This window comes from Rhinoderma darwinii, chromosome 3 (assembly GCF_050947455.1).
Source record: "Rhinoderma darwinii isolate aRhiDar2 chromosome 3, aRhiDar2.hap1, whole genome shotgun sequence".
Lineage (NCBI taxonomy): Eukaryota > Metazoa > Chordata > Amphibia > Anura > Rhinodermatidae > Rhinoderma > Rhinoderma darwinii.
The window spans coordinates 312,842,521-312,986,699 of NC_134689.1; the positions used below are offsets into that span (position 1 = coordinate 312,842,521).

The window sequence follows — 144,179 nt, forward strand, 5'->3', positions numbered from 1 at the left end:
TCAGTGCTTCCACATTAAGATTCCCTCCCCTGCCCCCCACATAAAGACTGGGGCCCATTTCCCCTATTATTGATCAGGTCACAGTTTATAATTTTTTAGGGAAAAAAAAACACTCCTGCAGCGGCCCCTCTTCCCAACTGGAGCAAATTACGCCCCGCCGGTTACATCAGTACATTGTCCTACTTTTAAAAGTAGGCTAATGAACTGAGGTAACCTGGGACCATGTGATGTAAACTAACCAATGGCAGCTTAGAGCTGTCACTTCTTAGTTTACTGTCACAGACACAGGAAGGTAAGTATGATAAAAAAAAAAATTACGTTGGATTCAAAAACTACTTCGATAACAGCGTTTTTATTTGATTAAAATGGTTAATTGTGTGGAGGGTTGAATTTCAATAAAATATTTTTTCTGTGATGGTGTTTTTTTACTTCATTACTACTGCCTTAGTAAAGGCGGCTGTCTGATAGACAGAGTCCATTACTTAGGTCGGGCTTAGTGTTAGCCAGTCAAGAAGCTAACACTACCCCCCCAATATTACCCCGGTACCCACCGCCACCAGGGGTACTGGAAAGAGCCGGTACAATCCAGTACCTGACCATCTGAGGTGAGGGTCGGGTACTGGGGCAGCTGCAGGCTGGTATTATTAGGCTGGGAAAGCCCAAAAACAATGGGCCTTCCCACCCTGGTAATGCTAGCCTGCTGCTGCTATGTTGTATCTGACTGGTTATGGAAAATGGAGGGACCGCGTATTGTTTTTTAAAATTATTTATTTATTTATTTAAAAAAACACAACGTGGGGTCCTCCCCATGTATCATAACCAGCCAGATACAATAAAGCAACCGCAGCCTAGAATTACCAGGGTGGGAAGGCCCATTGTTTTTGGGCTTTCCCAGCCTAATAATACCAGCCTGCGGACGTCACAGTACCTGACAATCACTTCAGATGGTTGGGTACTCGATTGTACCCAGCTCTTCGCGGCACCCCAGGTGGCGGTGGGTACTGGGATAATAATGGGGGGTTAGTACTAGCCTCTTCACCGGCTAACACTAAGCCCATCTTAGTAATAGACGCTGTCTATCAGACAGCCGCCATTACTAAGGCAGTAGTAATAAAGATAAAAAAAACACAGACACACAAAAAAATATTTTATTGAAATGGAACCCCCCCACACAACCCTCGTTAACCAATTTATTAAAAATAAAAATGCCGTCATCTAAGTAGTTCTCGAATCCGACGTAGTCCAACGACCGAACCTGTAAAAAAAGACAGAATTTTTTTTTGTGACACTAATAATTAAAAAAGCAAAACCATTATCATACTTACCTTCCTGGGTCTGTGACAGTAAACTAAGCCATGACAGCTCTAAGCTGTCATTGGTTAGTTTACATCACATGGTCCCAGGTTGACTCAGTTCATTGGCCTACTTTTAAAAGTACGCCAATGAACCTAGGTAACCAGCCACCACGTGATTTAAACTAACCAATGACAGCTTAGAACTGTCACTGCTTAGTTTACTGAGCCTTGTAAGTGGATCACCCAAGATGCACCAGAAATTTGCCACATCTCGGGTGCGTGCACTACTATAAACCTAGTGCGGGGACTCCTTCAGATAAAAAGGAGTTACTAGCGTCGGCGGGCTCAGGAATAAAGTTTCCATTGATGTAGGCCTGGTGTTGTCTGATTAGGCCTGCTCCAGCGGAATGACGGTAAATGATGAGGAAGGGAACTAATGGTTCCCTTGCCTCACTGCCGCCTTCAATTCTATCCGCTTGCTAAGGACTGGGATACAATTGAAGACAGTACATTACATTAGAGGGAACATTTACTTACCTGACCTCCTTTCCTACTCTGCCATCCATCCCACACAGCGCTTCTTAGACTGAGTCTAAGACACGCCCACTGTCCTCGGATTAGCCACAGCTGCTCATGTGAGCAGTTCTCGCCAATCAATTAACAGAGGGCGTGTCTTACAGCCTGAGTGGCACTGGTGAAGCGTTGCCCCTCCCCCCGCCCTGTGAGTGAGCTGACCGCTGGTTTGTCAGGACACAAGTTAACTTAAAGGGATTTTAGAGACTTTTATGACATATCCACAGGATATGTCATAAATGTCAGACAGATGCGGGTCCCACCTCTGGGACCCGCACCTATCTCTAGACCAGGGACCCCTAAACCCCGTTCTAACGCTCTGTTTTGTAGCTGCACGTGTTATTTGCAGAAGGATCTGGCCGTGATTTGATGTGTTTATGTTTGATATTGGGCGTGGTTAGGGGCGTGGCTTAAAATGTCCCTCTTTTCCGAATTCAAAAGTTGGGAGGTATGAGCGGGATCGCGCTCGAGTGCGATGCAGCTCTGTCGGCTGTAACAAACAGCCGACACCGGTATCGTATGGTGCGGGTTCACTCCATGAGCCCGCTCCATACTTCTCCTACCCGACTTTGGCGTATGGATACGTCAAATGTCGGGAAGGGGTTAATGCATTTCAGGCTGCCTTCCCAAAATGCACTGTGGTTATCCCTCCCTCTACATATCTATGTTCCTGTCACTTTGACACTACATGTTGCCTCAAAGGGCTTGAAAGGGGTTAATTACAGTCCTAGAAGACCTCAGAGAGCCAGACACGAGTTTCCAGGGCACTAGCGATTCAATGCAAATTTATGCTGAAAATTTATGCTGAAAATTCGCTCATCTCTGGCTATTATGTACATGATAATTAGAGAAAAATGGTCCCTTATCTCAGTGTAAATTTATAATTATACATCACTGACCGTACTATTTTAGATTATCATTGTATAAAGTTAATGCTCAGTTAATGAGGGGTTTTTACTTACTATGCTCTCATATAAAAACTCACTGCATTGTATAAGAGACACAAAAAAGACCTGTTTTGAAATAAAAGGTTTTTGTATCTTTCTGTATCACATGATAAATCACCCATAATTATCTTTTCTTAGAATTGAAATGTTCTCAAACATGAGGTTTAATCAGGTAATGTGAAAGAACATCATTGCATTAAATCATGAAAACAATAATAAAATATAACTTTTAATGAGAATAGTTAAGAACAAATACCACAAGCCATTGTATGTAACAAGATCCCAAGGGAAAACCACAAATTAGTGTAATAGAGAGACAGAAATAACAAGCAACAATATAAATAATTATAATTTATATAATATAGGAATAAATAACCCTACATGTATCCAACAAAGTTTCCCCTTAAAGGGCTTGTACAGGATTAGAAAAACATGGCTTATTACTTAAAAAAAAACAAAAAAAACATCGCTATGGCTGTCCACAGGTTATGTGCTATTGCGACTCAGTGTCATGCACTTCAATTCCAGACACAGCCCATGAACCGGTGCAGCAGTGTTTCTAGAAATAAGTAGCCATATTTTTCTAATCCTAAACAACCCCTATGAAGACAAATTCATCAGGGGTGCTAATAAGCAAAAGTTAATAAGCCTTACAGTAGAGTACAGTATGTCGCAGCCAGAGGCATAACAAGGAAAGACTGGGTCCCATGGCAAACTTTTGATTGGGCCCCTCCTCCCACCCCACATCCCCCGCCCTCCCGACAATGAACATTTATCAGTTCTATGTGCAATGTAAAAGTACAGCTAGGCCACCAGTGTACTATTATTAACGTTTAGTTACAGGGTTACGAAAATTAGAACAGTTAAGCACTGATATTTTAACATTTCTATCACCTAATTATGTCATAACAGTTATTAAAAAAAACTGACCCGAAACTTAAAGCACCCCCGGGACACACCCCTGTAGATAGTGCCACATAACCCCCTTGTAGATAGTTCCACATACCCCCTCTTGCAGATAGCGCCACACACAACCCCACTTGTACATAGTGCCAGACACAACCCCCTTGTACATAGTGTCACACACAACCCCTCTTGAACAGTGTGCCACACACAACCCCATTGTACAAAGTGCCACATACCATCCCTGTACATAGTGCCACATAACCCCCTTTGTACATAGTGCCACATAGCCCCCTTGTACATGGATGGCATAGCCCCCTTGTACATAGTGCTGCATAGCCCCCCTTGTACATATTGCCGCATAGCCCCCCTTGTAGATAGTGCCACATACCCCCCTGAGACAGTGCCACATACCCCCCTTTGTAGATAGATTCACATAGCTCCCATTGTAGATAGTGCCACATAGCCCCTCCTTGTAAATAGTGCGTTAGTGCCACATAGCCCCAGTTATGAATATAGTGCCACATATCTGCCCCCTTGTACACAGCCCCGGGAGCAGGTAAGTAGCTACATCGACTTACCTGCAAACGCTGATGCTGCTGCAGAATCAACTGTAGCCTCTGGTGCCGATGTGTCCTCGCTCGTCCGACACGATGCAGGACCTGGGAAAGTGACGTCACAGCGTCACGCTGTGTCTGCACTGCCAGAAGCTGGGCGTTGTTTAGAGAAGTGGATGATACTTCTATACACAAGGCCCAGCTAGTAAAAGAAGTAAAAACGCCCAGATGTAACGAACACAATACACGCCCAGTTGTACTTTTACTGTAAACACGCCCAGTTGTACTTTAGAAAGTCTCATTAACATAAATATAAAAATGGTCATAACTTGGCCAAAAATGCTCGTTTTAAAAAAAAAACAAACGTTACTCTTATCTCCATTGCAGCGCCGATCTGCTGCAATAGGAGATAGGGCTTGCAAAATCTGGTGACAGAGCCTCTTTAATGAATATAATAATGTAATTACATGTCATACGATACTTAAAGGGGTTTCCCACTTTCTGAATACTGATCCACCGGACATCCGGACCCCTCACTGATCTGGCACTCCGGCTGCCTCCGGGCGCCTAACGATGTTGCCGGAAGCGGATTGCTCTGGTCAAAGAATAGCGGCCAAGCTGCAGTATTGAAGCTCTGCTCCTATTCAAGTGATATCCGGCTAAAGCGGATATCAGGCAGTCTAAAGACAGCCGGACACCTGCACTAACGGGTGGGATCGATTTCAATATCGATCTCACTCGTTTAACCCCTTAGATGTGGCGCTTAATAGCGAGCATGCAACCAAGTGGTTTTGGAGAGAGGGTGCTCCCTCTCTCACCCCATCGGCACCCTGCAATTGCAATCGCAGGGTGCCAATGGCTTCTATGGCAGCCGGGGACCTAATAAAGGCCCCCAGGTCTGCATGTACTGGATACCTGCTAAGCCATGCCTGAGGCATGACCTAGCAGGTGCCTGAACAGTTTTACATTGACAGGCAATAATATGCTGCAATACAGAAGTATTGCAGTGTATTATTAGAGCGATCAGAAGATCGCATAGTGAAGTCACCTAGTGGGACTAAAAATAAAGTTATCATAATGTTTAATAAAGTTAATAATAAATAAATACAAAATCCCAAATAAAAAAAAATGTAAAACCCACTTTTACCCTTATAAAATACTTTAATATGAAAAAAATTTTTTTTTTTTAAAACATTAGACATACTTGGTATCGCCGCATCCGTAATGACCTTTAAAGCACCTATAAAGTGATTACGTTATTTAACCCGCACGGTGAACGCTGTAAAAAAAATCTAATAAAAGCAATGCCAGAATTGCTGTTTTCTGCTCATCCTGCCTTAAATAAAAAGTGATAAAAAGTGATCAAAAAGTCGCATGTACTCCAAACTGGTACCAATAAAAATTAGAAGTTGTCCCACAAAAAAAAAGCCCTCATACAGCTGCATCGGTGTAAAAATAAAACAATTATGGCGACACAAAAACAAATAATTTTGAAAAAAAGGTGTTTTTACTGTGTAAAAGTAGTAAAACACACAATAAGTTTGGTATCGCCACAATCATAATGACCCACTAAATAAAGTAATTATGTTATTTATACCACACAGTAAACAGCGTAAATCTAAGATGCAAAAAAGACTGGCAAAATGTGTGGGTATTTTTTCCATTACCCCCCAAAAAAAGATTTAAAAAGTTAATCAATAAATTATATGTACCCCAAAATGGTGCTATTAAAAAAAAATCTTGTCCCACAAAAAAAAAGACCTTATACAGCTATGTCGACGCAAAAATAAAAAAGTTATACCTCTTGGAATGCGACGATGGAAAAACGCAAAAAATAGCTTGGACATTAACCCCTTCAGGACTGAGCCTATTTTGGCCTTCAGGACGAAGCCGATTTTTCAAATCTGACATGTGTCAATTTATGTGGTAATAACTCTGGAATGCTTTTACCTATCCAAGTGATTCTGAGATTATTTTCTCGAGACATATTGTACTTTATGTTAATCAAAAAACTTGGTAGATAAATTCTATAATTATTTGTAAAAAACACCAAGATTTAGAGAAAATTAGCAAAAATTTGCATTTTTTTAAATTTAAATGTATCTACTTGTAAAACAGATAGTAATACCACACAAAATACTTACTAGTTTATATTTCCCATATGTCTACTTTATGTTTGCATTGTTTTTTGAGAATTTTTTTATTTTTCTAGGACGTTACAAGGCTTAGAACTTTAGCAGCAATTTCTCATATTTTCAAGAAAATTTCAAAAGGCTATTTTTTCAAGGACCCGTTCAGTTCTGAAGTGGCTTTGAGGGACTTATATATTAGAAAGTCCCATAAATCAACCCATTTTGAAAACTGCACCCCTCAAAGTATTCAAAACAGCATTCAGAAAGTGTTTTAACCCTTTAGGCGTTTCACAGGAATTAAAGCAAAGTAGAGGTAAAATGTACAAATTTTTTTTTTTTTTTGCCAAAATTCATTTGTAATACCCACAGCAGGGCTCAGAAGAGAAGGATCACCATATGGATTTTGTATTTCGGATTTTGCTGGAATAGTTTGCAGTGCCGTGTCGTATTTGCAATGCACTGGAGAGATGAAAACAGTGGAAACCCCCCAAAAGTTACCCCATTTTGGAAACTACACCCCTCAAGCAAATTTTTCTAGGGGTAAAGTTAGTATTTTGACCCCACAGTTGTTATGCTGAATTCATTGGAATTAGTCTGTAAAGGTAAAAAGCTACTTTTTTTCTGTAAAAACATTTTTAATTTTTACAAGGAATAAAGGAGAAAAAGCACCCCAGCATTTGTAAAACAATTTCTCCCAATTACGGAAATACGACATATGTGGTAATAAACTGCTGCTTGGACCCACACCGGGGTTTAGAAGGGAAGGAGCGCTATTTGGCTTTTGGAGCTCAAATTTAGCTGGAATAGTTACATAGTTACATAGTTTGTACGGTTGAAAAAAGACAAGTTTAACCAAGGGATGGGAAAGGGGAAATAAAAAATTTCTACACATAGGAGCTAATATTTTTTTGTTCTAGGAAATTATCTAAGCCTTTTTTAAAGCCATCTACTGTCCCTGCTGTGACCAGCTCCTGCGGTAGTCTATTCCATAAATTCACCGTTCTCACAGTAAAGAAGGCATGTCGCCTCTGCAGGTTGAACCTTTCTTTTTCCAGACGGAGGGAGTGCCCCCTTGTTTTTTGAGGGGGTTTTACATGGAACCGGATTTCACCATATTTTTTGTATGTGCCATTCATATATTTATATAAGTTAATCATGTCTCCCCCTTAGTCGTCTTTTTTGAAAGCTAAATAGGTTTAGTTATTTTAATCTTTCCTCATAACTTAGATTCTCCATGTCCCTTATTAGCTTCGTTGCTCTTCTTTGTATTTTTTCCAACTCCAGGGCATCCTTTCTATGAACTGGAGCCCAGAACTGGACTGCATATTCTAGATGAGGCCTCACTAATGCTTTGTAAAGTGGTAATATTACATCCCTGTCCCGCAAGTCCATGCCTCTTTTAATACACAACATTATCTTGCTGGCCTTTGAAGCGGCTGATTGACATTGCATGCTGTTATTTAGTTTATGATTTACAAGTACACCCAGATCCTTCTCAACAAGTGACTCCCCCAGTGTAGCTCCTCCTAGGACATATGATGCATGCAGGTTGTTTGTACCCAGGTGCATAACTTTACATTTATCTACATTAAACTTCATCTGCCAAGTGGACGCCCAAAAACTCAGTTTGTTTAAATCCGCTTGCAATTCACGAACATCTTCCATAGTCTGAACTATATTACATAGCTTGGTGTCATAACTTTACATTTATCTACATTAAACTTAATTTGCCAAGTGGATGCCCAAACACTTAGTGTGTTCAAATCAGCTTGCAATTTATGAAAATCTTTCATTGACTGAACAATACTGCATAGCTTGGTGTTATCTGCAAAAATAGAAATAGTGCTATTAATCCCATCCTCTATATCATTAATAAATATGTTGAATAATAGTGGTCCCAGCACTGAACCCTGGGGTACACCACTTATAACCGGTGACCATTCAGAGTAGGAATCATTGACCACAACTCTCTGGATACGGTTCTCGAGCCAATTCTCAATCCAATTACAAACTATACTTTCTAAACCGATAGTCCTTAATTTACCCATTAGACGTCTATGAGGGACAGTGTCAAATGCCTTTGCAAAGTCCAAAAACACTATATCCACAGCAGTCCCTCTGTCTAGGCTTCTGCTTACCTCTTCATAAAAACAAATCAGGTTGGTTTGACAGCTTCTGTCCTTAGTAAAACCGCGCTGGCTGTCACTTATAATACTATTTATTGTCACATAATTCTGTATATAGTCCCTTAATAGCCCCTCAAACATTTTCCCCACAATTGATGTTAAGCTTACTGGTCTATAATTACCCGGCGAAGACCTAGAGCCCTTTTTGAAAATAGGCACCACATTCCTTTTGCAATATACCAGTCATGAGAGAATCTCTAAATATTATGAAAAGGGGGACAGAAATAACTGAACTAAGCTCCTTAAGAACTCTAGGGTGTAACCCATCTGGTCCCTGGGCCTTGTGTACGTTTATTTTATTTAATTTAGTTTGCACCATATCTACATTCATCCAATTCAGTATATCAACTGATATATTAACAGCACTTGCAGCGGCTACATCAGCTGCTCTTTCTTCTGTTGTATATACAGAGTGGAAGAACCCATTTAGTAACTCTGCTTTCTCTTGATCCCCTGTGACCAACGCCCCATTACCACTATCTAGGGGTCCTACATGTTCAGACCCTGGCTTTTTTGCATTTATATGCTTGAAGAATTTTTTGGGATTTGTTTTACTATCCTTGGCCACCTGCCTTTCATTTTGTATTTTTGCTGATTTTATTACATTTTACAGATTTTATTAAGCTCTTTATATTTACAAAGGCTACAGCTGTACCCTCAGATTTGTATTTTTCAAATGCCCTTTTTTTGTCATGTATTGCCCTTTTTAAAGAAGGTGTAAGCCATGTGGGGTTTAATTTTAGTCGTTTATACTTGTTACCTATAGGAATAAATTTTGCACTATAATTACCCAAAGTAGATTTGAAAATCTCCCATTTATCATTTGTACCATTATTTGACATTAGTTCTTCCCAGTTTATATCCTGAATTGCAGCCCTCATTTTGGGGAAATTGGCCTTCTTAAAATTAAGTGTTTTTGCCCTATCAGCCTGTGTTTGTTTTTTACAATATAGGTAAAATGTAACTATATTGTGATCACTGTTACCGAGGTTTTCACGAACATTGACATTCCCAACAAGCTCTGCATTATTAGAAATTACCAGATCCAACAGAGCTTCACATCTAGTCGGGTCTTCCACAAACTGGCCCATAAAATTTTCCTGCAACAGGTTGAGGAAATGTCTCCCCTTTGCAATTGAAGCCGAACCATGACACCAAGTAATATCCCGGTAATTAAAATCTCCCATTATCACTACAGTACCCGTCTGTGCAGCCTGCTCTATCTGTTTATATAGCTGACATTCCATCTCCTCAGTTATATTGGGGGGTCTATAGATTACACCAAAAGTAATTTTTTCAGTGTTTACCTCCCTTCGTAATCCCACCCACAAGGTTTCAACCTCCTCACAATCTTCACCCTCTAATGTCTCATTGTCACTCACCTTCATATCGCTTCTCACATACAGACATACACCACCACCTTTCCTATTCGCCCTGTCTTTCCAAAAAAGTGTAAAACCCTGTAGATTTACAGCCCAGTCATGAGAAGAGTCTAGCCATGTTTCAGCAACACCAACTATATCTATATGTTGCTCCAGTACCGAGGCCTCCAGCTCCCCCATTTTGCTTGCTAGACTTCTGGCATTTGTGAACATAAACTTTAACTTGCCTTTAAATGTTTCACTTTCAGTATCAGAAATGTGATTATTTGACATTACTTGGGCTTTTTTATTTTCACTGCTGTTTTGTAATGAACGGATCTCTTTATCTTGTTGCTTAGTCCTCTCCCCACCGTCTGTTTCTCCCCCCACCAATATAGTCTGACCCCTCTCTAACCTAACTACCCCTTTATTTTCTACATTGGCCTCCCTCCTCAGCCCTAGTTTAAATACTCTGCCACCCCAACTAGAATTCTCTCCCCAGCACAGCGGACCCCCTTCCATTTAGGTGAAAATCATCTGCAGAATACAGTTTATACCCCAATGAAAAGTCAGCCCAATGCTCTAGGAACCCAAAAATAGTTTTTGGGTGTCAAGTCGAATTTGCAAAGCCCCCCGGGGGATCAAAACAGTGGAAGCTCCCCAAAAGTAATCCCATTTGGGAAACTACACCACTTAAGGAATCTATCTAGGGGTAAAGTGAGCATTTAGACCCCACACGTCTTTTGCAGAATTTATTAGAATTAGGCCGTGAAAATTAATATCAACATTATTTCCCCTAAAATGTTGAATTCTTTCAATTTCACAAAGGATAAAGGAGGAAAAAGCACCACAACATTTGTAAAGCAATTTCTCCCGAGTATAACAATACCCCACATGTGGTCATAAATGTTTTTCCATTAGAAAGTAATTAACCCTTTCCGAACTGATCCTTGTTTTGCTTTTTCTTTTTCGTTTTTCCTCCCCACATTCCGAGAGCCATAACTTTTTTATTTTTCTGTCAATAGAGTGGTGTGAGAGCTTATTTTTTGCGGGAGTAGTTGTATTTTCTATTAAAACCATTTAAGGTACGGACGCAGCGATACCAATTTTGTGTATTTTTTTTATATTACTTTAGAAAAAAACTGTGAAAAGGGATTCTTTTTGGACTTTAAATATTTATTTAACTTTTTCCACTAATAATAACTATTTACTTTTGTTTTTACACATTTTATTAGTCCCCCTAGGGGACTTGAACCAGCAATCATTAGATCACTGGTAGAATACACTGCAATACTAATGTATTGCAGTATATTGTCATTTTTACAGGCTCCTGTAACAGCACGATCGCTGTTTCTGTCCGTTAGTCCCGGGTATCAGCTGTAATACACAGCTGACACCCGCAGCGTCTGGCACGGGCTCAGCGTGTGAGGCGCTCCATATATCACCCCCCACACTACGACATGCTATTAAGTCGTGGTGCGCGAAGGGTTTAATGCGCAGCGGATGGTGCAGAGTGAAAATTAAAATTTTCCACTGATGTGCCATTTTAGTGCACTACATGTTGTTCCCAGTTTGTGCCACAAATACCTCATAAAATATTGACCAGGTTCTCCCGGGTATCGGTTGACGTAAACTGCTGTTTGGGCACGCTGTAGGGCTCAGAAGGGAGGGAGCGTCATTTGGCTTTAGGGAGCGCAGATTTTGTTTGGTAGTAGCTCAGGCGTTTTGCTGGTATTTTAGTTTATAATGTGGGGGCATATATAGGCTGGGCAGAGTACATCAGGGGCATAATAAGAGGGTATAATAATGGGTTTAATAAATAATAATCCGCAGATATGTGGCCAGTGTCGCATTTACAAATGGCACCCGATCTTATCCGCTTTTGGAATACTGCACATTTTGCATCGCCATATTCTGGGAGCCGGAACTTTTTTATTTTTTCACCACTGGAGCCGTGTTAGGGCTTATTTGATGCGGGAGAATCTGTAGTTTTCATTGGTACTATTTTGGGGTACATGCGATTTTTTTGATCACTTTTTATTCCATTTTTCAGCAAGCAGGGTGACCAAAAAGCATCAATTCTGACAATGTTTTTTATTGATTTTTTACGGCGTTCACCCTCGGCTATAAATGACCATTATATTTTATTCTGCGGGTTGATACGATTACGGCGATACCATATGTATATAGTTTTTTTTTTACATTTTGCAGTGTTTGCGCAATATAACAACTTATTTATAAAATAACTAGCTTTTATACCCATATGGTTGTGTTCAGATGGCACTGGTTTCTTTGGGTGCTCGAGGTAGGGTCCCAACCCGGGTATAGGTTAAGAATTTGTAGTCGGCACACCTTGCTTGTGTTATGGGCGCCCATTCAGAGCGGTAAGCCGCCGATTACTGACCACAGCAGCGCGACATTCGCATTATACTTTGCACCGATCCAGTCCCCAGCACGGCTCAGTGCCCGACGAAGGTCTGTCTGACCGAAACGTCGACGTCGCACATGTAGCCTCTGGCATCCATCCAATAAAAATATATATATTTTTGTAACACAAGCAAGGTGTGCCGACTACAAATTCTTAGCTTTTATACCCGGCGTTGCTCGGGAGGTTGACTTACGGTATAGATGTAGTAAAAGCTCACTATTTAAATACCTCTCAGTATGAATTTATTTGCTACCTCTCGATATGGATTTAATTGCTAGAGAGTGTAAATAATGTTATTGGAAGCATACAAGAAATGAAATGAAGCAATATATTCATTACAGATTTATATAGTGTTGATTTAGGACTGCATGTTTTTATTCCAACACTTTCTTGTAAACAATGATTTTTGTCTTTTGATCCGGTGCCAAGATGTAGAGATTCTTTCCAGTGCCGACTCTGGAGCAAGCAACATATAAAAAAGGGAAACATGGGAAAAACAGGGACTTTGAAGGTGTATTCTTGCCACTTTCAGGGATTGACCTTGAGCCTTGTTAATTGTCATTGTGAAGGCTAGGCGTACTGGGAACTGTTGCCGCTTGAACTCGAAAGGAACATCTTTTGGAGCGAGGGGAATGCGAGGAATAAGGACAACTTCCCCCTTGGTACATCCTGTTAGTATGGTGGCCTCGATGACGTGATCTATCAACTTCTTGACACACAGCCTCGTCCCATTGCAAAGTTTTGGAGCGTCAATGTTTCTCAACAGCATGATAGGTGAGCCAACCTTCAACAGCAATCGATGGGCAGGTAAGCCGGGCGGCTCGAGAGAGTTGAGAAATTCTGTCGGATTGTACACCGCCTGATCGGGGTCAATAACTGTGTCGGTGGACTTGTACAGCTTTTCTTGACCTGACAGAGTCATTTGAATTTGCTGATTGATGGCGTTGACAGAATCATTTTTTGGAGCTAGTATTGCCCGTTGACATAACCATTCATGATCTCTGTAGTGGAAGGCGATGTTGGGAAATATACTGTTTGTAAGCTCTTCCACCGACTTGGGAAAATTTGCGAAATCATCATGGAAGCTGATCAGATCCATCCCATTGTCAACTGGAATATCTCCATTCCCCAGATAGAGTAATCTGCTGGCAAACTCACCAGCTGTGGCATCTCGATGCAGATGAACTCGCATATTGGTAGTCAGACTCATCTTCACATGCCTCCGCAACACCGACTGCTTCAAGCAAGCTTTCAATTTGTCTGCTGGTGTTGCCTTTGGAACAATAGGCAACGTCTGACGTAAATCACCGGCCAACACCACGATGACACCTCCCATGACTGTATTGTTTCCACGCAAGTCCTGCAGAGTTCGATCCAGAGCTTCATTCGCCAACTTGTGTGCCATCGTGCATTCATTCCAGACAATCGTCAAACATTCTTGCAGGACATTTGCCACACCAGTACCTTTGCTGATGTTACAAACAGGCGATGCATATCGAGTCAAGTTGAGCGGTAATTTGAACGCTGAATGGGCAGTTCTGCCACCATCAAGCAATGTTGCCGCAAAGCCTGAGGAAGCAACAGCCAGAGCAATCCTGGATTGTTGTCGGATCTTTTCCAACAACAGATTTATGACAAACGTCTTTCCTGTTCCGCCAGGGGCATCCAAGAAGACAATACCACCTGTGTTTTTCACAACCATGTCCAAGATCTGATTGTACGCTGTAGTTTGGTCAGCAACCAAAAGAGATTCATTCGTTGCAAGATAAGTCTCCAGAGTGCTCATGTCATAGCTTGTTTCTCTAAGCAATTCCCATCCAAGTCTTTCGTCGTTGTTCCTTTCCATCGCGGGAAATCCCGGTTGCTCAAGTCTCTTTCCAACCATCATGAGGGTCTTTTCTTCAAGTAGGATCAATGACATATTGAACATTTGCGGAGTACAGCTGGCAATTGGAGTCCCGGGTTTTGCCGTCGTGCTTGCAGAGGAACATCCTCCGAGAGGTGCTCTTTGTACTTTTCCTACAGTTCAAGTGGCTTGGATGAACCACACGTCGGGAGTATGACAGCAAATAGGTTTCGTAAGCTTGCTGGCAATTGGCAGGTTGCTGCTTCCTCTAAAGTCTTGTCCCAATGAGAATCACTCTCAAGTAGTCCCCTTTCTTGACATAGGTTGTACAAACATGGTCGCTAACAATCTTAAGGCTAACAAACGATGCCGGGCCTGCTACTGTGTGAAGAAGCAACCGGAGGAAGAAGCTCTCGTGGTTGTTTGGGTACACTGTGTAGACTCTGCCAAGAGCATCACTTGACTTGATTCCAACATGACCTTCAACTGGTGTTCCTTGGACTCTTCGCTTGAAAACTCTTGTAGATTTATTCCACGTATAATACTTTGGAACATCGCAGTATAGGAGTGTCGTTGCAGAGTCATCTTGTTGGCAAAGCTTGAAGAATGCGGTCAGCGTGGTGTCTTTGGGCTGCAAAACTTGTTGTGCAGCAGTTTCCTCGGTGAAGTAGACTCTCTGTCCAATTTTCAAGTGGACGTTGAGATGAACTACCGTCGGATAGCGGTCGTGAATTGGAAAGTCCAAAATTTGCCATACAGCCTCATTGCTACTGATGTAACGTCCAGTTTGGAAGCAATCGATTTCATCAATTGTTCTTTCTCGTATTTCTTGGCGATTGATTTCATCAGTTGTTCTTCCTTGTCTTTCCAAGCCAAATGCTGCTTGATCCGATCCTTTGTTGACGTATTTGCAGATGTACTTAATCGCCTTAACTGAGTTGCAATATTCAACATTGACGTGAGATTGAAAGGTCTTGGATAGAAATGGCGAGTAGGGTACAATCTATCTTTTGTCGACCTTGATGTCCTGGTAACTATTGTCAATCTTCATCTTCATCAATGCAGTGAACTCGCCTTCTCCGACTTTTCTTCTGCGATAAAGTGGATAACCATCATCTCCAGACTGAGTTTCATGGATCAGCTGTCTTGGGAATCTCTTTGTACAGAAGTCATCTTTCATGCATGGTGAGCTTGGATTCAGTCTTCCACATGGTCCATGGACCATGTTCTTCATGATGATGTCAAATAGCTTTTGATCTTCTTGTGCATTTGGGATCTCTGCACTAATGACAGAATCAATGTGATTTGGTCGGATCTTCTCCTTCAGCCAGATCAGTATATGTGCGTGAGGTAAACCTCATTTTTTCCATTCGATTGTGCACATGAAGCATTGAGTTTCTCCAAATACCTTGCCCTTCGTGAACTTGATAACCTCGGGCTACCAGATCGTGTCTATCAGTCGCCGATTGTTCTGGCAAGAGCTCTAACTGTGGAAACTTCACACTGGACCATAAGCAACTTGGACTGAGTGCCTCTCCACTCTTTCTCTAGGATTTGGGACCTTTATTTCCAAATGAAATGCAAAATTTACTTTCATCTGAAAACATGACTTTGGATCACTGAGCAACGGACCAGTCCTTTTTCTCCTTAGCCCAGGTAAGACGCTTCTGACGTTGTCTCAAGGAATGCGACAGTTGTAGCCCATGTCCTGGATACGTCTGTGTGTGGTGGCTCTTGAAGCACTGACTCCAGCCGCAGTCCACTCCTTCTGAATCTCCCCAAGATTCTTCAATGGCCTTTTCTTGACAATCCCTTCAAGGCTGCGGTTATCCCTATTGCTCGTGCACCTTTTTCTACCACACTTTATCCTTCCTCTCAATCTTCCATTAATATGCATGGATGCAGCACTCTGTGAACAGCCATCTTCTTTAGCAATGTCCTTTTGTGGCTTACCCTCCTTGTGGAGGGTGTCAATGACTGTCTTCTGGACAACTGTCAAGTTAGCAGTCTTCCCCATGATTGTGTAGCCTTCTGAACCAGACTGTTGGACCAATTAAAGGCTTAGGAAACCTTTGAAGGTGTTTTGTGTTGATTAGCTGATTAGAGTGTTGAACTTTCTCCCAATATTCTTATTTTCTGAGAGACTAAATTTTGGGTTTTCATTAACCGTTAGCCATAATCATCAACATTAAAAGAAAAAAATGCTGGAAATAGATCACTCTGTGTGTAATGAATCTATATAATATATGAGATTCACTTTTTGAATTGAATTACTGAAATAAATTAACTTTTTGATAATATTCATTGAGAAGGACTAGTATGTGGATAATTACAAAAAAATCTCCATATATACAGATTTACACTATCTGGCCAGAAGTATGTGGACATCTGACCATCACAACTACATGAGATTGTTGAACATCCTGTTCCAAAACGATGGTGTTATGGAGTTGTGTCCATTTGCGGCTATAGCTTCCGCTCTTCTGAGAAAGTTTTCCACAAGATTTTGGAATGTGTTTTTGTGAATTTGTGCTCAATCAAACCGAAAGCACATTTGTGAGGTCAGACACTGATGTTGGACGAGAAGGTCTAACTAATAATCGGCGTTCCAATTCATCCCAAAGGTGTTCAGTGGGATTGAGGTCAGGGCTCTGTGCAGATATGTTTATCCACACCAAACTCGTCAAACCATGGACTATGGATTTCGCTTTGTGCACAGCGACACAGTCATGCTGGAACAGGAAAGAGCACTCCCCAAACTGTTGCCACAAAGTTCGAAGCATACAATTGTCTAAAATGTCTTGGTATGCTGAAGTGTTAGTATTACAATTCACTTGCTCTCTTTTGGGCTAGCTGGATTAAGTGGCTTGTGATATAAATGGAGTTATTAAACCGGAGTTAAAAAGAGAAATTAGAGTCCCTGTAAGTACTCTTCTTTTTTTGGAACTGGTATAATGGTTAGCAAAATTGGAGGTTTTCTTCAGTGCACAGTCTGCCATAAATATGCATGACTGGAGCAGGAGTTCCAGGGTGAGTACCTCTGTGGCAGATGTGAGCATGTTGTTCACCTGGAAGCTTGTATTAGAGATCTGGAGGAGCAAAATGCAAAACTGGGGGCGATTGGCAATCTTGAGCGGAGCATGCTGCTCACTGAGCAAGCAGTTAGTGGGGTAGATCTGGAGGGTGAAGACATGGGTCAGCAGGACCAGGCAAGTAGCTAGGTTAATGTAGTTAGGGGCAGTAGAAAGGGGTCCAAGAAAAGGAAGGCCAATCCTGTTTCTGTTATTCCAAGCAAAATTGCCAAGTTGGGTGATGATGCGAGGGTGTCAGTCTCAGAAATGGCAGCCCTAGTGGATACTGATCTCCCTAAGAGTCGGGAGAACAGCCCAGCTAGTAGTTGGCGGTATGGTAATGCAGGTAAGGCAAGACAATTAGTAGTTGTAGGGGATTCTATAATTAGGAAGACGGATAGAATAATTTGTCGCCAAGACCACCTCAACCGAATGATTTGCTGTCTCCCTGGTGTCAGGGTTCGGCATGTGGTGGAACTGGTGGATAAATTACTGGGAGGGGCTGGTGATGATGCAGCTGTCGAGGTCGATGTGGGAACCAATGACAGAATACATGGTAGGTGGAGGAACCTTAAGAGCAATTTTAAAGAAGTAGGCTACAAGCTGAAGGGAAGGACCTCTAAGGTTGTATTCTCTGGAATACTGCCCATGCTATGCACATCACTGGAAAGACAGTGGGAGCTCATGGAGTTAAATGTATGGTGAAGTCTTGGTGTAGAGGAGAAGGCTTTGGGTTCCTAGAGCACTGGGCTGACTTTTCATTGGGGTACAAACTGTATTCTGCAGATGATTTGTACCTAAATGGAAGAGGGTCCGCTGTGCTGGGGGAGAGAATTCTAGATGGCGTGGCAGAGTATTTAAACTAGGGCGGAGGAGGGAGGTCAATGTAGAAAATAAAGGTGTAGTCAGGTTAAAGAGGGGTCAGACTATTTTGGTTGGGGGAGAAATAGACTGTGGGGAGAGGACTAGACAACAGGATAAGGAGACCCTTTGGTTACAAAACATCAATGAAAATAAAAGTGGCCAAATAATGTCAAATAATCACATTTATGATACCAAACGTGGCAATTTGAATTGCAAGTTAAAGTGTATGTTCACAAATGCCAGAAGTCTAGCAAGCAAAATGGGAGAGCTTGAGGCCTTGGTATTGCTAAAACATGGCTAGACTCTTCTCATGACTGGGCTGTAAATCTACAGGGTTTTACACTGTTTCAGAAAAAGACAGGACAAATAGGAAAGGCGGTGGTGTATGTCTATATGTGAGAAGTGATATGAAGGTGAGTGTGAAAGAGACAATAGTGGGTGAAGATTGTGAGGAGGTTGAAACATTGTGGGTGGAATTCCAAAAAGAGGTAAACACTGAAAAAATTACTTTTAATGTTATCTATAGACCCCCAATATAACTGAGATGAAGGCCAGCTATATAAACAGATGGAGCGGACAGCACATGGGGATACTGTAATGATAATGGGAGACTTAATTACCCGGATATTAATTGGCGTCATGGTTCGGCTTCAACTGCAAAGGGGAGAAATTTCCTCAACCTGTTGCATGAAAATTTTATGGGCCAGTTTGTGGAAGACCCGACTAGATCTGTTGGAACTGGTCATTTCTAATAATGCAGAGCTTGTTGGGAATCTCAATGTTCGTGAAAACCTTGGTAACAGTGATCGCAATATAGTTATATTTTACCTATACTGTAAAAAACAAACACAGGCGGGGAGGGCAAAAACACTTAATTTTAAGAAGGCCAACTTCCCCAGGATGAGGGCTGCAATTCAGGACATAGACTGGGGACAACTGATGTCAAATAATGGTACAAATGATAAATGGGAAATCTTAAAATCCACTTTGTATAATTATAGTGCAAAATGTATTCCTATAGGTAACAAGTATAAACACATGGCTTACACCTTCTGTGAAAAGGGCAATATATGACAAAAAAGGGCATTTGAAAAATACAAATCTGAGAGTACACCTGTAGCCTTTGTAAATTATAAAGAGCTTAATAAAATCTGCAAAAAAGTAATAAAATAAACAAAAATACAAAATGAAAGGCAGGTGGCCAAGGATAGTGAAACAAATCCCCCAAAAATCCTCAAGTATATAAATGCAAAGAAGCCAAGGTCTGAATATGTGGGACCCCTAAATATTGGTAATGGGGAGATGGTCACAGGGGATCAAGAGGAGGCAGAGTTACTAAATAGGTTCTTTAGCTCAGTATATACAACAGAAGAAAGAGCAGCTGATGTAGCCGGTGCCAGTGCTGTTAACCCCTTTAGGACACAGCCTGTTTTGGCCTTGTGGACACAGATGATTTTTTTCAAATCTGACAAGTGTCACTTTATGTGGTAATAACTCCGGAATGCTTTTACCTATACAAGCGATTCTGAGATTGTTTTCTCGTGACATATTCTACTTTGTCAGTGAAAAAATTTGGTCGATAAATTCAATATTTATTTGTGAAAAACTTCAAATTTTAGAGAAAATTAGCAAAAATTTGCATTTTTCTAAATTTAAATCTATTTGCTTGTAAAACAGATAGTAATACCACACAAAACTGTTTCTAGTTAACATCCCCCATATGTCTACTTTATGTTTGCATTGTTTTTTTTCACGTCCTTTTATTTTTCTGGGACGTTACAAGGTTTCGAATTTTAGCAGCAATTTCTTATATTTTCAAGAAAGTTTCAAAAGGCTATTTTTTCAGTGACCAGTTCAGTTCTGAAGTGGCTTTGAGGGCCTTATATATTAGAAAGTCCCCATTAATCTCCCCAGTTTGAAAACTTCACCCCTGAAAGTATTCAAAACCACATTCAGAAAGTATTTTAACCCTTTAGGCGTTTCACAGGAATTAAGGCAAAGTAGAGGTGAAATTTACAAATTTCATTTTTTTTGCCGAAATTCATTTGTAATAAAAAAAAAATCTGTAATACAGGAGGTTTTACCAGAGAAATGCAATTCAATATTTATTGTCCAGATTCTGCAGTTTTTAGAAATATCCAACATGTGGCCCTAGTTTCCTAATGGACTGAAGCACCGGCCTCAGAAGCAAAGGAACATCTAGTGGATTTTGGGGCCTCCTTTTTTTAGGAATATATTTTAGGCACATCAGGTTTGAAGAAGTCTTGTGGTAACTAAACAGTCAAAACCTCCAAAAAGTGACCACATTTTGGAAACTACATCCCTCAAGGCATTTTTCTAGGGGTATAGTTAGCATTTTGACCAGTTTTTTTTTTTGCAGAATTTAGTGGAATTAGTCTGTGAAGGTGAAAATTGAATTTTTTTCTGTGGAAACATAGAATTTTTTCATTTTTACAAGGAATAAAGGAGAAAAAGCACCCCAATATTTGTAAAGCAATTGTTCCCGATTATGGCAATACGCCATTTGTGGTAATAAACTGCTGTTTGGACCCACAGCAGGGCTCAGAGTGGAAGGAGAGCCTTTTGGATTTTGGAGCGCAGATTTTGCTGGATTGGTTTTCAGTGCCTTGTCGGGTTTGCAACGCCCCGGAGGGACCAAAACAGTGGAAACCCCCCAAAAGTGACCTTATTTTGGAAACTACACCCCTCAAGGAATTTTTCTAGGGGTATAGTGAGCACCCCACAGGTTTTTTGTAGAATTTAGTGGTATTAGGCCGTGAAAATTAATATCAACATTTTTGTCCACTAAAATGTTGAATTTTTTAATTTTCACTGGGGATAAGAGGAAAAGCACCGCAACATTTGTAAAGCAATTTCTACCGATTACGGCAATACCCCATAGGTGGTCATAAATGTTTTTTAATTAGAAATTAATTAAACCTTTCAGGACTGATCCTTTTTTGCTTTTTCATTTTCGTTTTTCACTCCCCGCCTTCCAAGAGCCATCATTTTTTTTATTTTTCCATCAGTAGAGGGGTGTGAGGGCTAATTTTTTGCGGGAGTAGTTGTAGTTTCTATTAACACCATTTAAGGTATCATAAAATGTACTGGGAAACTGAAGAAAAAAAAATTTGCGGGCTGAAATTGGAAAAAACTGATTCCTCCATTGTTTTTGGGGTTTTGTTTTTAAGTCTTTCACCGTGCGGTAAAAACGACAACTTTAGTTTTATTCTGCGTCTCAATACGATTACGGTGATACCAAATTTATATATATTTTTTTATATTTTACTACTTTTACAAAGAAAAGACTATTTGTTAAAAAAAATAAGTGTTTTGTATCATCACATTCTGACATCCATAACTTTTTTATTTTTTGGTCGATTGAGCGCTGTGGGGGCTTATTTTTGGCGGGACGAGCTTTAGCTTTTATTGGTACCATTTTATGGTACATACATCTTCCTGATCACTCTTTATTACATCTTTTTTACAGCTAAGGTGACCACAAAACAGCAATTTTGGTGCTTTAAAGTCTTTATTTATTACAGCATTCACCGTGCGCAATAAATTACGTTTTGCTTTATTCTGCGGGTCAGTACTATTACGGCGATACCATATATGTATAGTTTTTTTTAAGTTTTGCAGTGTTTGCACAATAAAATTACCTTTCTATAAAATAATTTATTTTCTGAGACACCATATTTTGAGCCGTAACTTTTTTATTTTTTAGTCAAAAAAGCTGTGGGAGGAATCTTAGATTGGCCAGACATTTATTATCAGCAGCCCGACTACTCTTGTCTAAATTTTGGAAAGCATCCCACCCCCACTCACTTTCGGAATGGAAGTTGAAGGTTGATAACATCTGCCGATCTCGAGGAACTTGGGAGACTAAAAATCATATTAAATTTAAGAACATCTGGAGTGACTGAGGAATTTATAGAGGTTTTTCTCTTACTTGATCAATATAATTAAAAAATCTACCAGGAAAACTTTAACAATTATTTCTCATTTTTGGGTACATAACCCCCTCCCTCTACCAATTGGTTCTCCACCCTCCCCCTATCCCCTACATAGTTACTTTTATTTTCATCCTCAGGTGTTAATAGTGTCAAACATGTTTTCAAATCTCTTTCTCATAAGAGTTTGAATTTTTTGGAGATAGCGTACTTGTAATATATTTTGAGACAGCCAGATTACTTAGTATACACATTTGTTATAGTATAATAGCATGGTTACATCTGCTGTTTATTTTCTGGAGAATTCCTATATTTCGTTTACTTGATATGCAACATATTCTTCTATTTAATGTCATTTTGGTACATGTATTTTATGCATCTCTGTGATTATGAAAAGTTTTCTATACTGTTTGTTACCTTTTTTGAAAAACAAAAACAGTTTATAAAAAAAAAAAAAAGAGCTGTGGGAGGTCTTGTTTTTTGCGGGACGGATTGTAGTTTTTATTGGTAATATTTTGGGGTAAATGCGACTTTTTGATCACTTTTTATTCTATATCTTGGGAGGGGTGGTGACCAAAAATAGCGATGCTGACATAGTTTTCCGTTTATTATTTTTGCGGCTTTCACCATGCGGAAAAAATAACATTATAGTTTTATAGGTTGGGTCGTTATGAACACGGTGATAACAAATATGTGTACTTTTTTTTAATGTTTTAATTTTTTTTCCTATAATAAATGTCTTAGTAGAGGAAAACAAAAACTTTTATTTTTACACTTTTATAAAACATTTTTATTAACATTTTTTTTACTTCTTACACTTTTTTTTTTTTTACCTGCAGCTCTGATCGCTGCTAGAGTACATTACACTATCTAGGTAGTGTAATGTATTCCAACTGTCAGTGTTACGTCACAGTCACTCGGACAGTAAGTCTACTAGGACCAGCCAGAGGCTGGTCATCATAGGCTTCCATACATGGCAGACACGGAGGCCGTTGCCTGGCTTCCGGATGCCATCACAAGCATCAGCAACCCCCACACTGGCATGGGGGCTGCTGATGTGCTACAAACCCCCTAAATGTGGCGATCGCAATCGAACACCACATTTAACGGGTTAATTGCCGAAATTAGCGGCGATGAGCCGCTGATCGGCAACACTGGAGTGTCAGCTTTCAGGGACAGCTGATCTCCCAGTCCCCGATGCACACCTTGTCGCCGACAGTGTGCATCGGGAACGACACAGTGACTTCCTGTCACTCTGACAGGAAGCCTATCAGGACCAGCCGAAGGTTGGTCCTGATGGGCTTCTGTCCATGGCAAACATGGAAGCCATTGTTTGGCTTCCGTTTGCCATGCTAACTACCGGCAAACCCCGCGATTTCAGACCAGGGTCTGCCGATATGCTAGAAACCCCTAAAATTCGGCGATTGCAACCGATCGCCGAATTTAAGGGGTTAATTCGCCTAAATCAGCGGCAAAGGACAGCTGGCCGGCAAGAGTGGAGTGTCAGCTGTCGGCGACAGCTGACCTCCCAGTTCACACTGTCGCCGAGAGTGTGCACTGGAAACAACTCTACGTCCTCGTGCGAGAAGTAACCTCCCACAACGATGTACAGTTACTCGTGCGGGTAGAGGTTAATATATCAGTTGATATACTGAATTTAGATATGGTCCAAGCAAAATTAAATAAATCTGCACAAGGCCCAGATGGGTTACACCCTAGACTTCCTAAAGAGCTTAGTTCAGTAATTTCTGTCCCCCTCTTCATAATATTTAGAGATTCTCTAGCGACCGGTATAGTGCCAAGGGACTGGCGCAGGGCAAATGTGGTGCCTAACTGGTCTTCCCCGGGTAATTATAGACCTGTTAGCTTAACATCAATCGTGGGAAATTTGTTTGAGGGGCTATTGAGGGACTATATACAGTGATTGTGTTCCATGTAAGACTCCCTCCGTCTGAAGAAAAAAAAGGTTCAACCTGCAGAGGCGACAAGCCTTCTTTACTGTGAGAACTGTGAATATATGGAATAGTCTATTGCAGGAGCTGGTCACAGCAGGAACAGTAGATGGCTTTTAAAAAGGCTTAGATCATTTTCTAGAACTAAAAAATATCAGCTCTTATGTCAATGTGTAGAAATTTTTCCCATCCCTTGGTTGAACTTGATGGGCATGTGTCTTTTTTCAACCGTACTATGTAACTGGTAATAAGGGGCTAGCCCAACCCCTATAAAAGAGCTCCATACCATTATCCCACCTCCATCTAATTTTACAGTAGGCACTATACATTCCAGTAGGTAGAGTTCTCCTTGCATCCACCAAACCCAGATTTGCTCTTTGCTCTGCCAGATAGTGAAATATGATTCATCACTCCAGAGAACACGTTTCCACTGCTCCAGAGTCCTAAGGTGGGATGCTTTATATCACCCCAGCTGAAACTTGGCATTGTGCATTGTGATCTTAGGGTTGTGTGCAGCTGCTCAACCATGGAAACCCATTTCATTAAGCTCCCGATGCACAGTTCTTGTGCTGATGAAATTTTCAGAGGCAGTTTGAAATTCTGTAGTGAGTGGTGCAACAAAGGATAGGCAATTGTTACACGCCATGCACGGCCGCAGCTCCGCTCTATGAGTTCGGGTGGTCTACCGCTTCATGGCTGAGCTGTTATTAAGCCTGGACACTTCCACTCCACATTAATAGTAGGTACAGCTAATCAGGGCAGATCTAGCATATTGGAAATTTGTGACAAAGGACGCATCCTTTAAAGTCACTGAGCTCTTCAGTACGACCCATACTACTATCAGTTTTATCTATGGGGATTGTATAGCTGTGTGTTTGATTTTCTGCACCTGTTTGCAATGGGTGTGGCTAAACCAAAATAATTAGAAGGGGTATCCTCATACTTTTAGCCCTATTGTCCACATAGAAAGAAAAAACCCTATAACTTAGTCTGCAAAACTTTTTGCAAGCCCCTTAATCCCTTGCAGAACCGATATTTTTTTTTTTTTTACTTTGAATTCCAGTGATTATTAATCTATGTTCATGTTTGCATTCAACTTTTTGTTTGGGGGTTCCATTAAGGTTTCTGTCACACTGACGGCAAGAATAGCGCAGCTTGCAGCAGGAGTCAGGGATCCCCTCTATGAGCCAGAATAGAGAGCCGCCAAATATGCTACATTTCCCCTGCATGTACTCGCAATAGAAGTCAGATAAAGAGGGATAGATCAAACAGGTACCTCCTGGCACACATACAGAGGGTTGAATTGGTTCTTGATGTAAGCTATGTAGTCTGCTTAATTGAGAAATACTGAAGTGGGGATCTGCTCTATATAATAAAGAGATGCTACATTGGATCTCAATGAAGTATATGAAAGAGTTACCATAACATACCATTTCACTGAAAACCTGAACGTTCAGGTTTGAGTTCATTAAAGAACAATCTTTCACTTCCCTTAAAGGCATATTTATGGGTGTTAAGAAAGCTCAGCTCTATTCTTCTGTTTGCAGGGTCCTTGTGATGATATAGCTTTGCACATCAATACCATTTTAGGACTTTCGTTACAAAGTGAAATGCTTCCACTCCAGAAATGAAGCTGGCTGTGAATTGGCGATATAAATCAGGTTTAATCTGAAGGAGTGCAGCGCTGTCCTGCTGGCTTCTAATATTCATTATATGAGGCTGCTTGCCATTCATTATTTGAGATTTTACTGTTAGATCAGGGGTCTCAAACTCAGCCAGGTAAATGGGCCACACATAGAAAAACAAATTTAAAGTTGACAGGCCGCATTACTTTCAAATTTGCTACAATACAAAATTGTTTTTCAATTAGTTATTCAAACTACTATAACAATCTTACATTCCTATAATAATACGACATTACTATAATAATACCGCTAGGTTTAAACTTATCGGAAATTTGCGAGTTTACTCCACATGCTTATTTTAAAAATCCAGTTTGTGTCGCTAATTAAAGTCTGCTCAGCTGGCAGCCACAAGAAAATCAAAATTGGGCAGCCCCTTTTTAGATAGTGCCACCTGTAGATATTGCCACACCCCCCCCCCCTAGATAATGCCAGTGCCCTCTGTGGGTAGTACCACACGCACTACTCACAGGCAGTGACATCAGGGGATCCTCCTGGACCGGAGTGTGACGTCAGGGGCAACCCCAGAGCTAGAGTCCCAAAGCAGAGCACTGGTGTAGGCTCGGCTCAGGAACTTTGGGGAAGCTCCGGACGTCACTGTCCATATACGAGCACTACGACTCCATCTCTGCTCCTGACATTATTATTATTTCTGTTACTTATAAAGCACCAACATATTCCACAGCACTGTACAGAGATCCACACTTACTGTCCCCATTCGGGCTCACAATCTAAGTATCAATCAGTATGTTTTTGGGGTGTGGGAGGAAAGCAGAGTACCCATGCAGACGTTGGCCTTTTCCGAGCGGCGCAAGGCAACAGTGCTAAGCCCCGAGCCTGTGTCACTATGAGGTATTGAGCGCAGAATGATGGTGGAAAAACTGCATTATGTTTTTATTTTAGCACAGGACCACAACCTAAATTGTGAAAAATGTCAAAGGGTCTGAAGACTTTCCGAATGATTGATTAAAAATAAATGTGTGTGTGCGCGTTTTATTAGTAATCATTTACAACAAATCTTTCAGGTTGTGTGCATGCAACTATAGGAAATTTCTATTCTTTTTCTACTATGGTTTATCAATATAGCAAAAAAAAATAAAAAACACAAAACCTGACTAGGGATAGGGATGTCCATCAAAAAGCTTGTTGACTGTTTTCAATATAAAAACATACATAGTGTATACAACTCTGAAATATAAGGCCTAAGGGCCTGTTCACATCACCGTTCATTTCCGTTCCGGGGTTCCGTCGGAGGTTTCCGTCGGGTGAACCCTGCAACGGAAAGTGAAAGCACAGCTTCCGTTTCAGTCACCAGTCTGCGGAGTCTACTGCGCTATTAATTCCATCGGAAAACCGGAAACCATTAGCAAGGTTTCCGTCACCATTGAGATCAATGGTGACTGAAACGGAAGCTGTGCTTTCACTTTACGTTGCCCCGGAACGGAAAGCGAACAGTGATGTGAACAGGCCCTTACTCACACGAACGTGTTTGTCAGTGTGCCCTCAGTTTTAACAACAAACAGCACATTGACCCTTGCAGTTCAATGAGGCTATTCAGACATCCGTTCGTTTTTTATTACGGATCAGGAGTCCGTTGCGGGATACTCAAAGCAGGTCCTATTCTTGTCTGTTTTTGCATACCACTCGCTCATTAAAGTCTATATGTGGAGTGAAAAAAAACCAGACAGCACATGGATGACAACCATGTGCTGTCAGTTTTTGACAGATCAATTGCCCCACAACCAAGAACAGCAAGCAGAAGAGGAAAAAGGATGATGTGACACGGAAACCACACGAAGGCCTTATTTACACGAACGTGTGAGTTTTGTGCACGCTGTTTTTTGCGCGTTGCAGTTCCGTGTGTAATCAGTGTTTGGTGTGTGGCTGATTGATTTTTGTGCATATGGCATCCTTATGTCACGCGGATTTGAGGTTTAGAAAATTAAATGAAGGGGATAGTTTTATTTTTCCCTTCATTTCTTGAACTGTTGCGCAAATCACAGAAGTTTTTCACCCGCGGCCATTGAGCGCCGCAGGCATAAAACGCCACGAAATACGCTTCCTCTACCTCCCATTGAGGTCAGAGGCGTAAACGCACGAAGATGGGGCATGCCCCTTTTTCCCACAAGCCAGATTTTCCACTCGTTGGAAAAAAAAGCCTCCGCCTCTCATTGAAATCAATGGGAGGCATTTTCGGACGTTTTGCGGCACGATTTCTGCGTAAATAAACTCTGTGTGAACTCCCTCTAACTACACGGACAACCATATGCATAAAAAAAAACAAAAAAAAAACCAAAAAAAAAACATCCTTTCATGCATATGCAAATTGGACACGCTTGTGTGAATAAGGCCTAAGAGACTAACTATCTATAAATTCATTGCATCACTTAATTTGTACAAAGTTGCTAACATTTTAGATAGATACCATTTTCCAGTTCATATGGACATAATAGATCAGATCACTTTTCAGAATTAATAAATCAACTATTTTAATAGAGCGTTTCATAAAATTTACCCATTTTCAGAAAAAGGTAGAAATTTGGGTATTAGATGACAATGTAGTTCTGAAGGATATAAAAAATGCTCCAAAAGTAGAACTTCAACTTAATTCAATGTCAGGTCTGCATCATTCAGCTAGAACACAGACAATGGAAGATATTTACAGCTGATCCTAATGTCAGCAGTAGGAGTAATGACACCACTGATGTAATGCAGACTCGATAAATCTCTTGGATATTACCCTTTGTCTCTCCCAAATGAATCACGTTGTTATTTCCATAAACAATGACCACAAATGTACAATACATGGGTTTTGTTTGCAAAACAAAAAGCACAGTAACAAATGGTTACATTCCCAGAGAATGTTTTATTAACAGCATGAATTGACCATGGTAATACAAAGGATAGCTTCAAAACCTTTCAAATAAAATACAATAATTGTATGGTTTCCACTGATGGGAGACTAGTCTCAATAATAATTCAATATACTCATTAACATTTGGTTTGAATTGCATTTTAAATTCATACATCTGAAATAACAAAAACTGAACATCCTTGACTATACAGATATTTTACAAAACAGCATGGTGGAGCTGCACTAAAAAGGTCAAAGAAGTTTACCGTTGGCATAAATAAGAGGACATAAATCTAGAAATATATTCTAACATATCCCTATGTACACTTTATCGTTATATAAATTAAAAAATAAACCACCTCTATCCCATTAAACTCTGAGTATGTAACCCTATAGTTAAATTATACAATAACTCCCCCTTTATTCTTAACAAACAAGGACATAAGAAAAGAATACACATTTTTGCAAAGCAACATGTAAAGAAAAAGAAAAACCAAATCAGAAAATAGTGGAAACAGCAGAGTAATTTATCAGGAACGTGATAGAGGTTCTGAGCTTAGAAAGAAAAGGCTGCTTTCTTCCATGAACAGCACTACTCTTGTCCACAGGCTGTGTCTGGTATTGCAGCTCTGCACCATTAACTTAAAATGGTTGAGCTGCAAAACCAGACAGCACATGGAGAAGGTCTGTTTCTGGAATAAAGCAGCTATGTTTTTTGAATCCCAGACAACAATTTATAAACTTATGACTGACATGGAAAACCAGATGCCAAAAAAAAAAAATACGTGTCTCAGCTAAATGGTTCGATGTTTTGCAGCCTGAACCAACAAAAGTTCATTTCAATTACCCAAATACAAAAGGTTATAAAGTTAGGCCACACTTCTCCAACCAGAACGCTGTATTCTGCTACATTAGTGTCTACAGATGTGTGCTTAAAGTGCTCATCTCAAAACTCGCCCCAAACCCTAGGCCTTACATGCTCTTTCCTTAAGGTAAGAAAGCAGAATACACAAACTAACACTCTAGGGGTGACTATAGAAGGAAAATGTTCAGCCTTTTTTTCCGGTGAGAAATGAGAAGCAGATATTTTTACATGTTGGAAAATCTTTATATGTGATATGGAGTGCTTCCAATCATTAGATGTACTAGTTGTTTCCCCCTTACATGTCCGATCACTGCAGCTCTATAGTACACTGTACACAATAGACAACTCACTTTTACAAGGCTCCAAGTACTGTGCTAACAGTCTCAAGAACACAGGACGAATACAGAAAGAAAAAGGCTCACTCCCATTCAAGTGAATGGGGACAAGCTACAATACTAGACACAGCCCATGGGCAATAGTGGCGCTGATCAAGAAAAACAAAAACAAAACCACCTTTATCATACAACACCTTTAATCCCCTCACTATTTGTGTTAACATATGACATTTTACCGCACTACGCCAACCACAAGGAATGGCCTAGGAAACACTCCACTGGACTTTTGCTGATTCAGGCACATCGCAGACCATAAAAAGGCTGCTCATGGCTCATCCAAATTGCCACACGGCACCTTCGCATCTGGTATTCTAAAGCCTGTTTAAAGCCAAAAGCACTGGCATTCATTTGCTTTCTTGTCTCAAAATAAGCAACACGGTTACTTTAAACACAGACATGCCATTACAAAGCGCACAGGAAGTCTGCAGCCAGCTTGCTTCATTTGCTTAAGTGAACTGGTAATTAAAGCACAGATGAGGTCTTGCAGTCATTAAATAGCTAATCAAAAAGGAATGACAAAGTACTTGTACTCTATTTTTAGCTTGTTTTTCCCTACAACCACACAAAATGGAACACGAGAAAACTAAGGGTAAGACAACACACATCACATAGCAGCAAAGAATTACAATCACATCCTTGTGGACATTTGGCAGTGTCACACACTTCCCAGGAAGGAAGAGCATTATCCTTTAGCTCAACAGTTAACTCTTTCCTAGGACAAGGTCTATAGACCGGGTGCTAAAAGGATTAAACAAGTCTTCAATTAATTTGTAATAATTAGAATCGCTGTTAGGCCGGATTCACACACACATAAGAGCGTGTGCGTTTTGCGCGCGCAAAAGGCACTTGACAGCTCCGTGTGTCAGCCCCGTATGATGCGCGGCTGCGTGCATTTCGCGCAGCCGCCATCATTATGACGCTCCGTTTGGATGTTTGTAAACAGAAAAGTACGTGGTGCTTTTCTGTTTTCATTCCTTTTCACAGCTGTTGCGCGAATCACGCTTGTCCCACGGAAGTGCTTCCGTGTGGCTTGCGTGATTTTCACGCACCCATTGACTTCAAATGGTTGCGTGATGCGCGAAATACGCACAAAGAACGGACATGTCGTGACTTTTTCACAGCGGACTCACGCTGCAGAAAAGTCACGCAACTGTCTGCACGGCCCCATAGACTAATATAGGTCCGTGCGACACGCGTGAAAATCATGTGCTTTGCACGGACGTATATCCCGTTCGTCTGAATAAGCCCTCAGGGTAAAAGATCATACAGAGTGTAATTGACCCAGCCGCAATGCTGCCAACAGCTACGCCAGCATCATATTCGGCTAGGCTGTCAAACTGCCTAATAATGGCCGCACGTTGTTGCTGTTAAAACTGCCCTTTACCTGCAAAATCGTGCAGCCATAAATGAATACACACTTTTATGGATGCACGCTTTTGCAGGTAAAGGGCCGTTTTACCTGCAACAACACGCAGCCGTTAACAGGCAATTTGTCAGCCGCACCAAACTTGGTGCTGGCGCAGCTGTTGGCCATATAGTTTCCGGGTCAGTGTTGCTCCATGTGGCCTTACCCTTAAAGCTTTAGGCCAGGGCTACACCTGCTACTGATTGATTTTAACTCTTGAGTTATAGCCTAAGAGCATGTTCAGACGTGGCGGAATTTTTCCGCTGCAAATGTTGGTGCAATTACACATGAATCTGCACCAACATTTGCATATTTGACAGGTAATTCAGACGTTGCAGAAATCACAGCGGACTTACCATAGATTTCAGTTTTTGAATTGCAAAGGCTGAAATCCGCAGTGAAATTCCACTTCTCCGCAATGGAAAGAGCATGCTGCGGAGGGAAAAATCTGCACCACAGCCTAAATTCCGCAAAGTAATTTTCTGCAACATCTGAACTAACTTTCCTAAAAATGTATAGAAAAATGAAAAAACGGCCGCTGGAGAATTCCACTGCAGACTGTCCGCAGCGGAATTCCACAGCAATTCCGCCACGTCTGAACATGCCCTAAGTGAGCACATTGAGTTGCATGCAATCTTGTGGACTGCAGTTGTCACTCAAGCGTTAAAATCAATCAGTAGCGCTACAAAAATTCTAGGTGTAGCCCTGGCCTCAAACTGACAAGTAGTATCTGTGCGCTGTAACTAGATTGAATGTATTGTCATAGCAAAATGGGTGACAGTGGATTTATATAGGATTTAGACTCTTATCCTAAAAAGTTACTATCTGAAATGAAAAAAAAACAAAAACAACTCTTCTATCCAGGGCTGGGACAAATAGTATCAATGGCTTTACTTTTTTTGCAATTAGAGTAGCACAACTTTGTCGCTTCATCAATTGAATTGTGGGATCAGTGTCAACGTCTTAACTGTAAAAACACTATTAAAAAAAAGTGTTTGTCTGCAACCTTGAGAATCACAGTAATATTTTTGGCGACCGCTATCTTGTGCGACTCCAGTTAAAAACAACTGTGGACCAATGGCTTCTACCATTGCATCATGTACTTCTAACATGTGGCAGCTCTGTGTAGTAGAAATGTATTAGTTATAAAAGGTAATAGTACTTTTTAAATACAAATAACTTTCAGTAAGGGCACAAAATTATGCAGTCATTAATAAATACACCCTTTACGGCCGCACGATTTTACAGGTAAAGGGCCTTTTAGCCGCAACAACGTGCGGCTAGTAACTGGCTATTTGACAGACGCACCAAACATGGTGCTGGTGTGATTATTAGCCGAATTACGTCTGTGTCAGCGCCACTCCATGTGGCCTTACCCTAAACTACATCAATACTGTGTTTTCAGATCAAGGGGGGGGGGGGGGGAAATAGAAAAAATAGGTTTGGAGTGTTTTCCCCACTGATTTTATTAGGAATCCTATTTTAACATGGATCATCTATACACTCTAGTGGCAGCCATGTTTTAAAAAAAATAAAAATAAATCATAAGCTCGTAGCAATCCAACTTATACTATAAAGCTCCATGCACACAACCATATTATGGATCTGTGTTGTACAGATCTGTAATAAGGAGTCCATAGCCTGGTATGGGACCATACTGTGCCTACATTATCATATACACCAAAGTTTTGGACACAGAAGTTCAGGAATATTGCTTACATTTACAAAAGTAACACATTACCTCCTCAGTACACCAGACATCGAATAGTCATCCCCATTATATTCCTATGGAAGTCTTAAAGCCAATTGGTTTTCAATTCATTTTCCTTTCCTAACCTAAAATATCAGAGTTGGAGCCCCTGCCAACTCATACCTAAAGACAATGATGGTGAGTGATTGTTAGAAGTGCAGTAAGGGGGGATTTACACGAGCGTGTGCGTTTTGCGCACACAAAAGGCACTTAACAGCCACCATCATTATGACACTCCGTTTGGATGTTGGTAAACAGAAAAGCACATGGTTTTTCTGTTCACATTCATACTTTTGACTGCTGTTGCGCGAATCACACGCGTCCCACGGAAGTGCTTCCGTGTGGTGCGCGTGATTTTCACGCACCGATTGACTTCAATGGGTGCGTGATGCGCGAAAAACGCAGAAATATAGGACCTGTCGTGAGTTTTACGCAGTGGACTCACGCTGCGCAAAAATCATTGAGTCTGCACTGCCCCATAGGCTAGCATAGGTCCGTGCGACGCGCGTGGAAAACGCGCGTTGCACGGACATATTACACGTTCGTGTAAATCCGCCCTAAGAAAGTTCAAGGAGGACATTTCAGTCACCGTTTTATGCCTGGGGAGCCTAAACGAAGGATTACATGCAACACTGCCTCCCCTACCAGTCTGGATTAGTCTTTGGTTAAGAAAAGCAGGAGGTTAGGTGCTTATGTGGCAAAAGTTCTCATCCTAATTCAACCTTAGGCCTCATTTACACGAGCGTAATATACGCGCGCGCGACGCGCGTGCTTTTCACGCGTGTCGTACGCACCTATATTACTCTATGGGGCAGTTTAGACGATGCGTGAATTTTGCGCAGCGTGAGTGCGTTGCGTAAAACTCACGACATGTTCTATAATGGTGCGTTTTTCACGCATCACGCACCCATTGAAGTCAATGGGTGCGTGAAAACCACGCATGCCGCACGGAAGCACTTCCGTGCGAACTGCGTGATTCGCGCAAGAGCTGTCAAAAGGATGAATGTAAACAGAAAAGCACCACGTGCTTTTCTGTTTACAAACATCCAAACGGAGTGTCAAATTAGAGATGAGCGCACCGAACTTCACCGGGTTCGGCCGAACTCGTTTTGACCGAACCCGGCAAAAAATGTTCGGGTACGCGACGTCAGGAGACAGTCACTGCCCACGGTGCTGAAAGACTTAAACAGTTTCAGCACCATGGACAGTGACTTTCGATCACAATATACATATACGTGTAAAAAAAAAAACAGAAGTTCGGACTTACCGATAAGTCCCGGCTTCTTCCTCCAGTCCGACCTCCCGGGATGACAATTAAGTCCAAGTGACAGCTGCAGCCAATCACAGGCTGCAGCCAATCACAGGCTGCAGCGGTCTCATGGACTGCCGCGTCATCCTGGGAGGTGGGGCCGGATGACGAGAGGGACGCGTCACCAAGGCAACGGCCGGGAGACCGGACTGGAGGAAGCAGGCAGTTCATGGTAAGTTTGAAAGTCTTTTTTGATTCACAGGTTGGTGTATATTGTGATCGGCATTCACTGTCGAGGGTGCTGAAAGAGTTACTGCCGATCAGTTAGCTCTTTCAGCACCTTGGACAGTGACGGGCGTCGACTAGCCTCATCTCTATGATGGCGGCTGCGCGAAAATCACGCAGCCGCGCATCATACACGGATGACACACGGAGCTGTCAATTGCCTTTTGCGCACGCAAAACGCAGCATTTTTTGCGCGCGCAAAACGCACACGCTCGTGTAAATCAGGCCTTAGTCTGATGCCCAGCCACTGTTATTGAGTCATTCTGCCACATAAGAAAAGTTCATCAGCGTAACCTGTTCGAACAGGAATAATCTAGGTCTTCGTAATCTGCCACTATTAAGGTTTATTTACATCCTATGCTCGGGGTATTAAGGTTTCCCATTCTACATATTTCCTTATACATTACCTAGGGAGCATTTGGCAAAGTAGAATTCGAATTTGAAATACAGAAGTATTCTGTGAATGGTTTCCAAGGTAAGATGTATAAAAGGCTAAAGATCAGGAAGGGCACACTGATAAAAGACAAATACATGTGGAAAAGATACTAAATTTTCCTCTACACGCATGGATGTATGCCAGTTTCCAGTTCTCACATGAGGTCTCCTGAAAAACATTGCAGCAGGAGATCATTTTTAACTAATTTTGTTCTCTCTTCTAGCTTAACACCACTTACATATAACTTATGAAGAAGGGAAAAAAAAGTAATTAGTCCGTGTGACATCATTTACAAGAACCAATAGTCCCTTGATCTTAAGAATTATAATCATAGAGCAAGGGAAGAAGTGAGGCAAAGAGAAAGGCGGATATAGAATTCTGCATCTCAATATGATCACAATGGTGAAGTTGTACATATCTAACATTAACATGCAAATATCAATATTACAATACTGCAAGGAGCGAATCCTACTGTGCACCAGATCTTATTAAAAATTGTAGATTTAAAGTTACGAGCTTAGGTTAGTTTGTGGAAACCTCTTTTGAGGCATTTCGCTAACTCCGTTTCTTGATTTGTGTGTGACCTATGTCTCTGTATATGAATACATACATATAAGCACAGGAGGAAGCCAGGAAAGTAAATCAATGTATGCAGTTTAAAGTTACATCAGTAAGTCATCTAAAAAGGTAAACGAGCCCCTTCACAGATGTGCAGACTCCTGACAAAATGTTGCCTTCATGATGAAAATACAGACAATGTAGAAAGACTTCTGTCCTGTAATAAATGATGGTCCTATGTGATATTACCTATTAGATTAGAAAACTGATTTAAGGATAAATTAAATGGAAGGTCCACCTTATCAACCACATTTTTAATTGTTTTAATGCATCTAAAATTGCAAAGTTGCTTCATTTTTAAACAGTTAAAAATCTCCTAAAGTTGTGTCCACAGCTTCCATGTAGACCTGTGTCTCCATAGCAACAGACTACAAACAAGCTCTGTGTAGTCTGATCCTGCAGTCATATTGCCAATCATCTATTCCCTTCTTTTTGCTAAACTGTCGTGTATATTAGTAAGATGTAGGGGACTGATGGAACATAGGGTTTGTTTTTAGGTCTGACATCATGGAGACACATGAGTTTACATAGGAGTTTTGACACAGAACAAAAAGGAGAATACAGAGGTTTCCACATGACCCGTACAAACAAAGGATAGGCGATTTTATTTATTTTTTTAATTAAGACTATTTGCAAAGTTGCATAATTTTTCTTTTTAGATGTAATGCAATGTGGTATGTCAATTCAGCCCAGCTTCCTGGAAAAGTAATAACCATTTCCTATTCAGTACTGTTTATATTGGAAAAGCTTACCTAGTATTGTATTTTCTTTGTTCCTGCAGCAAATATGGAAAGCTCTCATATTCTAAACAAATGTATTTAAGTTATGTGTCAATTCCCCCACCTTCAAAATCCACCACAGCATTTACATTTATGTTTGTTATTATTAGACAGATATATATTACATACTATATATTGAACATAAAAATAAATCAAATATATTATTGTAAATTATGATTCCATATACACCATGGTGACCTTTCCTTGAAAACATTTAGGACTACATATTTTCAGTCCCATACTATAGGTTAACTTCTGCCCTAAAGATCTGTTCTAAATAGAATACAATATCAATCTATAAAACAAAAAGGCCTCCGCTGGCAACAAAACACTAATACAACAGGATATTGGAGATGATCATTTCATACATATTCTTCATCCATTCCTGAATCCCTAGCTACAATGAAAAAAGTTAACATTTCATTTTGAATGGAACCACAAGAAAAGGTGACAAAATTATCTCGTACCACATACTATGAGCATTTACGGGCACAGATTGGTGGCAATGACAATCAACACATTGCCACTTTTAGATTAGGTAGAGCCCCTATGCCAGTTGTCAGGTAATCTCCATTCCTGGAAATGTCATTGGGGTGTATATAATGGTACCCTGCTTAATTTCCAGAATTTCTCCATAAAAATAGTGTCACCCGGATAATTTCTCTTCTTGTGTAGCAGTTTACAGGATCTGGTTGTAGATCACATGGAGGGAATTTTGCTGAGAAGAGTGGAAAATAATCTTTCAAGTGTTACCTAAAAGGAAATGGATTTGGCTTTACCAGTGGAACGTTCAATTATGATTGTGTAAAGTTTTCTTCAAGAAATGGCAGCAGGTCTTTGGCTTGTATTATAAAAATATATATTATAAGAGACAAAATTCCTCCCTCCCAACACACAGAAAGGAATGATCCAGTTTGAAGGTAGTCCACACGTCTTTCACTATTTTATCTGAAGTCTTCAAGTACATAAACATGGACTAATAGCTTTAGGAGAAACTCATCTATCCCAGTCAGTTCCTTGCAGATACATTCCCCTCTTTTTTTTTCCCAAGATGATACATTTCCAAACTTGGCTTCAGACTTTTGGCTTCACTGGAATGCTTTGCGCCCAGATTTCAGTTTTTAAAAAACTCTTACCTGTCATGAGATAAAAAAATAAATAAATGAATGAAGAAATCTAAATACATTTAAACAATACAATGTCAATAGAAATTGTGTTTTAACTATTTAGTTTGTGGTTGATGCTTACTACAAAGGCAAACAACGATTTCCCAAGCAACTTGTAGGGATAAAAGGAAGGCATTTTGTTTTATAGGAGAGACAAACATCAAGCTTCAAAGAAAAACCTATCCCGAGTAGAGTTTTTCTACAGTGATCATTAAGGGGCTTAAAAGGGGTTTTACAAGTCATTTTAAAAATCGGCCAGGAGGGATGTAAAAAAAATAATTAAATAAACTGCTGCTCAATTCACAGATCTGTATCGTTCCAGAGCCGCTGACATAGCTGCAGCGATTATGTCCTTGTATACCCACATGATCCCTGCAGCCACATCGTCGCTGCAGCTATGTCAATAAACAGCGGCGGGGAGGAATGGAGCGGCGGCGCGGAAACAACGGGGATCAGTGAATTGAGCAACGGCTTTTTTTCCTTTTTTTTTTGCATCCCTCTTACCCATGGCCAATTTTTTAAATAGCTCGGAAACCCCTTTAAGGATAATAATCTCATTAGACACTAGAACTTCATACACAGCTAGCTAATCTAGAAAGACCTTCTCAGGATAGCACTGGGGTCAGACGGAGTTGTTCCAGACTACATACCCAGCCCTGCTACTCAACGGTTACATAAATGAGGATCACATTTTACACACTTCATTTAATGCTGTTTGAAAACTCTTCTAATCGAGATACATGATTGATTTGGTCTAAGACGACCACATTTTACAGACACGATAGTTTGAGGCAAGTGAATGAAATGTAGTGTTCTTCAAATTTTCCATCATGTGGGACCAATAATTATCTGGCCTATCAGAATGAAATGTGAGGACTTGTTTATGAACAGCAATAACTAGGAAATAAGAGGAATAAAAGATATTTTAGCACTTTTTTTTTATTTTATTTAAAAAAAAGCTCATTCACATTGCCAATTTCCAACTCTGTTTTCTCCTCCATTTTTTTGTAAAGGAAAAAACATGGATCCCAGCAGACCAGTGTTTTATTTTTTTCTTGCAAAACTGTCCTTTTTGTGCCTGGATTAATTCCTCTACTTTCCACACTTTGGCCGAGTTCACACACTGCATTTTTGTTGCATTTTAAACATGCATCTTTTTTTGTTTTGGTAGATGAATTCTCTTTTGAGAGACATGTGAGTTTATCTACCAAAACAAAAAAAATAAAAATGCGTGTTAAAAATGCGTCAAAAAGGCACGCTGTGATCCCAACCTTTATAATATTAAATTGACATAAAAGGTAAGTGTTAACAAATATCAAACAGGTCTGAACCAGTAGTCAAGTAATTACATTCCCGAGAGCCAGTATGATTGAACAAAGATCCAGTGACCCTCCAAGAACATCCAGATCAAGAAGGTCCTGGTTCTGATAGCATATACACAATTACGCATTGGTTAAATGTAAAAGGGTGAGGATACACGTAGCAGCGGCCACATGTGGTCCAAAAACCAAGTCCACTCGAAGTGGCCACGGATTATAAATTGATAGTCACGGGCCACATGATTTTTCAGGTAATAGTGCAGTTTCACCCACAAAACCAGGCAGCCATTAATATTGATTGTTAAAGGAGTTGTTGACTACCGGACAACTGGTGATCTATCCACCGGATAGGTCTTCAGTATATGATCTGTGGGGATCCAACACCCGAACCCCGCACCAATCTACTGCTCCGGCGGCCTGCGGGAACCGGATTTTATTGCACAGTATGCAATGTACGGAGCAAGGAAGCAGTTGGCTCTGTACATTTCATAGCGGCCGCGCTGCAGAACCGCAGCTCTGCTCCTTTTCACTTGAATGCTACCTTCAAACAGCAGTATTCTAGTCATTATTTTGTGTCAGTTCTTGTAAGCCAAAACCAGGAGTGGGTCCAAAATAAGGAAAGAGGTGAAAATTTTTCCATTAAACTTTTCTGTGTTTGTTTCACTCCTGGCTTTGGCTTCCAAATACTGAAAAAATACTACTGTGTGAAAGTGGCCTTACCTGCAGAATCATGCGGCCATTAACTAGCTATCCACACCCACCACACGTGTTTAGGCCTCATGCGCACGAGCTCAAAAAAAAATGTTCTATCCGCAAATATGGATGCACATCCATAGTCGTCAGAAATTGCAGAAACGCCAATAGACTTCTATGGGCTTGTCTGTGTTGCAATTGCAGACAAGAATAAGAAGTGTTCGATATGTTTCGGATCATTTTTACAGCCCGGACACACATTCGTAAATATTTCCATGGTCTATAGAAATGAATGGGTCCACAACTTCATTAGAAATTACGTTTGTACACATTTATGTGCATGGGGCCTTACAAACCAATTTTTTTTATTTGTTTTCATTTTTTCAGATTATCTAATAAACAGGAGATTACTACGGTTTCGTTGTAGCTTTTATTCTGTGGTGTCTTTCGACACAAGTTCGTGCAATGTTCGATTGTTACGGTTTGTAAATATAAGGCCCCATTTAGATCACATTTTTCGCCTACATTTAACATATATATCAGGAGATTTTTCTGGCATAAGATAAAAGTAGGCTGTGAGGTATGCCTAACAGTGGCATTCGTCACCCATAGACTATTATGGGATACATTTAACTTACACGACCTGAAAAGATCATGAGTGTTCATAATTTAGAAGTTAAATGTATCCCATAAAAGTCTAAGTCATGAACACTCATGATCTTTTCAGGACGTATAAGTTAAATGTATCCCAGAATAGCCTATGAGTGACTAATTTCACATTTAGGCATCAGTCACAGTCATGCGTAACCCAGAGGCTATTATGGCATCCGTTTAATGTATACGTCATGAAAAGTTCATGCTGTATACGTTTAACAGATGCACGTGGCATACACTACCGTTCAAAAGTTTGGGGTCACCCAGACATTTGTGTGTTTTCCATCAAATTCTATCAAATGAGTTGCAAAATGACTAGAAAATATAGTCAAGACATTGACAAGGTTATAAATAAATGATTTTTATTTGAAATAATAATTTTCTCCTTCAAACTTTGCTTTCGTCAAAGAATGCTCCATTTGCAGCAATTACAGCATTGCAGACCTTGGCATTCTAGCTGTTAATTTGCTGAGGTAATCGGAAGAAATTTCACCCCATGCTTCCAGAAGCCCCTCCCACAAGTTGGATTGGCTTGATGGGCACTTCTTGTGTACCATACGGTCAAGCTGCTCCCACAACAGCTCTATGGGGTTGAGATCTTGTGATTGCGCTGGCCACTCCATTACAGATAGAATATCAGCTGCCTGCTTCTTCCCTAAATAGTTCTTGCATAATTTGGAGGTGTGCTTTGGGTCATTGTCCTGTTGTAGGATGAAATTGGCTCCAATCAAGCACTGTCCACAGGGTATGGCATAGCGTTGCAAAATGGAGTGATGGCCTTCCTTATTCAAAATCCCTTTTACCTTGTACAAATCTCCCACTTTACCAGCACCAAAGCAACCCCAGACCATCACATTACCTCCACCATGCTTGACAGATGGCGTCAGGCACTCTTCCCGCATCTTTTCAGTTGTTCTGCATCTCACAAATGTTCTTCTGTGTGATCCAAACACCTCAAACTTCGATTCATCTGTCCATAACACTTTTTTCCAATCTTCCTCTGTCCAATGTCGGTGTGCTTTTGCCCATATTAATCTTTTCCTTTTATTAGCCAGTCTCAGATATGGCTTTTTCTTTGCCACTCTGCTCTGAAGGCCAGCATCCCGGAGTCACCTCTCCATTATAGACGTTGACACTGGCATTTTGCGGGTACTATTTAACTAAGCTGCCAGTTGAGGACCTGTGAGCCATCTATTTCTCAAACTAGAGACTCTAATGTACTTGTCTTGTTGCTCAGTTGTGCAGCGGGGCCTCCCACTTCTCTTTCTACTCTGGTTAGAGCCTGTGTGTGCTGTCTTCTGAAGGGAGTAGTACACACCGTTGTAGGAAATCTTCAGTTTGTTGGCAATTTCTCGCATGGAATAGCCTTCATTTCTAAGAACAAGAATAGGCTGTCGAGTTTCACATGAAAGCTCTCTTTTTCTAGCCATTTTGAGAGTTTTATCGAACCCACAAATGTAATGCTCCAGATTCTCAACTAGCTCAAAGGAAGGTCAGTTTTATAGCTCCTCTAAACAGCAAAACGGTTTACAGCGGTGCTAACATAATTGCACAAGGGTTTTCAAGTGTTTTCTAATCATCCATTAGCCTTCTTTCACAGTTAGCAAACACAATGTACCATTAGAACACTGGAGTGATGGTTGCTGGAAATGGGCCTCTATACACCTATGTAGATATTGCATTAAAAACCAGACGTTTGCAGCTAGAATAGTCATTTAGCACATTAACAATGTATAGAGTGTATTTCTGATTAATTTAATTTTATCTTCATTGAAAAAAGCTGTGCTTTTCTTTCAAAAATAAGGAAATTTCTAAGTGATCCTAAACTTTTGAACGGTAGTGTATGTCATACATAACCCATAGGCTCACATGTATGCATACTTTTTTTTTTGCAGGATCCTGTTGTATGGAAAAACGTGGTGTGCTACGTAGTCTGTTGGGCTAATGGGCACATTTAGCATGTATGCCAGGAGCTTTCCTGGTGTACAAGCCAAACGCAGGGCAAAAACGTGATGTGAACTTGTGTGGTAGCCGCACTGTAAATTTACGAACAAACAAGTACAACTGTGCACAAAACATAAAATGTAACATAATCCAAGAGGAGTAACAGATTGTCGAGCAGAAACTATAGTACTAGGAACCATTCAGCAGTATCTATACCTAGTTGACAGGATAAAAGAAAAAAAGGAAGTATTAGTCCAGGGGAAGGGTCATTAGTGAAGTGAAGTCCACTTATAAACATTTAAAGCTTGAAAAAAAGCTAAAGCAAAAATGAGACCCACTTTCTGTTCCTGCAACACACGTGGATATTGCCACAGATTTGTGGCGGAGAATTTCTTAACATGGCCTTATTGTGGTTTATAGTCCAGAATAGCAGCTCAGTCATATGACTCTGGATTGCAGATGCCACCAGTTTAAAAAACAATAATGCTGCGTGTGGCAATACAATATTATTAAAAATAACAATATTTTTTTTAAAAATGTCCATAGTTCGGTTTTGCAGTAGCTTCCACGGTTTTCAGAGCAATCTTTTTACAAAAACCATACAGGTTCTGGGACAAAATCAAATAAGCACAAATGTAAGCAATTAGGAGGAGGCTTTTTTTAAAAAACACAAAATCTATTTTTAGCTGCATTATTTAAATTCTAAAAAAGGAAACTGACAAAAATATTTAACAGCGTACAGGGCCAGGATTTACCAAGCTCCTGAACAGAACATATGGGCAATAATTAAAAACTAGGAGTCCAACAACGGAGAATCATGTGGATTCCTTTATGAGGAGGACAAGCATGCAACAGAGCAACAAATCATCCCAATAGGCCATCAAATGTAATAGATCAAAACAGAAAGGAGGAGGATTTGAACAGTAATGAAGGCATAAGGGATACAGATTCTGAGGTTGCACAAGACACATCTTGTATTACAATACATGGCTTCATTAGACGTCTGATAGCCTGTTATATATGAAGATTCTAATGCAACATAGCATACAAACCAAGGGTGAGAGAGAGAAAAAAAAAAAAAAAGTGAAGTTGACAGCCAAATCATCAAATCATAATAAATTTCTGAAAGTGCAAGTGATATGATGAACACTAAATCTATGAGAACAGAAGATTTAGTCAAGTCAATTGCAAAATGTAGGCACGTATTTATCAGTAAGGGAAGCACATACCACTATTGTAGTAGAATTAGCTCAGGAGGAATAGACCGTAATGAATGCTTAGAAGAAACATGATGCAGAAGAGACAAACCACAACAATGTGAAAACATTTGGGATAAACATATGAAAGAAAGAAGATCCAATAAAAAAAATATGATATGGGTTATAATGCCACTTAGATATTTTTCTTGCCACTATTTTTCTCAAGGGGATCGGCAGAATGGGCATTTCTATGAGATACTGACCATTATATACAATGATAAATTACAGGAACAACTAGCATCGTACATAACTATGATGCTAGGAGCCCGGCTCCCTGAAGAGTGTTCGGTCCGGGACTTGCGGCCGAAATACGTTCCGTCCTTTACGGACGTAACATTCTCGTGTGAACCCAGCCTAAAACTTCAAGAGCAGATCAGTAACAATACAAACATGAAGGAACCGAAACCAATTATGACTAAAATCCTGTTCACTTTTGTGATGTTCGTTTAGCGTGGGGAGCTCCAAGGTAAATGTATCTATAGGGCTCCATTAGCCATATTTATTTTTTTATTTTTTGAAGGATGGAATAACATAGTAGAAAATGTTACTCCATCCTGCAAACAAAAGGAAAACCCTGCTGCGTTTTTTTTCTAACATTGGAGTCTTTGGTCAAAGTATGTCACTGTATATAGCACACGTCACATGCATCAGAGATACACCACGGGCTTTCCAATAGCTTTTGAGGAAGTATCCGTTAAATTGATGTAATTGTAGTCTATGTGTCATGGATCAGCTAAATGGATGCCTAAGAGTGCCATCAGTCACCCATAGACTATAATGGTATCCGTTAAACGGATAGATCATGAACTCTGAGGGTATGTTCACACGCAGAGTAAAAAACTTCTCAAAATACGGAGCTGTTTTCAAGAGAAAATAGCTCCTGATTTTCAGTCGTTTTTTGTGCCACTTGCGATTTTCGCAGCGTTTTTTACGGCTGTTTTTGGAGCTTTTTTCACTAGAGTCAATGAAAAACTGCTCCAAAAACGTCTCAAGAAGTGTCCTGCACTTCTTTTTCGCGGCTGTTTTTTTACGCGTAAAAAAAAACGCAGCGAAAAACGCCCCGTCGGAAGAGAACGCCAGTTTCCCATTGAAATCAATGGGCAGATGTTGAGGCGTTCTGCTTACGATTTTTTGGGCGTTTATGGTCCGAAAATAGGCCGTGTGTAGATACCCTCATGACCCCAGTTTAAGACGTATCCATTTGACGGATACCATTAAATTCTATGGTGACGTACGCCACTGTTAGGCATCCGTCACAGCCTACGTTTAAAGTTTATGTTGGGATCTTTTTTCCGATGTACAGTAAAAATGTAGGCAAAAAAATTGGATGTGAACATAGTCTAACACACTACATTCCATTTCATTTCCTTACACGCTAAAAAAAATAAACCATATACAATTGTATCTGAGCTCATTCGAACAAATGCTCAATAGAGTCCTGCACTATGGTTTCTTAGTCAAAGTCTTCATTAAACCAGGTTTTAATTTAAATAGTGTAATAATTAAAGGGGTTAACCGTGAGTTTTAAAATCCTGCAGGAGGGCAGGGGAGGGTATAAAATAAACCAACCAGTACTCACCTTTTTAAACGCAGAACCCCCCTCTTGCAGTGGTCACGCATCGATGAAGCCAATTGCTGGCTTCAGCAGTGATGTTGCCATTAATGGCACCTGACCGATGAGACCAGCCAATTGGCTGCAGGGACATGCGACTGCAGCAGCAGTTTCAGGAACCAGATAATCGGAGAATGGGGGTGCCAGCAGCAGAGCTTTAGAAAGTGTGAGTACCTGTTAGTTCATTATTTTATACCCTCCCCTGCCCTCCTGCAAAATGTTAAAGCTTCCGGATAATTCCTTTAAGGGCCAGTTCAGAGTTTCTTGGCGCTGATTTTGACAATGAAACCGCGTCGGAGTCCACGCCAAAAAATGGGCAAAACAGTCTCCCATTGATTTAAATGGGTGGTGCCGTTTGTTTTTTTCCGGCGTGCTCTTTCTTGCCGCGGTTCTGCCTCTTGAAATCAATGGGAGGCAGAGAAAGCGTATTTCGCAGCGTTTTTTGCCCGCAGCGCTAATAGTGTGAAAAACGCAATGAAAACCGCAATGAAAACCGCAGCAAGAAAGTGCAGGCAGGTCAAAATCTGCCTGCAAATTGCTGAAGGAATTGTGAGGTAGATTTTTTCTGTCTGCAAATTCCTCTGTGTGAAAAGGGCTTACTGGTACAAACCTAGAGATTTATTTCATCAGTTCTACCGATTTACTAAACCACTTAGGACACACGTCAAACATAAGGCCCGAAGGCCGAATCCAGCCCGCCACCTCATTTTATGTGGCCTGTGAGGTCTGCTGCATGTAAAAAACAGAATCCGGTTTTTACATGCAGAGCAACAGCAGGACTTCTAAGTCCTCAAAAACAGGTATTTTTTTCTGCCGTCCGTAGTGTCCGGCAGAAAAAAGCACCGTCCAGGATTTAGTTGCCCCGGAACATTGCGCTGCGCATGCACCAAAAAGGACATGCACAGTGCAAAGGGAAGAGTAGGCAGCAGCAGGCATATATTCAATCTGAAAATATGCAGGCTACAGCCAGGTGAGTAGGTCTGAGTGAGGCCAGTGACGGGAGTGGAGCACTCCAGTAACCTGACCATTCTCGGGCCAGCACCAGCCTCGCTCAGACCACCGCCGCGTGACCTGCTAGATGCGAGTCACATCAAGCAGAGCGGAGAGCGATAGCGGTAAGCTACCTCTCTCTGCTCTGGGCCCGGTGTGTGACACTCTACGGGAGTGGGGATGTGTGCGTGTTAGGCTATCTACAGGGGGCTCAACTGGGGCATTATTACCATGTGGGGGCATGGTTATGAAGGGATCACTTTTATTGTGTCGAGCACGGAGGGATCATTATTACCATCTGGGGCATTGTGGATTAATATAAACGTAACTACTCCTTAACAGTCAATCGAGCTGTAACATTTATACAGTCTTACAATCGGCCCTTTGAAGGCAACCATAAGGCTGATGTGGCCCTCTGTGAAAGGGAGTTTGACTCCCCTGACTTAGGTCAAAATAGTTAGCTTATCCAATTGTACCACATACTCATCGCAAAAATACACAAGTGAAATCCTGTGTGTACACATCGTGAGGTACAGTAGGAAAAAACAAGATGTTAAGAGCTCCCACATTGTACAATACAACTCATTTTCTACTTCAGAAGACAGTGGTGTTTTTCATATATATATATAACGCATGCAGCAAACCCTGGAAAATATTCAGATATTCTACAGAATTACACAACACATAAAACTTCTCCACCCAAACAGTTGTTTTCATTTGGCAAGATTCTCAACATTTCAATTGCCAGTTGAGGCCATCTTGAAGCAATAAATTGAAAAATTAGGATGATCACGATAACAAGTCATTTTTATTACGTCTCAACAGTCTACATCCCAAGTGTTTAAGAAAAAGCTTCAGAACCCTCTCCTAGCTGCTAGAGATTATTATGCTACCAGATGCGCTTCACTAGTTTATCGAATGCAACATATGTAACCAGCACAGATCGCTCTAGAAGGCTCTCACTATAATGAACAATCCAAGAAATTATATAAAAGTTTGGCTTCACCAAACAAAAAGGGACCCAATGTATATATCCCATATTTAGGGCTCATTCAGACGAGTGCATATGTAGTCCGTGTGACAGCCGGCTGCCACCCCGACTCGTGTACTTCAATAGGGTCGTTTACACGACCGTTGTTTCAACCGAGAGTGTGAAGGGTTTGTGAAATAATAGGAAGTCCTATTTTACTGCGCGTCAAATCGCAGTTTTTGAGGTTAGCTATGCTCGTCTGAATGTAGTTTTACTACAAAGAGTTGTAATAGTCTTTAGGATGCATACTGCAGAAAGATATATGAACAAGTCTAATCTTAGGCCTCCAGCACACGGCAGTGTCATGCGTATAAAGCCTGTACGGTGTAACACTAAGTCCCTGCACTTTCATATTACTGAGCTATAGGGTACTCTGTGCCTCTGTATGAGGACTCTGTATGGGACTGTGCTCTCTCCCCTGTGGCTGTGATATGGCATCTGGTGGGACATGGCACAATTTTTTTCCTCACAAAAAATCTGGTTTAATCTGGCTTCACAAACCAGGATCAAGTTTGCAAAGAAGGTTACTTTAGAATGTTATCACAAGCCAACCCCTCTACTTTGTTATCAAAGTCCATACAATTTGAATAATTTATCAAATTAAAGAACCTTCAGTAAAAAGTGGACCAACTAAATAAAAAAGGGAAAAAGTGAATAAAAAGAAAGGCTGGATAATCCAGATACTTAAACTTCTGCCTCATTTTTTGAATACTCTTTAGGAGCACTGATTCATTGCATATCCACAGCCACCCCATTCTACTTGGTTCCAATTCCTGCACGACTAGGTTTACTTCTTGAACAGAGGAGAAGTAGTCGATTTTTACACAAAGAAAATTTTTAAGTCGCATTGTCCATAAGTGATTAGAAAAAAAAAAAGTGTATGCTTGTAATACAGAAACAGCACCCCTCTTGCCCATGGGCTGTGTCTGGTACTGAATCTTAGTCCCATTCACTGGATTCTAGACAGCCCCTTAAAAAATATTAAAATACAAAGCGGGTGTTAAATTTCAATGTGCAGAGTCAAGTACCACATGGGGTTAATGATGCTCTGCCTAAAAGATTAGTTATTTTTTCGAAAGCTAGCATTGTCCTGGAAGATTATTCTATTTTATATCTCCATTAAATGCAAAGGCACTGACACGTTTTAAGCTTCATTGTCTAACTCATCTGAATGCCTCAAGTCATACAAATTCTGACTTCAAACTGCCTTCCAGAAGCACAGAGGGAGATTGAGGCTCAAACACTTACATAGCCCAGCTAGCGTTTCAAGTAGATCAATAGAATGTGCTCTCTTTTTTCTACATTAATCAAAAAAGGCACCACTTTCTACCTCTACAAGCTACTCCCATGGCCAAACAAAAGCCTTGTCATATCGGAAGGACAGGTCATTCTCCAGTAGAACATTCTTCTCAGCGGTTTACAAACCACATCACAGTCAATGCATTAAATGGATACTCTTCTTAATCCTGTCAAGGTTGTGGGTCTCTGAGGGTGCATATCCTGCCGAGTGTTGGCAGAAGTATTTAGTACTTGTGGTTATACTATGGGATAAAAAGTTGGTAAATCTAAAGAGAAATGAAAAAATTCAAAAAGAAGGAAACAAAAAAGACTAAAAGTATTGTGTATTGGTCCAAGTAAGGCTCTGTTCCAATCTCTAGGACACCATGCTTAATCTGTCCTATATCATCGATGCCCAACAGACCCCAGTGACTTATAATTGGGTTGGGTTTCGCCGTGGTGTCCGATATATTGACGGGAAGAATATTGCTGCATGCAGCTCTATTCTTCCCATCATATAGGAATTAATCTGCTACTGAGGCTCTGACGCATAATGTGAAAAGAGCCAAACAGATTACAGGTAAAAGATAGAAGCAAAGCACTAAAAAAATGGGTCAGTTCTATGTGTTTTCCAGACAAGATCTAGACGAGATAGTTATAATCACTGAATATGTGATTAACACGTTAGTCTTGGTGATGACTGTTGAGCAATCTTTAAGGTGTATTGAAATAAAGAGATTGACTTAAAGGGAAGGGGTCATGATTATTTATTTTTTTAATTATATTCCTTTTAATAAAATATAAACCAAAAATTTTTATTTATTAGTGTTGTGACTTTCTACTTTTTACTGTATTTTACTTCTCTATACTAATTTATAATATTTCCTGAGTTGTGAAAAAATTAAAACAATGTGTAATCACTCAGATACTAATTGTTTAACTGGAAAAAAATAATTTCTAGCGACACATTCCCTTTAATAGTCAAAAAGAGTAAGTACATGTTAAAGCATAGAAACTTCAAATAAGATGGTAATGTACAGTAATAGTGCTTACCTACCCTCTCCTTTTCACAATATGCTACATTAACAGATTTTTTTCCCATAGACCATGCTGTACACTGTACATAAAATGTAGGATGCAGACAGATTTGTGCGCTCAGTGCTAGACTCCTGTATCAAGTACGGGAGCCTTACTCTGTGGTCCCTATTCCTTGTAATAGGAACAAAGCCATTTTTCGTTGTTTTTCTTACGGATTTAGATTAAAAAAAAAAAAGTGTTGGCATGTTCCATTATATGCCATATTCTGATATATTCTATGTTCTAGGGCAGTGGTCTACAGCTTGCGGACTGAGGTACACAGATACAATACTATGGCGGAGCACAAAGCTATAATCTCCCTGCTCTACCGTTCACCAGGCTACAGCAATGTTAGGCCTGCAGCCTTTAAGACGCTGGGACTAGAGACTCCTCTAGTCCCAGCCCAGTGCGAGGACTTCATTGCATGAGCTTAGGCAAGGGTGCCGTCTCAGTGTCTCATAGGCTATAGGGCTACCATGGCTAAGGAGGCCTGCAGAGCAGCCCTGTTCGTAGAGGGAACGGGGTTAGGCAAGTACAGATTTGTTTAATTTGTTCGGGGGCACTATCTACAAGGGGGAACTGTAGGGCACCATCTAGAGGAGGCTTTGTGTGGCATTGTCTACAGGGGGCACTATGTGGAAATAATCTACAAAGAGCAGTATGTGTGGCACTATCTACAGGGAGAACTATGTGGCACTCTCTAGAATAATACAAAGGCCTAAAGGTTGTGTGAACACAATTAGAAATGTAAAACTTCCCCTGTTGGAGTGTAAGATCTATTTTGATTTAATATTTGCACTCTCTGTAAGGGGCATTGTGCGGCACTATCTACAGGGGGCAGATAAGCCTCGGATTTCTGCCGCAGACCCATGGATCGGTATTGCCTATGGCAAATCCAACCCGTATGAATTTAGACTGTTGGTGCGAAGCTCATACCTTCACCTGACACCAAAACCAGGTAAACAAACCTTCACTAAAAATAGTTGAGTAGCCCTGTTCTAGGGAAAAATGGAAAGCCTATGGCTCTGAAATACAGAACCGTAGAGACTAAATGGGGGAAATATATCAAAAGGCTTAAGGCAAAGAACTTAATGTCGCACATTTTGGCACTCCATGATTGCGCTAAAATTTGTGACTTTTTCCTTTTCGCAGTACTTTCGTAAAGTGGTGAGAAAAAAGGGGCACGGTTTTGTCAAAGTGAGTGGGACTTCCGGCAGATAGACAGATTAAGCATTATTTACACCTGAAACTGGACGTAAATTATGCGCAAAACCTGATCATAGCAAGTGTAGATTTGAATTTCGGTGGCACGGACAACCAAAGTTGCACCAAAGAGTTGTGCACCGCTTAATAAGTTTTGTGCACTTTATGCCAATGTAAATTCGTGCAAGACTGACATTTCAAACGCCGGTCTTGATATATTCTCCCATCAGACCCCAGTACAGGGTCTGTGTAGACACGGCCGATGCTTCAGTACTGAATACAGGAGCCTAGGACAAGTGTGCACAGCTCTGTCTGCAGTCTACAGTTTATGGAAGGGGTCAGCACTGGCAATCAGAGGTTCCTGTTGCTATATTGAAGCATGGATATCTTTCTAAATGAAGTTTAATGGTAAAAAAAAAACAAAAAAACAGACTAGGTCAACCCTATAAAACACATAAGTGCACCTCTCACTACAGATTAACGGTAATGCAATGCTTATACTTATTACTGTTGTGTGTGTCTATACAATGTGCTGTAGACAAATTCTTTCATCGATAATATATAACATAACTTGACTGGAAAAGAAAAACCTCTAGCTTTCTGGACTACCACGGCTCAATAAGGACTGGAACAGGTTGTTACCAGGTGCACTGCAGGAGTGTCAGAAGGGGAAACACAGATCATGTTATGCATGGTTTTCGCAATAATCCGCAGTTCTAGTTCAAGATAGGGAAACTCATCCCTTAGTAAATACTGCCGATTTTCCGCAACAGAATTTGTTGCGTAAAACCCGCAGAAAATACAGCAGCAGCAAAGTGGATGAGATAAAACAAAAAAAGTTTCAGGCTGCAATCTTCATTCATTTTCAGACCCCCTGAGATGCAGTTTGCAACCTGCTCCTAGGGTCTGATTTTTCGCATGTCGGTGTGTCCCTCCCAGTTATACATTCTCGTTGTGAGTTCTGCGACTCCAGGATGCTTCTACCTTCACCAGCTCTCCTGTATCAGCACAGCTCAATCCCTGTACTGCTTTCACCTTCTACAGCCCATGAGGGATCTCTCCTCCCTCATGCTAACAGACACTGAAGTGGAGGATTGTGCGATTTTACACACACACACACACACACACACACACAGTGACTCATCCCACTTCCATATGTGTACTTTCCTCCCTTTCTTCACTGACAGCCTGTGTGATCTGCCCTTCCTGAAGACTTGGAAGCTTTCCATACTCTGATCTGCCATGTACAACTTCCTCCTGCTATATCAAACAAAGAGTTAAGGAGGGCATGAGCGGAGAGAACAGACAGACAGGAGCAGTGTGTTGTCAGATCTATGTCAGCAGCACAGCCAGCTGTGTACAGGAGTTACACAGACTCTTCAACAGCAACATGCTAGGAAGTCTTTAAAACTCTTGAAAACACAGCCATTTTTCAAATTTTTCCGGCGACATTCATATGACTACTTGTTTTTTGGGGGACGACTTGTGGTTTTTAAATCACACCAATTAGTGTACATGGAAACAAAAAAAATTGTGATACCGAAATTCTTATTGGGATTTCATTTTTATGGCGTTCACTCGGTAAAAAAAGTAAAATCAAAATTTGAATGAGTGGGAAAAGGGTTTTTGTTTTTTTTTAAAAACACTTTCTTTTGGTATATAAAGGATTTTTTTTTTGTTTATTAAAGTGAAGGAATTAAAAACTTTCAAACTTTTTATATGTCAAAGACATATCAAAAGTTTAGATCGGTGGGGGTCCGAGTGCTGAAACGAAGTTGCAGAAGTGTCAGCTGAGCGTTTTGTACATTCGGCAGTTCTCAGCGCTTATCGTCAGGCTAAAAAAAGTCTCTCATAGAATGTCTATGTGAACCGTCTTCAGCCTGACTAGGAGCGCTGATCACAGCCAAAAGTGCAGGGAGCTCTGATGAGCACTTCAGTAACGGTCTCAGCACCCAGACCCCCTCCGATCTAAACTTTGAAAAGGTCTCTGACATATCGAATGTTTGATAAAAGTGTAGTTACACTTCAACTGTGTTTTACTTTTTTTTAATAGTCACCCTAGGGGACATGAACCAACGATCATTGGCTCACTTGCACAATATAGTGCAAAAATAATGTATTGTAATATACTGCAATATTAATGTATTGCAGTATTAGTGTTTTTTACCAGCTCCTATTAAGCACTTCTGTCCCCCTCTTTCTAACAGCTTTGATGCCACGGTCCCTTATGACTGAGTTATTGCCGAATCTGCCTGATGCAGTGAGGTGTTGGCTGTAGCATACAGCAGACACCTGCTCATTATGGAGCGTGCTTCATACTTCCCCTTGTCAGCTCACATACACGTAGGTGGTACGTCGCCAATGGGTTAATGAAGACTATTTAGATAGTTGCTTAATTTTGAATTTATATAGGCAAATAAACAGTAAAAAATTTCAAATAAATATTTTTTTTTTTAAAAAGTGCAAATGCATTTAAAGAGGCTCTGTCACCACATTATAAGTGGCCTATATTGTACAAGATGTGATCGGCGCTGTAATGTAGATTACAGCAGTGTTTTTTATTTAGAAAAACTATAATTTTTGACGGAGTTATGACCTATATTAGCTTTATGCTAATGACTTTCTCAATGGACAACTGGGCGTGTATTACTTTTTGGCCAAGTGGGCGTTGTACAGAGGAGTGTATGACGCTGACCAATCAGCGTCATACACTTCTCTCCATTCACTTACACTGCACATAGCGATATAGCTATATCGTTATGTGCAGCCACATAAACACAATAACGTTACTGCAGTGTCCTGACAATGAATATACATTACTTCCAGCCAGGACGTGATTTGTATTCAGAATCCTGACCACTTCTCTGCACATCTGTGATTTACAGCAAAGCACAGCGAGATCTCGCTGTAAATGACAGTTTACAGCGTAATATCGCGAGACTACGCCTGTTATGCTGTAAATCACAGAGACGTGCAGAGAAGTGGTCAGGATTCTGAATACACATCACCTCCTGGCTGGAGATGATGTATAATCATAGTCAGGACACTGCAGTAATGTTTTAGTGTATTTATATGGCTGCACATAATGATATAGCTATATTGCTATGTGCAGAGTACATTAATGGAGAGAAGTGTATGAGGCCGATTGGTCAGCGTCATACACTCTTCTGTACAATGCCCACTTGGTCAAAAAGTAATACACGCCCAGCTGTCCATTGAGAAACTCATTAGCATAAAGTGAATATGGGTCAGAACTCATTCAAAAATGACAGTTTTTTTAAATAAAAAACACTGCTGTAATTTAAATTACAGCGCTGACCACATCATGTACAAAATAGGCCACTTGGAATGTGGTGACAGAGCCTCTTTAAGCAACGGTGCAGTTTTAAAGCCCAGGATCAAATCCCAAACATTCAAGGCATGCGGTCGCAAATAGGTTAAAATGTAAAAAGAAATATAAATAATGACTACTAAAAACATTGCTATGGCATGTCCGAATTGTAATAATGGCAGGGCTGTACTCTGGGCCAAATCTTCAGTACTTGACCAGCTTAATAACTGATCAAAATGTGACTAAAATATGCATTGGACATTAAAAAAAAAGCAATAATAAACATAAACATTACAACTTATTAAAAACACAAGAATTCCCAGTAGTAAAGTTATGTTCTTTGTTGACCCAGAAGGACCCTCCCATAAAAAATATATACATATGTAAAAGCCATGTGAAATAGCAATAAAAAGAACGTAACAAACTACTATACCTATATCTATATTTTACATCAAACACGGTTGAGTCTTCATCCTCAAAATTGTCCTCATTGAGAGGGGTCATTTCTACTCGCTCAGCTGGCGTCGTTATGATATCATATTTTCGAGTTTTCCGTATTCTCTTCCCAGACCTAGGAATGGGCAAATAACAATTTTAGAACCAAGCTTAGCATGCAAGGCATAATTAATTTACTCTGAACATCAAGTAAAAAAAGCACACAAATGACCTCAGTGACCAATGCACAAAGTAATTGCTATAAAATGTATACTCATCTTGTCAACAATAAATGCCATCTACTATTAACCCCTTAATGACCGGGCCTGAAAAGGACTTAATGACCAGCTACATTTTTCCGTTTTTACCTCTCTGCCTTTCAGCAGCCATACATTTTCTATTTTTTCAATGACACGGCTGTATGAGGCCTTGTTTTATGCGGGAGAAATTGTATTATTTTTTTTTCACGGTTTGAGGTAAAATTATTATTTTTTCTACGGCGTGAATGTAGGAAAAAGCGATTCTTGGCATAGTTTTTCTTGTTTATTTTTTATACTGTTCGTTTCACGCTAAATAACCTGTTGGATTAATTCTTCAGGTTGTTTCGGTCGTTTAGATACCGAATATATGTAGGCATTTTGTTTTTATTTAGTGTAGGGGCAATAAGCTATATTTTATGCAAAAAATTATTATTTATATTGGTTCCTTTTTTTAATCCCATTAAGGGATAACTTTATTTACAACTCTATTTTTTACTTATAATGTATTAGCATGCTCCTGTATGCTAATACATTATACTGTATCACTATGACACAGGCTGCTGTTAGGGTACACTATGTGTTGCCCTAACAGCAGGCAAACTGAAGAGACAGCCCTGAGGTCCTTTAAAGCTCCCCAGGGCTGACTGCAGAGGGATTCCCTACTCTGATCACTTCACTGAGTTTCCAGTGACACGATTAAAGAGGGTAGTGCCCGTTGATCATGCCGCTGTCACGGACCATGGCGATCAAAGGGTTAAACAGCTAGGGTCCGAATGTTTTCCGACCCCAACTGTATTTAGCAGGCTGCTCTAAGATCAGGAGCTGTTCGTTACAGCTTCTGCTTAGAGGATGAGCGCTCATCCGCCTCTTCTAAAAGACGTCACTCTAGACCAAGCACCTGCATGGCCTGCCGTCAAAATACGTTGGGCGGCCGTTAAGGGGTTAAATTACTCCAGACATTACCTGTAACCCAGCCAATCAGAAAGCAGTGGCATATAGAGAGCAGGGCTTTATTTACCGGCTTTCCACAGCAGTATGGGGTAGGTTTCTTCTGATGCAAGCTGCCCCAAAGCCAGAGCACCCTAAACCTGTTGTTTCACATCTAACAGCACTGAAGAGGGTGCCACAATGCATGCCTCCTATTACACATATGGAAAGTTTCTTTTTCTTCCTTTTACTATTTGGATTGCGATATTGGACTCCGAGGGTTAAGTAAGTGGAAAATATTGCCACAAGTGTTGCGCTTCGTACATTGCATATGTTTTGTCCTATTAAATAAAATCAGACACAAAATTTTTGAGCATTTAAAACAGCTGAATGTCCAACGAGTGAAGCAAAGTTATGTTAACAACTTTATACTTTGTATACTGAAATCCGTGACCAGTGTGGTTAAGGGTATGTACACACCACCAATTTTCAGGCGTAATGGAGGCATATTACGCCTCGTATTACGCCTGAAAAGACGGCTCCAATACGTCGGCAAACATCTGCCCATTGCTTGCAATAGGTCTTTTACGATGTTCTGTGCAGACGAGCGGTCATTTTACATGTCGCTGTCAAAAGACGGCGCGTAAAATTACGCCTGCGTCAAAGAAGTGCAGGACACTTCTTGGGACGTAATTGGAGCAGTTATTCATTAACTCCAATGAACAGCTTCAATTACGTCCGTAAAAGACGCCGCGAAAAAGGTGAGTACATGCAAAAACGTCAAATTCAGGAGCTGTTTTCGCCTGAAAACAGCTCCGTAATTTCAGACGTATTTTGCGTTGTCGTGTGAACATACCCTAACACGTCTCACGTTGAACAATTTACCACTCAACAAATAGCAAATTCACGTAACAATTTTAACCAGTACTAACAGTAGAAGGGCTCACTATTAGTTGTATACTACAAAATGTCCTTGGGTAGATATACTGAGACAGATCAAAAAGCATCACTGCTGAATGCAGAATTTGGGGAGGAATGTACTGGGGAAGGAAGGGAGGGAATAGTTAACACTTGCACAACAGGCTCCGTATCTCAGTCTTCTCTAAATTGGGTCATAAAACGCCATGCCATTTAAGCAAAATCAAATGCTCTTAAAACCAGCGTTAAAGTAGTCACACAGTGTGTGTAAATCAAGCATGTATAAATGTTCCCTTGGGCAACTGGATTAAATATTGTCCTCTTTGTGACAATCTGTTCATTAGTTTGTCCATTTTTTCTTACTAGGAAGATTACAAAAAATGTAAAACGTCCAAGGTTGAGTAACTGAAATCAATGTATAGCTACATTTTCAAAGGCAAAACCTACATCTTTCTTCCTCCCTAATAGGAAAATCATGACTAACAGAAGTTAACAGACATAATTAAGGTAAACGTTCTCTATCGGGGTGCAAATGGAAGAGGAGCTTTCTAGGAAATACATTCCTCAGAATACTGTACTGGAACGTCATCAACTTTATCTGGTGTCCAGCTTTGTTGCCCATTGCCTTTCACTGTATATTTTTGTTCAGGACTCATAGCACAATAGTCAAATGCTAGTATAAAATCTATATTAGATTCACGTTCACTTTGAGCAAACTGAATGAAGTGTACTTGGTAAAATAAAAAGTAGTAAGAAAAAAAAAAGATAAAAAGTTTGACACCCAACTTCAGCTATCAATTGCTTTATCTCTGTTGCAGTGTATAACCTCTGTAAGGTGGGAACCTACGCTGCACATACACCCAGAACTGGGACTAAGCCTCCATATATACCTGGGGATGGTAGGATGCAGCATTGAACTAATTAAAATCACCCAGGGCAGAATGGGAGGAGTGCAAGATCAAAAAATATATGTACACATACACACAAACAAATGTACGCCTTATTAGGGCCCATGCACACTGTCGGAAACACTGCTTCTAGGGGAGAGTACCCCACTACTATAGCTTGTGAAACTAAATAGCACAATTTCCAAGAGGAAAAAAAAAATCAGCTTCAAGTCAATGTGCGACACATTCAGGATATGGAGACTGCTATGTGAATTAGGCTTTAAAAAGGTGTTTTCTCACCACAAAAACACCTCCTTTATATGATCGCTGATGCTCCATCTCTCGGCAGCCCTAACAGCCCATTTCGCTAGGGGAAGCTGCGGCCAGCCAGACTGCTGCAGGGGAGATGAATAGCCGTCAGACGGAGTCTGCCGGAGCCACTGTTTGTTAGCTGCTCTCTGCTCTGGCATATAGAGGTGACACCAGGGGCATAGCTAAAAGCTCATGGGCCCTGGTGCAAGAATTGAGCTTGGGCTCCCCCTGCCGCGCCTATGGCCAGCCGCCTTGCCCAACAGCCCCCCAGTATACTCCCCCATAGCCGCCCCCACACAGTCTAATGCCCCCCCGTAGCTGCCCCATACACTATAATGCGCCCTGTAACTGTCCCCATACAGTATAATGCTCCACGTAGCTGCCCCCATACAGTATAATGCTCCCTGTAACTGCCCCTATACAGTATAAAGCTCCCCGTAACTGCCCCTATACAGTATAACGCTCCCCGTAACTGCCCCTATACAGTATAACGCTCCCCGTAACTGCCCCTATACAGTATAACGCTCCCCGTAACTGCCCCTATACAGTATAACGCTCCCCGTAACTGCCCCTATACAGTATAACGCTCCCCGTAACTGCCCCTATACAGTATAACGCTCCCCGTAACTGCCCCTATACAGTATAACGCTCCCCGTAACTGCCCCTATACAGTATAACGCTCCCCGTAACTGCCCCTATACAGTATAACGCTCCCCGTAGCTGCCCCCCACAGTATAACGCTCCCCGTAACTGCCCCTATACAGTATAACGCTCCCCGTAGCTGCCCCCCACAGTATAAGGCCTCCATACAGTATAATGCCCCCATAGCAGCCACCACACAGTATAATGCCCACATAAAGTATGATGCCCTTATAGTGGCCCCATACAGTATAATGCCTTCATAGCTGCCCCATACAGTATAATGCTCCCCATAACTGCCCCTATACAGTATAATGCTCCCCGTAACTGCCCCTATACAGTATAATGCTCCTCGTAACTGCCCCTATACAGTATAATGCTCCCCGTAACTGCCCCTATACAGTATAATGCTCCCCGTAGCTGCCCCCCACAGTATAAGGCCTCCATACAGTATAATACCCCCATAGCAAACCCCATACAGTATAATGTCCCCATAGTAGCCCCCACACAGTATAAATGCCCCCATAGCGGCCCCATACAGTATAATGCCTTCATAGCTGCCCCATACAGTATAATGCCCCTCATAGCTGCCCCCACACAGTATAAAGCCCCCATAGCTGTCTCCCTACAGTGTAATGCCCCCATAGCTGCCACCATATCAGCCCCTCCGACAGTATAATGTCCCTCATAGCTGCCACCATATCAGCCCCCCATACAGTAATGCCACTCATAGCTGCCACCATATAAGGCCCCCCTCCTTATACAGTATGATTCCTCCATATGTGCATAATAGAAAAATAATAAAGTTACTTACCTATCCCCGTTCCCACGACTGGTGGAGAAGGAGATCCTTCTCCTTTCCCCTTTGTTATGAGTGACTCGGGGCAGACAGGCGCGATCACGTCACTAAATCGCGCCTGTCTGCGCCGAGCCGCTAATAGCTCACGGCAGTGAATGCTGGAGGAAGGAGCAGTCAGCTCCTTGCTCCAGGATTAAATTCAACTGGATCTGCGTCCGGAGGACGCCAATACAGTTGGAAGCAGGACCTCGGTGAGTGGTTCGCGACACCCGGAGGTCTTCACACGACCCCCCCAGGGGGAGTGCGACCCACAGTTTGTAATGTATCGTGTCGTGCAGTTTGTGTTTGCCGTGGAGAGAGGAGAGGGGGCCTGTAATTTAAAGCCCCTCTCTCCACCGCAAACACAGACCGTACAATACAACAGATAGCACAATACAACACACATACATTACAGGCCCCCTCTGCAGCTCACCTGCAGTCTTCCCTGCTCTTCCGCAGTGGCTGGACCGCCCCTCTCGTGATGCCACGGTCACATGGTACACCGAGTGTACCATGTGACTGACGTCTAAACAAACCATGCCCGTAACCAGGAAGTGCCGGCATCACGGCACATACAAACTTTGTATTAGGGCGCTGCGTGGCAACGTGGGCCCGGTCGCAACTGCCACCGCTGCGACCCCTATAGCTACGCCACTGGGTGACACCTCTCTATAAAGTCCATATAATAGGGCATATGGACAGATGTAGCCTTCTTAAAACAACCACTTTAAGCATATGTTTATTTTATTTTAATAGAACCATAAAAAAGTATTGTCAAATGTATTTGCTGGCTATCTGTAAGAGCCAAAATTATGCTGCAACATGAATCTTATCAACTATAAGGATATCAGAGGGTTTCACACTGGATAATGAAAAAGGCATTATACCAAAAAAAAAAAAAAAAAGACAACAACAAGCTTCTTGATTACATAGCAAAATTCCAAGACCTGAGGGACAGGTCATAGCTCCCAACCGTTCCGGTCTTTCACCGCTGTCCCGGGCGGTCTGAGCAATGTCCCACCCTGCCCCGGACCCTCCCTGTTGCCAGCAACGCCCCCCTGCAACAACGGTGGGTGCCTGCGCAGCAGTCTGCCTGGAGCGAGAGAGCAGAGTGTAGCAGTCTCACCGAAGCGGAGCACTGCAGAGGAAAAGAAGCCATAGGACAGTGGTGAGCACACAGTTTAAACAATCTAGTGGCTGGGAACACTCGAGTTTAAAAAATCATAAAATAAATGTCATTTTTGGATTTTAGAAACTCGTGTCTCCAGGCACATTCTTTTTGTGGCTCCCCGCCCCCCCCCCCCTCGCGACCCATCCTCACGCACCCCCTTCCGCCACGGGACTGCCGTAACTTCTCCCTCTCCTGGCAGGAGATGGAGAATAGTAATAATAGTGGTAATAAAGGTCTCCCTCTCGCTCTCTTTAAAGTAGCGCTGTGTCTTCGGCGAGCAGAAGAGCTCTCTCCGCTCGGAACTATTTCTGAAGCAGGGAGCGGATAGTTCCCTGCTTCAGAATTCGTGGCTTCTCCTTGAGCAGAATCCCTGTGCCGATTATCTGGCCGGGGATTCCGCTCCTAGAGGGAAGCCCTAATGTCACGGTCCATATACGGACATTGACATCAGTGGCTCCTCCTGGAGCAGAATCCCCGGCCAGAATCGGCAATGGTGATTCGCTCAAGGAGTAGCCACTGACGTCACTGTCCATATATGGACAGTGACATTAGGGCTACCCTCTAGGAGCGGAATCCCCAGGCTATGCTCTGGCTGGGGATTCCACTCTTAGAGGGAGTCCCAATGACGCTATCTACAGGGCGGGGGTAGCGCTATCTACAGGGGGGTGGCATTATCAACATGGAAACTGTGGCACTATATAGGGGCACTAGCTACATGGCCACTGACACTATCGAGAGGGCATTGGCACTTTATATATGGGCACTGGCACTAGGAGCAGCTTTGGGGGTATTCTACTGTATGGGGCAGCTTTGGGGGGCATTATGCTGTAGGGGGTCTTTAAGCTGTATGGGGCAGCTATGGGGCTTTATACTGTATGGGGCAGTTATGGGCATTATGCTGTATGGGGCAGCTATGGGGCATTATGCTGTATGGTGAGTGCAAGAGGGCAATATACTGTGGCACTACCTACATGGACACGGTCACTATCTACAAGGGCACTGGCACTAGGGGCAGCTTTGGGGGTATTATGGGAGAATGTGGGCATTATACTGTATGGGGGCATCTGTGTTGGCTTTATACTGTATGGGTACATCTATGGGGCATTATACTGTATGGTGGCAGCTATGGGGGCATTATACTGTATGGTGGCAGCTAGCGGGTATTACTGTGTAGGGGCAGCTCTTTGGTATTATACTGTGTGGGAGGCACTATGGGAGCATGATACTGTGTGGGCTGAATCGGGTGTGTATGGGCGGGGATTGGGTGGGATTAGATGCGTAGCTTAAAAGAAAATAATTGGCAAGGTGCGCTGCATCAATTGCCCTTTGTGTTACTTGAAAGTTGGGAGGTATAGGACAGGTGACTAGGCTGATCCTGACAACACCATAATATAGTCATGCAGATAGATAAGGCAGGTCATGGAGAGTGATAGAGCACTCTGCCTGAGGTGTCAGGAGGAAGCGGTGCAGACTGTACACATGTTCTGATCAATATGTGATTAGCAGGATAGGGGAAATTATGAAATGTAACCTTACTCTGTCCAAGGGAATGAATTCTGGGGGTGGAAACTCGTTCTAGTATATCTCCTAATTAGAAATTTATAATTGGTAAACTCCTATTTTTAAGAAGACTTCCTATTGCTAGAAATTGGGAAAACAAAAAACAAAAAAAAAAAAGGACAAACCAAAAAGATTGATGAATGGCTTTTTAATATAGATAAAATGTATAAATATGCAAAATGGATATTTATGCAAAGAGGACATTTAAAAAAATGTTTTATGAAGGATAGACCTATCGGAAGATTAGACACTGAATAAACTGCTGTAAATAAGATTTCTCCCCCCTTCCCAAGCCAGAGGGTGTTGGTTGGGTGGGTGGGTGCTAAGTCCAAGAAGGAATTTAATTGTGGTTGATATGTAATATTTTGAATAAAATGCATTTGAAAAAAAATAAATATAGGATATAGTCATGCAGGAGAAAGCAGCCCCAAGTAAGACATTCATAAAGGGCTAATCCAGCTGAAAAGGCTATTTAGTAAGGAGTATTGTAAATGGTCATCTGCCAGTCAGCTCCTCAAAGACAATAGGCATTGCTTGTACGGTTCTTTATTAGGGCTTGTCAACACGTAGCGGAAATCGCTGCGTATTTTCAACCCGGAATTGCGGACAAAAAATGCAGCAGAATACAGTAGCAGCAAAGTGGGTGAGATTTAACAAATCTTATCCACTTGCTGCAGAAGATTTCTGCAGCAATTCCGTTGAAAGTAGCAGACTTTCAGCTGCGGCAAAAACGCACCATTTCCTGCTGTTTTGGCTGCAGAAAATGGTGCGTATTTTGCGGCATTTTTCACAATGCTGGGAGATAGTCACATCTCCTCTGAAAAACGCAACAATTCTGTCCACTTTCCAAGTAGAAATTCACCTGCGGTGCATATATTTCGTACCGCAGCATGTAAATTCCTGCTGTGGAAAGTGGACAGAACTGCTGCGTTTTTCAGAGACGTCACCATCTCCCAGCATTGTGAAAAACGCAGAAAGATACGCACCATTTTCTGCAGCCAAAACCGCAGGAAATGGTGCGTTTTTGCTGCAGCAGAAAGTCTTCTAGTTTCAACGGAATTGCTGCAGATATTTTCTGTAGCAATCCCGTTACGTGCGGACAAACCCTTAGTGTCCTTTCTATCTGGTTACCAGGCATACTCTGGTTCCAGAAGCTATATAGAAGCTCTAATCACTCGTCAGCTTAACCATTTATTGGCCTCAGACATTTGTCTTCTTAAACACATAAATGAGTTAAGCAATAAAACGAGAGTTCCTCCTAATGCTTTCCTATTGAAAGGAGAATCCAACGACCAACAACATTTTGTTTTTTGTTCTTTCTTGTGAACACCAAACAGACTTTGTAGTAGGTATGCACGATGCATCGAAACTTCGATACCGTTTCGATACTGTGCATCCCCAAATGGTTCGATACTGCTAATTTCATGTATTTCGATACTAAGCTGTGCGGCTTCAGAGCGAAGTATAGTAATACATGACTGTATGAGAGCAGGGCTGCGGCTGTGTAATACAGGTCATTGCCCCGCTCCTGACAAGTGGCGCTGCACTAATGATTGCCGGCACTGAAGACCGAACATGGCGGGCGAACTACAAAACACCCCCATGTTCTGTCTTCAGTGCCTGAACCACAGCTCATTAGTGCAGCGCTGACCGCATCACCTCATGCTGACCGCGCGCGCACTTATGTCAGGAGCGGTGCAATGACTATTACACAGACGCAGCACCACTCTATAATGGCGGAGATCAGAGAAACCTCTCATCTCCGCTGTTATTCCCGTGAATGCTGCGATCACAGCGGACTGCACCATTCAGGGGAAAGTGAGGAGGGGGGATGCCCTTGGATCGCGTCACAGGGAATTCCTGTGACGCGATCGAGGGCCATACCATATACAGCCAGACAGCCCAGGGTCCATTGACAGACCCCCAGGGCTGTCTTACCATATTTCCTGTTAAGGCATACTGAGGTATGTCCTAACAACTGCCTGTGTACTATACGTACACAGGCTAATATACTGGCACATAGCTGATATATGCCAGTACATTAAAGTTTAAAAATAAAAGTAAAAACAGAATATAAAATTTTTAAAAAATACACTTTTTTTTACAATAAACATTAAAATAAGTCTCAATGCATAAAATATACACATTCAGTATTGGCGCGGCCGTAATAACCTGCACAACAATTTTTTTGCATCATTTATGATGTGTACGCTGTAAAAAACAAACAAAAAAAAACGTCACTTATTAATGTGGGGCAGAAGGTGTGATGAATTTTACCTCCATGTTCCTCACATTAATAGTAATTAACCCCATCATGTACCTTACACATTAACCCATGACTTAAAAACATAATGGGGTGAATTACTATTAATGTGAAGCACATGGAGGTTAAATTCATCATCACACCACGCGCCTCACATCAGAAAATGGAAGAACTTTATTTTTTTATTACTGTTGGCAAAATATTGTTTTTGTATCGAAATCGCAATACTAAACGAAGTATCGGTATCGAAGTCCAAATTCTGGTATCGTGACATCCCTACTTTGCAGAGCCAAATAAACCAGTTTAGCATGGAACAAATCCAAAGTTTTCACTGAAAAATGAACGGTTCATACAAATTTTGTGCAGTTTTTGAATAACACCTGCACCCTTAAAAAAGCACTCCCAGCAAAAATGTTTTGTGTCCCCCTGTTTGTTATGGAGGTGGCATAAACAATACTATGGTTGGAAAATGGACTTCTTGCTTGATCTTGTAGATTCGGCCGTTCTTGGCCGCCGTTATGTCAAATGACCCCTGCTCTGACTAAATTAATATCTTACAGCGTCTGCTGTGTGGACAGGAAGTCAGTGTCTCCATTCATTCCTATGAGAGCATCGATGGGACTCTCAAAAGGAATGAATAGAGGAGACGGACCTCACGTGCACAGAGCAGACGCTGTAAGATTCAGCAGTCAGAGCGGGGGTCATGTGACAGAACAGTAGTCCGGAAGGGAGGCCTAAACTACAAGATAAAGCCATAGGTGAGTATTTAAGAAAACCAACATAAAATGTCATTCATATTGTAGTTTGTTTTTATTTTTATAAAATGCTGCAGTTTACATATAATTTTAGCCATACTGTAAAGTTCCCCTTTCTTGAAACCTATTCTGACATATCAGCAGTGCCATCCAAAGTGTATAATTCTAACCTGGGGGTGTTTTGCTGAGTTCCCAGTCATATGTAGCTTTTCATGATAGGCCGCATGATGCTTTACAGATAAACAAACATAGGAAACAAAGAAAAATAAATAAATAAATCCACTGACTGGTCCTTTTGTGAAATACTTGCCTTGAACTTATTTTTAGTTCCAGATTAATGGGGAAAGAGGGGAAAAAGAAACAGCACTGTCAGGGAAAAGAAATGAGTAAAGAAATGATGATTATGATGCCCCCATGTGCATTACATTAAAGTAACTATTAAACACATATACATCCTAAATTTACTATAAGGGTGAGGGCAACAACTCAGCGTTGTTGCAGCGATTTTGCTTTTTTCTATATCTGCAGAAAGCCGCAATGACGTTCCGATCAGGCTTACCATGTTTTACAGAACGTCTTATTCTTACTTTTGCTGCGGATGGTTCTTTTTGACTTTAGGTATATGTCATTGACATGTTGCAGGATTAAGTTGGAACGGATCAAATGCCTCCTTCATATTTATGCATGAAGAATGAGAATTTTCTTCTCTGCATGAAGGGTTCCATGATTTTCTTACAAATCACCACTTTAATTTGCAGGAATGCAGCTGAAAGCCTGCAGGATACCTCCACCATGCTGTTCACGGCTATATAGATGATTGTCTGCAAACTCTATTTCTATAAAAGGGGTTATTTTATTTTTATAAAAACCCAGGTCTTCTGTTTTGCTGTGTAGAGGGGTCTCTTGGCTTTCTTTCCGCTTTGCAGCAACCCCTCTATAAATGCCACTTCTCGCTAGACTTCTTTCTCCATCCTGCAGAAAGAAGTGCTTCATACAGGACTCAATCTACAGAAACCACTGGAACCTGTTTCAGTGGCCAAAGCAGCATTTCTCACGCTTCAATTTTAAGCTTCTTAAGAAAAGCTTATCCATATGTCTAGAAACTCCTTTCTGCCATGGAAGGTTTGTTAAGTGGACACTTTGCTCATACAAAATGACTACATTGGTGTCTCGTTGCTATACTCCCTCTTGCCATGGTATAGTAATTTGATTCACTGAAATCAATAGACGATAAATTAATTTATCTATCCGGTAAAGTAGAATTATCTTGCGATGCGTATGAAAATCAAATAGAAAAACAAAACCCTCTATAAGCCTCCATCGGAATCCTGGAGGTACAGTAGGCCCCTATAAGTTAGCTACTAAGATTACGTACAAGACAGACCCATTATACTGATGTGTGTATAAGTCCAAAGTCTTTTATAGAGCACACTAGTTTACTCAGCCCAATGTGGGTCATTCACCATTCTAGGATTTTTGACCGAAGACAGAAATTAAAGGGGTTTTCCAGCCAGTAAAAATTGATGGCCTATAATCAGGATAGGCCATCAATAGCTGATCGGTCGGGGTCCGATTCCCGGAACCCCCACCGAACCGCTGTTTTGAAGGTGGTGCAGAACTCGTATGAGCGCCAATTCCCCTTCATTTCTACTTGCTCACTGAATTGTCAACATGCAGCTAGCGGCGATTCACAGGTATTGCAACCTTTTCTCCCATTGAAGTGAATGGGAGAAAAGGCTGCAATACCTGTGAATCGCCGCTACATGTGTGTCGACGATTCACAGTGAGCAAGTAGAAACGAAGGGGAAGCATCGCTCGTACAAGCACTGCACCCCCTTAAAAAAATGCTGATTGGTGGGTGTCCCGGGAGTTGGACCCCGACCGATCAGCTATTGATGGCCTATCCTGAGGCTAGGCCATACATTTTTACTGGCTGGAAAACACCTTTAATCCCAGCATAAGACAATACATCAACTTTTGTCTGTATAATCAAGGTTGAGAATAGAATTATTAGTCGTTACACACATTTATCTAAGTAAGTGTCATGAGCGATCTAGTCATGGTTATGTAGAGCTCAAACTATGGGAATACAGCAAAGGGCTTCAAGTGACTCAGTGCCTCGAAGCCAGTCATAAACCAATGGCATACAGGGAATTAGACACCTGACCTTCTTTCCCATGGATATAAACCAGTTTGTTACTGCAGTCATTGATTACTGCCAATGCTGTGCAGCCTGGAAATTCCAAAACACAATGCTGCTCCAAATAAACATAAAATTACAACAGACTATGAATTTCCACTGTACTTTGTTCTGCGGCCAAAACCAAAAAATTGAGGATGGGATGTACAAACAATAAATTCGAATTGTGAACACGGATCCAAGAAATAAAATAAAAAAGGAAATAATAAATTATATAAAACAGAACAGTGGAAACAGTGCAACTTCTCACACCAATATGGGCAGCACATCCTGGGCAAAAATCGCTGTTTTTCACTACCTAGGTCTATAGTGAGGGGGGCGGGCAGGAATTTGTAGCAGCTCCATATAACTGCCTCCTGCAAAAGGTACACACACACACACACACACACACACACACACACACACACACACCACCTGCAAAAATACTAAGCAGATAATCTTGTTTGTGTACTTGCTTTTTTCCAATCAGTTGTGTGTCTCCAATGCACATCACAGGTTCTTATTAGGATGGCTTACTGGTTAGTGGAATTGTAGGATTAAAAAAAATAAAAATATAAAAATTACAATGAAAAAAAATGAAATACCCTGCACGTGCCTCCTGGCCATCTTCTACAATGCATAATAAAAACAAAAATAAAAAAGTCCACATCCAAAAGTTGGGGAACAGCAGTCATCTCCCAGCTACTGGGGTTCGAAGATTATGTTGGCATCTTTTGCATCACCAGCACTTCTCCAGTATAATGAATAGCACTGTCAGATCCCCAAAGGAACCTAGAAGTCTGGTTGTGTCACCTGCGTAAGTATTGTCCATTGTTCTGCAATAGCTCTGAGCAGCAAAGGCCTCTTTAAAGTGTTTATATGGCTTCAAACCCCCATTTTTTTCCCCCACGATTTTTGTAATCGTGGCAAAACCGCTGCGTTTTTTTTTTTTGTTTTTTTTTACAAACTGGCTTGACAAAAATGACTCATGACACACTAACTGCATACTTATGGGTTTTGTGATCCATTATTTTTTTTTAAGCCAAACCCAGGTGTGGATCATAAAAGGAGAGAACATATAAATAGATACTACTTCTCTTACTTAAATCTTTTTAAATCCATTCCGGTTACATCATTTTTTACCTCCCATGCTTTTATGATTTTATACACTTCCGCAATCTTGTTTACTTTTGTATAACTTTGAAAAATTTCAATAAACAATTTGTCATAAAGCCATTCCGGTTTTAGCTTCAGAAATTATAAAAGAAAAAAGACACACACACAACCTGCATGTATGAATACACCCTAAGGCCTTATTCACACGAACGTGTATTATGTCTGTGAAACGCACATGAAAATCACGTGCGTCGCACGGACCTATGTGAATGGGGCCGTTCAGTCAGTCCGTGATTTTCACGCAGCGTACGCCCGCTGCATAAAACTCACGACATGTCCTATACTTGGCAGTTTTTCGCGCATCACGCACCCATCGAAGTCAATGGGTGCGTGAAAATAGTGCACGGCACACGGAAGCACTTCCGTGTGACGCGCGTGATTCGCGTAAACAGTAGATCAAGACATGAAGGAAAAAATAAAAGCACTTCATTTTTTTCAAAACTTCAAAACCGCGTATCATAAGCATGGCATATGCGTGAAAATCACGCAGCCACGCAACTGCAACGCTGCGTTTTTTGCATGCCCAAAACGCACACGTTCGTGTGAATAAGGCTTTAGGCCAAGTTCCCATGCAGCGCAAACGCTGCAAAATTTCCGCAACGGAATACGGTGTGGAAATTCTACAGCATTTACTGTAGCAGCAAGGTTGATGATATTTAGAAAATCTCATGCCCTTGCTGCAAAAAAAACAAACAAAATAAACGCAGCGCAAACGTTAATAAATTGACCTGTGGTGCGAAATTTAATTCTGCAGCATAAATTGACGATTTATGCTGCGTTTTCATTGATTTTCCATTGTCCATTGTGGGTTTTCCCCATTGAATTCCATGAGGCTGCAAAGCCTGCAAAATAAATCCAAGTGTTGCCTAGACTTTTGCGGCATATTCACAGCGATTATGGCGAAAAAAACAAGTGAATCATACTTACCCAAAACGCCCTCATTCCTGCAGTCCGGCATTATGAGAGGACTTTGTATCCTATGTGACCGCTGCATCCTGTGATTGGCTGCAGCGGTCACATAGGATACAAAGTCCTCTCATAATGCCGGACTGCAGGAATGAGGGCGTGCAACATTATCCAGAGAGGCCAGAGCGGACGTCAGAGGAGGGAGGGCGTAAGTGGTGCGATTTTTCGGATGGAATGTACTGCGGGTTCCAGGTTGGACACGCTGCGTGATTATAGCCCGGCCTTAGCCTACATTTACACGACAGTGAAAAAAAAAAGCTGTTAAAAACTGATCAATTGTTTTTGATGGCTATTTTGCATCAGCGGGTCTCCATATTTTCAGTCAGACTGTCCGTTTGCCATCAGTTTTTCATGATCGTTAAAAAAAAAAAAAAGAAGAACAAAAAAAAACAAAAAAAAAAACAAAAAAACGATGGATTTAATTTGTATGGGGTTTTTGTCCAAACTCCCTGAAAACACCAGGGTGCCCATGTAGATTGTGCCGCAATGCCCCTGTAGATAGTGCCCACATATAAAGTGTCACAGTGCCGATGTAGATAGATGCGCAACCCACCCTGTAAACGGCACCACACACACCCCACCCTGTAGACAGCGAAATTGGGGCTTCCTTTTGGAGCGGAATCGCCAGCCAGAGCGAAGCCGATTGTCTGGCCAGGGATTTAGATCCTGTAGGAGCCCCTGACGTCACTGTCCATATAGGGATAGTGACACTAGGGGCTCCTCCAGGATCGGAGTTACCAGCCAGAGCGTCAGCAATGCTATGGCCGGGGATTCCGCTCGAGGAGGAGCTCCTGAAGTCACTGTCCATATAACGTCAGGAGCTCTCTCTAGGAGCGGAATCCCTGGCCAGAGCATTGCCGACGCTCTGGCTAGGGACTCCGGCGTCTCAAAACCCCTAACTTCACTGTCCATATATGGACAGTGACATCAAGGGCAATCCTAAGACAGGAGTCCCCTGCCAAAGCGCTTGCGATGCTCTGGCCAGGGACCCCATAGTTGAACGCCTTGACATTGTCCATATATGGACAGTGACGTCAAAGGCTTCCCTGGGCTCAGCACATAAAGTAACGCTGTGAAATCCTCTTGTGAGCCCATTGATCAGTTTTTAGCGGGCGTCACAAAAATGGATTCCTGAAAAACGGCCGTTAAAAACTGATCGATTGAGTTTTCTGGGAAGCAGTCTGGCAGACAAAATGGCCAAAAATAGGACAAGTCCTATTTTTGAATGGCCGGTATTTACTGGGCGTTAAAAACAGCCATGTGAATACAGCAATAGAACTACATTATAACGTACTAACATATGGTTTGCACTAATCTGTATTCAGTGGAGCGCCCAATTGCAGTAACTAAAGTCCAGCAATCCTCTCAGAAATACATATATAAAGATTATATGCAACGGGGCTACACACTGTATAGTCCAGATAAAAATTCAACACACTGACTCCAGGAAAAGTTCCTCACCATCCCCAATATCGAGGATAGCTGTAGTAGATGAAGTATCAGAACACACTTGATGTTTCTACTGCGTGGTCTCCCAGCCTTCACATAAAGTGGTTCTGCCGAGGATAAAAGCGGACAAACATAGCGCAGACTGTAGCGTTGGATAAAATCTGTTGATACTTTTTCTTTTTTTTTGTATAAATTCTTTATTTTAAAGTTTTTCATAACATATGCAAAGGGGATACAGAAAGGAAAAAACAAAAAGGGGAATACACAGTAAGGGGGGGTAAATACATATCTCAAATTTGTCATACCATAAAACAAGTTATCAAGAGTACATAGGCGCATATACAGCAAATATCACGAGTTCTCATAAAATATTCCTAACATTACATCTGATAGGCTGTTATTTCGCAGAGAACCAACATCCTAAAATCACCGACAACTCTCGTGGAGTCTACTAAAAATTTACTACCAGGAGTAATCCAGGTACCTACTGTTTATAGGACTAGGTGGTAGGCAGGAATAGGCACCTTTCGGTGTGGATAAAACAGAAAGAGAAAAGAAAAAGACAAAGAACAAAATAAAATGCACCAGACAGACGTATGTTTAAGAGTTAAGCGCTTCAAACTCTGGAGTGGTACGGAAATCATGCCACTTCTGCCAAGTCTGAAAGTGAGAGACAGAGCGCTGGTGGACTATAGCCATCGACTCTTCCATGTCGTATATATGTGACATAAACCAGCGCTATCGGTCTCGACGCTGTGGAGGACGAGGAGACCAGAGACTCGAAAGGGGTCAATTCCTTGGACAGATGTAGGGAGTGTTTATTTTTGCTAAAATAGTGCTGCAGCTAAAGATAGTCCCACTTTGACCGTAAGTACCTGGCGTCTACTGTGACCAAATCTTCATACTGTCTTAGTTGACCCGATACCATCATGTTTTTAAACGGGACACCCAAGTCCCCATCACCTCCCAGTCTACCCAAAAAGGATGGCTGCAATCCCAGAGCGAAATCCTTGTTCCCTACTACTGGCGTCAATGGCCCATTTCTAGAGAACAGGCCAGTCCTGGCAAGGTACCTGTCCAAGGTACGCAATAGCTCCCCTACCATAGGTAAGGACTTGGATGCCATCCTACTGCCTGGTGGCCTAGGCGCCCAAGGGAGGGAGATCAATGGTAGTTTAGTCTGGGCTGCATCTAACTGTATCCACCTCTTGTCCGATGGGGTATGAGCGATGTCAAGTAACCTCGCCAAGGTTGCAGCCATGTAATAGAAGAAGCAATCCGGTAAAGCCAACCCCCCATTATTTTTACGTTGTACCAGGATGTGGCGTGCCACCCTTGGCCCTCTCGAAGCCCAGACAAAATTTCTTAAAGCAAACATTTAAATCTCGAAATAGCGTCTTAGGGGGGGGGGGGTACAGGGTAGCGTTTGATATAAGTACAGTAAGCGGGGTAGTACATTCATTTTCAAGACATTGATTCTCCCTAGCCAGGACAGCCACTTTCCCTCCCATGTGTTCAAGTCTCGTCTTATAGTTTGTAAGAGGGGAACATAGTTCATGGCATATATTTGCGTTATGTCCGAGGGTATCATTATACCCAGGTATTTAATTGCCCTAGGTTGTCAGGTAAAGCCAAAAGAGGACTGCAAGTCTTGTAAGGTGCTGCTATCAAGAGATACGTTCAACGCCGTGCTCTTAGTGAGGTTGATCTTAAAATTGCTATGTCGGCTATATTCCTCAATAGTGGACATCAGTACCGGCAGGGAGATACGAGGTTGCGTGATGTATAACAGTACATAGTCTGCGAAAGCGGAGCATTTGACGTGATGTGCCCCGACCTGTATGCCGCTGATGTCCGGGTTACGCCTAAATCGCCTGTAGAAAATGCTTCATGGTTAAGGCATAGAGAAGGGGAGATAGGGGGCAGCCCTGTCTGGTACCGTTGTTTATTTTAAAAGTAGAGGATAGCTGACCGTTTATCCAAACCCTAGCTTGCGGGCCCAAATAAAGCGCTTTTATACTTTGCAGCATGGATGGGCCTACTCCAATCTGCTCCAGAGTCTTCCACATAAATCCCCAGTCCACCCGGTCAAAGGCCTTCTCAGCATCAAGTGAGAGCAACATGCAGGGGAGTGAAGCCCGCTTTGCATGGTCTATAAGAGAGAAAGATTTCAGAGAGTGTTGTCTCGGGCCTCTCTGGTGGGGACAAAGCCAACCTGATCCGGGTGGACTAGGGACCCCAACAGGCCTCCCAACCTATTCGCCAAGAGTTTTGCGTATATTTTTGCATCTGTGTTTATCAAGGAGATAGGTCGGTAGCTAGTGCACAATTGTGGATCCTTGCCCTCTTTGGGAATAACAGTGATATGAGCTAGTAAAAACTCAGGTGGTGTCGGTGCCCCTCCAGACAGCGCCTGTAAGGAACGTAACAATGTTGGAGAAATCCTGTCGGACAGAGACTTATAAAAGGCTGCTGTGAACCCGTCTGGACCCGGGCTCTTACCCATTGGCAGTTGTTTAATTACATTCGTTAATTCCTCTAATGTAAAGGGGGATTCTAATAGCTCAATATCTGCGGTGGCCAACGTGGGAAGAGCTGTGTCTAGCACATACAGCGTCAGTGAGCGAGGTTCCCCAAACGGGCTCTGGGGTTCCGTCGGAGCGGGGAGGTTGTACAATGCTCTATAATATTGCAGGAAAGCCTCCGCTATCTTTTCCGAGGTATGTACTGCTACCCCCGCCTCATCTTTGATCGAAGGGATATAGGAGGCTGACATCCGGTTTTTAAGCGCTAGGGCCAATGTTCTTCCGGGTTTATTTCCCCATTCATACATGGAGCGGGAAAATATTTGGCGCAAGCGAGCATATTTTTAATTGAGCACATGCTGAATTTCCTGTCTTTTTAGGAGTAATTTTTGTAGTGCATCTGCCTGCAGTGTACATTTATGTTGTGTTTCCTGCGCGTGCAGTTCAGCAAGCAGGGAGAGGAGTTTAGCGCTCACCTCTTTTTTGAGTCGCGCTCCATGCTTTATAAGGATCCCTCTCAACAAGCATTTGAGTGCTTCCCATTTAATTGGCGGGGAGGTAGAATCATCAGCATGATCCTGTTCAAAGTGCGTCACTGCTCTCAAGATCAAGCTTACATAAGGAGTCTTGTAGGAGTGACTCATTGAGCCTCCATGTGAAAGAACCCCCTCTGCTTGGGGAGTAAGGTGATTGCACAGAAGACAGGTGCATGATCCGACAACAAAATATTCCCAATACGTGACGAGGTAATTTGAGGAAGCAAACTATGGTTCGACAAAATGTAATCAATCCTGCTATAAGAGTTATGAACGTGGGAAAAGAAGGTGTAGTCCCTGTCCGACAGGGTGCGCCAATCTCCATACATCGCAGAGCTGCATGTCATGGAAGAGTTTTTTTATCTTATTCAGCTTATTATGTGCAATGCTAGATCTCCCAGATGAGGTGTCCCAGGATGTGTTAAGGGGTATGTTAAAGTCACCGCATAAAAGCAGGCTCCCTTTCTTGAAGACTTGCAGTGCTTCTAGTGTCTTGATTAAAAATGCAACCCGATTTATATTTGGGGCGTATAAACTCGCAATCGTGTATATTTGCTCCCCTATCTCACAGGTAAGGAAGAGAAAACATGTGTCGGGATCCGTTTGGACCTGAAGGACTTTGTGGGGGGAGAGATTTGTGAATAAAAATAGAGACCCCTTTTGTTTTACCCTCTGGATTAGTACTAGGATACATGGATGTATAATATCTGTTCTTCATGTCAGGAAAATGGTCTGTGTGGAAGTGGGTTTCTTGTAGGCACACAATATGTGCTTTCTGCTTGTGCATTGCATAAAGGACTTGGGACCTCTTCTGGGGGACATTGAACCCCTGTACATTAAACGAGGCCACATTGATATCAGTCATCCTGTTAAGAAGCGAGCACCCTAAACCACGTCTGTCTTTTAAAAACTAAACAAAAAAATAAAAAATATAGTAAGGTAAAGTAATGGAACAAAAAGGGCAAGGTAAAAGGAGAGGTGAGGAAAAGGAACAAAAACAAGCGACAGTAGATACTGTCAGCAGGATAATAAGTGAAGCGCACTCGTGCTAATTCTTTACTAGTAAACTAGTTTAGACCCTATGGGGGGGGGTCACAGAAGACTAGACCAGAGAACAATTACTCCCTCCGAAGGACCAGGTCTAACCCTATAAGTCAAACAGTAACATATGAAACAGGAGAATGCAAATGACATTAAGGAGAAAGAAAAAAACATTGGTATAAATATGCAATCACATCAGCGGCCGTAGCATATTCACCCACTGGAAGCTGATAAAGAAACGGGAGTGAGGAGTCAGTGATCCCGGGGTCGTCTCGGCGGAGTGGCAGGTCTGCGACGCAGGCGCTGTGGTCTCGGCGATGATGGTCGCTCAGGAGCAATCCTCAGATCCCAAGAGGCGGCAGAAGACGACGTGCCCGGTGGCTCTCGAAGGAAGCCTTCCCAGGCCGGCAGAGACATCCGCGGCAGTTCTAATTCTCGTAAAAAAGTAGGAAGCTCTTCCAGTACCGCAATGCTTGACATCGTGTTTCCCTATTTTACATGGAGAGCAAAAGGAAATCCCCGTCTATAAGGAATGTTCCGGGACTGGAGAACCGATAATGGTTTCAAAATTGCTCTTTGTCGCATGGTTCGCCGCGAGAGATCTGGAAACAGTGAGATCGTTGCTCCATCGAAATCAATGGTCGTAAGAGCTCTTGCTTGCTGCATAATTTCCTCTTTGACTGCGAAGTAATGGATACGGCAAATTACGTCCCGGGGTCTGCTGGGATCATTGCTGCGGGCTCTGAGCGCTCGATGGTCTCGATCAATTTCGATGTGGGACTCCACAGGTTTCTTCATGAGGCCATTGAAGATTCCTCTAAGGGTGGGAAGGAGGTCAGCCGTGTGTGTCGCTTCTGGAAGGCCGCGCACTCGTATGTTATTCCTTCGATTTCTATTCTCCAAATCGTCTTGTTGTGACGCCAGAAATAGTTGTTGTGCAGCTTGAGTCTCAGTGACTCTTTCCAACTCCTGTACGGATTGCGAGATATGGCTTTTAAACTCCTCCAAGTCGTCTACTCGGGCATGTAGCGCCGTGACCTCACCTTGTACTCTTTGAAGATCTTGACGCCAAGCTGCTTTAAGGTCTGCAACCAATAGAGACATGTCGTTCTTTGTGGGTAGGAGGGCAAGTGGTGCTTGTAGCTCCGGGTGTCCCCTCAGGGTAAGTGCTGCTTCATCAGGAGGGGGCAGCCCCTGCATGGATCTCGCTCCCACGGCCGTTTTAGGTGGCCAGTGACCACGGTGATCGCGACCTGGCTCCCTGACAGGTAAGGGGTTTGCCTCCACACATGAAAAGCCCCTCTCTCTACTAATGCCTGGTAAGGGGCTTGGTTTAGGTGCATACAGCGTTTTCTTCGCCGGTGGGCTCAGGACTCTGTCGGCATCTCCTGGGCGTATCGGGGAGTGCGCTGGACTAACAGGGGGAGAAGGCGATGTATGCTGTACCAGATAATGTGCAGGGGAGGTTGCCACGTGGTCCTGCGGCTGGGGAGCTGTAACCGCCGCCGCCCAGTCTCGCTGTCCCGTGGGCTGGTGAAGGCGTTGATTCCGCTCTCCTTCCCCCCTCTCTGAGGGCTGATCGTCGGGGCAGGGGCCCTGGTCCGACTCACCCTCCACCGAGGTTGTCCCCAGGCTTGGCTCCATTTCTGGATGAGGCGCCTCCGCCTCCATCTCATGGTCCAGGCAAGATGGCGCCTGCAGGCCTACCAACCCGGCACCCTCTTCGTCCGGATCTGCCAGCTCCTGGAGCGGCTGAAAAAAGTTGCGGATGGGTACGTCCGAAGTGCCCGGTGTCTGTGGGCATTTGAGGGAGCTACGGGTCTTAGCTTTCCCCATTTCAGCTGTGTAATCTCCGGTTATTCACGGACCTGGCCTGGAGCTCTCTTTAGGTGCGTCCGCTCTCCAGTGCGCCTAGCCATGCCCCCTCTGTTGATACTTTCTCATATATACACACAAAAGTGACAGAATAAAAAGCGCTTATAAACATAGAAATCTCCACGTTACACACCAAGGGTCTCCTGCCCGACCCAGAGTTTCATCTTGTCCAGCTTCTTCTGGGGCATGGCTAAAGCGTGCGCTGCTCTCATTAAATACACATTGTACAACACATCGTCAGACACATCTGCATCTATACACATAGAACACCTATACTAAAACAATCAGCAGGTTTTACATTAATAATGCAATAAAAGATCTTTCCTCCTTCCACCGCTCTTCATTAATAACAGATTATAGTGTAACATCTGAAAAGAAACTGAGTATACAGCAGAAAAAGTCCATTGCGATAAGACATTGTTCACACTTACTCTACTGCAGACAGATTATAGATTCATATGATTCTGTGAAAACAAATTCACATCAGCAATCCACTCTATTGCAAACAACTTCTTTGCAATGACACTTTGCTAAACCCCATAAAACATGGCAAATTAATAAGCATAATAGCAAAGTACTGCACACAATAGTCCTGTTCACACCTAATTTCTGTGAACCAACGTACACTTTTTTTTTTTATGGTCAGTCCACACTGTTACGATCAATTATTCACGATAGCTAGTTAATAATGGCAATAAATTACATCCTAAGCCATAATTTACTATGCTTCCATCAATATAGTTTTCCCACCCAAAGAACATATTTAGCACATATTTGCTCAAATATCCCAATATATCTCAAAAAGAGTTCCAAAATATTCATCTCCCAATCAAGTAACACCCCAATACATACCAATAATGTGCTCAACCTCATTTCACATCCCTTCCACTTATTTTTATTCACTCTGTCAGAAGGTTTATTAGTCATCGAGGGAGATAGGCAACCTATTCCCAAAGGCATACACAAGTGTCTAATGATCATGCCCTGTACGATGCGTCACAAGAACGTCAGGGGGAGCATCCTCCTCCCTTCCACCCGACAATGCAGCCAAAGACACCTAGTGGCATTCTTTCTACTGTTTACAAGTGGCAGCATACTGGCACGTTATACCCCAACCTTCCACTGTACCACACACAACGAGCAGTAGGCGTGGTATGCTAATACTCTTGACCCTAGTTTAACCCATTAAGGATGCAGCCTTGTTTTAGCCTTAAAGAGGCTCTGTCACCAGATTTTGCAACCCCTATCTGCTATTGCAGCAGATAGGCGCTGCAATGTAGATTACAGTAACGTTTTTATTTTTAAAAAACGAGCATTTTTGGCCAAGTTATGACCATTTTTGTAGTTATGCAAATGAGGCTTGCAAAAGTCCAAGTGGGCGTGTATTATGTGCGTACATCGGGGCGTTTTTAATACTTTTACTAGCTGTGCGTTCTGATGAGAAGTATCATCCACTTCTCTTCAGAACGCCCAGCTTCTGCCTGATCACGCTGTGACGTCACTCACAGGTCCTGCATCGTGTCAGACGAGCGAGGACACATCGGCACCAGAGGCTACAGTTGATTCTGCAGCAGCATCAGCGTTTGCAGGTAAGTAGCTACATCGACTTACCTGCTAACGCCGATGCTGCTGCAGAATCAACTGAAGCCTCTGGTGCCGATGTGTCCGACACGATGCAGGACCTGTGAGTGACGTCACAGATCTGCACTGCCAGAAGCTGGGCGTTCTGAAGAGAAGTGGATGATACTTCTCGTCAGAGCGCCCAGCTAGTAAAATTATTAAAAACGCCCCGATGTGCGCACATAATACACGCCCACTTGGACTTTTACTTTTAAACACACCCACTTGGACTTTTGCAAGCCTCATTTGCATAACTACAAAAATGGTCATAACTTGGCCAACAATGCTTGTTTTTTAAAAATAAAAAAGTCACTGTAATCTACATTGCAGCGCCTATCTGCTGCAATAGCAGATAGGGGTTTCAAAATCTGGTGACAGAGCCTCTTTAAGGCTCAGACCCCATTTTTCAAATCTGACATATTTCACTTTATGTGGTAACGTCGGAATGCTTAAACCTATCCAAGCGATTCTGAGATTATTTTCTCATGACACATTGGGCTTCATGTTCGTGGTAAAATTTGGTCAATCTATTCAGTGTTTATTGGTGAAAAATAGCAAAATGTAGAGAAAATTTTGAAAAAATAACATTTTTCAGAATTTAAATGCATCTGCTTGTAAAACAGACGGTTATACCACCCAAAATAGTTACTAGTTCACATTTCCCATATGTTTACTTTAAATTGGCATCATTTTTTGAACACTTATTTTTCTTGGACGTTACAAGGCTTAGAACACAAACAGCAATTTCTCATATTTTTAAGAAAATTTCAAAAGCCTATTTTTTAAGGTACCTGTTCAGTTCTGAAGTGGCTTTGAGGGGCCTATGTATTAGAAACCCCCATAAAACACCCCATTTAAAAAAAAATAAAAAACGCTTTTGCTCGCTGCATCTAAGGGGTTAATCGGCTGGATCGGAGGCTAGCTCTGTTCCTGGCCGTTACATTAGGGTGTCAGCTGACAGGGACAGGGCCTAAAAGGCTTCCGTGCCTGGCAGAACAGGAAGCCACTGTTAGGCCTCCAGTTGCCATGGCAACCACCGGCATCTCTGTGCCCGCGACAAGACTCTAGGACGCCGACAAGCTAGGAACCACCTAGATGCAGCGATTGCTTGATTGCTGCATCTAAGGGGGTTAATTGGCAGGATCGGAGCCTAGCTCCGATCCTGGCCGTTGAAGCGGGATGTCAGCTGTAATATACACCTGAAACCCACTGGTGATGGCGCTAGCTCTGGTGCAGTTACGTGAGAAGGCACTAACACATTAGCGCTGATGACGTAACTGTACATGATTGGGCAGGAAGGGGGTTAAACATTAAAATAAGAATAAAATCTGTTAATTGTGTTGCAAAACCACAGATTGATGCAGCCAGAGAGATGCCTGAGGAGCATGTGATTAATCCTATCAAAACTGCCTCCCCAACAACTAGCGGGCACCTCACAACTTCAGAAGCTTGTCTTTTATGGGACAAGCAGTAGTTTTTATTGGTAACATTTTTGACCTCTTCGTATTGTTTTTTTTTTTTTTTTTTTTTTTTTTAGAAGAGGTGGTGACCAAAAACAGCATTTCTGGAATTGTTCAAGACTTTTTTTTTTTTTGCAGTTCGTATGCCATAAATGACACGTGGACTTTATTCTGCGGGTCGATACATTTACGATGTTACAAAATTGATATAGGTCTTAGAATCATTTGAAAAAACTAATCAAATTAGTTTTCTTTATCACTATATTGTAAGAGCCATAACTTTTTATATTTGTGCTTGGATTAAGCTGTGTGAAGGCTTGTTTTTGCGGGACAGGCTTTAGTTTTATTAGTACCATTTTGGGGTAAATGCGACTTTTTGATCACATTCCATTTCATGGGAGGTGAGGTGACCTAAAAATAGCATTTCTGCATTGTTTTTCATAAATAAAATTTTTAACATCATTCACCATGCGGAATAAATCACATAATAGTTTTACAGTGCGGGTCGTTACTGTTTGTTTTTGGGTTTTGAACTTGAAACTTTTTTTTTGTCCCACTAAAGGGACTTTAAGGCCTAAACCCCTGATCACTGTTATAATACATTGCACTACTTATTTAGTGCAACGTATTACAACTGTCAGTTTTACACTTATAGGAAGCCTTATTAGGACCTTCTGTACATGGCAGAACTGGAGGCGGATGGGCTACAAACCACTTCGATGGCAAGGTCGCTATGGACAGCGGCATCTAAGGGGTTAAACAACCGTACAGCTAACACCTGCTGCTTATGCCGCAGGCTCACCAGTGGGTGTCAGGCTCGGGAACCACTTGCTGGCAGGGCTATGCATATATGGCGGATGTCCGGAAGGGGGTTTAAGGCTATGTTCACACGGAGTATTTTGCCGAGTTTTTTGACGTGGAAACCGCGTCGCAAAACTCGGCAAAAACGGCCCGAAAACGCCTCCCATTGATTTCAATGGGAGGCATCAGCGTCTTTTTCCCGCGAGCAGTAAAACTGCCTCGCGGGAAAAAGAAGCGACATGCCCTATCTTCGGGCGCTTCCGCCTCTGACCTCCCATTGACTTCAATGGGAGGCAGAGAAAGCGTATTTCGTGCTGTTTTATGCCCGCGGCGCTCAATGGCCTAGGGCGAAAAACAGCGCGAAAATCGCCGTGCAGGGAGAGGAATATCTGCCTCAAACTTCCAAACGGAATTTTGAGGCAGATATTCCTCCTGCAAAATACCCCGTGTGAACATAGACTAAAAGGGAATATTTAAAAGAATTGTCAACACTATTCGTAGATTATTTTGTTGCTTGCCTTCGTCAGATTCCCATTAAAACAAGCTAAAATATATTCCAAAAAAAAAAAAAAAAAGACTGCTGCATCTCCTATTTTTTGTGTCCACTCCTGTGCTTGCCTAAAAAAAACAGTTTGTGTGATCCTGGCTTAAGGATTATTATTTTTTTAATTTAGGAGTAAAACCACTAAGGAGCTCTTAGGCCCCATGCACACGAACATAAAAACGTCCGTAATCACGGGCCGTAATTACGGCCCCATAGACTTCTATTGGCCACGGGTACCTCCCCATATGCTTACGGGAAGGTGCCCGGGCCGTTATAGAACATGTCCTATTTTAGGCCGTAATTACAGCACGGGCAGGCCCATTGAAGTATATGGGGCTCCCGTAATTACGGGTGACTACGTGTGTGTACCCGTAATTACGGGAGCGTTGCTAGGCGACGTCAGTGGATAGTCACTGTCCAGGGTGCTGAAAGAGTTAAACGATAGGCAGTAACTCTTTCAGCACCCTGGACAGTGACTTCCGATCACAATCTAGATCAACCTGTAAAAGAAAACAAAATTAAAAAACAACGACGTTCATACTTACCCAGAACTCCCTGCTTCTTCCTCCAGTCCGGCCTCCTGGGATGACGTTTCTGCCCATGTGACCGCTACAGTCAATCACAGGCTGCAGCGGTCACAAGGATTGCCGCGTCATCCAGGGAGGTCGGGCTGGATGTCGAAAGAGGGACGCGTCACCAAGACTACGGCCGGGTAAGTATGAATTTATTTTATTTTTACTACGGAAAGGGCTGTCCCTTCTCTCCATCCTGCACTGACAGAGAGAAGGGGCTGCCGATTAGTGCAGTGCAATTTTGCAGCAAAAACATGCCTGCAAATACTGGTGCAATACGGGTCGAATACGTGTGACCAAGGACCCGTATTTACGGACAGTAAAAAATAAGTTTGTGTGCATGGGGCCTGAGTATCCAAAACAGAGCTCCTTAACCAAGGCATATTCATCATTGTTGAATAGGTTTATGAACTGATCTGTTCTGAAAAACACAGAGGCATAACTTGAAGCTCTTGGGCCCTAATGCAATATCTGTGACAGAGAGCCTCACCTATCATCTAGCATTTATAATACTGGTGTCTTATGTGGCAGAGGGACCCCGCTACCTATGCACCCCTATTGCTACGTCCTTCGTAGAATGCACCTCTAATCTGCTCTTCTTCTTGAGTGAAACATGGGAAATTACTCCCTAGCTATAAGTATATTGTATTTTTACTTTCTCTATAAAACAGCCGAACCTGAGCAGTTTAATAGTTGATAACAGCAGGCCCCGACTGACAATCTCTAATTTCTGTCACTTTACAGAAGAACCGCTCTGTTGAACTATGAGTGGGCCATTTAAGCCCCACAGGGGAACCTGTCACTATTTACGAAGGAGGATTGCTTTTATACAGCATAGTTGTAAAACGTATCCACTTTTCTGCTCCAAGCGGCTGTCACAGAAATTTGACAGGAACAGTCCAAATTCATTTATACACTATATGGCCAAAAAGTATGTGAACGTCCCTCCTAATTATGGAGTTCTAGCGTTTAAGCCATACCAATTGCAGGCATGCATATGCTATAAATGGGTGATAGATCAGGTCTCCGACCCGCACCTATATATCGAAAATGAGGGCCACACGTCCTGGTGTGACGGGGACTAGGTTGTCAAAAAAATAAATAAATTAAAAACCCATTTTCCCCCTTACAAATTGCTTTACTATTAAAAAGAACCAAAATTAAGCAAAAAAGTTACACATATTTGGTATGGTCGCGTCCATAACAACCCCAACTATAAAGCTATTACATTATTTAACCCACACGGTGAACGCCGTAAAAAATAATTGCTGTTTTCTCTGAATCCTGACTTTATAAAAATGTGATAAAAAGTGATCAAAAAGTCGCATCTACTCCAAAATAGTACCGATAAAAACTACATGTCATCCCGCAAAAAAAAAAAAAAAAAAAGCCCATACAACTGCATGGGCGAAAAAAAGAAAAAACAAACAGTTATGGCTCTTCAAATATGGAGAAACAAAAGCAAATATTTTGAAAAAAAAAAAGTGTTTTTGCTGTGTAAAAGTAGTAAAACATACAAAATCTATACAAATTTGATATTGTTGCAATTGTAAAAGCCCGCTGAATAAAAGTTAGTGTGTAATTTATACCACACAGTAAGTGGCGTAGATTTAGGATGCAAAAAAGGAGTGGCAAAGTTTGTTTTTGTTCTATTCCCCCCCAAAAAAAGTTAAATATGTACCCCAAAATGGTGGTATTAAAAAAATACAACTTGTCCCGCAAAAAACAAAGACCCTATACAGCCATGTCGACGCAAAAATAAATAAGTTTTAGCTCTTGGTATGAAACGATGGAAGAAACGTAAAAAATACCTTGGTCATTAAGGTTTAAAAAAGGCTGGTCATTAAGGCTGGGTTCACACAGAGTTTGACGAGTTTGACGAGGAAACCGCGCCGCAAAACTCGCCAAAAACCGGCCGAAAATGCCTCCCATTGATTCCAATGGGAGGCGGTTTTCTTCCGCGAGCAGTAAAACCGGCTCGCGGGAGAAAGGGACATGCCCTATCTTCGCGCGGTTAAGCCTCTGACCTCCCATTGACATCAATGGGAGGCAGAGAAAGCGTATTTTGCGGCGTTTTATGCCAAAAACGCTGCGAAAATTGGCGTGCAGGCTGAGGAAAATCTGCCTCAAACTTCAAAACAGAATTTTGAGGCAGATTTCCACCTGCAAAAAAAACTCAGTGGGAACCCAGCCTAAGGGGTTAAAGAAGACCTGTCACTAGGTTATGTGAGTTGAACTGGGTAACGGACCTGAATAGCGCTGATTCCAGTGGTGTTTTACTTCCTTTTTTCTTTTTTTTTTTTTTACAGACCCCCGTTCCAAAGATATGGCCCACTGTTGTGTTGGCTATGTATATGCTAAGTAGCTAACACAACAGTGGGCCATATCTCTGAAACGGGGGTCCATTAAAAAAAAAAAAGATGCTCGAATCAGGGAGACCGTGCTATTGAGGACAGTAAACAAGTCTAACTTAGGCCCCATGCACACGAATGTAAAAACGCCCGTAATTACGGCCCCATAGACTTCCATTAGCCACGGGTACCTCCCGTTATGCTTACAGGAAGGTTCCCGGGATGTTAAAAAACATAGAACATGTCCTATTTTAGGCCGTAATTACGGCACGGGCAGGCCCATGGAAGTCTGTGGGGCTCCCGTAATTACGGGTGACTACGTGTATGCACCCGTAATTACGGGAGTATTGCTAGGCGATGTCAGTGGATAGTCACTGTCCAGGGTGCTGAAAGAGTTAAACGATCGGCACAAACTCTTTAAGCACAATGGACAGTGACTTCCGATCACAATATACAGTAGATCAACGTGTAAATAAAATAGAAGTTCATACTTACCCGGAACTCCTTGCTTCTTCCTCCAGTCCGGTCTCCCGGGATGACGTTTCAGCCCATGTGACCGCTGAAGCCAATCACAGGCTGCAGCGGTCACATGGACTGCCGCGTCATCCAGGGAGGTCGGGCTAGATGTCGAAAGAGGGACGCGCCACCAAGACAACAGCCGGGTAAGTATTAATTTCTTTTGCTTTTACTACGGAAAGGGCTTCCCCTTCTCTTTATCCTGCACTGATAGAGAGAAGGGGCTGCCGATTAGTGCAGTGCAATTTTGCAGCGAAAACGTACCCGTAAATACGAGAGGAATACTGGTGACACCGGACCCGTATTTACGGGCATGGGTCCGTAAATACTGGTGCAATACGTGTGACCAAGGACCCGTATTTACGGGAGGAAAAAAAATACGTTCGTGTGCATGAGGCCTTAGCGGACCTAGTGACAGCTCCTCTAAAAGCATTTATAGAAAAAGTAGAAGTTGGGGGAAGTCCACATTAGCAATTACTCCATCAGTTAAGGCTCCTTTAAAGATTAAATGAATGTCAGTCGAACTTGCTGATTTGGGCAAGGTCATCTAAAAAGGTGTATAGGGTGTCCCAACCCCCCCTGCCGGCAGACGGAGGAAAGAATGATCAAGGCACGTTGGCCACCTTTTGATAAAAACTCCACATTGCTCTGGTTCTTGACAGTGCAAAATAAAAAAATAAAATGCCAAATCCATAATATCGGCGAGACTTATAATTTAATTAACGATGACACTGGGAGCTTGGGAATCCCTACGCAAACAGCACTGATTCAAGTCGACAAAGACAGTGGCAGTAAATTAAATTCTGCTGTCACCGGCCCATCTGTTACATTTGATTAATGATTTCTATATTAATTCTGCTGGAGTTTAGATAAGGCACTTGTGTTTTCTGCCTTTTAGCTTTTCATTCAAATTGGCAAATGTGAACGTGAAGAGGTTCGTTCCTGAGGCACAGTTATTCTTAGTTTAAGTAATCCATGATGTTGCTGTAGCAGAAAAGGTCTCCAACAAGACTGGAGCAGAGAAAAGAGGCCTCACGTCCTGTGACGTCACCTCAATTAACGTTTAGAAGAAAAACACAGGATGAATCGGAACTACTTTAACCCTACTCTGTCTTACAGGCTGTGGGGCTTGGCAGACTCCCGAAAGAAGCCAGGTCTACAAAGTAGCGCATGAAGTAGGATAGAAACTAGGGATGTCCCAATACCAGAATTTGGACTTAGATACCGATACTGTTTGTAGTATTGCGATTTCGATACCAAAACGAGACTTTGCCAACAGTAATAAGTAAAAAAAAAAAAAAAAAAAAAAAAAGTTCTTCCATTTTCTGATGTGAGGCGCATGGTGTGATGAATTTAAAGAGAACCTTTCACCTCCCCATACATGTGCAGCTGAATGCAGCATGTAATGGGGAGGGCCTAACAAACCCTGGGGCACTTTATATTTTTTTCTACCTCCCTCCGTTATTTAGATATTGGTGCCATTATATTTGGCGCCTGATATTTAAATAACCCCCTGAACAGTTAACAGGGCGTGTACTGGCAAGGGGGCGTGTTACTTTGGCTGTGACACTGTCCAATCAGATATGGACAGTGCCACAGCAGGAGAGAGAGAGAGCGATTGCAGTCTTTTCATCCGAACAGGCAACAGGGCGTGCCTCTGCGACGGACAGGTCTGTGGAGAGGATCTCTTCAGCTCGTGAGAGATCAGTCTTGTTTTGTCTGCCGAACTGGCAAGTGGGCGTGTCTCTGCTACGGACAGTATAAGCGCTCCCCAGCTCCTAAATGTAAGATGGGTAAAACCCATTTAAGGATCCAAATACAGATGTGACATACAAGGTCTTGCACAGACGAAAATAGTGCAGGACAAGTATCAGCGACGTTCACAGCTGGAAACACACAGAACCTAATAAAATGTACACACCTTAAGGGTATGTGCACACGACCTATTTTCAGACGTAATGGAGGCGTATTACACCTCTAATTACGCCTGAAAATATGGCTCCAATACGTCTGCAAGCATCTGGCCGTTGCCTGCAATGGGTTTTACGATATTCTGTGCAGACGAGGTGTAGTTTTACGCATCGCTGTCAAAAGACAGCACGTAAAATTACACCCGCGTCAAAGAAGTGCAGGACACTTCTTGGGACGTATTTGGAGCCGTTTTTCATGGACTCCAATGAAGACCAGCTCCAATTACGTCCATAAAAGACGCCGCGAAAAACTTCTGAAATCCAAGAGCCGTTTTCTCCTGAAAACAGCTCTGTAATTTCAGACGTATTTTGCGCTGTCGTGTGAACATACCCTTATACAGATAAGGGAGTTAGATAGATAGGCCTACTACACCCCAGAGCACACATCCCCCATATGTAAATATAGGTATATTATAACTGGGGATGCACAACAAAAAAAAATTCAAGTGAAGATAAGAGCGGTTTGTTTTTAGGACAATGAAATATTTACAATGTGACGTAGAACAGCTGAAAAATGAGGCAGCACCATCTCCTAATCACCAACCAGAGAATGTGAAACTTACATTTGTGCCAATCTAATAAAACAAAGGGCAATGAGCGGTCCTAAACACAAATGATGGTCTAACAGATTATTGGGTTGGATACTTGTCCTTGAGCCCTAGGAAGACAACAGAAAAATGGTTTTACGTGTTTAACTCTTCATTGCTTTGATGTTGTAGTTTGTTGATGCCACCTGCATCGATTTAACCCCTTACCGACAAGTGATGGACATATTAGTTACAGGTGGTTGCTAGCTTCCAGATCAGGATGGATATATCCATCACAATGATCTTGTCGAAACTGCCTAGTGTCAGAGAGAACTCGCAGGGGGCAGCCGCACCTGGCCAAAACCACGCCTTCACAGTGTGGCAGATGGCTGGACGATTTTTCCGGTAATACCACAGTTTTACCAACAAAACTGTGCAACCATTCACCACTACTCTAAAGTTGAACACAAGCTTCTAAAGCTACCTCTTCTCTAATTGCCCAGAATACTGTAGAGGGCCACGTACATATGGACAGACCAAGAAGTCAATTGTAGAGAAGCGACAGGGGCAGAAAAACACACATATATCTTTACGTGTGTGTGTGTGTGTGTGTGTGATATATATATATTATGCCCCTACCTTTATAACAACTGTGTGTATATATAATCATGTGCATTTGTTTGGAATTGCACCCCAATATAAAGATGTAACGCTTTTGCTGCACCCTAGATACATTTAAAAAAAAAATAATCACACAAACATACACACAAGGCTTTGTTCACATAATGTTATGAGACTACGTTCGGCGCATAAGCCATAGAAATTTCCTAGGTTATAAGTGGCATATGTGATCCATAGACCCCATGCAGGTAGCTGGATCTGTTATGCAGCAGGGGCCATTACTCCCCTTCCCTATCCCAGAACAGCAGTGGAGATGCCAAAAGTTCTAAGTTAGTTTTTTTTAATATACAAAATAAAACATTTTAGAAAAATAATTAAAAACGTTTCCAGTATTTCCTCGAAAGTATTTTTTTTTTCTTACATAATTGGTATAGTTGGGTTTGTAAAAAGTCCAAACTATTCTAATATTTTACTCAACCTTCACAGTAAACGCCGTAAGAAAATAAAAACGCCAGAATTGAAACTTTTTGGTTACATCAGCTCCGCAAAAATTGAATAAAAAGTGATCAAATTACAGTTAGCCCCACAAAAAAAATAAGCCTTTATATAAACACAGCTCCATTGACGGGAAAATAAAACAAACGTTTTGGCTCTCAGAATTTTTTATTTTTTTTCTTCTTTACAAAATAGCTTTTTCTTGGCCAAAAACAGTAAAACATAAAAACGATATAAATTTTTGTATTGCTGTAAACTTATTGAACCGCAGAAAAAAAAATTTGAACGTTTCGTTTTTATCGTACAGTTAATGGAGAAAAATGAAGCCCAAAAAACAAACAGGTAGAGTTGCTGTTTTTTCCCCCATTACACCTTACAAAGGTTGTTGCAGTTTATATGGTACATTAAAATACTCGTCCCGCTAAAAAATAATGCATGACAAGGTCAAAAGTTACTGCGGCGCCGAGGGGTTAATACATTTATAACAATCCAATAAAATAATAAAAATGGCTTCAAATGTGAATCTTTTGGATATTAACTTTCTAAACACCTGCAGCTGAAGATCAAGACTGGAGCGTGCATAGGTTTTCCAGTTGTCAAAAGAGGTTTATTTTATTCTCTCCCAAATGTGTTGTCCATATGGCATTTCAGATTTTATTCCTGTATTTTAAAAAGCAGTAGTGTGACCTTCTACCCTGCACAGGGCCCCATTTTTTTCTGCTGCCTTTAAATTATATACGTAGATAGTAATTTGTAGACATAATCCGGGATATCGGGTACGTAAAATATTACATTCCCAGTCAATAAAACAAAGAAATAACAAAAAAACTAAAACAAAAAAAAAACAATATTAGATTCACATCCACACGACAGGGTTTCCCAGCCGGGTGCCGGCCGTTCATAAATCGGCCAGCACCCGGCTGCATTAGGAACAGTAGACCCCTAATGGGGCTATTCACACGACCGATTTTTTGGATGGGCGGGAAAACCAGCCGTCAAATATGGGACATGCCCTATTTTCGTCCGGATACCCGGCCCCCATAGAAGTCTATGGGGCCGGGTAATACACGGCCATCACCGGAATGTGTCCCGAGTGATGGCCGGGTCTACCGTCGCTCGCGCTCTCTCTCCTCCTCCTCCTCACAGTGCAGAGTGCATGTGAGGAGGAGGAGGAGGGTCTTTTTTTGCTCCCTGCAGGAGTCGGAATCCCCAATCCCCGGCCGGGGATTGGGGATTCCGCTACAGGAGAAGTGAGTGACTACACTGTCCATATGTGGACGCAGCGAAGTCACTCACTTCTGCAGCGGAATCCCCGACTCTATGGCCGGGGATGCCGCTACAGGAGAAGTGAGTGACTACACTGTCCATATATGGACACCGTGACGTCACTCACTTCTGAAGCGGAATTCCCGACCTGTGGCAGGGAATTCCTCTGCAGGAGAAGTCAGTGACTACAGTCCATATATGGACATTGAAGTCAGCGACTTCTACTGGAAGGGGGTGGGGGATGCGTGCAACCTACAGGGGGCAGGGTGGCATCACCTGCAGGGGGCAGGGTGGCATCACCTGCAGGGGGCAGGGTGACATTATCTACAAAGGGCTGTGTGTGGCAACAAATTTAAATTAAATTCATCCGATTTTAAATCGGGTCCAAATCGGCCGATTTTCCCGGCTGACACTCAGACCCTGTCGTGTGAATGAGGCCTAAGGGTTAGTTCACACAGAGTTCTTTGACGCTTTAGGGTATGTTCACACGTGCACGTCCGTTACGGCTGAAATTACAGAGCGGTTTTCAGGCGAAAATAGCTCCTGAATTTCAGATGTAATAGCATGTGCAGGCGTTTTTTGCAGCATAATTACGGACATGATTGGAGCTGTTTTTCTATGGAGTCAATGGAAAACGGCTCCAATTACATCCCAAGAAGTGACATGCACTTCTTTGACGCGGGCATCTTTTTTTATGCGCCATCTTTTGACAGCGGCGCGTAAAAAAAATGACCGTCTGCACAGTACATCGTAAAACCAATTCAAATGAATGGGCAGATGTTTGCAGACGCTTTCAAGCAGTATTTTCAGCCGTAATTCCAAGCGTAAAACGTCCGTAAATAGTGCGTGTGAACATACCGTAATTGTGTTGCAGAAACTTTGTCGGGGAAAGCGACAAAGAAAAAACAGCCAAAATCGCCTCCCATTAATTTCAATGGGAGGCAGAGGCATTTTTTTTTTTCCCGGGCGGCGTTTTGGCTGTTTTCAGGGAAAGAAAAGCAGCATGTCCTTTCTTGTCACAGTTTCCGCTTCTGAGCTCCTATTGAAATCAATGGAGGCAGAAAAAAAAACAGCGGCGCTCCTTTGAGCTATTTTAGCTGCATTTTTTTACCCCGTTCCTTGCATTAGCTTCAATGACAGCAGGTGAAAAACGCAGCAAATAAAAAAAAGCAGGCAGTTGAAAATCTGCCTCAAAATTCCTGAAGGTATCCGAGGCAAAAAAAAAAAAGAACACGTGTAAATCGAGCCTAATTTTAGCATCACAATAAACCACACACGACAACAAGTCCATGCAATGCATTAAAGAGGCTCTGACACCAGATTTTGCAACCCCTATCTGCTATTGCAGCAGATCGGCGCTGCAATGTAGATAAGAGTAACGTTTTTATTTTTAAAAAACGAGCATTTTTGGCCAAGTTATGACCATTTTTGTATTTATGCAAATGAGGCTTGCAAAAGTACATCTGGGCGTGTTGAAAAGTAAAAGTACAACTGGGCGTGTATTATGTGTGTTACATCGGGGCGTGTTTACTTCTTTTACTAGCTGGGCGTTCTGACGAGAAGTATCATCCACTTCTCTTCAGAACGCCCAGCTTCTGGCAGTGCAGACACAGCGTGTTCTCGAGAGATCACGCTGTGACGTCACTCACTTCCTGCCCCAGGTCCTGCATCGTGTCGGACCAGCGAGGACACATCGGCACCAGAGGCTACAGTTGATTCTGCAGCAGCATCGGCGTTTGCAGGTAAGTCGATGTAGCTACTTACCTGCAAACGCTGATGCTGCTGCAGAATCAAATGTAGCCTCTGGTGCCGATGTGGCCGACACGATGCAGGACCTGGGGCAGGAAGTGAGTGACGTCACAGCGTGATCTCTCGAGAACACGTTGTGTCTGCACTGCCAGAAGCTGGGTGTTAACGAACAGAAGTGGATGATGCTGATTCGTCAGCATCATACACTCCCATTCCTAACGCCCAGCTAGTAAAAGAAGTAAAAACGCCCCGATGTACGCACATAATACACGCCCAGTTGTACTTTTACTGTAAACACGACCAGTTGTACTTTTGCAAGCCTCATTTGCATAAATACAAAAATGGTCATAACTTGGCCAAAAATGCTCGTTTAAAAATAAAAACGTTACTGTAATCTACATTGCAGCGCCGATCTGCTGCAATAGCAGATAGGGGGTTGCAAAATCTGGTGACAGAGCCTCTTTAAATAGTTATTCCAATCTAAGGCCCCATGCACACGAACATTTTTGGGGGCCACAATTCACCAGCACTAACACAAGACTTTCTGTGAATGGAGGCAATCTGAGTGTATTCTGCTTTACAGAAAACCTTTCAGCTCCCCATACATGTACAGCTAAGTACAGCATGTAATGGGGAGGGCTGAACAAACCCTGGGGCACGTTAAAAACAAAAAAATTATACCTCCCTCCGTTATTTAGATATTGGTGCCGTTATATTTGGCGCCCGATATTTAAATAACCCCCTAAACTGTCAACGGAGAGTGTACTGGCAAGGGGGCGTGTTACTATGGCTGTGACACTGTCCAATCAGATATGGACAGTGTTGCAGCAAGAGCGAGGAGAACGTGTTTGTGCGCGCGTGCACACGCTCTCACTGTTACTCTTCAGCTTTCAAGATTAGTCTTCTGCCGAACTGGCAAGGGGGCGTGTGTCTGCTACGGACAGTGTAAGCGCTCCCCAGCTCTTACACTGTCTATAGCAGTGACACGCCCCCTTGCCAGTTCAGCAGACAAAGTACAAGACTGATCTCTCACAAGACCTGGAGATGAGAGCGCGCTCTCCTCTCCACAGCTCTTACACTGTCCGTAGCAGAGACACACCCCCTTGCCAGTTCAGCTTTGAAGATCAGTCTTTTTTCCTGAAGAGTGAGAGCGTGCGCGCGCACAATCGCTCTCCTCGCTCTTGCTGTGGCACTGTCCATATCTGATTGGACAGTGTCACAGCCATAGTAACACGCCCCCTTGCCAGTACACGCCCCATTGACAGTTCAGGGGGTTATTTAAATATTGGGTGCCAAATATAACGGCACCTATATCTTAATAATGGAGGGAGGTAGAAAAAAAAAATATTAAGTGCCCCAGGGTTTGTGCAGTCCCTCACCATCACATGCTTCATTCAGCTGCACATGTATGGGGAGGTGAAAGGTTCTCTTTAACCCCTTCCCGACATTTGCCGTACATGTACGTCATGGAAAGCATTGACTTCCCGCATCTTGCCGTACATGTACGCCAAATGTTTGGGACCGGCTCAGAAGCTGAGCCGGTCCCATCATCACCGGATCTCAGCTGTATCTTACAGCTGACATCCGGCTGTAACGGCGGGGACCGAAATTAGCTTCGATCCCCGCCATTAACCCCTTAAGTGCAGCGCTCAAACGCGATCGCTGCACTTAAGGTGTTTGCAGCTCATCGGAACCCCAGTAATGAAATTGCCGGGGTTCCGGTGGCTGCAATGGCAACCGGAGGCCTAATACTGGCCTCCCGGTCTGCCTAGCACCGAAGCCGGTCAAGATCCGCCCGGCGGCGGAGCCTGATCGGCTTCCGTAGCTGCCGGCAAGATGGCGCCGGGTCAGGAGCTGATCCGGCGTCATCAGCGGTGGAAGTCAGCTGTATGTTACAGCTGACATCCACCTGTAACGGCAGGAACCGGAGCTAGCTCCGATCCCTGCCATTAACCCCTTCGATGCAGCAATCGAAAGCGATTGCTGCATCGTAGCGGTTACTAGCAGATCGCCAGCCCTGACAGTCAATCAGGACTGGCGACTGCTGTTATGGCAACAGGAGACACAATGGTCTCCTGCTCTGCCATTACGGAAGCCGATTTAGGCCCCGCCGGGAGGCGAAGCCTAATCGGCTTGCTGTCAGTGAATGACTGACAGATCTAATACATTGCACTACATAGGTAGTGCAATGTATTAGAAAAAAAAAAATCTGACCGTTGGACCTTCAAGTCCCCTAGTGGGACTTGAGAAAAAGTGTAAAAAAAAGTGCAAATAATGAAAGTTTGAAAGCAATAAAAGTTTCAAGTAATCAAATACAACACAATCCCCCTTTTACTCTTATCAAGTCCTTTATTATTGAAAAATAATAATAAACCATATGTATTTGGTATCGCCGCGACCGTAACGACCTGAGGTATCAAAATATTATATTATTTATTGCACGCGGTGAACAGCGTAAAAAAAAACGTAAAAAACGTTACCAGAGTTTGTTTTTTAGTCACTTTGCCCTACAAATGTTAGAATAAAAAGTGATCAAAAAGTTGCACGTATCCAAAAATGGTACCTATAAAAACTATAGCTCGTCCCGCAAAAAACAAGCCCTCATACACCTCCGTCGACAAAAAAATTAAAACGTTATGGTTCTCACAACTTGGCGACAGAAAAAATACATTCTTTTTACAAAAGTAATTTTATTGTGCAAAAAGTTGTAAAACATAAAAAAGTGCTATAAATTAGGTATCGCCGGAATCGTACTGACCCGCAGAATAAAGTTAACATGTAGTTTATAATGCGTGGTGAACGCTGTATAAAAAAAACAAAAAAAGCTGTGCCAGAATTGCGTTTTTTTGTTTACCTGGCATCCCAAAAAATAGGATAAAAGGTGATCAAAAAGTCACATGTACCCCAAAATGGTACCAATAATAACTACAGCTCGTCCCGCAACAAACCAGCCCTCATACCGCTACGTCTATGAAAAATAAAATTAGTTATGGCTCCAATAAGTCAGGAAATAAAAAAATATGCAGTTGTGCCCGAGGGGAACATTTCTTCTGTTTGAAGAGGCGATTTATCAAGGACCTAAAATTAGGGAACCAGGAAAGGGAGGGCCCAAACATATCCGCTGGAAGCGACGGTGCCCGTATTATACCAGGACAACACTTCCTAGCAAAATTCCTCAAACTACAAAGGCGCGGAGTGTGGATCAAAAGGGGGATAATAAAGGACGCCATATATAAGTGCGACACCGGCCTGTGCAGAAAGGATTGCTTCACAGCGTAACACACATCTATGGATTATTTTATTGTTTTTTTTTTACCCCATTATTATACCACCTGACTATGCCCCTTATATACTCCGCCCGGCTTACATATGCCCTACATTATAAACGGAAACACCAGTAAGACTCCAAACAAAACTACTACCAAGCAAAATCCACGCTCCAAAAGCCAAATGGCATTTCCTCCCATCTGAACCCTACAACGTCCCCAAACAGCAGTTTCCTTCAACATATATGGCATCGTCATACCCGGGAGAACCCTTTTAGCAATTTTTGGGGTGTGTGTCTCCAGTGGCATAAGCTGGGCACGACATATTTGCCACGGAATGGCATATCTAGGGAAAAATATACATTTTTAATTTGCACCATCCGCAGCGCATTCATTTATGGAAAAGACCTGTGGGGTGAAAATGCTCACTACACCCCTTAATAAATGCCTTGAGGGGTGCAGTTTCCATAATGGGGTCACTTCTCAGGGGTTTATTTTTATTATTTCACATCTGAGCCTCTGCAGTTGTGAACCAATACTTTGTAAATCGCCAAATTAGGCCTCAATTTGACATGGTACGCTTTCACTCCTGAGCCTGGTCGACTGTCCAGGCAAGAGATTAGGGCCACATGTAGGGTGTTTCTAAAACCAGGAAACCCAGCATAATAATTAGAGAGCTGTCTTGTTATGGTGGCACAAGCCGGGCACCACATATTGTCCACATATCCGTGGAAAAAATCCCATTTTCACTCTGCAACATCGAGTTCACACTAATTTCTACAAAACACCTGCAGGGTTAAAATGCTCACTTACACCCCTAGGTAAATGCATTGAGGTGTGTAGTTTCTAAAATTGGGTCACTTCTGGGGGGTTTCCACTGTTTTGGGCCCACAGGCGCCCAAAAACCAATCCAGCAACATCTGCACTCCAAATGGCGGTCCTTCCCTTCTGAGCCCTGCCGTGTGCCCAAACAGCAGTTTATGACCACATATGGGGTATTGCCGTACTCGGTAGAAATTGCTTTACAAATGTTGGGTTCTTTTTTTTCCTTTATTTGTTGCGAAAATGAAAACATTTGCGCTAACGCTACGTCTTATTGAAGAAAAAGGATTGTTTTTATTTTCACTGCCCAATTCTAATAAATTCTATGAAACATCTGTGGGGTCAAAATGCTCACTACGCCCCTAGATGAATTCCTCAAGAGGTGTAGTTTCCTAAATGGTGTCACTTTTTGGGCGTTTTCATTGTTTTTTCCCCTCAGGGGCTTTGCAAATGTGACATGGCCTCCGCAAACCATTCATGCTCAATGTGATCTCCAAAAGCCAAATAGCGCTCTTTCCCTTCTAAGCCACGCCGTGTCTCCAAACAGCCGTTTATTACCACATGTGGGGCATTGTTTTACTCGGGAGAAATTGCTTTACAAATTTTGTGGTGCTTTTTCTCCTTCAGTCCTTATGGAAATGAGAAAAAATTAGCTAAACCTACATTTTCTTTGAAAAAATTTAGATTGTCATTTTCAGGGCCTATTTCCAATAATTTATGCAAAAAACCTGTTGGGTCAAAACGCTCACTATACCCCTAGATAATTTCCTCAATGGGTGTAGTTTCCAAAATGGGGTCACTTGTGGGGGGTTTCCACTGTTTTGTCCCCTCAGGGGCTTTGTAAATGTGACAAGGCCTCCGCAAACCATTCCTACTAAACTTGAGCTCCAAAAGCCAAATAGCGCTCTTTCCCTTCTCAGCCACACCGTGTCTCCAAACAACCGTTTATTATCACATGTGGGGTATTGTTTTACTCGGGAGAAATTGCTTTACAAATTTTACGGTGCTTTTTCTTCTTTAGTCCTTGTGGAAATGAGAAAAAAAAAAAATCGCTAAACCTACATTTTCTTTGAAGAAATGTGGATTTTAATTTTCACGGCCTACTTCCAATAATTTCTGTAAAAAAACTGTGCGGTCAAAATGCTCACTGTACCCCTAGATAATTTCCTTGAGGTGTGTAGTTTCCCAGATGGGGTCACTTTTGGGGGATTTTGACTGTTTTGGCACTGCAAGAGCCCTTCAAACCTGACATGGTGCCTAAAATTTATTCTAACAAAAATAAGGCCCCAAAATCCACTAGGTGCTCCTTTGCTTCTGAGGCCGGTGCTTCAGTCCAGTAGTACGCTACGGCCACATGTGGGATATTTCCTAAAACTGCAGAAACTGGGCAACAAATATTGAGTTGCATTTCTCTGGTAAAACCTTCTGTGTTATAAAAAAAAAAATTGTACAAAAAATTTATTTCTGCAAAAAAATATGAAATTTGTACATTTCACCTCTACTTTGCTTTAATTCCTGTGACATGTGTAAAGGGTTAAGACATTTTCTAAATGCTGTTTTTAATACTTTGAGGGGTGAAGTTTTTAAAATGGGGTTACTTTTTGGGGGTTTCTAATATATAAGGCCCTCAAAACCACTTCACAACTGAACTGGCCCCTGTAAAAATGGCCTTTTGAAATTTTCTTGAAAAGGTGAGAAATTGCTGCTAAAGTTCTAAGCCTTGTGAGGTCATAGAAAAATAAAAGGATGTTCAAAAAACGATGCCAATCTAAAGTAGACACATGGGGGATGTTAATTAGCAACAATTTTGTGTGGTATAACTGCCTGTCTTACAAGCAGATACATTTAAATTGAGAAAAATGCAAATTTTTGCAATTTTTCGCTAAATTTTGGTGTTTTTCACAATTAAATACTGAACATATCGAGCAAATTTTGCCAGTAACTTAAAGTCCAATGTGTCACAAGAAAACAATCTCAGAATCGCTTGGATAGGTGAAAGCATTCCGGAGTTATTACCACATAAAGTGACACATGTCAGATTTAAAAAATGAGGCCCGGTCAGGAAGGTCAAAAGTGGCTAAAGAGGGAAGGGGTTAAAAGCCAACAAGTAACATAATATTAGTCATGTAATACACTGCAAAAGAACACACACAAGGCAAACAGTGTTACCCATCTATTCTGGATATAATGTTACCAATGCAGAAATGGTCTGGAAGGTAAAAATACAAAAATTAAGAAAAATTAAGAAATTAACCCTATTGCTCCCAACAACAACAACAACATTTTTATAGGGCATCTGGTTTCTAGAACATCCCGTGCTAGTGATAATGGAGGGTTCCCACCACTGCCTCAAGTCATAGCAATCAGATGCTATCTGGATTGGATTCCCTGCAGCGTCCCAGGAAGGAAGACCCCACATTACAGGGTACCCATGGATAACATTAGGCGTCCATTGAATCCATTGTTTTCAAAGGACCCTCTGTAGTTTTGCAAGCAGATCTCTATATTAGATGAACAAGAGAGCATATCTAAAGCAGACAGCCCCTTTAAGAATTTCCTCACTCTATAATGGGTCATTACAAACTAAGCACATAGGGTTAAACAATGAGCTGTAAACAAAAGGGTGCATACTGTGTCCCATCCCCAAGAACTGAACTTTCATGAACCCTACATTAGAAAGTTTATACACTTCTAGTGATCTTCTCTTAAATAGGTACGGTCGCATCAACAAACTTTGCAATAATTAATAGTATGCGCGAATATTAGAAACTTTGTAATATATCTTATAACAGAAAAGTGCCTCTTTCTCCACTTATCAGGATCCTTTCTTCCTCCCTCTTAGAGCTCATTCAGATTTTCGATTCTCACATCCTGATGCTGTCCGAGTGTAGAACGTATAGAGCGTATAGTTAATGGGCCAACTCAGACATCAGTCATGGAAAAAAGAAATATAGAATTGCAACATGCTCCATCTTTGATCGTTTTTCTCGTAGGAATGGCACACAGAAGTCAATAGGTCTCCGTGAAAAACAGACGCTGTCCGTTCCATTTTTTTCCCGGATGGTTGCCTGGAGACACTTGAGAAGCGAAGCCATTAAGTCGAGCCAGAGCAGCGTGTCCAGAAAAGAACACTAGTTCAGAAGACAAAAATATGCACAAGAAATATCTCACAATTCGCTCTATGCAAAAGATGGTCCGTGCGGAAACATCGGACATACGAATGAGCCAATTGACTTTGTTCTTGTGCTGTCAGTTATACACTAAATACTGCTACTAAATTTTCTAAGCTCACAGAAGGATCGGGTTACAGCTGCAAATAGAAGTCTATGGAGAGGGGAGGAAGAAGTAGAGGGGGCAGAGTGAGAGAGAGACACAGAGATGCTGCTGTAGCTTCTACTAAGGGTATGTTCACACACTAGACTTAAAACGTCTGAAAATACGGAGCTGTTTTCAAGGGAAAACAGTTCCTGATTTTCAGACATTTTTAAAGCCACTTGCGATTTTCACTGCATTCTTCGCAGCCGTTTTTGGAGCTTTTTTTCAATAGAGTCTATGAAAAACAGCTCCAAAAATGCCCCAAGAAGTGTCCTGCACTTCTTTCTCACGGGCGTTTTTTTACTCGGCCGTTTTTCAAAACGACCGCATAAAAAAACAGCCCATCGGAACAGAATGCCGTTTTCCCCATTGATTTCAATGGGCAGATGTTTGGAGGCGTTCTGCTTCTGATTTTTTGGCCGTTTACGGAAATCGGCCGAAAACACTCTGCGTGAACATACCCGAAGTGTTTTCTCTCATCCAGTTCTGATTCACAGCTACACCTCTAATTACTGTTGTAGGATCTCCATGTTGTTGCTGCAGCTGCTTATTAGGGTATGTTCACATGGCCTATTTTCGGCCCGTAAGCAGGACACTTCTTGGGACGTTTTTTGGAGCCGTTTCATAGACCATTGAAAAAAGCTCCAAAAACGGCCGTAGAAAACGCCGCGAAAATCGGGAGTAGCACAAAAAACAACTCCGTATTTTGAGATGTTTTCGAGTTTGTAGCACACCTTTAGGGTATGTACACACACACACAAAGATTGGGGAGCAGGATGTTCTCTTCTCTATGTGTGCAATGTCTGAGAGACAAGAAAGCAGTTAGGGTATGTTCACACGAGGTCATTACATCCGTAATTGACGGACGTATTTTGGCCGCAAGTCCCGTACCGAACACAGTGCAGGGAGCCGGGCTCCTAGCATCATAGTTATGTACGACGCTAGGAGTCCCTGCCTCGCTGCCGGACAACTGTCCCATACTGTAATCATGTTTTCAGTACGGGACAGTAGTTCCACGGAGAGGCAGGGACTCCTAGCGTAGTACATAACTATGATGCGAGGAGCCCAGCTCCCTGCACTGTGTTCGGTCCGATACTTGTGGCCGAAATACGTCCGTCAATTACGAACGTAATGACCTCGTGTGAACATACCCTTAGGCTTTACCAACAAGCTCAGGGAAAAGTGAGAATTAGACATATAGTCTCCAGAGTGAAAAACTGCTAAAAAAAATAAATAAAAATTGTGAGTCACCTGAAGCAACAGGTATGCTTTAACCCTGTTTGTTTAAGGCGTCACACGACAGCTGCTGCAGATCTACAGTTCCAGTCCGTAGGAATACATGGATTCATGTGTCAGATGCATGTACATGTGATTTTCATACGACTGTCGCGGAACAAATAAATTTCTATTAATCCTAAAAGGTCCAGAAATTCCAGTAATCTGTTATGCAGCCAAAATTAATCCTGTGCCGTGCTATTCAATTACCAAATAATCCAACGCTGGTGACAGCAGCAGTAGTTGCTGTAACCGTGTAGGCTCCAAGTTGAGGTCCACATTACAGAAGCATGGACAGGATTTGGGTGTCAGGACCTAAAACATTGGTGCTGCCAACACAAGCTACAGCGACATTATGTCCGTCTGCGGAAACTGCAAAACCCCCGCAACGTAATAGTACTTCACAGGGCTTTGTAAATATGTTGCTTTACTTCTCTTGTGCGGATCCTCCGTCAGGCGCCCTATAGACACATTTAGCGTGTATGTTTGGAGTTTTCCCGATATACACGCTACACGTTTTGTGAACTAAGCTTTTTACTCCAGAGCTGTATTCACAATTTAGCAAAATCCTCTGATCGCTCAATGCGCTAAAATTGCTCTGTTGATTGGCATTTCTCAGGCACTGTACAATAAACTGGATGTAGGAAAATGTAACTATACTACTACTACTACTACTACTACAGCATAGGAGTTCATCTGAGCTATAAGGCTAGGTCCACATGGGAAGGAAATGCTGAAGGTTTTTAGTAGAAGTAAAAACTGCAGTCTCATCCACATGCTGCTGAACATTTTTTTGAATGAAAATTAGAGCAGGTTACGGATTTTTTTCATTCTGCAGCATGCTCATTCTGTTGTGGCTGTTCACAGCAGAGCTGATTATTTTTCAATGTAGAAGGGGTGAGATCTGCAAAAAATTTGCAAAATTGTTGAGGAAAAAAAAAAAACCAGTGTGAGTAGGTACCTTTTGGCTGGATTCACACATCGCATATTTGTTGCAAAAGATCTGCTACATGTGGGATATGGGATTGACTGACCATGTCAACAACAACCAGCAAAATTGAGAACGCAGCTCTGGAGTATAAGGACCCCTGCCAACTTAGCGCAAAGGATACAGAATTTCCCTCCAGAGTTTTCGTGCGTACAGCCTGCAGCGTTTATGCTAGATAAATTGACATGCTGCAGAATCCGCATCACAGATCAATTTTCACACGTGTTTTCTGCAGCGCGTGGATGAGATTTGTTTAAATCTCATTAACCTTGCTGCTACTGTAATCCGCATAAATATTTTGCTGCAGGTACGCAACGTGTATGGGAGCCCTAAGGGTGGAATCACACGAGGGACATTTTGTTGCAGAAATTTCTGCAACTTCCAAATCGGTTTCATTCTTCTAAAGCGTGAGGGGGGCATGTCTGCCACAAGAAAATAGATTTCTGCAAGTTCCATTCATATAAATGGAACTCATTTTTAGTCGCAAAAATTTCTGCAACAAAACCTGCCGTGTGTGAATACACCCTATTCACACATGCAGTTCTATGCGGTCTTCAGAGCCATACAGGAGTGAACACAAAAGTAAGGAGCTGTATCAGTCTTTGTTATACCTTTTCATCCTTTTGGATCCACTTCTAGCATTGGTTCAAAAAACTACACCAAACGAGTGTGTGTGATCATGGCCTAACACTCAGAACCAGTACAAGATAAGTAAAGCATTTACAACGTTACTCATCTACTTAGGTCAAGTATCTCTCTCATATATATATATATATATATATATATACACTGTAAAATAGTGTTCAAAAGCTCGTTAAAATATATGGTCGGCCAACCATCCTGATACTTGTTTGAGGTTTCTTTTTATGTGACAGGAATGAGTTTCCCGTAAAAAATTTTTTTATCAAACTGTAGCAAAATGATTGTAGATTTAAGATCCACACTGCTATAAGGGAGGTTTCACACATAGCATCTTTGGGAAAAATGCAGGAGTTTTTGCAACTTGTTTTTCGTAATTCTTTTTGCCAAAAAAAACACTGCGGCCAAATGTTAGCGAGGAGTCTAGTCAAATATAGAACGCACTACAGACAACGCTTTTTGTTTGTGCCTCTTTTCTGGGCTTTTGGTGCGGTTTAGGGGTCAGCGGTATGGTTATGCTCTGGGTATGAGAAAGCCTACGGACAAATGTTTGCTAGGAATCGGAAAAAAACAAAAAAAAAAAACGCATGGACCATTGAAAAACAAAAGGCTTTAAGATTTTTTTTTTTGAGGCTGAAAAGTTTGTGGGAAGGAAATCTAAAGGGTTAACAAAGATCAATTAACAAAAATCACTTAAATGATGGTAAACGCAGAATAAATGCCATAGGAATGAGCACCCTTCATTTCTGCCATAGGCCTTCTGCCCCCTTGAACTACCAAAACGTCAATAGGGAAACAAATGTTGCACAACTTGAGTTACCGATCACTCTTCTCAAGGGCAAGAAGTAGCCACCTGGCTCTAGCCTTAGCTACATGACATATCATGGCTCCATCAGCCTCAACAGAACATCCATGACATATGGCACGCTCTGGTATATTATACTACAAAGGTAGTAGGTACCGCAACCAAAGAAGCGGCAGCAGAATACAGGTGACAGTCCCAAGCATTGGTCACTCAGTGCTGCGGGTCACACACCCTCCCGGCACGCCGCACAGCAAGTACCTGAATATCTTGACGATGAGGCAGGCGATGAGGAAGGTGCTGAAGCCGCACACGAAGATGAAGACGCTCTTGATGGTGGGCATGTATTGCCCTATATTGTTGAAGCGGGTCACGCTGGCAGTGTCGTTGCCCTCTGTGGCCGGAGTGTGCAGGGTACCATTACTGGACATAAGGGAGAGGGATTCATCCAGCTCCCGCCTGTACACTGCGCTGCCCACAGCGGCACAAAACAGCAGGCAGGCACAGCAGCGCAGCAGGACGGATCTCATCTTTTGCCGCCCTCTAGTACCACAGCGCTGGGGTAATGTGCACTGAAAGCTGCTGCCAGCTGAGCGGTGCCCTCGCGTGTCTGCCCCCCTAGTAGTACGCTGTGCAGTCCCGGCAGCTGGATCCTGGTCTCGGCTAGAGCTCTCCTCACACTGCAGGAAATGGGAGCTGGAACCCGGAAGGGTTTTTACACCACGTTGCAATGAATCATTTGATGAGGGGCACAGGGGAGGGCTGAGGAGACAGGGCACTGACAGGATTACCCTGAGGGCTTATACCATCACTATAATTCTATGCTCCTTATAACCTTCTCTGCCATCCCTCCTACACTATTACTACTACGACTATTATTACTCCTACCATAGATATTACCAGTACAAGCATTACTATTCATTATTAATAGAATTACTGCTAATATTCAATATTATTACTTCATGGGGTCATAAAAAAAATCCCTCTCCAAAGCAATACTATATTATTATTATTATTATTATTATTATTATTATTATTATTATTATTATTATCATATTTTTATTATCAGTCTTTTTTTATCAATTATTATTTTATCATCATCATTATTTATTTTTATTTGATAATGTCACAAGCTGTTTTGTCTTTCGCACAGACATTATATTATTTTTATTACTACTAATAATAATATTATGCTTCATACCCTCTTCTTTAAAGCCATCTCAAGGCTATGTTCACACGGGGTATTTTGCAGGAGGAATATCTGCCTCAAAATTTTTGGAAGTTTGAGGCAGATATTCCTCTCCCTGCACGCCGATTTTCACGGCGATTTTCGTGCCGTTTTTCGCCCGCGGCCATTGAGCGTTGCGGGCATAAAACAGCGCGAAATACGCTTTCTCTGCCTCCCATTGAAGTCAATGGGAGGTCAGAGGCGGAAGCGCCCGAAGATAGTGCATGTCGCTTCTTTTTCCCGCGAGGCAGTAAAACTGCCTCGCGGGAAAAAGACGCCGACGCCTCCCATTGAAATCAATGGGAGGCGTTTCTCGGGCCGTTTTTGACCGAGTTTTGCGACGCGGTTTCCGCGTCAAAAAACTCGGCAAAATACTCCGTGTGAACATAGCCTAATAAATGTTCACACGGAGTATTTTGCAGGCAGAATTTCTGCCTCAAACTTCAGTTTGGAAGTTTGAGGCAGATTTTCCTCTCCCTGCACGCCGATTTTCGCGGCATTTTTCGCCCGCGGCCATTAGGCGCTGCGGGCATAAAACACCGCGAAATACTCTTTCTCTGCCTCCCATTGAAGTCAATGGGAGGTCAGAGGCGGAAACGCCCGAAGATAGGGCATGTCGCGTTGTTCTCCCGCGAGCCGGTTTTACCGCTCGCGGGAGAAAACCGCCCCCACCTCCCATTGAAATCAACAGGAGGCATTTTCAGGCCGTCTTTGACTAGCTTTTTGGCGCGGTTTCCGCGTCCAAAAACTCTGTGTGAACTTAGGGTCTTAATGCAGAAACCGGTGGGAATCAGTGTAAAAAACAGCCGAAATCGCCCCCATTGATTTCCATGGGAGGCAGGGGCGTTTTTATCTTGCGCAGGTTTTAGCTGCTCGCGGGAAAAAAAAAGTGGCATGTTCTTTCTTGCCGCCGTTTCTGCCTCTGACCTCCCATTGAAAGTAGGGTATGTTCACACGGCCTATTTACGGACGTAATTCGGGCGTTTTTGCCCCGAATTACGTCTGAAAATAGCGCCTCAATAGCGCTGACAAACATCTGCCCATTGAAAGCAATGGGCAGACGTTTGTCTGTTCACACGAGGCGTATATTTACGCGCCGCTGTCAAATGACGGTGCGTAAATAGACGCCCGCGTAGAAGAAGTGACCTGTCACTTCTTTGGCCGTAATTGGAGCCGCTATTCATTGACTCCAATGAATAGCAGCGCTAATTACGGCCGTAATTGACGCGGCGTTCAAGCGCCTGCACATGCCGGTACGGCTGAAATTACGGGGATGTTTTCAGGCTGAAACATCCCCGTAATTTCAGCCGTAACGGACGCCCTCGTGTGAACATACCCTTAATAGTAGGCAGAAAAAACCCACAGCACTAATATCTGCGCGTTTTTCACAGTGTTTTTTTTCCCTTGGTCCTTGCAATAGCTTCAATGGCCGCAGGTGAAAAATGCAGCAAAAACTGTGGGAAAAATTCGTAAAGGAATTCTGAGGCAGATTTTTTTCTCCCTGCAAAAAAACTCAGTGTGAACAGGGCATCACACATTTTTCCTGGCATTTCCGTTGCGGCCAGATGTTAGCTAGAAGTCAATGAAGAAATATAAAGTGCACAATCAATATGATGTATTTTTAGTTTTCTCTGAATTTAGTGGCGTTTTTTCTCCCATAGACCTCCATACGTTTTTTTCCTCTTCAAAAAAAAGTGTCAATGAGTGTTGAATTATTTTTTTTTTTAGATGTTTTTAGAATAGATCATGCGTTGCAAAAATAAATCTTTGTATCGTATTATCTTTTAACCCCTTTAGCTCATTTTGGCCTTTAGGTCCAGCCACATTTTTTCAAATCTGACATGTCTCACTTTATGTGGTAATAACTCTGGAATGCTTTTACCTATCCAAGCGATTCTGAGATTGTTTTCTCATGACATATTGGACTCTATGTTAGTGTAAAAATGTGGTCGATAAAGGGGAAGTTCACTTGTTTTGACGAGTTTTTTGACGCGGAAACCATGCCGCAAAATGCGCCAAAAAACGGCTGAAAATGCCTCCTATTGATTTCAATGGGAGGCAGAGGCGTTTTTTTCCTGCGATGGAAAAACCGTCTCGCGGGAAAAATGCTGCAAAAATCGGCATGCAGGCAGAGGAAAATCTGCCTCAAAATTCCAAATGGAATTTTAACCCCTTAATGACCAGCCTATTTTGGACCTTAATGACCAAGCTATTTTTTACGTTTTTCAATCGTCGCATTCCAAGAGCTATAACCTTCTTATTTTTGCGTCGACATAGCTGTATAAGGTCTTGTTTTTTGCGGGACAAGTTGTATTTTTTAATAGCACCATTTTTAGGTACATATTATTTATTGATTAACTTTTTATTAACTTTTTTTTGGGGGGGAATAGAAAAAAATCTGAAATTTCGCCACTCTTTTTTGCCTCCTAAATCTACGCCGTTTACCGTGTGGTATAAATAACACAATAACTTTATTCAGCGGGTTGTTACGATTGCAACGATACCAAATTTGTATAGATTTTGTATGTTTTACTACTTTTACACAGTAAAAACGCTTTTTTTTCTAAATTATTTGTTTTTGTGTCTCCATATTTGAAGAGCCGTAACGTTTTTATTTTTTCGCCGATGCGGTTGTATGAGGGCTTTTTTTTTGCGGGACGACTTGTAGTTTTTATTGGTTCCATTTTGGAGTAGATGCGACTTTTTGATCACTTTTTATTACATTTTTTTAAAGTCAGTATTCACAGAAAACAGCAATTTTTCCATAGTTTTTTATTATTTTTTTTACGGCGTTCACCGTGCGGGTTAAATAATGTAATAGATTTATAGTCGGGGTCGTTACGGACGCGGCGATACCAAATATGTGTACCTTTTTAACTTTATTTTGTTTTTTTAATAGTAAAGCATTTTGTAAGGGGAAAAGCTGGGTTTTTCATTTTTTTCACATATTTTTTTTTTTTTAACTATATTAAACTTTTTTTTCATTTTTTTACTAGTCCCACTAGGGGACTATAATATGCGATTCTGCAATCGCATTTATAATACACTGCAATACTTTTGTATTGCAGTGTATTACTGCCTGGCCGTTTAACACGGACAGGCATCTGCTAGGTCATGCCTGCGGCATGATCTAGCAGGCATTCACTCCAGGCAGCCTGGGGGCCTTTATTAGACCCCCGGCTGCCATAGAAGACAAAGACACTCGGCGATCGTATCGCCGGGTGTCGGTGGGGGAGAGAGGGAGCTCCCTCCCTCTCTCCAAAACCACTCAGATGCGGTGCTCGCTATTGAGCACCGCATCTGAGGGGTTAAACGTGTGGGATCGATACTAATATCGATCTCACCCGGCAGAGCAGGGACGCCCCCAGCCCTCAGCTACCTCTGGCAGCTGAGAGCAGGGAGATTTGACAGCTCCCTGCTCTGTAAACTTATTCCGACGTAAAAAGTCTATGGCATCGGAATAAGGCCCGTTAGTGACCGACGTAGAAACACGATGGGCCGGTCACTAACGGCTTAAGGCAGATTTTCCTCCTGCAAAAAACTCTGTGTGAACCCAGCCAAATTCATTGCTTATTTGTGAAAAACACCAAATTTTAGAGAAAATTTGCAAAAATTATGTTTTTTCTAAATTTGAATGTATCTGCTTGTAAAACAGATAGTTAGGCTGGGTTCACACGACCTATTTTCAGACGTAATGGAGACATTTTTCGAATTACGTCTGAAAAAATGGCTCCAATACTTTGGCAAACATCTGCCCATTACTTTCAATGGGCTTTACGATGTACTGTGCCGACGACCTGTCATTTTACGCGTCGCTGTCAAAAGACGGCGCGTAAAGTTAAAGCCTCATCAAAAGAAGTGCAGGACACTTCTTGGGACGTAATTGGAGCCGTTTTTCATTGACTCCAATGAAGAACAGCTCCAAATTACGTCCGTAAAAGACGCCCCGCAAAACGCGAGTACATGCAATTACGTCTGAAATTCAGGAGCTGTTTTCTCCTGAAAACAGCTCTGCATTTCAGACGTAATTACAGTTATCGTGTGCACATACCCTAATACCACACAAAATAGTTACTAGTTAACATTTCCCATATGTCTACTTTATGTTTGAATCGTTTTTTGAACATCCTTTTATTTTTCTAGGACGTTACAAGGCTTATAAGTTTAGCAGCAATTTCTCACATTTTCTAGTGCTACACTATTTTTTACTATATTACTTTTTCAAGAAAATTTCAAAAGACTATTTTTTCAGGGACCAGTTCAGTTCTGAAGTGGCTTTGAGAGGCCCATGTATTAACAACCCATTTGAAAACCTGCACCTCAAAGTATTCAAAACAGCATTCAGAAACTGTTTTAACCCTTCAGGCGTTTCACAGGAATTAAGGAAAAGTAGAGGTGAAATTTAGAAATAAATTTTTTTTTGTCAAAATTAATTTGTAATACATTTTTTTCTGTAACACAGAAGGTTTTACTCAAGAAATGCAGTTTTTAGAAATATCCTAATGGACGCCGAGAAAAACACGAGTACTTGCAAAAACGTCTGAAATTCAGGAGCTGTTTTCGCCTGAAAACAGCTCTGTAATTTCAGACGTAATTTGTTAAGACGTGTGAACATACCCTAATTTCTACACTAAACAAATGGACTGCCCGAAAAATATGACAAAATAAATTTAGGTTAAATTGCACCCATTGCAATATTTTAGTCATGCTTTTGAATACTTTTTTAGGTGAAAAAAAAACCGTTATAGAATATAACGTTTCTAAAACGTTAGAAAATAAGCATACAAAAAACATTCCATTTGGAAAGTCAATATGCTGCCATGTATTTATTTTATCCATTTGATTTAGCTCAGGGTTTTTTTGTGGTGATTTTTCCCATTGAGTTCAAATGCACGCATGCAGTTTCCACTTAAAAAAAAGCACGCTAGGACAACAACAAAAATGTACCGACATATACTGCCCAACATATACTGCAGCATAATAAAGGGATAGGTCTGTTCTGCTATTAGCCAAAACGGCACAAAAATTTTGAGCGATTAGTCAAACGATTGAGGTGACAGATCCGATTTAAAAAATGTCATGTGTAAACTGTGTGAAAAAGATTATAAGGCATTATTACTCTTTCCTTTTCTATTTTTTAACCGGTTCAGGACCGGGCTATTTTGAGCCTTCAGGGCCAGACACCGTTTAGCCATTTTTAGCATGTGTTAGTTAAATGGCTATAACTTTTTTATTTGTTGGGCTAGCGACGTGATTTTTGCGTTGTTTTTTCCACAGACAATGCAGGTTTCTTTTTTTTAATCATTTTTATCCACATCCTTTTGCTATTTTAGAATCTTTAGGCTTAAAGTTTGAAAATAATAGTAAAAAAAAAAACTTTTTTACTTTTCAGCTATTTTTTTTTGGTAATAACATAGTTTTACCCTAAAATAGACCTTTTATTTGTGATCGTCATTGTCTACCATAAATTTTAATATATTACATGTCTATATTAGGGTAATTGGGTCCGGGCTAGCGTTACGACAATGATTGGCGGGGGGGAAACTTTTTTTTGGGGTGGGTATTTTATGTGTATTATTATGAATTTTTTTTTTGCACTTTACTTTACTTTTATTTTTTTATTACTATGGTCTGTCCCTCAAAGGTCAGAAAAGTCCATTGGGGGACTTTATATATATTTTTTTCTTTCTTTTACACCATGCTTTTCCACTATAACAGGGGCTGCACAGCAGCCCCAGTTACAGGGGAAATCAGCCCTCTAATAGTGACTATTGTCACTAAGAGGGGCTGTGCTGGGTCTAGTTAGACGGCATCCCGGCGATCATGTGACCAGTCACATGATCACCGGGACCAATAGAGACAGCGGCGCAGCCATTGCCTCTGTTCCTATACACAGCGCTCATTGAGCGCTGTGTAAAAGAGATCGGAGAAGACAGAAGGAGCGAAAGCTGCTTCTATCTTCTCCTCAGGGTCCCCGGCAGTCGCTGACTGCCGGAGACCCGACATTCAGCTGCCCGATCGCAACAGCATCGGGCAGCAAGCTAAAACCCGCGCCGTAAATAGTCTATGGCGCGGGTTTTAAGGACCCTGACCGCTGGCCGTAAATACACAGCCAGCGGTCGGGAACCTGTTAAATAATGGGTTTTTTTTCAATTTCAAGATTCTAATGGTTGACAAAATGTATCACAATATTTTTTAATGTGCAAGTTATTCTTATTGTAAAAGTATTCAGAGAAATGTATAGAAATCCCACCCATCCCCATTCCACATAAACTAGTGGTTCACGGATCCAGCCTTGCCCCAACTTATCTGACAATTATGGAAAAAAAACCTTTGACCTCTTTACTGTCAGTGACACAGTCCTCCTCACTGCAGTGAATTCTCAAATTAACTTTTTTATTTAGGATCACTGGCCAGGTATGTGGACAACTCAATAAGTGAGTGTCCATCAGACACCTATCCGCTAGTTAAATACAAAGGTAAAAATGTCTGTACTGCGCCCCTATTGATAATAGGGGCGCCCAATTGTGGACCCCATTGACATAATAGCGCTATTTTCCCAGTCAAATCTGACGTAAACAAAGCCTAAAAAATAGTAAGAACTGAAAATGTAAATAAATAAAATGAAAAAAATATTTATCTGACAGAAGAAAATCGTAGCATGCTTTATCGGACTCCATAAACCATGTGTGTAAGCCAGTAGTTATACAAAAAATAGACCCAGGCATCTGGTGGGCAACCATTTAAATCATCACTAACTCTAACTTGCCAGGAAGCAAGATAAAGCCCTTGTTTACGAGGTGTCCACTGACGTATATTGCCAAACTTAACCACACTTAAAGGGGTTAGCCAGTTTACTATTAAATTCTGTTAAATCGTGTATTGATGCAAAACAAGACACTTACTAATATGATGTCTTCATGCCTTCGGCCTTCGCCAGTTTGGGCAAGCCGCTATCCACCGCCGTCATGCCTGCCTTGTCCATGGCAGCGGGCGACATGGAGAGGTAGAAGAATCAGCTCGTCCGTACCTGAACGAGCCGGAACTTCCGGCCCCTCCTCTGTGCTTGCGCTGGTTTCTGACTTGCATAGGAACAGCGAAAGCGCAATGGATACTCTTCATTATGCGCGTGTGCGATCTTCCTGTCAGCTCAGGAAGATCGCACACGCAACTGACTAGAGCAGGGGTCTCAAACATGCGGCCCGCTAGTATAGGCTCTGCTCCGGACTCTGTGCAATCCCCTGACATCGCTCTCCATATATGGACAGCGATGTCAGGGGCTTTCCCAGAGCCGGAGTCCAGGGCAGAGAGCTAATATAGGCTCTGCTCTGGGACTCTGTGGAATCCCCTGATATCACTGTCCATATATGGACAATGATGTCTGGGGCTTCCCCAGAGCCGGAATTCCAGGCAGAGCGCTAGTATAGGCTCTGCTCTGGGACACTGGGGAATCCCCTGACATCGCTGTCCATATATGGACAGCGATGTCAGGGGCTTCCCCAGAGCCGGAGTCCCGGGCAGAGCGCTAGTGTAGGCTATGCTCCGGGACTCTGGGGAAGCCTCTGACATCATCATCATTAGTCCATTGACAGTTGACACTTGTTATTTTGTTTCATGTTCTGTAACAACATGGCGCATGCGCTTATAATAGTTCCTTATTGGCTGCTCACTAAGCATTCTGATTGGCTTGTGTAGATGCCTGTCAAAAGAGAAGATGGGATTGATCGAATTATTTAATTCAATCTACCTCTGCACTAACCAGCCCACCTGATGCCACAGTAGAGGTTATAAATGGAAGAAGAGTACAGGGGACTGCCATGGGGTCCTCTTGTGCACCTTCATATGCATGTTTACATCTGGGATGGTGGGAAGAATTTATTGTATATCCCCACCCTCTCTTTAGGAGATGCGCGGCTACCTGGCTCAGATACATGGATGATGTGCTCCTATGTTGGAAGGGATCGGTGGAATCCCTGGAAGAGTTTACTAAAGATCTCAATACGAATAGTTTGAATCTTTTCTTGACATTTACTTCAAGTGAGACTAATATCAGTTTTCTAGATTTGAATATTCACAGGGAAGGAAATCAGCTTATGACTACGACTTTCCGTAAACCAACGTCAGGAAATAGCCTTTTGGCAGCAAGTAGCCATCACCTACCTTCCCAAATTAAGCGAATCCCAATAAGTGAATTTCTTCGAATCAGACAAAACTGCTCTAGATTTGAAGACTTCAAAGGAGAGGCTCAAGACTTAACATCGCGCTTTTTAAATAGGGGATATCCTAAAAAAATTATTAAAAAAAGGGTATAACAGAGCCATAAGACAAGATAGGAGGGAAACTCTTGAAAGGGTTAAAAAAAAACAACATGATAATAGAGTACGGTTCATCTCAAGGTATGGTTCCCATTGGAATTTACTACGTAATTTAATGATTAAAAATTGGCCTCACCTAACTTTGGATAAAAGGATTGGTTCAATAGTAGGTGAGATACCAAGTATGGTTCCAAGAAAAGCCCCTACTTTAAAAGATATTCTAGTCAGTTCTGAATTTAAAAGAAAGACCATAGATAACGAAACATGGTTGAATAAACGGCCAAAGGGGATGTATATGTGTGGCTCTTGCAATTGTTGCAAATATGTTTTGAAATCCGATACCTTTTTTGACAGCGAACATAAAAGAGAATTTAAGGTTTATAATTTTATCAACTGTCGTTCAACTATGGTGGTGTATTCAATTATTTGTCCATGTGGTAAGCAGTATATTGGAAAAACGAAACGGGAGTTACTGATAAGAATTAGGGAACATCTTTCAGACATCACAAAGGGCGAAATGAAAAGCCCATTGGCAGCACATTTTAAATTACATCATGGACAATCAACCAAGGGCTTAAAATTTATGGGAATCTACCAACTTTTTGAGGATAGAAGGGGTGGGGATCGTAACCGTATTCTTTTACAGAAAGAAACGATGTGGATTTATACATTGGGAACCCTCAACCCTAGAGGTCTTAACAATGAAATAAAATTGAATATGTTTTTATGACATGCTGAATTAATAATCCCCTTCTATTTATTGGTGGTTGCGTCTTTGTGGTGTAATATGATTGCCCGTCTTTTGGATACCTCTAATGGATTGATTACCTTGTGACCTATTCTCAAATGGTTTGATTCGACCGAATCTAAGTAAATATATTTTTTCACTCCTTGAAAATAGGAGGGAATAGACTTATGGGATGAATAAAGAACTAACTGTTATGATTTTCTGCCTCCGAGTGGTGGGGACTGGGTCCCTACAGATTTTTATCTGTTTGGACCCGCTCCCTGCCCTTCGGAGACAAACATTAAAATCCTTTTTTTTTTTTTTTTCTTATTTATTATTTATGAAATTTTCTGTTATGTTTTATTTATTATAGACACTGCTGATCACTAATGGGTTTGTTAGGGATAAATGAATTTTTCTTAATTAAAAAAAATGGGAATTTACTTGCAATGTACTGTGTGTATATGTTTTGGTATTTTATATATATATATATATATATGTATATATATATGTATATTTCCGGATAAAAATGTATGATGAAATACTGAGGGGAATCTATAAATATGGATAAAACATGTGTATAATTGGATGTTTTGGATTTGAATCATTGGATTCTATGAGTACTTAATGTAATATTTTTACATATGGGTCCAGTTCCCTTTAAATTTGGCACTATAAAGATGCCAGACTTTACTGAACTCATGAAATGGCTCTGAGGAAATCCCGGTTCGGGATGAAACATGTCAGCTGATCAATTAGTCTACACCTGCCAGGTAGTGACGTCAACCTTGCCTCGTCTTGCAGTCTCCAGTGTTGCTAGAAAAAACCAACGTGGATACCAGCATATTACGATACCGACTCTCCAATGAGGAGTGTGTTCCATTGCTATAATTTGCTCACCTTGGGTGAAACCTCGGCTGCCCCCGAGTATAGGAAGATCCAAGCTATTCAACATAAGGATTGACCGTGGATGGAGTGGATATAAGGAGAACTTCCATGTGGGAATTGTGATCTGCCAATGATGAGATCGAAGGGGTGAAAAACCCGATTGATATATTTCTAAAATCTGCCTTAACCCTACAATTGCTCCAGGAGGAGGAACATAGTGAAAAAGAGTGAACTTTCAGTCCACCTTGAGTTGCGAGATCAACATAAAGATGAGTATTCAACTCTTTATCTATATTTGCATGGCTATTATATAAGAGGAGTTGCTCCTGTTGGTTTCGGACCAAAATTATAAAAGGAGGAAAAAGCAAAAAATGCAAGTGTGAACTGAGACCAATGGTGTCTGAATAAAAATTTAACTTGGATACCAGCATAGCAGGATTCCGACTCTTAAATGTAGGAGCGTGCTCCATTGCTTAAATTTGCTCACCTTTGGGTGAAATCTCGGCTGCCCCCGAGTATAGGAAGATTTAAAGATGAATATTTAACTGCCTATATATAATTGCATTGTTATCATACAAGAGGAACTGTTTCTGTTGGTTTCACTTAAAATTAGAAAAGAAGGAGGAAAAAGAAAGAAGAAAAAAAGCGCAAGTGTGAACGGAGACCAATGGTGTTTGGATAAAAAATCTTTAGAACCGGTTCTTATAGCTAATTTCTTGTATGGGTCTGATAATAGCTTGTGTATAGAACACATATTTCCTAGATATCTTATCATGACATGTCATTGTGTTTAGAGGTGGATACATTAATGGAAGTAATGTTATAAAAGTCTGAGTTGGTATCCTGATTGCTTAAATTTGCTCACCTTTGGGTGAAATCTCGGCTGCCCCCGAGTATAGGAAGATTTAAAGATGAATGTTTGACTCCTTATATACAATTGCATTGCTATCATACAAGAGGAACTGTCTCTGTTGGTTTCGGATCAAAATTAGAAAAGAAGGAGTAAAAAGAAAAAAGAGCAAGTGTGAACGGAGACCAATGGTGTCTGGATAAAAAATCTTCAGAACCGGTTCTTAGATACTCTTATATGGGTCTGATTATGGCTTATGTATAGAACACCTATTACCTAGATATCTCATCATGACATGTCATTGTGTTTAGAGGGGGATAAATTAATGGAAGTAATGTAATAAAAGTCTGTGTTGGTATCCTGGCCAGGAGACATTTTTTTAAATTATGTACATCTAGTTTGAAACAAATGTGTTTTCTCAAACCCTTTTCTTTTCCTATAAAAAATCTTTGTATTATGGATAAAAGAGGAAAGAGATATATTTATATATGAAAAATCTTTAAAATATATTTTTATATGGAATTTAATAAAAATGTATACAAAATTATTCTTATCCCAAAGAGTGCCTGGTATGTTTTGGAAAATATTTTTTGTTTTTTTCTTTTTGTTTTATAAATGGAAGAAGTTTAGTTTCTGTCGCCATTAGCCCCAATACCCCTGAGGACACCACGGCTGTGGCGAAACATGTCGGAGGGGGCTCTTTGAATTTTAAAACATTGTGGTTGTCTGCTAGTTGCACATTAATAGAGGACTGCAGCCACAAATCAACAAAGATATATAATTAAGATGTTACACTAATGTTGCAACAGTTGTTTCTATATCTAGATTCTAACATTACTTATGCTATCAGACCGCAGTGGCAATTTTAATTAAGAGTGGTTAAGGCTTCGTTCACATCTGCGCCTAGCCTCCATTTCCGACGGAACGTCAGAGCTTTCCGTCGAAATGGAGTCCTGGCTGACACAAACGGAAACCATAGGTTTCCGTTTCCATCACCATTGATTTCAATGGTGACGGATCCGGCGCCTATGGTTTCCGTTTGTCTCAGTTGTGCAAGGGTTCGGTCGTTTTGACGGAATCAATAGTGTAGTCGACTTTGGTTTCCGTTTGTGTCAGTCAGGGTCCCGTTCTGATGGAAAGCTTCGACGGAACGTCGAAACGGGACCCTGGTGCAGATGTGAATGAAGCCTTAGTTTGGCAATATAAGTCATTGAATAAAAGTTATGTTTTATTTTCCTATGCATTAGTTAGTAGACAACTGGGAAACACAGGCTTTATCTTGCCTCCTGGCAAGTTAGTGTTAGTGATGATTTAAGCCATTAGTTAGAGATATCTGTTATCCCCATAAATATTACAAACTGCAGAAAAAATAAGGTATAAATAGCGGCGTAGCTATAGGAGTTGCAATCGTAGCGGTTCCACCTGGGTTCTGGTGCCTAAGGAGCCCAAAGGCCCCACTGATACATAAGAAGACACCAGTATTATAAATAGCACATAATAAGTGTTGGCCTTGTTACAGATTGTGCATTGGGGCCCAATTTAGTCAATTTGAATTAATAATGAAGTTAAAGTTGGCTTTCATTTTTACCTTAATTTTTCCTTTGTGGGGTGAAAATAAAAAAAATATATTCATTCAATTTCCGAACAATAAAAAAAACCAAAAAACTATTCTTTAAAAAAAAAGTAAAGGAAAAGGAGAGCAAAAACAACAAATAATGGCTGATAAAATAAACATAGCACATGATATAAAAAGTCTGGTTGTGAGAGGGTTTAGTAAACAGTGCAATATATAGAAATCACACAGACATACAATACCAATTCACACATAATATCACAACAATTAAAACTTTTAATAGAAAACAATTGTACCATGAGAAACTAGTAAATGTTCTAGAGACAGACATCTTTACACTGCTTTCATTTAAATATGGTTTATGGCATATTTCAGGGACACAAAGTATTAAACAATTAGTTACAAGACACAGCTCATAAAACAGGTTTCAAAATAGCACGCGTGTCCTTTCATGTGGCCGCGCCATATTTTCCTGTTGGTATAATTACTGTTATTTTAAATTCACTTGCATCACGCATACATTGTTGCTTGGGAATTAGGAATGTTCCTTAAAGGGCACATAGACAACTACCATTCTTATTTTAGAAATATATATTCTTAAAAATATTTTTTTATTACTTGGCCCTGGCATCCTCCTATTGTTTTTCCTGGAAATATACAGTGGATATAAAAAGTCTAGACACCCCTGTTAAAATACCAGGTTTTTGTCATGTTACAAAATCAGTCCAAGATGAATCCTTTCAGAACTTTTTCTACCTTTAATGTCACCTATAATCTGTACAATTGTATTGAAAAACAAACTGAAATCTTATAGGGTGGAAAAATAAAGAACAAAAATAATGTGGTTGCATAAATATGCACACCCTTAAACTAATACTTTGTTGAATTACCCTTTGACTTTATGACAGCATTCAGTCTTTTTGTGTAGAAGTCTATCAGCATGGCACATCTTGACTTGGCAATTGTTGCCCACTCTTTGTTGCAAAAGCGCTCCAAATCTGTCAGATTGCGAGGGCATCTCCTGTGTACAGCCCTCTTCAGGTCACCCCACAGATTTTCAATGGGATTCAGGTCTGGGCTCTGGCTGGGCCATTCCAAAACTTTGATCATCTTCTGGTGAAGCCATTCTGTTGTTGATTTGGAGGTATGCGTAAAGTCGTTGTCGTGCTGATAGGTGAAATTCCTCTTCGTCTTCAGCTTTTTGGCAGAGGCCTGCAGGTTTTGTGCCAATATTGACTGATATTTGGAACTGTTCATAGTTCCCTCCACCTTGACTAAAGCCCCAGTTCCAGCTGCAGAAAAACAGCCCCAAACATAACGCTGCCTCCACCATGCTTCACAGTGGGTATGGTGTTCTGTTGGTGATGTGCAGAGTTGGCTTTGCTCCAAACATACGTTTTGGAATTATGGCCAAAATGTTCAACCTTCGTCTCAACAGACCATAACACGTTTTCCCACAAGCTTTTGGCAGACTTGATGTAGGTCTTTGCAAAATATAGCCGTGCTTGGATGTTTTTGGCTTCCGTGTTGCCACCCTACCCCACAGCCCAGGCATGAAAAATACGGAGGATTGTTTTCACATGCACTACATAACCAGTACCTGCCAGAAAGTCCTGCAACTCGTTTAACCCCTTAGTGACCACCAATACACCTTTTCACAGCGGTCACTAAGGGGCCTTAGGCTAGGCCGTCGCCTTTTCAAGGCTGTCTGATAACAGCCGTGCTCCTGCTCCAGCAGTAGCGATCGAAGTTTACTTTGATCGCGGCCATTTAACCTGTTAAATGCTGTGATCAATAGCGACCGCAGTTTTTACAAAATTTACGGAGGGAGGGAGTTCCCTCTCTCACCCATCGGCGGCCCGCAAATGCAATCGCGGGCCTCCAATGGGGTGCAATAACAGCCAGGGGCTGATAAAGGCCCCAAGGTATGCCCTGGGCATATACCTATTAGGACGTGCCGGACGTGCAGGTTTTATATGACAGGCAATAATGCTCTGGTATACTAAGTATACCAAAGCATTATATAAGCGATCAATAGATTGCACAGAGAAGTCCCCTAGTGGGACTAAAAAAATAAGTATTAAATGTGAAATAACAATTATTAATAAAGATTACAGTAAAAAAACACCAAAAAAACACACATTTTTGCCCATAAAAAGGGTTTTATTTAGTAAAAGTGCAAAAAATAAATGAAAGTACACTGTATGGTATCGCCGTGACCGTAATGACCCAAACAATAAAGTTAACATGTAACTTAAACTGCAAAGTGAACAGCGTAAAAAAAATCTGCAAAAAACATTGTCGAAATCGCTATTTTTTTCCATTGCCCCCCAAAAAAATCCATAATAAAAGTTAAGCAATAAGTCCCATGTACCCCAAAACAGTAACATGTTATTTACGCCGTACAGTGAACGGCATGAATTAAAAAAGCATAGAACACTGGTGGAACTTCAGGGTTTTTTTCTATTTCCTCCCAACAAAAGTTAATCAAAAAATTATATGTACCCCAAAATGGTGTCATTAAAAAGTACAACGAATCCCGCAAAAAACACGTCCTCATACAGCTATGTCGACGGAAAAATTAAAAGTTATAGCTTTTTGAATGCAGACCAATTATCTTCTTGTCTTTTCATCAAGTTTTGAGGGACGTCCAGTTCTTGGTAATGTCACTATTGTGCCAAATGTAAACCACTTCTTGATGACCATCTTCACTGTGTTCTATGGTATATCTAATGCCTTGGAAATTCTTTGGTACTCTTCTCCTGACTGATGCCTTTGAACAATCAGATACCTTTGATGTGTGGTAAGCTCTTTACAGACCATGGCTTTTGCTGTCACATGCAATAAAGAAAATCTCAGGAAAATCCTAATAGAACAGCTGAACTTTACTCAGAATCACTTTAACCCCTTCCCTCTTTAGCCACTTTTGACCTTCCTGACAGAGCCTCATTTTTCAAATCTGACATGTTTCACTTTATGTGGTAATAACGTTGGAATGCTTTTACCTATCCAAGCGATTCTGAGATTGTTTTCTCGTGACACATTGGACTTTATGTAACTGGCAAAATTTGCTCAATATGTTCAGTATTTAATTGTGAAAAACACCAAAATTTAGCGAAAAATTTACAGGAGCCAGTTCAGTTGTGAAGTGGCTTTGAGGGCCTTATATATTAGAAACCCCCAAAAAGTCACCCCTCAAAGTATTCAAAACAGCATTTAGAAAATTTCTTAACCCTTTAGACTATTCACAGGAATTAAAGCAAGTAGTGGTGAAATTTACACATTTCATATTTTTTTGCAGAAATTAATTTTTAATCCAATTTTCTTTATAACACAGAAAGTTTTACCAGAGAAATGCAACTCAATATTTATTGCCCAGGTTCTGCAGTTTTAGGAAATATCCCACATGTGGCCGTAGCGTGCTACTGGACTGAAGCATCGGCCTCAGAAGCAAAGGAGCACCTAGTGGATTTTGGGGCCTTATTTTTATTACAATATATTTTAGTCACCATGTCAGGTTTGAAGGGCTCTTGCGGTGCCAAAGCAGTTGAAATCCCCCAAAAGTGACCCCATTTGGGAAACTACACACCTCAAAGAAATTATCTAGGGGTATAGTGAGCATTTTGACCACAAAGGTTTTTTTCAGAAATTATTGGAAGTAGGCCGTGAAAATTAAAATCTACATTTTTTCAAAGAAAATGTATGTTTAGCGTTTTTTTTTTTTTTTTTCTCATTTCCACAAGGACTAAATGAGAAAAAGCACCACCAGATTTGTAAAGCAATTTCTCCCGAGTAAAACAATACCCCACATGTGGTAATAAACGGCTGTTTTGACACACGGCAGGGCTTAGAAGGGATGGAGCACCATTTGGCTTTTGGAGTTCACATTTAGCAGGAATGGTTTGCGGAGGCCTTGTCACATTTACAAAGCCCCTGAGGCGACAAAACAGTGGAAACCCCCCACAAATTACCCCATTTTGGAAACTACGCCCATTTAGGAAATTATCTAGGGGTATAGTGAGCGTTTTGACCCCACAGGTTTTTTGCAGAAATTATTGGAAGTAGGCCCTGAAAATAAAAATCTACATTTTTTTTAAAGAAAATGTAGGTTTAGGTTTCGCTAAAGACTGCTATTTGGCTTTTGGAGATCACATTTAGCAGGAACGGTTTGCGGAGGCCATGTTGCATTTGTAAAGCCCCTGAGGGGACAAAACAATAAAAACGCCCAAAAAGTGACTCCATTTAGGAAACTACACCCCTTGAGGAATTCATATAGGGGTGTAGTGATCATTTTGACCCCATTGATGTTTCATAGAATTTATTAGAATTGGGCAGTGAAAATAAAAACAATCCTTTTTCTTCAATAAGACGTAGCTTTAGTGCAAAATTTTTCATTTTCTCAACAAATAAAGGAAAAAAAGAACCCAACATTTGTAAAGCAATTTCTCCCAAGTACAGCAATACCCCATATGTGGTCATAAACTGCTGTTTGGGCACACGGCAGGGCTCAGGAGGGAAGGAGTGCCATTTTGAGTGCCGATTTTGCTGGATTGGTTTCTGGGCACTTGTGGGACCAAAACAGTGGAAACCCCCCAGAAGTGACCCCATTTTGGAAACTACACCCCTCAATGCATTTACCTAGTGGTGTAGTAAGCATGTTAACCCTGCAGATGTTTTGTAGAAATTAGTGTGAACTCGATGTTGCAGAGTGAAAATGGGATTTTTTCCATAGATATGCCAATATGTGGTGCCCAGCTTGTGCCACCATAACAAGACAGCTCTCTAATTATAATGCGGTTTTTCCCAGTTTTATAAACACCCTACATGTGGTCCTAATCTTTTGCCTGGACATTCGACCAGGCTCAGGAGTGAAAGCGTACCATGCGAAATTGAGGCCTAATTTGGCGATTTACAAAGTATTGGTTCACAATTGCAGAGGCTCAAATGTGAAATAATAAAAAGAAACCCCTGAGAAGTGACCCCATTTGGAAACTGCACACCTCAAGGCATTTATTAAGGGGTGTAGTGAGCATTTTCACCCCACATGTCTTTTCCATAAATGAATGCGCTGAGGATAGTTCAAATTAAAAATTTATATTTTTCCCTATATATGCCATTTCAGTGGCAAATGTGTTGTGCCCAGCTTATGCCACTGGAGACAGACACCCAAAAAATTGTTAAAAGGGTGCTCCCGGGTATGACGATGCCATATATGTGGAAGGAAACTGCTGTTTGGGCACACTGTAGGGCTCAGAAGGGAGGGAGCGCCATTTGGCCTTTGGAGCGTGGATTTTGCTTGGTAGAAGTTTTGTTTGGAGTTTTACTGGTATTTTAGTTTATAATGTGGGGGCATATGTAAGCTGGGCAGAGTACATCAGGGGCATAGTCAGGTGGTATAATAATGAGGTAAAATAATACATAGATGTGTGTTATGCTGGGAACCAATCCTTTATGCACAGGCCTGTGACACACTGATAAATGTCCTTTCTTATCCCCCTTTTGCTATGCACCTTTGCAGTTTGGGGAATTTTGCTAGGAAAGTGTTGTCCTGGCTTGGCTTTTCGAGAGCGGATTTTGCTTGGTAGTAGATTTGTTTGAGTATTGCTGGTGTTTCCATTTATAATGTGGGGGTACATGTAAGCTGGGCAGAGTCAGGTGGTATAATAATGGGGTAAAAAAACAAAATTATCCATAGATGTGTGTTACGCTGTGAAGCAATCCTTTCTGCACAAGTCGATGTTGCACTTCTATATGGCGTCCTTTCTTATGCCCCTTTTGGTCCACACTCTGCACCTTAGCAGTTTGGGGAATTTTGCTGGGAAAGGGTTGTACTGGTATAATACGGGCACCGTAGCTTCCAGCAGATATGTTTGGGCCCTCCCCTTCCTGGTTCCCTAATTTTAGGTCCTTGATAAATCGCCTCTTGAAACAGAAGAAATGTTCCCCTTGGGCCGGCACAACTGCATATTTTTTATTTCCTGACTTATTGGAGCCATAACTAATTGAATTTTTTCATAGACGTAGTGGTATGAGGACTTTTTTTGCGGGGCGAGCTGTAGTTATTATTGGTACCATTTTGGGGTACATGCGACTTTTTGAGCACCTTTTATCCTATTTTTTGGGAGGCAAGGTGACCAAAAAACAGCAATTCTGGCATCGTTTTTTTAGTTTTTTTTTATACAACGTTCACTATGTGTTATAAATTACATGTTAACTTTATACTGCGGGTCAGTACGATTCCGGCGATACCTAATTTATAGAACTTTTTTATGTTTTACAACATTTTGCACAATAAAATTACTTTTGTAAAAAAGAATGTATTTTTTCTGTGGCCAAGTTGTGAGAACTATAACTTTTTAATTATTTTGTCGACGGAGCTTTATGTGGGCTTGTTTTTTGTGAGACGAGCTATAGTTTTAATAGGTACCATTTTTGGATACGTGCAAATTTTCGATCACTTTTTATTCCAATATTTGTAGGGCAAAGTGACCAAAAAACAGAAACTCTGGTATAGTTTTTTAAGTTTTTTTTTTTTACGCTGTTCACCGGGTGCAATAAATAATATAATATTTTGATAGCTCAAGTCGTTACGGTCGCGGCAATACCAAATACATATGGTTTATTATTTTTTTCAATAATAAAGGACTTGATAAGAGAAAAAGGGAAATTGTGATTTATTTTATTACTTCAAACCTTTATTGTTTCCAAAGTTTTTATTTTTGTCACTTTTTTTTACACTTTTTTTTTACACTTTTTTTTATACTTTTTTTTTTTTTTTTTTTACACTTTTTTTCAAGTCCCACTAGAGGACTTGAAGGTCCAACTGTCTGATGTTTTTTTTTTAAAATACATTGCACTACCTACTGTAACGTCGGGGTAGGGAGACGGACAGGTGAGCCCTAATCTACCCGCCACTCAGTCCCTGCCTACTTGCACAGTCTGTCCTAGGCGATGGCGTACAACTGGGCGACGATCCCTATGCTCACTATGTGCACGACAAACAAAACAAGACAAGGGAACACAGAAGCAAGGGAAGAGGGGCAGTTGCCCACGGAAACACCGTGAGCAACAGAGTAGTGAATGAGCCGAGTCAAACCAGGAGAGTACGCGGTAGCAAAAGCAGAACAGAAGAATAGTCAGTCAAGCAAGGGTCAATATGAAGCAGAGGTCAATGGTAATAGCAGGAACATCAGAGCCAGGAAAGAGATCAGCACCTTTGCGAGTAATAAGCTTAGCGATGACCGAGAAGTTAGCAATAAATCTCCTGTAGTAATTAGCAAACCCCAGGAAGCACTGTAACGCCTTCAGGGAGGCAGGTTGGACCCATTCAGCCACAGCCTGAACCTTGGCAGGGTCCATGCAGAAATCATTAGGAGTGAGGATATCACCCAAAAATGGTATCTCCTGCACCCCAAACACACATTTTTCGGTTTTAGCAAAGAGTTTGTTTTCCCGAAGTGCCTGGAGCACCTTCCTGACATGTTCAATGTGGGAGGACCCGTCCTTGAAAAACACAAGTATGTCATCAAGGTACACTACAAGAAATACCCCCAGGTAGTCTCTTAAAATCTCATTTAGGAAATTCTGGAAGACCACGGGAGCATTACACAACCCAAAGGGCATGACGAGGTATTCAAAATGACCTTCGGGCATGTTAAACGCAGTCTTCCACTCATCCCCTTCTCTGATTCGGATAAGGTTATAAGCCCCCCGAAGATTAAACTTAGAGAACCATTGGGCCCCTTGAACCTGATTGAAGAGATCAGTAATCAAAGGAAGGGGATACTGGTTCCTTACAGTGACCTTATTCAAGTTTCGGTAATCGATGCACGGCCTAAGACCACCATCCTTTTTCCCTACGAAGAAGAAGCCTGCACCTACCACAAAAGTAGAGGGGCGAATATAATCATTGGCCTGCTTTTCCTGGATATATTCTCTCATGGCTTCACGTTCGGGACAAGAGAGATTAAATATCCTACCCTTAGGGAGCTTAACTCCTGGTACTAAATCGATAGCGCAATCGTATTCTCTATGAGGAGGTAACACTTCGCTGATGTTTTTTCTAAAAAGGCTTCCGAAGTCCTGAATAAACTCAGGTAGAGTGTTTACCTCCTCAGGGAGAGAAATAAAATTAATAGAAAAACAGGAAGTCATGCATTCATTACCCCATTTAGTAAGATCAACCAGTATTCCAGTTAAACGTGGGATTATGCCTCTGCAACCAGGGAAGGCCTAAAACCAAATCGGACGATAATCCCTACATCACCAGTACAGAACACTGCTCCAAATGAATGGAGCCAACAATGAGTTCAAAAACAGGGGTATGCTGCGTAAAATAACCATTAGCAAGTGGAGTGGAGTCGATACCCACTACCGGGACAGGTTTAGGTAAATCAATCAATGGCATAGCTAGAGACATAGCAAATTCCACAGACATTATATTAGCAGAAGACCCTGAATCCACGAAGGCACTGCCGGTGGCAGACCTACCCTCAAAAGAGACCTGAAAGGGAAGCAAGATCTAATTATGTTTCATATTTACGGGAAATACCTGTGCGCCCAAGCGGCCTCAGACGGAAATAGAGCCTATAACTCTCCCGAAAAGAGAAAAAAGTCTTCCGGTCCCCTGAGAACCGGTCAGGCAACTTGAGTTGGGGTTCAAGAGGTGAGGTGGAAGGCACTACCTGGGTAGCATCACGCTGGTTGCACTTCTGAGCCAGGGCTTGGACCTGTAGGGAGAGACCCTGCATTTGCTGAGCCAGGGCCTCATCGGGGTCCATAGTTGTGTAGGAACCAGGGTAGAAAAGGTATATGGGCCTGTGATTATGTAACGTCGGGGTAGGGAGACGGACAGGTGAGCCCTAATCTACCCGCCACTCAGTCCCTGCCTACTTGCACAGTCCATCCTAGGCGACTGCGTACAACTGGGCGACGGTCCGTACACTCACTATATGCACGACAAACAAGACAAGGGAACACACAAGCAAGGGAAGAGGGGCAGTTGCCCACGGAAACACCGTGAGCAACAGAGTAGTGAACGAGCCAAGTCAAACCAGAAGAGTACCCGGTAGCAAAAGCAGAACAGGAGAATAGTCAGTCAAGCCAGGGTCAATATGAAGCAGAGGTCAATGGTAATAGCAGGAACAGCAGAGCCAGGAAACACAAGAATCACAGGCAGAGATAAGCAGGGAATGAAGGTATAAATAGACCGAGGGCGGGAGCTAGAACCGTCTGGCCAGGCTGTGATAGGTTCTCCCACTCCTGAGCCTACCAGCCCGAGTGGTAGCAGATCGAGTCACTCTATCAGACCTAGGAACAGATGCAGACTGATTAACCACGGGCGTCGACACACAAGCTGTGTCTGGCAGATCCTTTACACCTACGTAGTGCAATGTACACCGCATTCCAAATTATTATGCAAATGTTATTTTCCGCTGATTTTCCTAAATAGTCAATGCAAATGACAGTTAGTATAATCTTCAAGCCATCAACCGTTGGAGTATAATGCGAATTGTATTGAACAAATCTCCTAATGATAACAGATTTTTTTTTTTAGAAGTAAAAAACTCAAAATGCACTGTTTCAAATTATTATGCACAACAGAGATCAAAACATTTTAAAGGTTGTAAAGAGAACTAAAATGGTAATTTGTTGAATTTGCATGATCAGGAGGTCATATTTACAGAAATCAAAAGCTCTTTCAATCAAAAAAAAACGTAACCGGCCAAGTTACATGTTAACATAGGACCCCTTCTTTGATATCACCTTCACAATTCTTGCATCCATTGAATTTGTGAGTATTTGCACAGTTTCTGCTTGAATATCTTTGCAGGATGTCAGAATAACCTCCCAGAGCTTCTGTTTTGATGTGAACTGCCTCCCACCCTCATAGATATTTTGCTTGAGGATGCTCCAAAGGTTTTCAATAGGGTTGAGGTCAGGTGGACATGGGGGCCACACCATGAGTTTCTCTCCTTTTAAGCCCATAGCAGCCAAGGACACAGAGGTATTCTTTGCAGCATGAGATGGTGCATTGTCATGCATGAAGATAATTTTGCTACAGAAGGCACGGTTCTTCTTTTTGTACAACGAAAGAAAGTGGTCAGTCATAAACTCTACGTACTTTGCAGTGGTCATTTTCACACCGTCAGGGACCCTAAAGGGGCCTACCAGCTCTCTCCCCATGATTCTAGCCCAAAACATGACTCCGCCACCTCCTTGCTGACGTCGCAGCCTTGTTGGGACATGGTGGCCATTCACCAACCTTCCACTACTCCATCCATCTGGACCATCCAGGGTTGCACTGCACTCATCAGTAAACAACACGGTTTGAAAATTAGTTTTCATGTATTTCTGAGCCCACTGCAACCGTTTCTGCTTGTGAGCATTGTTTAGGGGTGGCCGAATAATAGCTTTATGCACACTTCCAAACCTCTGGAGGATCCTACACCTTGAAGTTCGCGGGACTCCAGAGGCACCAGCGGCTTCAAATACCTGTTTTCTGCTTTGCAATGGCATTTTAGCAGCTGCTCTAATAATCCTATTAATTTGTCTGGCACAAACCTTCCTCATTATGCCTTTATCTGAACGAACCCGTCTGTGCTCTGAATCAGCCACAAATCTTTTCACAGTACGATGATCACGCTTAAGTTTTCTTGAAATATACAATGTTTTCATACCTTGTCCAAGGTATTGCACTATTTCACGCTTTTCGGCAGCAGAGAGATCCTTTTTTTTTTCCCATATTGCTTGAAACCTGTGGCCTGCTTAATAATGTGGAACGTCCTTCTTAATTAGTTTTCCTTTGATTGGGCACACCTGGCAAACTAATTATCACAGGTGTCTGAGATTGATTACAATGATCCAGAGAGCCCTAAGACACAATACCATCCATGAGTTTAATTGAAAAACTAATAATTAAATGTTTATGACACTTAAATCCAATGTGCATAATAATTTGGAACACGGTGTATTAGATCTGTCAGTTATTCACTGACAGCAAGTCGATTAGGCTTCGCCTCCCGGCGGGGCCTAATCGGCTTCCGTATTGGCAGAGCAGGAGTCCATTGTGTCTCCTGTTGCAATAGCAGCAGTCGCCAGTCCTGATTGCCTGTCAGGGCTGGCGATCTGCTAGTAACCGCTAAGATGAAGCGATCGCTTTCGATTGCTGCATCGAAGGCAGCTAGCTCTGGTTCCTGCCGTTACAGGTGGATGTCAGCTGTAACATACAGCTGACTTCCACCGCTGATGACACTGGATCAGCTCCTGAGCCGGCACCATCTTGTCGGCGGCTACGGAAACCGATCAGGCTCCGCCGCCAGGCGGATCTTGACCGGCTTTCGCGGTAGGCAGAACGGGAGGCCAGTATTAGGCCTCCGGTTGCCATTGCAGCCACCAGAACCCCGGCAATTTCATTGCTGGGGTTCCGATGAGCTGCAAACACCTTAAGTGCAGCACTCGCGTTTGAGCGCTGCACTTAAGGGGTTAATGGCGGGGATCGAAGCTAATTTCGGTCCCCGCCATTACAGCCGGATGTCAGCTGTAAGATACAGCTTCTGAGCCGGTGCCAAACATTTGGCGTATGGATAAGGCAATTTGCGGGAAGTCATGGCTTTCCATGGCGTACCCATACGGCAAATGTAGGGAAGGGGTTAAATAATGGCAGCTGTGTACTGACTACTATTTAACCCCTTAGTGACCAGCCTATTTTAGGGCCTAATGACCAAGCTATTTTTTTCATTTTTCTATAGTCGCATTCAAAGAGCTATAACTTTTTTATACTTTCGACGACATAGCTGTGTGAGGACTTGTTTTTTGCGGCATTAGTTGTTATTTTTAATGGCAGCATTTTGGGGTAGATATCATTTTTTGATTAACTTTTATTACCTTTTTTTGGGGGGGAATAGAAAAAAAACGGAAATTCCGCCATTGTTCTATGCGTATTAAATTCACGCCGTGCACTGTGCGGCGTAAATAACACATTACTTTTATTCTGTGGGTAGGTATGATTACGGCGATACCAAATATGTATAGGTTTTTTGTGTTTTACTACTTTTGCACAATAAAAACTCTTTTGAACTAAAATTATTTTGTCGCTTTGCCAGAGCCGTAATTTTTTTAGTTTTTTCGTCAATGTAGTGATATGAGGGCTTTTTTTTTTGTGGGACGAGACATAGTGTTCATTAATATTGTTTTGGGGTACATGGGACTTATTGATTAACTTTTATTATGTCTTTTTTGGGGAACAATGGAAAAACAGCAATTACGGCATTGTTTTTTTTTGTTGTTTTTTTTACGGTGTTCAACTTGCAGTTTAAATTACATATTAGCTTTATTGTTTTGCTTTTGTTACGGTCGCAGCGATACCATATATGTGCCGTTTTATTTATTTTTTTACACTTTTACTAAATAAAACCACTTTTTATGGATAAAAAATGGTTTGATTTTTTTTTTTTATTGTAATTTTTATTAACCATTTTTATTTCACATTTATTACTTATTTTATTAGTCCCACTAGGGGACTTTACTATGCGATCTTTAGTTCGCTGCTATAATGCTTTGGTATACTTAGTATACCAGAGCAATACTGATTGCCTGTCAGATTTACACTGACAATCTATTAGGGCGTGCCTCCGGAACGTCCTAATAGGCATTTGTCCAGGGCAGACCTGGGGGCCTTTATCAGGCACCCGGCTGCCACGTCACCCCAACCGAGACCCGCGATTGCATTTGCGGGTTGCCGATGGGTGACAGAGGGAGCTCCCTCCATCTGTAAACTATTTAAATGCCGCGGTCGCTATTGACCGCAGCATTTAATGGGTTAAACGGCCGCGATCTGAGTAAACTTTTATCACGGCCGTTGGAACAGGAGCTCGGCTGTCATTACACAGCCGAGCCCCGGCTTAGACAGGGCCGCCGTGAAAAGGCGACGGCCTAGCCTAAGGCCTCTTAGTGACCACTGTGAAAAGGTGGTCACTAAGGGGTTGACATAAGGTTAAATGTGATTATCTAATTCTGAACACAACCACATCCCCAATTATAAGAGGGTGTGCACAGTTGCGCAACCACATTATTGTAGTTTTGTTATTTAAATTTTTCCCCTTAAATGATTTCAGTTTGTTTTTTAATGGAATTATACATATTATGGGTCACATTAAAGGTGGAAAAAGTTCTGAAATTATTCATCTTGTACTGTTTTATTGAGATGACAAAAAACTGGCATTTTAACAGGGGTGTGTAGACTTTTTATATCCACTGTATATACAAACTGACAATTCTGTGTTTCCATCCCCTTTGTAAATGGGACACATTCTGACGCTTTCCAGTCAGTGATTACTGTATTATAACAAAAAGAAAAAAGACAAGATCCGGAAATATTCAAGGCACTCTTTAGGTATAGAAAAAAGAATTTTGTATTATATTAGTTTTTATTTATTCTGAATTAGTTTAATTTCTATGTATATAAAAAAGGGAGTTTTTACAATAAAAAAAAACCCTAGTAATATATACATTTTATATACAAAAATGTGCATATGTATATTATTTTAGCAATCCATACATATATATAATCAAAGAGACTGCAATTAATCCCTTGAAAGAATAATTCTTTACATGTACATATATTTTTCTTTTTATTCCACCTTAATTTTTCCCCCAAATACATTCTCAAATAGAAATTTTGAACAAATCTAAAGCAGATGTTCTTCCAAAAAACACATATTAGGTGGTAAAACTTTAAATGTAGTTTACATTGAATCAATATATAGTTCGAGGTGTCCCTCGTCAAAGCCAAAAAATAATAGAAAAAAGAGAAAAGAAAAAAATATAAAAAATATATATACACTACCGTTCAAAAGTTTGGGGTCACCCAGACAATTTTGTGTGTTCCATGAAAACTCACATTTAGATTTATCAAATAAGTTACAAAATGACTAGAAAATATAGCCAAGACATTGACAAGGTTAGAAATAATGATTTTTATTTTAAATAATACTTTTCTCCTTCAAACTTTGCTTTCGTCAAAGAATGCTCCATTTACAGCATTGCAGATCTTTGGCATTCTAGCTGTTAATTTGCTGAGGTAATCTGGAGAAATTTCCCCATGCTTCCAGAAGGCCCTCCCACAAGTTGGATTGGCTTGATGGGCACTTCTTGCGTACCATACGGTCAAGCTGCTCCCACAACAGCTCTATGGGCTTGAGATCTGGTGACTGTGCTGGCCACTCCATTACAGATAGAATACCAGCTGCCTGCTTCTTCCCTAAATAGTTCTTGCATAATTTGGAGGTGTGCTTTGGGTCATTGTCCTGTTGTAGGATGAAATTGGCTCCAATCAAGCGCTGTCCACAGGGTATGGCATGGCGTTGCAAAATTGAGTGATAGCCTTCCTTATTCACAATCCCTTTTACCTTGTACAAATCTCCCACCTTACCAGCACCAAAGCAACCCCAGACCATCACATTACCTCCACCATGCTTGACAGATGGCGTCAGGCACTCTTCCAGCATCTTTTCAGTTGTTCTGCGTCTCACAAATGTTCTTCTGTGTGATCCAAACACCTCAAACTTCGATTCGTCTGTCCATAGCACTTTTTTCCAATCTTCCCCTGTCCAATGTCTGTGTGCTTTTGCCCATATTAATCTTTTCCTTTTATTAGCCAATCTCAGATATGGCTTTTTCTTTGCCACTCTGCCCTGAAGGGCAGCATCCCGGAGTGGCCTCTTCACTGTAGACGTTGACACTGGCTTTTTGTGGGTACTATTTAATGAAGCTGCCAGTTGAGAACCTGTGAGGCGTCTATTTCTCAAACTAGAGACTCTAATGTACTTGTCTTGTTGCTCAGTTGTGCAGCGGGGCCTCCGACTTCTCTTTCTACTCTGGTTAGAGCCTGTTTGTGCTGTCCTCTGAAGGGAGTAGTACACACCATTGTAGGAAATCTTCAGTTTCTTGGCAATTTCTCGCATGGAATAGCTTTAATTTCTAAGAACAAGAATAGACTGTCGAGTTTCACATGAAAGCTCTCTTTTTCTAGCCATTTTGAGAGTTTAATCGAACCCACAAATGTAATGCTCCAGATTCTCAACTTGCTCAAAGGAAGGTCAGTTTTATAGCTCCTCTAAACAGCAAAACTGTTTACAGCGGTGCTAACATAATTGCACAACGGTTTTCAAGTGTTTTCTAATCATCCATTAGCCTTCTAACACAGTTAGCAAACACAATGTACCATTAGAATACTGGAGTGATGGTTGCTGGAAATGGGCCTCTATACACCTATGTAGATATTGCATTAAAAACCAGACGTTTGCAGCTAGAATAGTCATTTAGCACATTAACAATGTATAAAGTGTATTTTTGATTAATTTAATGTTATCTTCATTGAAAAAGACTGTGCTTTTCTATCAAAAATAAGACAATTTCTAAGTGACCCTAAACTTTTGAACGGTAGTGTAAATAAAAAAACAAATATAAAGGTAGAAGGTTTGCCTAGGGGTGGCAGGGAGAAGCGTCCAAGGCCCAAACTTGGGCTAGGGACCGGGTCCCCACCAGCCCAAGGCAAATCGTAAAAACCGCACAAAAATCACCTTTATCTGAATGGGTCCTATATACTTGGGTTCGTCCGTAAGTATTTATGCAGAGTAGGAAAGTAGATATGCTGAAAAATGGCAGTAGATACACACAGATGACTCGAGACACTCGTACACAGACATCCCGGACAACATCTGTGTATCCACGGTCATACAACAATTCATAGAAACATATTAAATTTTATCTCATTATTCAGACCCTTAGGGAATAATGTATCTAAAGTATAGATCCACATAGTTTATTTTTGTAAAAGCAGTCGGTTTCGATTAATGTTATTAATTTAACTGATTATAGCTTATCTCCGGACCATATTTCTCTGTTGAATCGAGGTTTAGGATTCTCACCTGTTGCCTCGGGGAATGAATTTGAGATCTATAAAGATTTACACCTTTTTTTTGAGGAAAATTATTCTAAGATTATGGCATGAGGAAAAAAAAGGGGAAAAAAATAAAAATAAGGATCCTGAAACGGATTTGAATGTCTTAATAGACTTAAATGAACTTTTGAATGAAAATTTTGACCTAGATGATAGATATGGAGTAGAAATAGTAAAGAATGATATTATCCCAGAATTCACAGAACTGCGTAAAAAAGCACCACAATGCCCAGCATTTACTCTAATAGATATACATATAGATATTGGTCTCATCGATTGGTCTTTCTTCCTGAGTGAGGACAACCTAACTAAAAAAGAAAGAAAAGCCCTAAATGATTTGAAAAAATTAGACAAAATTGTGATTAAACCAAGTGATAAGGGTGGAAATGTTGTCCTACTCAGAGAGGAATACTACGTCGGTGAGATCAAAAGACAACTGGATACAGAATTTTATATTCTTTTAAGTAGTAATCCTACGGCTGATATAACAAATACTCTAAATAGAAAACTCATGTTTGCACTTGATGAAGGCTTAATAAATAAACAGGAATTTCAATATCTAGAGGTTAAGGAATTCCGGATGCCCACTATATATATATATATATATATATATATATATATACTCCTTAAATTACACAAAAATAAAACTAATCCTCCAGGTAGACCAATCATTTCTGGTTGTGATGGTCCAACCGATCATTTAGGAAAATATATAGATTAAAAACTTAAACCATTTGTCCGCATGCTTCCCTCTTTCGTTCTGGATACAGGAGATTTATTGGGGAAAATTGAGACATTAACGATTGAAGGAGATTTTTTACTAGTAGGTTTGGATGTGGAATCATTGTACACCTAAATCCCCCACAATGTTGGTCTCAGAGCAGCTGCGCTCTTTCTGTAGAGAAGAGGAGGACGCTGGGCCCATCAAAACGAATTTATCGTAGAGATGCTTGAATTTGTATTAAATTATAATTGCTTCTCTTTTGATGGAAAATACTATAGGCAAATACAAGGAACGGTCATCTTGTGCACCATCATATGCATGCCTACATTTGGGGTGGTGGGAGGCGTTTAGGGTATATCCTCACCCTCTTTTCAGAAAGTTCGCAGCTTGTTGGTTTAGATACATGGATGATATCCTGTTATGCTGGAAGGGAACTGTAGAATCACTGCAGGCCTTTATCCAAGACTTGAATAGAAATTATCTGAATATTTTTCTTACATTTACCTATGATAAATCTACTATTAGCTTTCTGGATCTAAACATCTACAGGGAAGCAGATGGACTCAAGACTACTACTTTCCGTAAACCCACGGCTGGTTACACCTTATTAGCAGCCAGCAGTCATCACCCCCCCCCCCCTCTCCAATTAAGGGAATCCCTATAAGCCAATTTCTTAGAATTAGATGCAATTGTTCAAAATTTGAGGATTTTAAGAAAGAGGCTCAGGATCTAATGATGCGATTTGGGAATATAGGGTATTCCAGAAAGGTTATAAAAAAGGGTTATAATAGGGCAATGAGAAGTAGTAGAAAGGATATCCTAGAAAGATCAAAAAAGGAGAGTGATTACAACAGGGTACGATTTATTTCTAAATATGGATCCATTGGAACCTCTTGAAAAAATTAGTAACATCTTACATTAGACAAGAGAATTGCATTAATAGTAGGCGATATTCCCAGTATGGTCCCAAAAAGAGCACAAACATTGGGGGATATTTTGGTGAGTTCTGAGTTTAAGAGAAAGCCCCATAATAACCAATCTTGGCTAATGAATCGCCCAAAAGGGATTTATATGTGTGGCACTTGCAACAATTGTAAACATGTCTTGAAAACTGATGTGTTTCACGACAGTAAATCCAAAAGAGAATATAAAGTCTGCAGCTTTATTAATTGCCGTTCCACTACGGTGATATATTTAATTATTTGCCACTGTGGAAAACAATATGTTAGAAAAACAAAGAGAGAGAGTTACAAACACGTATTGGTGAGCACATATATGACATTACGAGAAGAGAAATGAAAAACCATTGGCTGTACATTTTAAAACCCACCACAAACAATCACCATCTGGTCTTAAATTTATAGGAATTTATCAGTTAGATGGTGACAGGAGAGGTGGAGATTGAAACCAACTGCTTTTACAAAAAGAAACGATGTGGATCTACACTTTAGATACATTATCCCCTAGGGGTCTGAATAATGAGACAAAATGTAATATGATTCTATGAATTGTTGTATGACAGTGGATACACAGATGGTGTCCGGGATGACTGTGTACGAGTGTCTCGAGTCATCTCTGTGTATCTACTGCCATTTTTCAGCATATCTACTTTCCTACTCTGCATAAATACTTACGGACGATCCCAAGTATATAGGACCCATTCAGATAAAGGTGAAGAAGGAGGAGAAGAAACGCGTCAGCTGAACTTTTAATTAGAGGCTCAGAGCAGGTAGTGACGTCAACCCTGCCTGAGCAACCACGATGTGGTAGACACGACACATGGAAAGAGCCTGATTTTACTCTGATTCAGGTCTTCGCCTACCTCCAAGTTGGAGGCTTTTCCATTGAAACACTTCTATTGAGAAATCTTTTGAAGATATATTAGATGCAGATGGGTTGGACCCGGCCCGGTCCAGAGAGATTGGAGGAGAAAAATCGATTACCTCCGGATTACCCACGGTCCTGACAACAGTTGAAAAAGAAAAGCACTGTTCGGGCGCATCAGAGGAAACGTACCTCACAACTTCAAGATCAGATGAGTACACCTGGTTACTTTCCATACCTTCGTTGCACCATATACCTGTGCTTGGTTCAAAAGATCGTCTGGTTCTGTGCAATACTTAATTTCATATCAAGATTTTAGCAAACGCAAAATCTAATTACGAGTGTGAATGAAACCTAACACTTGGTGTTATAACTCAAGATAGAGTCGGGACTGATCTCTTGTTTGACCTATGATTCAAAGAATTTACCTTGAAAATCTTGGAAGGGTGCAATGATTTTTTGGTACCGAAGTTAACTAATTTGATCTCATTGTCTTGTATCAGGTCCTTGTCCTTATATATATATATATATATATATATATATATATATATATATATATATATATAAATGAATATCTTTAGATATGAATTATGATAACTCGGGTTGATGTATCGCTCTATGTATTTATACAGAACCTGGCCAGGCAATTTGTATTGCTTTTTATTGTCAATTGTTGGTAAAAGTATTACTAGGGTTTTTTTTATTGTGAAAACTCCCTTTTTTATACACAGGGTGGGCCATTTATATGGATACACCTAAATAAAATGGGAATGGTTGGTGATATTAACTTCCTGTTTGTGGCACATTAGTATATGGGAGGGGGGGGAACTTTTCAAGCTGGGTGTTGACCATGGCGGCCATTTTGAAGTCGTCCGTTTTGTATCCAACTTTAGTTTTTTCAATGGGAAGAGGGTCATGTGACACATCAAACTTATCGAGAATTTCACAAGAAAAACAATGGTGTGCTTGGTTTTAACGTTACTTCATTCTTTCATGAGTTATTTACAAGTTTCTGACCACTTATAAAATGTGTTCAAAGTGCTGCCCATTGTGTTGGATTGTCAATGCAACCCTCTTCTCCCACTCTTCACACACTGATAGCAACACCGCAGAAGAAATGCTTTGCGATCTGACCCCCTTAGACTTTTATCTTTGGGGTCATGTGAAGGCAATTGTCTATGCTGTGAAGATACGAGATGTGCAGCAACTGAAACTACGGCTACTGGAAGCCTGTGCTAGCATTTCTTCTGCGGTGTTGCTATAAGTGTGTGAAGAGTGGGAGAAGAGGGTTGCATTGACAATCCAAGACAATGGGCAGCACTTACTAAAACAGGCATGTCTGGAGAGCTCACAGGCCCTTTTTATTCCCTTACCGACATCTGCCGTATAAATACGGCAGAAGCCGTGAGGGAAGGTATGGGGCGGGCTTGCGGGCTGAGCTTGCTCCCCAGGATACGCGTATCGGCTGTATGTTGCAGCGAACACTTCAGTGCAACAAGCGGGATCACAAATTACTACGATTCCGCTCGTTTAACTTCTTATTCAACAACGACAGCGGCATCTGAACTGTGAGGGTATGTTCACACGGCTTAGCAAAATACGTCTGAAATTACAGAGCTGTTTTCAAGGGAATACAGCTCCTGAATTTCAGATGTTTTTGCAAGTACTCACTTTTTTCGCGGCGTCTTTTACGGACGTAATTGGAGCTGTTCTTCATTGGAGTCAATGAAAAACGGCTCCAAAAACGTCCCAAGAAGTGTCCTGCACTTCTTTGATGCGGGCGTAATTTTAATGCGCCGTCTTTTGACAGCGACGCGTAAAATTACAGCTCGTCTGCAGAGAACATTGTAAACCCCATTGCAAGCAATGGGCAGAGGTTTGCAGACGTAATGGAGCCGTCTTTTCAGGCGTAATTAGAGGTGTAAAATGCCAGAATTACATCTGAAAATAGGTTGTGTGCACATACCCTTAGAATGAGAGGGGGAGGCCCCCTCCGACGACCCATCGTCCCCCCAATGTGATTGTGGGGTGCCGATGGTTGTCATGGCAGCCTGGGGGCCTTATGAAGACTCCAGGTCTGCCATCTTTGTGCTTCTATTAAGCCCTAAGGCAGGGCGTAAAAGGAGACGGTAAAAAACACTATATACTGCAGTACATTAGAAATCAGTTTTGGAAAATCTGCAGTATTTACACTACGTGTGAACTTACCTTTAGACTGATTGTTTTTATGAATTCTTTAAATCTTTACCTGAGGCAGTCCTTTTACTTCCAGTTGTGCTCCAGGTTGGAGCGCATGAGCTAGTGGTTTCACACTTCCAAGAGGCACTTGTCTGGCATCACCCCTCATCTATAAAAGTAAGATTTTCATGTTATGTTGTATGTATTCCTGATGAAGGGGATTTAGTTATCTGTTTCCCCAAAACGGATTACGTCAGTGTGGTCTGGCTACTTCACTGAAATTCAGTTGAGTAATGGATTATACTACAGGCTATCCCAGAGTGTGACTTGCTGGTATTAGCCCCCTCCTACCGTGTGAGTTATTATAATATTATTCCAATATTAACACTATCTTTTACATCATCATTGATTTAAGCGTCTCCATGTACATGTACAATTTTATTTTTTGTCTTCTGTCTTAGGCCTTATTCACACGAACGTGTTTAACGTCCGTGATACGCGCATTAAAAACACGAGTGTCGCACGGACCTACGTTATTAAATGGGGCCGTTCAGACATTCCGTGATTTTCACGCAGCGTGTGTCCGCTGCCTAAATCTCACGACATGTCCTCTACTTGGCCGTTTTTCGCGCATCATGCACCCATTGAAGTCAATGGGTGCGTGAAAATCACAAGCAGCACACGGAAGCACTTCCGTGTGTCGCGCGTGATTCGCGCAACAGTAGATCAAGTAATGAAGGAAAAAATAAAACCACTTCCTTCATTTCTTTTTCTAAACCTCAAAACCGCGTGTCATAAGGCTGGCATATGCGTGAAAATCACGCAGCCATGCACCAAACACTTATCACACATGGAACTGCAACGAGCAAAAAACGCAAAGTTTTTTGCGCGCGCAAAACGCAACGTTTTTTTGCGCGCGCAAAACGCACACGTTCGTCTGAATAAGGCCTTATTCAAAGACACTACTTGGTTTGCCCCTATACTTAACATCTTGTATATTTTACATCAATTCAAAGTAATGTGGAGCACATGGTTCACTAAAATGAGGTAAATACTTTTGTGCTGTTTTATTTCTCAATATATCTTTATATATTGTAGCTAATGGGAAGCATGTTTGAGTGAAATCTTCTGCGATGACACGTGTACCTTATTCACCAGAAATTAAGACAATCTCAAGACGTTCTACTTGGGATAACGCCATCCTTCACATAACTTGTATAAAACAAAAAAAAAAACCTGTTTTAACATGGGAATGAATAAAGTTACATTAACATGAACCACACAATTGTTTTTCTGGTAAAATTCTCTGACAGTTTGAAGGTTCTGCGTCTCCAGATATCTCGCTCGGATCCCCGCGACGGCCCGCGGCGTGTAGTACAGGAAAGAAGGAGAGATGATCCAGCGCTGAATGGAGTTTAAAAAGGAAAGATCGTTCCCACTTTTATTAGAAAACCCGGGTATTTACCCGCACCACTCTTTGCCTTGAGACTGTCTCTCTGTTTCATTTTTTAAATATTTTTCTAATAAAAGTGGGAACGATCTTTCCTATTTAAACTCCATTCAGCGCTGGATCATCTCTCCTTCTTTCCAGTTTGAAGTGTCCTACCTTACCTTTTATAAAACTGAAGTTGAATCCAAGATGGCATTAAAGATGGCTTTCCATGATAGTAACATGACCTAACAGGTTTTCCCGTTTCCCTAAAGCTTGCATGTAAAATGTAATCACAGTCTGCCAAAATATTTTCATTTTATATGGGTGTGTCCTTACTTTTGTGAGTATATTACAGCTGACACCCTGCTGCAAGGCCAGGACCGGAGCTAGCCTCCGATTCGGCCGATTAACCCCTTAGATGCAGAGCTTAAAAGCATCTATGGGGTTTACAAGCAGATTGGCACCCTGAGATACAATTGCGGGGTTCCGATGGCTGCTTTGGCAGACCGGAGGCCTAACAATGGCCTCCTGTCTGCCAAGCATGGAAACCTGTTAGGCTTAATATGGAGGCGGAGACCAAAATGCTTCAAGTCCAGTCAACGCAGCCGTCTACCAGGAAATTTTAGAGCACTTCATGCTACCCTCTGCTGACAAGTTTTATGGAGATGCGGATTTGATTTTCCAGCAGGACTTGGCATGTGCCCACACTGCCAAAAGTACCAATACCTGGCTTAATAGCCACAGTATCACTGTGCTTGATTGGTCAGTAAACTCGCCTGACCTAAACCCCATAGAGAATCTATGGGGTATTGTCAAGAGGAAGATTAGTGTAACCACGAACTCCTTCCATCCAGTCGACGCCCTTCTCTCAAGGGATGTCGGCACCTACGGCCGTCCTGCTCCACAGTGACCACCAGGATGCGCCCACGATCTCAGTCCAGACTTAAGCCAGAGCGCATGCATATTGGAGATTGAGCTAATTGCTCACAGAGCACCCTGGGCTATAAGAAGGTCCCAGCCCCATCCTCCCATGCCTGAGCATTGTTGTCGTATTCCAAGTCTGTCTTGCAAATGGTCCCCTAGTGTTTCCTGCTCCCAGTGTTCCCTGTTCCTGTAACCTGTATCCTGTTCCAGTGCCGTGCTGAGCTGTAGCCGTGCTGTGCTGTATACCACACCTGTCCTGCTTCTCCATGCCTGACGTCTACCTGCTGCCTAGTTCCTGCCAAGCCTGGCTTGCTACTGTCCGAGCTGCCACAGGTACCCTATATGAACTATAGACTCTGACCTGCGCCCTGTTGGCCAGCTGACATACCGCCAAGGCGGTACGGCCCAGTGGGTCCACGTACCCTACGTGACAATGAGAGACACCAGACCCAACAATGCAGACAAACTGAAGGCTGCTATCAAAGCAACCTGTGCTTCCATAATACCTCAACAGTTGGGTTTTCATTAACTGTTAGCCATAACCATCATCAACATTAAAAGAAAAAAATGCTGGAAATAGATCACTCTGTGTGTAATGAATCTATATAATATGAGTTTCACTTTTTAAACTTAATTACTGAAATAAATTAACTTTTTGATGATATTCTAATTCATTGAGAAGGACTAGTACATAGTAGGTTCTATATGTAGAAGCATTATACCATATCTCCAATGACCATAGGTTTAAATATGATTATATAGTAAAGTGCGGATGTCCAAAAATCAAGTAACAGTGATCATTAAGTCAAGCAACTGTATAGATTTACATACCCATATTAGCTAAGCCATAAGAGAGGCGTTTACCCCTATGAGAAAAACAGAGCTCCAACCCCTATAAGGATATATTAATAAATGAATCCTCACAAAATCTTATAACTATGATGCTAGGAGCCCGGCTCCCTGCAGTGTGTTTGGTCTGGGAAATGCGTCCGACATACGGTCCGTATTTTACGGACCAAACATGCTTCTGTGAACCCGGCCTAACTGTTTACTCACTCTGAATTTACTGTTAAATCTGTCTCCTCAAGACAAGAAGGACTATCAGCTTATTGAGCAATCAGGTTACATCTGTGACTAGGAGTGTATGGAGAAAAGATGAGGGAGCAGAGTGAGAGAGATGCAAATGGAGATACAGAAGCTGCAGCAGCTTCCTAGTAAGTGTTCTATCTCACCCCAGTGCTAGAATCACAGATACACTGGTCATTACTGATGTGTAATCTCTATGTTGCTGCAGCTTCTATATAAGCAATAGAGATAGGAGAGCAGGATTCTCCTCTTCTATGTGTGCTGTGTATAGAATACTTGATAGCAGCTAGGCTCAACCAACTAGCACAGAGAAAACTAAGGATTAGATATGTAGCCTGCAGTGGGGGAAAACCGCAAAAAATACAGTATACAGGTTTTATAATGGCCTGAAATAGTGTTATTCCTCATGTACTGTACATACATATGATAGCTTATTCTGAAAAGTCACCTGAAGGATTTGGTATGCTTTAAGAAAGAAAAAAAAAACAGGTTGAACCTGTCTCAACATAATCTTGTTTAGTCAATAAATACTGTTTTAACAACTTAGTTGCACATTTTTGGTTGTTAAAGATTCAAAATTATATGTTTTAATTGCTAGGATTAACAAATTCCTTTTGGGTGGACTTTATGCATATTAGTTTTTAAATTGATTACAGACTCCCTTACTCATCCTAATCTTTTCAATCTGTCCACCCATTATAAGTGAAACGCAGTCTCCTGCACGGTAGGGTGGGGGAAGTGACAATTGCGCTGAGTGTATTTCTTGCTCAAAGCAGAAGTTCTGGGCACTCACATTTTAAAAAACTGAACCACAGCATTCATTTGTACTTGTGGTTAAGATTTTACAGGATTAACCTTCTTGGTGGAGAAGAGTGGAACTATTTCTGGAAAAAGAAAAGGTGCAGATGCAACATATCTTTTATTTTTCAACATTTGTGCAACAATTCTGTTTTTTTGTGATTGTACCAATATAGACTACTCTTGAAAGATTTATACATCTCTGTGCGTCAATTTTTATAAATCTAGGGTACGTCTGGTAAAAACTGGGCATATGTCGCAACAGAAAAATGTCAGCAAATTTACACTTTATAAATGTGTTGGGTTTGTCAGATTTGTGATTTATCTACCCGGTGGATAGGAAGTGTCACATTGGGTTCGTGGACCCACTGGGCCGTACCGCCTTGACAGTATGGCAGCTGTCTCAGTCTATAGTTCGTATAGGGTACCTGTGGCAGCTCGGACAGTAGCATGATAGGCTCGGCTGGGACTAGGCAGCAGGTAGACGTCAGGCGTGGAGTAGCAGGACAGGCGTGGAATAAATCACAGCATGACTACAGCACGGCACTTGACCAGGATAGCACGGGATGCAGGAAACAGGTACGCACGGGATGCAGGAAACACTGGGAACTGGAAAACACTAAGAGACCATTTGCATAGACAAACTAGGATACGACAAACAACGCTCAGGCATGGGAGGAAGGGGCTGGGCCCATCTTATAGCCTCGGCTGCTTTGGGAGCAATCAGCTCAATCTCCCACCTGCATGCGCTTTGGCTTAAGTCTGGACTGAGCTCGCAAGCGCATCCTATGTGATCACTGTGGAACAGGACGGCCATATGTGCAAACATCCCTGGAGAGAAGGGCGTCGACTGAATGGAAGGAGTTCATGCTCAGCGACCACGGACGTTACAGTATTCCCCCTCTTACACCCCCTCCTTTTGGGACCTGAACGAGAGAAAAACTTCTTAATGAGGGTAGGAGCATTGAGATTCTCCTCTGGCTCCCAGGACCTCTCTTCTGGACCAAACCCCTTCCAATCTACTAAATAAAAGGTTCTTCCTCTTACTTTTTTAATGTCAAGGATCACCTTAACCTTGAAGGTGTCTGAAGGACCGCTGGAGGAAACCGCAGGGCTAGGAGTCTTGGTAAAGCGGTTTAGAACTACCGGTTTCAGGAGGGAGACATGGAAGGAGTTGGAGATCTTGAGGGTAGGAGGCAGTGAAGCTTGTAGGCGACAGGATTGATCTGCTGTAGGATCTCGAAGGGTCCGAGCAATCTGGGAGCAAATTTGTATGATGGCACCCTCAGTCGAATATTCTTGGAGGACAGCCAGACCTTCGTGCCAGGAAGAAACTGAGGAGGTTCTCTTCTCCTTGTGTCCACCTTCCGTTCATGCGGTCGACCGCCAGCAGGATGGAACATCAGGTCTGCTTCTAGATCTGCAGAAAGTCCCCAAAAGCAGCGTCAGCAGCTGGCACCTCAGATATATCAGGCATCGGAAGAGGAATTTGTGGGTGCTGGCCATAGACAATAATGAACGGTGTATTCCTTGTGGACTCGCTGGTTTGATTATTGTATGAGAATTCAGCCCACGGAAGCAACTGCACCCAGTCATCATGCTGTTTGGAGATGAAGTGGCGTAAGTAGTTCTCCAAGATCTGATTGATCCACTCGACATGACCATTGGAATGTGGATGGTAGGCCGAGGAAAAGTTCAACTTTACACCTAGGAGTCCGCAGAGGGCTCTCCAGAACGTTGAGGTAAACTGAACCCCCCCGATCAGACACAATATGCTGCGGCAAGCTGTGCAGGCGGAAGATGTGTTGGATGAAAAGCTTGGCCAGTTGAGAAGCAGAAGGAAGACCGATCAGAGAAACTAAATGGGCCATCTTCGAAAATCAATCCACCACCACCCAGACAGTACTGCATCCAGCAGAGCGAGGCAGGTCAGTGATAAAGTCCATAGCTATATGCTGCCACGGAGCATTGGGCAAGGGCAATGGCTGGAGCAGGCCAGCAGGTCTGGAGTGAGCGACCGTGTTGGCTGCACACACTGAGCAGGAAGAAACAAAGGCCATAATGTCTTTGGGCAGCATGGGCCACCAGAAATGACGGGCAATCAGATCTCGGGTCTTACAGGTCCCCGCGTGACCTGCCAGTCTAGAGGAGTGTCCCCAGCGGAGGATTCTCCCTCTGTCTGCCAGGTGCACAAAAGTCCTGCCTGGAGGAATGTCCCCAACTTGCAGGGGGTTGACAGAGACAATGCAAGACGGATCAATGTTCTGTGGAATTTCCATGGTGTCTTCTGTCTCGAAAGACCTGGACAAGGCATCAGCCCTCAAATTCTTGTTGGCGGGCGAAAATGGAGCTCAAACTGTAACCTGGTAAAGAACATCGACCACCTGGCCTGATGAGGATTCAGCTGTTGGGCCATCCGGAGATAAGTGAGATTCTTGTGGTCCGTAAAAATCACGATGGCATGAGCTGCGCCCTCTTGTAGATGTCTCCACTCTTCCAGGGCCAGTTTGATGGCCAGTAACTCCCGATCCCCAATCAAGTAGTTGCGTATTGCAGAAGAGAAGAGCTTAGAGAAATATCCACATACCATTGACTCGTCCTTGGAACCTCTCTGGAACAGAATTGCGCCAGCACCGACAGAGGATGTGTCCACCTCCAATGAGAACTGTAAAGAACCATGTGGATGATGGAGGATAGAGACTGACGTGAAGGCGCTCTTCAGGCTATTGAATGCGGACTCAGGAGTCCACATCTTGGCATTCATGCCCTTCTTAGTGAGGTTAGAGATAGGAGATGTCAGTGAGTAGAAGTTTGGAATGAACTGTCTGTAAAAATTGGCGAATCCCAGAAAGCGTTGTATGGCCCTCAAGCCTTGAAGGCGTGGCCAATCCAGGACGGACTTTACCTTTTCAGGATCCATCTCGAGACCTCGATTCGAGACAATGTAGCCCAGGAAGGGTAGAGCATCTTTATCAAACACGCACTTCTCCAACTTGGTGTACAGATGATTCTCCCTTAACCGCAGCAAAACTTTACGGACATGTCTCTGATGCGTCATAGGATCTGGAGAAAAAATCAAGATGTCTTCAAGATAGACCACAACGCAAACATAGAGGAGGTCACAGAATATGTCATTAATGAACACCTGGAAGACCGCGGGAGCATTACACAGGCCGAAGGGCATTACTAGATATTCATAGGGTCCATCCCGGGTGTTAAATGCAGTCTTCCATTCGTCACCCCGGCGAATTCGGATGAGTTTGTAAGCCCCACGCAGGTCTAGTTTGGAAAAAATCTTGGCACCACGTATACGAATCTTGGCCCAAACAGCAGTTTATGTCCACGTATATTGCATTGCCATACCTGGGGGAACAGTTTGAGATATTTGTCTGCAGGGGCACAACATATAGAGCACTAA

General features: G+C 41.8%; 1 protein-coding gene across 2 annotated transcripts; it reads right to left on the minus strand.

Moving 5' to 3' along the window:
- Nucleotides 1-28,610: 28,610 nt before the first annotated feature.
- FAM174B (family with sequence similarity 174 member B) lies at nucleotides 28,611-102,943 on the minus strand. Of its 2 annotated transcripts, XR_012882452.1 has the most exons (4): nucleotides 102,515-102,943; nucleotides 54,376-54,513; nucleotides 34,781-37,522; nucleotides 28,611-33,741 (listed from the first exon to the last, which is right to left on the minus strand). XR_012882452.1 is itself a non-coding variant. In XM_075858219.1 (3 exons), exons 1-3 carry the CDS (start codon nucleotides 102,781-102,783, stop codon nucleotides 37,519-37,521), a joined length of 411 nt encoding a protein of 136 aa, XP_075714334.1. In that variant the 5' UTR covers nucleotides 102,784-102,943; the 3' UTR covers nucleotides 28,611-37,518. The 2 variants fall into 2 exon arrangements, 1 of the variants encoding a protein (XP_075714334.1); XM_075858219.1 differs by having other exon boundaries at nucleotides 28,611-37,522.
- Nucleotides 102,944-144,179: the final 41,236 nt, after the last annotated feature.

What these genes read in the sequence shown, in the direction of transcription:
- FAM174B (XM_075858219.1), bottom strand. Translation starts at nt 102,783, where the DNA reads ATGAGATCCGTCCTGCTGCGCTGCTGTGCCTGCCTGCTGTTTTGTGCC. An exon ending in CTCATCGTCAAGATATTCAG is followed by an intron (nt 54,514 to 102,514) that starts GTACTTGCTGTG and finishes GCCCATTCCTAG; the next exon opens with GTCTGGGAAGAGAATACGGA.